We start from the raw sequence: 117,187 nt of genomic DNA on the forward strand, positions 1-117,187 counted from the left end.
CGGAGCCATGAGGTCTAAGGGCCACTGAGGGGGCCACAGGCGGGAGGAAGGAGCGCTGGGCGGCGGGTCAGTGCTTCTTCACCAGGAGAACCAATTAGATGAATCAGAACTGACAGCCAGGGGATGAAAGGAAGATGCCTCGCCGATGTGCAAATTCAAAAAGTAACACTGACCTCACCAAACTTGATTTTGCAGCCATTAACCACCTGCTCCATGGTGAGGCAGAGGCTTCCTCAGGTGACCCCCCGACCGAGCAGCACATCTGCTCTGAAACCAGAGACCACCGGGACGTGGTAGACTTTCTCCAAAACACAAGACGAGTCGACCAGAAACATTAGTAAGACACAATGGGAGAGGTTTTAGGTGCAGGGTTGTGCTGATTGCTTTTTGGTGCAAAAACATAAAATTTTACCAAATATTTTTGGTCTAGCTTCTAGTCAAAAATCTTCGTACGCTTAAAATAAGATAACTTTTCAACAAGATCTAGGAGCTTCTTCTAAATCAACTATTCCTTAAATGTTTCCTTGAACGGGTTAGGATACGTCTATTGGTTTATTACACTATTTGAAGAAAATCATTCCTAGATAATGAGATTTCAGTCTGGTCAGTTCTCCGTTCAGGATGAGCTGGTTTAGGGCGTATTGTCTCTTTAAATCCAAATAAGCTGCTGCTGGTCACGCCCACAACTCAACGTTAGTAGATGAGCATCTATTACTTTTATTACCTCAAACTCTCAAAAACAACTGTGAATAAGAACCTTTTGCCTTCTGTTATTACATTAGTTTCTGATTTTGTAACATTTAAAAAATCTATTATGAAATAATATTGAATTGAAGGAATGGATGAATTTCTACTCAAAATGAAGATTGTTTGTTTGGTGTTCATTTATCTTTAAAATTGTTGAAATTTGGTGTTTGTTACATTTTTTTCACAAAATTATTCTTGGATAATAAGATTTCAATGCGCAGCCATTACACAGCGCATGCAGAGGTAAAGCCAGCTGACCAAACATTTTGTTGCTAGGCGACAGAGATCTACTGGGGAATGCAACTTGTGGTTTCTGGATGGTAAGTCGGCAGCAAAACACTTGTTGCTGACTTGTACAGTTCATGCAACAGGAAAACAAGCTGACCAAACGTGCTGGAACTCAGCTGGGGTTGCTAGGTAACGGGCAGGGCCTGCTGATTTGTGACGTTACATTCCGCAGGTTTTTGAAACGGCTCATTTTCTAGACACCAAAAAAACATGATCTTATGGCCTAAAAATTGCTGGGTGTTTTCTTTTAAGCATTTGGGCTGTTTTTAGAAGCAGTAGAAACACAAATGGAAGCACAAAAACATGTAAATGTTGCAGTGGATTACACAGTATTTTATTTATAGGTAATCGAGTAAAGCCTTGTAATTTTCACCAGTTTGGGTTTGTTTTTGTCTGAAATCCCAATGAGTCATATTAAAGTTTGAGATTGTAACATGAAGTAAAAATTAAGTACTGCTTCAACAGGCCAACCAACCGTCTCTCCTGAAAACTTACAACATTCTAGAACAGCTTGAGTTGTTAATTTATATATTTCTGTTTGTCTAGATGGACGTCGGATATCTTGAGGTGAATCAATGACTGAAATGAACCTGTAGACACATTTCAGCACGTTGTAATTCTAGCCGGTCACGGCCTGTTATCTGGGCCGAGGGGATGTCATCCCTCCACGGGCACCGGTGCCCCGACTGTCTGTGTCTCTATTACTCCAAACCATAATTACCTTCTGAACTCCAGCCAGATGTTGAAAGAGAACCTGTTCAGATGGGCCAGCCGTCTGGAAGCCGATCTGCTCCGGTCTGAGAAACTGTTCTCCACGACTCAACTTTACCGGCAGTGATTTATGGCGTTACATATCTGCGGTGTCCTTATCTGGCACTGGAAAACAGCCGTTGCTTTGGCTATCTGCTATCAGGACGCCTGTGTATCCTCTGGCTGCCAGAGTTTATCTCTGCTTACAGCAGGAATGTCTAGATAACAGATGAGGAACAAGATAGACAGTTTGGATGCTGGGTTATCTCTGAGCTCGTCCCAGTTTATCCAGTTAAAAAACGACCTGTCGAACACCAGATGTGCCGCTTACCTCCATATTTCTGGAGTCCGCATTGAAAAGTACTCAGACTCGAGTCAAAGTACAAATAAACAGACAAAAATGTACTTTAGTAGAAGTAAATGTACCACATTAACATTTTTACTTGAGAAAAAAGTAAAAGTGTTCTTACTGTATGTATGTTTATGTAGATTAACAGTGTGCCATTTTAATGAGCAATGCTACAGATAATTTCTGTTTTTATTGTTTATCCTCTGGAAATTGTTTACACTTGGAGTTGCTTTTTGAACCAGTTACCTTGAATAACTAATTGATGACTTTCAAACGAATAATTGATTAAAAAAACGCAATGTGACGTAAATGTAAAAGTCAAAAATACACACCATCAAATCCATTTTAAGTGGATGCAAAATTCACATTTGGTATGTTTTTTTTTTTACTTCCATTTGAGCTGTTTCTTCTAGAAAAAGCCCAAGTGCTTTAAAAAAAAACAGATCTATTTTTTGGCAGTAAGTTCATGTTTTTTTGGTGTCTGGAAAATGAGCCGTTTCAAAAACCTTCGGAATGTAACGTCACAATTCAGCAGGCACTGCCCGTTACCTAGCAACCTCAGCTGAACCCACCCCGTCACTTAGCAACGTAAGCAAAGCTCTAGTACATTTGGTCAGCTGGTTTTACCGCTGTATGCGCTGTACAATGGCTGCTGGGAGACACAAGTGTTTTGTTGCTGACTTGCCATCCAGAAACCACTTGCTGCTTTCTTGTTGGTTGTGCAGAAGGTTCTACTATTGCTTTTCAAAGATGCATGGTTGTATAATTATGCATCTGTTTGGAGCCATTTTCACGTGTGAGCTGGTGTGGCCAGCAGCAGCTTATTTGGATTTAAAGTGACAAGAGGCCCTAAAACAGCACAAAATAGGACGAAGTGAGCAGACTATTATCTCGATATTTAAGAATAATTGTGTGCTAAAAGTGTAATGAACATGTTTTGTATAGGCCATAGACTTATCCTAACCTGTTCCAGGATGCTTAGGTGACCTTTAAGTAAAATACAGATATATGAAAAATGTACTTAAGTACAGTAAAGAAGTATTTCGCTACATTCCACCACTGACTCAATTGGATCATTTGAAATGGAAGTGTGTGCGTGTGCGGGCGTGCGTGCGTGAGCAGGGAAAGCTACTCCTCCATGCAGGGGTCTAAGATATCAAAGCAGAGGGCTGAGGAAGGGTGGATGCAGCGGGCGGTTTCTCTAGGTGGGGGTGGGCTTTTGTCTCCAGGCCTCCACCAGGACGCCTTGAAAGGATCGCCGAACAGACTCATTCGTCGCGGCTCCCAGCTCTGCCCGTCTGATTGGCTGTGGCGGGCGGGCAGATGTTGGAGCTACTGCAGGGGGTTCGGATAATTCCAGCTCCTCGCTCTCACACCACGGGACGGTCATGCAGCTCCGCCGGCTCCCTCTCTCTCAAACGCAACCTGCCGGAGCCGGGGGCTCGCGGGGCTCCCAGCACACAACGCTCGCTTGAGTGACTCTCAAAGACAGACGCGCATTTGCCACTTCGTCTTCCTCGCATCAAAGATGAGCGTAAATGCTTCGGCCCGGAGCAAGTCTGCAGCTGAATTTTATTATGTGTGTTAACTGACCATGTGTGGAGCCACTTGAAGGTCCTATTGACAGACTAAACATGTTGTCAGGGGTCACAGCTCTGCACTGTCACTGAAAACAGATTACAACGTCACATGGAGTTACAAAGATAAAGTTGGCTCCCAATTCAGGGAAATGGCTAACGTTTGATTTCACCTGATTTTTCACTACTGTCAGCATCTTTAATCTGCCCTAAAAAGGAATTTTAAACCTAAAGAACTGAAAATTAAACGACTGATATTAAGTCCCAAAGTTCATGACAAACATTCTCCTTCCGCAGAGTGAAAATCTGATATTCAGTGGACCTTGGCACTTATTGGCTGTTCAGTATTTACAGATTTTTCTGTATAAAGCAGCTTCAAATTATTGCCGTATATAGGGATATTCACACCTGACAGTCCGGTAGATTCAGTACGATTGGAGACCAAAATTGCAACATTTGTTACATTTTCCGCTGCTGCGGTTTCTTTTCTCACTGCACTGTGTCAAACAATCCAAACTAATTAAAAAACCTGTTCCCCTCCTCGCCTGTGGTGGCGCTGCACCAAGAACCACTGAAGGAAACAACACAAAATCCTCTGCAGACGACACTGAGCGCAACTTCCTTCTTCACAAAATGTAAATAAAAATGGAGTGGCGTCAGATTTTAATGGTTGGGGAATTTCTTTTTTGGTTTTTGCAAAAGCCATTTCTCCGGCTAACGTTAGACTCTTTCGTTTGTTTTGGTTGTATTTACCCAGAATGCCCTGCGCTGCAGTCCACTTCCTGCTCTCACAGTGTTCTCCGGTCCGCTTGGTGTTCACATATGCATCCAAACTGCACCAGAGTTCACTTCAGCTGAACTGAGATTGAGGTTTTTATGCAGACTAGAGTTTGCTTTTTGGTATGCATCAGAGTTTTATTACATATTTACACCTCTAGTAAACTAAGATATTTGGACTAAAAACTAAACAGAAATATTTGGTAAGATTTTGTGTTTTTGCACTGTACAGTCTTTTAAATCAAACACTAAAGCTCTTTTAACCATATAGAAACAAGACTGTGAATTTATGGTATAAATCAGTGTCTTCAACTATGTTTTTCAGTGCATAATGAAACTACATAATCATTTAAGTTGAATTTTTACCGACTTATGCTCATTAGTTTGACATGCAATTACTTCTGCACAAACAGCTCTATTCATAATTCCTTAATATTTTCTCATTCCTTGAACTTTGCTTTCTTCAGAGTTGGATTTCCCGTCACTTTTTGTTGGAGAAGTTTTTTGAAGCCCTTTGTAAAATTGGCACTCAGTGTTGAGCGCATAGCACAACTCTACGAGCTCAAGAAGTTGGAAAATATTTGTCTGGAAGAGTTTGTTCCTCTTTTTTTCTTTTCTTTTTTTTAATCAGACCACAAAAAAAGAAAAACAAAAAATTCTCAAACTTATTAGGCATGTGGGGATTTTGAGCACCAGTCACGTCAGTCTTGTAAATAAATTAAGCTGTTTTGGGATCAATACAGATCCCAAAACATGGCTATAAAATACTAGGAAGTGTGAAAATGTAGCTTTTTTGCTATTTTACTGAGACTCTGATCCAGAGAAATGACTGGTATCTTTGTAATTGGTTGCAAAAATCAATAAACAAGAGAAGATATAAAGCTAAGTTTTTACCATTGGCACACCAAGTTGGGTGTCACTGGTCCAATTGGAACGGCCAGTAGATTCAATATTATAGAAAAAGTGGCTTTTAATTGTATTCTTTCAAAATTCACCTGCTTCCATTCTGCAAATTTATTTTCATGATTCCAATTTGAGCTACTATATGTTTACCAATCATTCTTGTAGTTCAGTAGCACCAAAATGAGTTAAGGAGACACAAACAACAACAAAAAAGAACGGCTGAAGAAAATTTAAAGAATGATCAAGGTTTCTCTTGGGGTTTGCGTTTTTTTCACCAATACGGCTAACTGGCAGAGATTAAAGGAGAACTGATGTCTCAAGGCTAATGCTCCTGACCTCACCTCTCTTTGAGTGAACTAATTGGTGTGGTTAGAGCAAAGATTACTCCTCTGCGTGTCGTCGGAGTGATCCTGTCTCCCGTCTCGGTAGCTCTCTTGCTCTTTATCCCTATCTGTGGCTGGGCTGCGGCGGGAGATAAGAGTACAGCACGTACATAGTGGTCTTGTGATGCGGAGTCGAACTGGGCAGGAATTGTAATTACTCTGCTTTGCATCAACAGACTGATGCCCGCTGAAGGGTCTTGGCCCCTCGCAAAACTCTTTCTGGCTGAGTTCAAGAGGCAGATAGGCTATCTGGAAGATCTGCAGGCTGCTGGGTTGGAAAACAGTTCCCATATTGTCCCCTGATGGTGAAAATCAGGGAATAAACTTTTTTTTCATTTGCATTAAGCCGCAACGACAAAGGTTTAACAAACAACTGCAGATTAAAGGAAGGATTTAATTTTTAATCTCATGAAAGGAAACAGCTTCTGGTTGTTTCTTAGTCAACCAGGATCCTCTGAACACAATTCAAAGACTTAGAAAACCAAAGGGACGTCTTTGAACAGGTTACAATGGGCCTATGGCCTATACAAAACATTTTCTGCACAGAATCATTCTCGTATAATAAGATTTTAGTGATAAGTTCTGCCTGTTTTGAACTGTTGTAGGATCTCCTGTCACTTCAAATCCATATATCTGCCCCTGGCCACGCCCCCCAACTCAACATTTACACTCGCATGTGAAAATGGCTGCAAACTGATGTGCAACTATACAACTACACATCTTTGAAAAGCAGAAGTGGAGCCTTCTGCACAACCAACAAGAATGCAAGAAGTGGTTTCTGGATGGCAAGCCAACAACAAAATGCTCGGCTTTTCTAGCAGCCATTGTACAGAGCATGCAGCAGTAAAACTTGTTGAGCTCAACTTGGGTAGCTAGGCAACAGGGCAGGAGGTTTTTAAAACGGATCATATACAAAAAACCTTAACTTATTGCCAAAAACAGTTTTTCTTCTTTCTTTCTTTTGAGGCACCTGTGCTGTTTTTGGAAGCAGAATAGACCCAAATGGAAGTACAAAGACATGCAGAAAGTGAATTCTGAGTAAATACTCCTGCAAAATACTCTTTGATTGACGCATTTCATAATAGGTTCGCTTTAAATTAGGCGTACCCACACCAGTCCTGTTTAGTCCACTTTTTTCAACTGTGGTACGTTTGGAGAGGCGTGAATCTGGAATCGAATTCTGATGTGGACTAAGAAAACAACTTTGGTTTGCCTACAAACCTCGGACTTGGTTCGGTTGAAGTGAACTCTGATGCGGTTTGAATCCAAATGTGAACGCCAAGCAGACCAGAGACCTCTCCAAAATCAGGAAGCAGACTACATGGCAGGGCATTCTGGGTAAAAACAACCAAAACGAACATGTAATTTCAGCTCTAGTGGAGAAATGTATTTTGCAAAAGATAAGAGAAACCCATCAACCGCTAAAATCGGACTTTTCTACATTTTTATTTACATTTCATAAAGAAGGAAGTTGCGCTCGGTTTCTTCTTCAGAGGTTTTTGTGTCGTTTCCTTCAGTGATTCTTGGTGCAGCGCCACTACAGGCGAGGAGGGGAACAGGTTTTTCAACGTGTTTGGTTTATTTTTGGCAGGGCAGTGAAAAACTGAAACACAGCAGCTGAAAATGTAACAAATGTTGCAGTTTTGGTTCCCAACCGACCCGAATCTACTTGACTGTAAGGTGTGAAAACCCTAAACATCAAAAGACTGACTGATCAATGCACATTGTTGGGTTTTTCTTTTGCAGAAACGAAACAGACGTGAGGCTATCCCGATGGGAAAAACGTTTTATTGACAGTATGACTCGACGAGCCGGGAATATTTCAGCCCAAACTTGGACCGGCGCCGTCAGAAATGAGGAGCAGCAGTTTGGCTTCTTGCGGCCTCATTCGGTCGATGCCTTTATGGTCGTCTCTTTCTGCATCACGCTGCGCGTTTTCTCCTGCTATGATTTAAAGCAGGAGGCAGGGAGGGATTTCAGAGTAATATAAATTGTTGTCAGTGCCGAAGCTGTGGAGGTTAAAGGTCACCGCTTCACAGAAAACAGACAGCAGTTGTCTTATCGAGTGGGGATCAGCCTGCTGAGGCTCTGAAGTGCCTTTGAAGCGCGGCGCTCCCGTAGGTTCAGCATGGCGTGACTCGAGCCGAACGGGCTGAGCAGAACCATGACGGGGGAGGGGCACGGTTCTGGTTGTGGTTATCGGATGCCGGCGCAGCGTGTTGGAGAGATAACAAACCCGGAGGAGGGCAAGAAAATCGAAATGTCCGACTTTCCGAACGGGCCTCCAACCGAAGGTCTGAGCCAGCGATGCACATCTGTGCCTTATTTCATTGCTGTTCAGTGTTGCGCCGGTAAACAGACCCGAGTGGACCCACAGAGCCATGCATCACGGAGAATGCAAAGGTGCAGATCTTATATTGAAGCTGCATTCCAGTCTCGCCCCCATGGGGTACATGACAGGGCTTTACATGAAAGAGAAAAGGGAGACTGCAAGTCTGAGGAGGATATTAGAAAAATACATTGGAAAAAGTTGCCTCTGGCAATTTCTTTCACTTTTAGGAACAATTTTCTACCTTTCCTTCAGAGGGGGACGTGTGTTCAGGAGAGGGGGAGGAAGAAAAGGAGGGTTAATGTAATGAAAACCAACTGGCAGGCCGTCACTATCTATCCATCCTGGTCCAGGGGTGCCTGGACATGGAGAGGAAAAACAGGCCCTCTGCTAATCCAGTCCAGTCTGCTCCTTCACTCTGCTCTCCGTTTCCCTCCGTCTATTTTAAATTCAGCAGAGAAAATGTTTCTAAAACAAGAAGCACTGGATGGGGTAGTTCACTGAGTTTCTCACTCCAAAAAAAAACAAAAAAACGGCAAAAAAAATCTTACCAAGTATTTTATTTTGTCCAGTTTCTAGTGCAAATATCTTAGTGCACTTGAAATAAGACAAACTAACTTACAAGTAACCTTTCCACAAAATATGAGCTTGTTTTAAGTCAGTAACTCCCTAAAATTAATTAAAAACTACTAATTCAACTGGCAGATTATTTCATTATAACAAGGAAAAAATGTCATGTTATAAGTGAAATAATCTACCGGTTACCTTGAACTTTTTTTTATCATTATTAAAGAATTATTTACTTATTATTATTACTATTATTATTTACCTCTCCTTAGGCTGCCACCTTATCATGGTGGATGGGTCTGAGGGCCCCAATGATCCTAGGAACTATGCTGTCTGGGGCTTCATGCCCCTGGTAGGGTCACCCAAGGCAGACAGGTCCTAGGTGAGGTACCAGACAAAGCACAGCCCGAAGACCCCGATGACGAACGGCAACATTCAACTTCGTGTTCCCTCGCCCGGACGCGGGTCACCGGGGCCCCACTCTGGAGCCAGGCCTGGAGGGGGGGCATGACGGCGAGCGCTGGGTGGCCGGGCTTTTACCCATGGAGCCCGGACGGGTTCAGCCTGAAGAGCAGACATGGGTCCCCCCCTCCCATGGGCCCACCACCCGTGAGAGGGGCCAAAGGGGACGGGTGCAGTGTGTGATGGGTGGCGGCCGAGGGAGGGGGCCCTGGCGGTCCGATCCTCGGTTGCAGAAGCTCTTGGGATGTGGAATGTCACCTCTCTGGTGGGGAAGGAGCAGGAGCTAGTGTGTGAGGCTGAGAGGTTCCGGCTAGAAATAGTAGGTCTCACCTCGATGCATGGCTCTGATTCTGGAACCAGCCTCCTTGAGAGGGGCTGGATGTACTTCCACTCTGGAGTTGCCCACGATGAGAGGCAACCGTGGGGAGATTGTTGCTCCCCATCTCGGCGCCTGTACGTTGGGGTTTACCCCGGTGAATGAGAGGGTAGCCTCCCTCCGCCTACGGGTGGGGGGACGGGTCCTGACTGTCGTTTGTGCTTACGGGCCGAACGACAGTTCAGATTACCCACCCTTTTTGGAGTCCTTAGAGGGGGTACTGGAGAGTGCTCCTCCTGTGGACTCCCTTGTTCTGCTGGGGGACTTCAACGCTCACGTGGGCAATGACAGTGAGACCTGGGGGGGCGTGGTTGGGAGGAACGGCCCCCCAGATCTGAACTCCAGTGGTGTTCTGTTGTTGGACTTCTGTACTCATCACGGATTGGCCATAACAAACACCATGTTCAAGCATAAGGGTGTCCAAACGTGCACTTGGCACCAGGACACCCTAAGCCGCAGTTCGATGATCGACCACACAGAATGGAGAAATATGAGGTCTTAAATTTGTTAACTTGTTTCCTGTAACTTCAGTGTTTTAATGCTGATGCTGCTTTTAAATGGTTAAAGTTATGTGGCACACTTAAATATCATTTCAAAATCCAAATTATTATTTTTTTAGTTTGCTAAAACAAAACTGGTGAACTAAATAGAAATGATGCTAATGACAGTAGGTATGTTAGACACGGAAAGCATTCAGTAGCATTCGGGGGGCCACCAATGAAAATCTACTTAGGGCCCCAAAAAAGCTTTGTCCGGCCCTGATTTCACTCATAAAATTTAATTATAAAGAAAACATAGAAAGTCTCTTTCTAATCGAAGGAAACGCTGCTGACACGCCTCTCTCTACCAGAGGTGGGTAGTAAGTAGCTACATTTACTCAATTACATTTACTTGAGTAACTTTTTGGGAAAAAGTACTTTTGGGAGTATGTTTACTTTACTGCTGTACTTTTTACTTTTACTTTAGTAATTTTATTATGAAGTATCTCTACTCTCAGGATTTCAATTTTTTTCAAGCTAATTTTTGACTTTTCAAACTCAGAAATTTTCTTTATTTTCTTTTACATTTATGAGGGTTTTTTTCAGCTGGCTGTACTTTTTACTTTTACCCAAGTAGTTTTATTTTTAAGTAGCGCTGTCTTAGTTGAGTAAAATTTCTGGATTTTCTACCCACTGAATGAAAGGCAAACCAAAAATTCACCAAACACAGACACACACCTGCAGGTTTTCTTTTATATTTTCTATGAATATAAAATATAAAATAGTTTTATATGATTTTTTTTTCTTGAAAGAATCTGATTTGGAAAAAATTTCTTTTGCCTGATTTTATTTTTTGTTACTTTTAGGAATTATTGCCATTTTCGTCCTTAAGATACCAAAATTTCCACTTGACTTTACAATCTGATGATGTAATTTTTAAATATTAATTGACTGATAATTAGATCAGTTACTCAATACTTTAGTAGACTTTTTACCAAATACTTTTTTACTCTTACTTGGGTCATTTCTTGACCGACTACTTTTTACGTGATTAGAAATATATTGAAGTAGTTCTACTTTTACTTGAGTACAGGTTTTGGGTTCTGCCTCGGCTCATTACCCAGCCGGGTTTGACAGGTAGGGAGAGCCGTTCGTTCTCACCACGTTTATTACCGGCTGCCTTAATGAGCACTTTGGAGCGCCACCTTCACGCTGTGATTTACAGAATTTCTTCAGCCCAGATCAGAGGCCGCGGCCCGTTGCCACGCCTGTGAAACCGGCAGCCTTTCCTGACATTTTGGGCCGGCCCGGGCAGACCGGGTTCACAGCTGGGCCCAACATGGTGGAAGGTGTGAAGAGCCTGGCTTTAATGAGCCGATGGGAGAGGCTGACTGGGAGCGATGGGAGCTTTATCACTGCAGATGGTAGAAATTACTCTCATAAACTTAAAAACTGAAATCATTCAGTTTTTGAATAAAAACTAATAGAGCTGAGGGAAAATAAAGCTACAATAGTGTGAGTAGCTACAATCACAACATCACAGGTAGATAAAAAATGGGTCGAATAAGTAATAAAATAACTTTAGTGCTTATTTGTTTTCATTATTTCTGTGGAAATCATCTTTATCATTTTTGTTCATCTGTGAAAAGTAATCATAGATTTCCTCTTTTTGCTTTTTTTGTCACACTTAAAAGTTTCAGGTTATCAAAATAATTTTAATACAAGATTAATTTAGCCTGAGTAAACAAGAAAAGTTTTCAGTTCATAGTTCCATTTATTGGGAATAAATAATCAAAACAAAGCCCATCTGATAGTATGTTGGTTATAGTTGCTATAGCGACAGTTTAAAAGTTTGCAACAGTACTTCTCTTGTCCTGACCACACCCCTCCACTTGACCACGCCCCTCACTGTTTCTTGGCTCCGCCCACTTTGCTGGAATTTTTTACATTTGGCGCGGTCTTGCTTTACACTTCCTTGAAAAATGTTTCTATCTGCCTATTTCAATTTAGATCAAAAAACAAATATACGTTAATATGCATTAATACGCACAGAGGAAACCATGTACTGCAGAAGCTAACATCTGCAATCTTCCTTGTTTTCGCAGTGGTCCATTTTGATTCGCCTTTCCTTGCCACCACCACGCATGATTACAAGATCTGCAGAATCAACAGATTCTCTTAAATAGGACCGGTCTGATAGCATGAAGTAGGCTGAAAGATCTCAAAAAACAAACATTATGCAAAAATCTAAAGAACCATGAAACAGTAATGGCCTTTCTACCGTTAATACTGCCAGTTTCCACCAACCTTCATGATCCTCCAAGAGTTTTGGGAAAATATACACATGTTTTTGGGGTTTTTTTTGTTGTTGGTCTTTTGGACCTGTTTTATGTGTAGACTTTTGGTTTTGGTGCATAAATAAAAAGAAAAACAAAAAGTTGCACTGAGTGTTAACTGAGACATCATCTGTGAGGTTTTATTGCATTTAAAGATGTCGTAAAAGAGACAAAGTCGCTTGTACCTGAACCATGAAACGACCTCTGAAATGAGATGGTTATGATGGGAAAGACGGCATATCCCCCTGTCAGGTCAGGGTCATGTTAGCCATGCTCCCCCGCTGCCCTGACCCTGCAAACAGATCCGCCCTGAGCACCTGGGTCAATCCATTAGTCACTATCGAACCGTTTCACATAGCCAATAAGATATACACCTGCGGCGGCAGTTGGTGCTCTGCCGCATCAACCCTCCCTGAGGGATGTCATTCTTTCACTCCATTTGTCCCGGCTTCTTCGGTTTCATTCACTTCTAACTGACAAAACACATGTTGTTTACCTCATCTGCCTTCCCCTGAAAGTAGAACTGAAGCTTCTTTCCCTTGTCAATTTAAGACATTTCTCAAAATGGCTGATAAATGCCACAATATACGAAGCAAGTAAAATGTGCAAAATTCCCATTTTGTGCATTTTTATTCTTCCATTTGGGTTTTTACTGCTTCTGAAAACAATCAAAGCGCTTAAAAAATAAAACTACTAGCAATCTTTTTGTGTCTGGAAAAGGAACCGCTTCAAAAATCTTCAGAATAAAGAGTCACAAATCAGCAGGCGCTTGCCGTTACCTAGCAACCTCATCCCGTTACCTAGCAACCCAACCGGAGCTCAAGCATGTTTGGTCAGCTGGTTTTACCTCTCTAAGCGCTGTACAATGGAAAAAGACAGGTGTCTTATTGACCTGCCATCCAGAAACCACTTGCTGCATCGTCGTTGGTTGTGCAGGAGGCTCCACTTCTGCTTTTCAGTTATATACAGTTGTATAATTGCACATGTGTTTGTAGCCATTTTCATGTAAAAATGTGTTTATTTAAGGATCCCCATTAGTCTCTACCATAGAATACCACAGAGACTATACTTCCCGGGCTCCAAACCGCAAACATTACAAAAAAATCATTCTTTTACGAACATTACAAAAATATTCGGTCCTTAACAAAAATAATACCTTAATACCTTAACAAAACAAACAAAATCAAACTACAAAATTCAAATTTATCGCCTCAACATTTAACAAACATTCCAAAAGACATCATGAAATACCTTAAAATACACAAAATAAAAACACAATTTCAACAATTTCAAAGATAAAAACAAACAGTAACAATCTTCACTTTGTGTATAAATTCATCCATTCCATCATTTCAATATTATTTCATAATCTATTCTAGATTTTTTTAAAGGTTATTTTTGAATGTTACATAATCAGAAATTAATGTAATTACAGAAGGCAACATGTTCCTCTGCACAATAGAGGCTCATCTAGTAACGGTGAGTTGGAGGCGTGGCCAGCAGCAGCTTATTGGGATTTAAAGAGACAGCGCCCTAAAACAGCTCATTCTGAAAGGTGCAGAAGAGAGCCATAGCTGAGCAGAATAAAATCTCATTATCTAAGAACGAATATGTGCAAAAGGTGTAATAAACATATTTTGGATATAGACTTACCCTAATCTGTTCAATGAAGAATAATCAGTCACCTTTAATAGCTAAAGAAGACATTTCTAGAACACCTACACCTACGTTATCCAACAAAAGGTCGGCTATTTCACAGTGAGTCCACCTCTGAGAAGGTTATTGAGTTCATCCGACAATATGATGGAGGAAGTTCACCGAACTCCTGCTGTGCCGGGACGTTAACTGGAGTAACACAAGAGCCATTAAATATATGCCTCCAAAGAGAAATGCTTTATTTGCCTTTAACAGGGCAGTGAACCCACTTTCCGATCAGAAGACCACCAGCTTCATCGGCCTCCACCAGCCGACCAACCGACCGTCCGTTCTTCTGGTGAAGGAAAATTCTGCAGTGCTACAGAGCTTCAGCCTTGATTTAAGATTTGTCCAGCGAATGTAACTTGAAGCAGTCGACTTTTCAGACAGCTTTATTTTGCTCCTGTCTGACCGGTCTTCCCCGAGGGGATCTGAGATTTATGGAACCAAGAGGTACAAGGAGACCTGCGGGATGGAGCAAATTGTTCACGGATCTCTGGCCTGTGTGTGTTGGGAAATAGAGAACCTTATGGAGATATCAGAATTTCCAATCAACTAATCCAGATTTTATACACTATCCTCTGTTTCTATGTTCTCTGATTGGGTGGCAGTAGTTACGTTTCCATTACTTTGTCAATATTCCACCATTTCACAGTTGTTGTGTTTCCACTACATAAGAAATGCAGTTAAAACAGTCATGATGTGTTTGTTGGTGGAGCCAAATTGCTCAACAGAAGAGACCATTTAAAAAAAAAATTATTCAGTTATTGTTGAAAAACCAACTGAATCTGGTGTTTTTTCCCAAAATTTTGCAGACAAGCGTAACGTTATCTGCCAGGAGTATGGAGCGCTTAATCTACTGACAGCTGATGTTAAAACATAAATTTCAAATCATTTCAAAAAGCTAATAAGTAGATTAATAAAGACAAAAATGAAGGAGATTGTATCTGTAATTTCAGTATGTTTCAGTTATAATAGCAGTTTTTTAGTTTTTTCCCCATTAATTACCATTTTTATTTATTACAGTTAACAAAACGTTTTCTCAATTTTGGTTTTTGTTGTTTTGTTAGTTTTAATTAACTATACTAACCTTTAATTAGCACAATTTATGCATTTCTAATCCCATTCTCTGACAATTCAGTTTCTCTTGGTCCACTCCAGGCGGCAGCTCTAAACAATCACAAAGATTGCTAATAACTTAAAAAAAGTGAAATCAATACTTCTCATAATGTAACAGTAAAATAAATAAATGATATTTTGTCACGCCCTGTCCTCCAGTAAACACCAGCCTCTTTATCTCTACCCAGAAAACCAAACCAGCATGATGGCACGCCTGAAATATGATGCAGAGATTACAGCTCGGCCTGGGATGAAGCTTTGTTCCTGGATTATTTTAGCACCTGTGGGAATTCCTGCCATTTCCAGAGGCCACAATGAGATAAGTTTAAACGTTCAAACATTTTGGGCATGCGCTCCGCTCCAAGAGGACAAATGCGATCTTAAAAATCTGCTGTTGTGAGGAATGCATGCTGACAACTTGGTGCCCTTGTCTGAAACAGACGCAGCATGACGGATGGCGCGTCCTTACTGACAATGCCAACTGGAAGGTGTTTGTGTATTTCTGAATATAAAAGTTGGAGTTTGATTTTTCAGAAGGTTGTTCTGGTTATTTCCCCATCTAGAAATCACCATCTAGTTAACCAGTCTTGCAGGTGAAATAAAGGATTTTTCTAAACCACATTGGGGGAAAATGGCAATAGCTCTCAATGTCGACTGTTGTAGTTAAATATTTGGGACCTAAACCAATTGGTGATATTTTCAAAACCAAATCAGTAGCAGAAATGTGACTTTTCTTTATCTGGCGTATGTTTATGGTAACTCCTCCAGCCTCCCTAAACATTGGTAGTAAAAAAAACTTCACTAATTCAGAAATAAAACTGATATATTTCATGTTTCTATGATGTTTCTCCTGCTGCCTGTGAAGTCAGGTTAGCTATGTTTCCATCCAGTTATCATGCGAGTTATCATCTGTAAAATGGCGACTTGGGTTAATTAATTTTCCATTTTATCCGTGTTTTTGTTCTGTTTTTCTGAATACTCTTCTGTTGAGTATTCATTACCAAATTGATATACAGTATACATAATCAATACTTTGACCTTTAAAAAAATTAGACAAAACTAACTATTACTATAACTAATAAAAACTAAGTTAAACTTAAGCAATATTTAACCAGTAACAGCTAATAAAAACTAGCATACCCAGTCTAAAAACTGATTAAAACTAACTAAATTACACAAACAAGTCAAAATGAAATAAAATTAAACTATAATGGAAAAACCCTAAACTCTAATAGCTCTAGATATAAGTTTTATAATCTGAAAAAGAAGCTTATGAGAATAATATAGTTTGGCATTTCTTATTTAATAAGATTTTTTGTCATTAGATACAAAAAGAAATGATTAAGGACGCAGTTAATTGGCTGTTTGCGCCCTGCTGATTGGTATTTGCAGTTAGAAACCAAAACATGAGGGAGTGGTCACCGCACTGGAAACGAGCTGTTTGCTGCATTCAGTGTGAAGGTTATATGAGCAGGCGGGGTGGGAGTGAAAGAGAGTGTGGTGACCTGGAACAGCTTCATGACTGCAGCCTGGTGGCTTTTAAAAATCCACACGCCGCGGCTCTTGACTGAACCCCCACTATACCGACACCCCCGATGGGAAAGCGATTGTTTATTCAACGGCTGTTATATGGAAAACCTGGGGACAGGAAGTCCTTAAAGCAGCAGATGCTGCTATTTATACTGGCCCTTGTGGAGGTAAACAAGCTCCCGGCCGCTCCTTCCCGCCTCAGACGCCCTGCCGTTGAGGAATGCGCCCATTCACAAGCTGGCGGCCATCTTGGACGTTTGCCGCTAGCTTCCTGTTTCCATGGTTACACTCCAGCGCCGCCGGAGACGATAAGGACTCGGAGGTTTAATCCTAGTCATCTGGCTCATTTTCTACATCGCTTCATGCCACTTGGAGTGAACTGGAAAAGCCAGTTAGCCGCAACAGGCGTTGCTTTTTAATTTCTTTCTTTTTTTCTTTTTTCACTTCACAGACTGAATCAAACAAAAAATGTGAATAAATGTGGCTGCAGGCTGAAAACATTTAATCTGCTGGTCTGGTGGAGTTAAATTGGAGATGTAATCTGCAGAGAAAATCACAAGGTCATCGTGAGCCTCTGGGAGGAGAGGAAGAACCGGAGTTAAGGAGGAATGGGGTTTCATTCATGAATAATGCGTAAAGAGTGACACTTTTAAAATGATTTTTAAAAAGACTTACAGGTTGTTCAACTGATATAAAAACAAATTAAAGAAGCATAAACCGTCTTCTTCTCTTTTTAGTACATTATTAAAATGCATATTTTCACTCTCATAATGTAACAAAATCAATTTAGTGGATTCATTCTTCAACATTTTTTTTACTGAATTGTTAAATAAGAAAGCAAAGAGATTTTTGTTCATTTTTTTGGAACCACTTTTAAATTATTAGGGGAAAAGGGCAATAGTTCAAGAGAGCAATATTTATATGCATAATAATAATAGTTTAAATGATTGAATATCTATTAAATCCAATAAAATCTGATTAATAAAATATAATATTCAAAATAAAATATTTGTATGTATCGATTTATATAAAAATATAATTAATAGTTATGTAAATCATATGTAAATACATTTTAATGACAAAAATTATATATGTATATTTATTTATTAGGTGTTTATTATGAATATATATGTATTTAAAGTATAATGTATCTTTATAATGTGTTATAAGTATATATATTTACTAAAAATTTATTTATAATATATATCCAAATATTTATTTAATTTAGCTAAATAAATATATTTATCTTATAAAATATAAATAATAAATATATTTATGTAAAATACAAATAAATGCATTTATTTGTATTATACAAATATTTTATATTAATATTGATATAAAATATAAATAAATATTAGTAAACTTGTTGAACTTTGTATTCATTGTGTTTGTATGTTACTAGCATTTATATTTGGCTAAATGTTTAAAAAAAATTACAATGCTTATATAATAAATTATACTGGCTGTAAATATTACATCTATATATTTTTTAATTATTTATTACTAAGCTGAGAATTGTTTATCTATATATGCTGCCTAGTTTGTAATATTTTCTTCCTTTTTTTGACATCAAATTTTTCTCTAAATAAATCCAGTGAAATTTCCCTGAAGCGTTTTTGACAGAGAGCTTATTTATGAGAGACCGGTGTGGAGACGGTCAGAGGATGTTCCGGGTCGCCGCCGAGCCAACAGGGACCCGGATTGATCTACTGTATGCGGAAAAGTTCTGGGAGACGTGTGAATAAGTGAGACGTTACAGACTGATGGGATTCCCAGAGAGCCAACAAACGGATAACGTGATGCAGAAAACAGATGGGGACGGCGCCTCCTCCCTCGTCTTTTACACATCCGTGAAAACACACCAATGAACGCAACACAGAGAGACACACACCTGCCTCAGTTGGATGATCTATGAGCTTCTGAAGGGAAATTTGTTTAACCTATCCTGTAAAATAATGTGATTTTTCCTCACCCGCATATATGTTTCCTCTCCTGAACAAAGTTTTACTTGTCTGATAAAAACATTCACAGCACCGTCCATAGTTATAGGCACCCCTGGTGACGATGAAGCTCCAAAGTAAATGAATCATTTATAAGAAAAATAATTCCTGTAACTTGGACAACACGTAATCTCTTCAGGTTATAACAGGTTTACGATTTACATTTGAGGAAAAGCCTCAGGAAAAGACACAAATACAAAAGCTAAGAGCATTAAAGAACATCTGAGCATTGTCACAGTGGTGAGCTCCACTAACTAAAAAAGTTATCACTAATCATAAATATTAATTTCACTAAAGCTAACGCACTACAAGAACACCATATTCAGCAGAAGCTAATGCTAACTTGATAACTTCAATCCAAATTATATCTGTCCTTAAAAGACCCCAAGCACCAATTTAATTTTGACATAATTTAAACTCATGCTATGCTATGCAAACACTCTGTCTACACTGATGAAGAATTTGTCCATTCAAGGAAAATACAGACATGGTATCTAATTAATTCAGTTAATAATGATCCACATTAATTAGCATAATTCAAACAGCATTGAGCTTTCATTGGTTATTTACTTTTTAAATTCAAAAATACTTTACTGATCTCAAAGGGAAAGTAACAAATTTTTCTTTTTTGTATTTTTTATCAAGGTTGCCAAAAATGACTGTACTCTGAAATAAATCAATAACAATATGTATTGCGATAAAGACGTGATTGATATCAATAGATATTCATTCTGGAGGATCTAGGCAGAACCTTGTTGGCTAAGCTAGGTTGGTGGAATCAACTACGTGGCTCACTCACTCTGGTTGCCTAGCAACTCAATAATTCTTTGGTTACCTAGCAACGACCTGTTGAGTAACTTATGGAGCAGCAGTTTAAGGTTCTGCCTCGCTGTGTCATAACCGCTTAGAAATAAAACAAAACAACCCATAGAGTGAAAACTTCTAGATAAAACAGGAAGGTCATGCCACCAGTTTGGCGGCATTTCATCTATTTAAAACAATAAACTAACCAGTAATAATCGATATCGGCTGATATGAAACCTTAGTACTGCAATCAGTTTTTCAGCCATCTCGTCCAGCCTTTTGTTCAGATAACGTCAGAAGTGTGCACCTTTTCTAACAGGACAAAAAACAGAGATTTGTTGGGGGGAAAAATAACAGCCATGAAGTTTTAAATATATTTTTCTCTGAATGAAATAGTAAAATTTGTTCCCTCCATAACAAAACACCCCTTAGTGTAACCACATTGGCTGTATTAATTAGAGAATATCTGATTAGTTCCTGACTAGTATTTGTTTAAGTCGATTTAGTTATCTGTTCTTTTAAATATTACCCAGAAGAAGCCAGAGGTAATCAATAATTACTGGTATTGATTAATAAAAAAACATTATATCGCGATACATTGTGTGTATCGTTTTTGTCCAGCCCTATTTACTACTGTAATTTTTTCCCCTTGCTGAATAAACACATTTAAATAAACACGCTTCATTTTCCCCAAAATTTAAGTGCAACATTATAAAAGATTAATATAATTTAAGATTTTTTACATGTTTCCCAGGAGCACAGTGGCTAGTAACTAGTTACATTTACTCAATTACTTTACCTGAGTAACTTTTTCACAAAAAAATTACTTTTAGGAGTATTTTTACTATGGTGCACTTTTTACTTTTACTTGAGTAATTGTATTATGAAGTATTTTTACTCTTACTTAAGTAAAATTTCAGAATTTTCTACCCACTGAATGAAAAACAAACATGTTTTAACCAATAGTTCACCAGACACAGACACACAGCTGCAGTTTTTATTGAAGGTTCATAAATTTTTTCTTAAATAAACTGATTTGGAAATATTTTCTTTTGCCTAATTTTTTTTTTTGTTGTTGTTACTTATATGAGGTATTGTCGTTTTGGTCTTTAAAATAGAAACATTTCCACTTAACTTTGCATTTTGGTTCATCTGATGATGTACTTTTTAAATATTTGAGTAAACTTTTTACCAAATACTTTTGTAATGTTACTTCAGTAATTTCTTGGACGGCTACTTTTTACTTTTACTTGACTACAATTTTTGGTACTCTACCCCCTCCGACCAGGATTGACGATTAGAGAGGAGAGATACTGACAAAATATTTCATTTCATGTTAAAGGTTTCTGATTTCATATGATTAGTTGAATCTGCGGCCATGAAAACTTAGCTGTAAACTATTATTGTAGAGTGAAAAAGTCGGTTTTTGTTCTTATCTGAAAGTTTTTAATAGCTCTGAGGGAGTCAAACGTCACTCGGCCTCCTGCTGTCGGAGTCAACAGACGGCGCTCTGCTTCACAGGTCATAAACACTCTGGTGACAGTGATCAGCTATCTTCACACCCAGCGACAACAAGCTGGATGTCCCAACTTCAAACAACCCCAACAGCTCAAATCCCTTGTTAGCGTGACTCCTCAGCCGGGGCGGCCAGGTGCAGAAAGTCGGTATTTTAGTGTAAACTGCTTGCATCTTCCAGCCAAACGTCAGCAAGTAATCTCATATTGGCTAAATGTGCTGGAATCTGTCAGATCAGGACGGAGGACATGTTGGAAGCCCATATCGGTTGAATATGTAGGCCAGGAGTCAGCGCTGCTTTGCGTGGGGAATGTTTCTGCTGCTATCCGAGGCGAGCTGCGCTGGACCCCAGGGGGCCAGAGACAGCCGGGCTCCGAGTGGATGAGAAGTGTCTGCGCTGTCAGCTCTGGTTCCCAGCGTGGCCTTTCTCCCCTCCCGCCCCCACAGCGCCACTCTGTTGGCGCTTTTGTGTGCGGACCGTGCTCCCTGCGGACTCGCCGCTCTCTCTGGCCTTTCACATGCGACTGTGTCCAATCACCCGGCGCTCCCTCCTCCTCTGGATCTGGAGCCTCTGTCTCCTTCTCCAACCAGCGCCTGACCCGGTAGACTGGCAGATATTAAAGAGATGAATACCTGCCTGAAGAGAAATTAGCCTGTTGGCCAGGAAATTAAATTGTAACAAAGTGCAAACTGTACTTTCCTCAAGGTTTCAGAGTGTTTGTGGGAATCTTTGACTTTTCTTCCAGAAACATGTTTGTGAGACCGGACAGTAGTAGCTGCATTTTCATCATAATTGTGCACATGTTGAAAAAACAATTGCATGTTGATTCAACCATCACCTAAATTTTGATAGATATGCACATTTTAGTTTATTTTATATTGAGTCAAAGTTGAGGTGCCAACATTGATTCCTTAAAAATATTAATCTTTTCTAAAGCAATTTACTATGTGAAGCTCATTAGAAGAGTTTTCACCATTGAGTTTATGCTGCTGGGTGCAGTTGTTCGCTCATCTTTCTCTTAATATAAAACAGAAAACAACACATTTTTGCCATTGTGGTGTTTCCATATAATTTACATATTTGCTAAAATTGTCTCCATGTAGTGACAGTATAACATTAGCCAAATAATCTGTAAAAATATCCACCTGCTACTGCTGACAACGCTACAGAACGAAAACAACCAATCAGAGCCAGGAAGAGGGTCTTGGAGCTGTCAATCAACCTCGTGAACGCGCTGCTAAATGTGCTAATTGCAGAGAAACAACTTACCGTTACAAGACAAATGTTGATACAGTTCCTTGGTGGCTACGCTAACAGGCTATGGAAGCTACTATGTATGCAGCGTTTTGGAGAAATTGTATTCGGTTTTGCAGAAGAGCTTTGGATTCAACACGTTTGAATGATGCACAACGTTTTATAAACTGTGCGATGCTGTGAGGAGTCTGGTGGAGCCAGCTGCTCACTGTCTGAAAAACAAAAACAAACCATCATCCTTCTGCCACTTCCTGTTGTCTTCTTTGTCGTTTTCACCAGTAGTAACATCCAGCTGTTGATCATGTGACTCGGGAAGCAAAATAAAGTGTTTGCTTCAATAATTTCTTAATATTGATGACAAAGTGCTACTTCCATATAACATGGGAAAAATGTCCCTCCCAGGGGAACCAGCACCTTTTCATCAATACTGAGGAATTATTGATTAAAACAAGCTCCCATTTCTTTTCCAAAAAAAGTTACTTGTAAGTTAGTTTTGTCTCATTTCAAGTGTACTAAAATATTTGCACTAGAAACTAGACCTAAAATAGGTGGTAAGATTTTATGTTTTTACAGTGAAGTTTCACAAGCAGCCAGAGGAGCTTAGCAGGAGGGAAGGATAAACGAGTTTTTACTTTAATATAAATACATAAACAAACCTTAATGCAAGCTTTCAAATAAAATAACCGTGTTTATTAATACAAAATAAACAATAAGGATGTAAACGGTGACATACTGAGACACTTAAAATGATCAGTTTCTCTGGTTTTACTCCTTATAGGTAATTGTTTGAGTAAAATTAACTTTGTTCTTTTATTCTATGAACTGCTGACAACATAACTCTGAAATTCCAAGCAGAAATTTAGTATTTAATTACAGAAAAAGACGGAAAAGATGCAGTGCTTTCAGACCTTAAATAATGCAAACAAAACAAGTTCATATTCATTTAGAAACAACAATGCTGATGTTTTAACTCAGGAAGAGTCAGAAATCAGCATTTTGTGGAAAAACCAGGAGGTTTTCAGTGGGGTTCAGTGCAGTGGGCTCTGTATGTCCTCCACTGAGCAGCACATATCCATAAAGTTATTTCGCAAAACTTTGCTGTGGCTGAAGGTTTGCTGAATTTGGCCTTGACCAACCGAAGACCCCCAGTGAGTTCGTCTAACCTCTGGAGGACAAGCTGACACCTTGCTGGAGCCTCCTCTGTCAGACGGCGAGCTGCACCTGCAGCCTGCAGCAGGGTGGGCCACCAAACACACACTGGAACACATAAGTGCTTCTTCAGAGCTGATTATGCTGTTTACTCATGCCCATACGCACAGCAGATGACTGTTTGCCTCCGACTGCTCCCTCTCTGCTGCATTTCTGAGCAGGCGTCTCTCCAAGTCAGGGGAATGGTTTGCAGAACACTCAGGCTGTCTAAACAGCAGAGGACTTTTCAGAAACACAGTTTATTTTGTTGAGCTGTTTTCAAAAAGAAACAGATTATTCCACATTAAATAAAGATGACAGCAATCTTTGATGCAGTGTTTTGTAACTGGGGTCTTAAACAGAAAGTGTGTGAAGTGAAAATTGTTTTATTATTTCTCTTAACAATTTTATTTAATTCTTTTACTCATTTAACCACTTTAGTATTGTTCAATCTGTTAGCGTATGAAGGCTAGAGAGTTTCTGCAGAACCAGTCCTTGGGGTCCCTGCAGGCTGATAGAGACAATGCCTCACCATACATACCACAGCAAGGCGCCAGTATTTGTTAACAGAGAAGAACAGATAGTTTAGATAATTATTGTGTGATGGAATAAGCCCTGAGGCTTAACAAGCTTCCCTATGAAATATCACCAGCTCAGAGTTTTGAGAAATTGATGCACCTGCTGGGTATCCTGGTCTGACAATGTCCTTGTTATGCACCTGAACGTGAGTTCATTGTTTTCTAAATAAACAAAGTGCAAAACATTTTCATTTGAGAGCAAATCTAAGCAAAATACGTTTTTATGGAACTTAGAAACTCCAATGCAAAAGTAAAACAAAATTTCAAAAAGGAATCTGAAACTAAAGTATCTATCTGATACCGATTTGGTATCAATATTATTGATATTCTGGATCAATCCACCCTCCTCTAATGGGCGGTTAAACTTTATTTGTGAAGGAAAACAAATATTGACAAAATGACGACATCACAGCAAAAGTAATGGACCCTGTCCTGACACATTGTTGATCCTAACACACACACACACACACCCTCACACACCCCCACCCGCCTACACACCCCCGCACACACACACACCCGCCTACACACACACCCTCACACACCCCCGCACACACACACCTACACACTATTTACTCTTTATGTAAATGAGTTAGTTCACATTTTTAACTAACACTGACATACCTGGCAACAGAAGTATTACTTCTAAGATTTTTAAGTTTAATTTTTTATTTTAATTTGAACTTTTTGACTCGGTTGTTTAATATTGATTTGATTATTGGTGGGGAGTTTTATATTGATCTTTTTAAAATGCTTTGGTCACACGTGTTAAACTCAAAGCCCAGGGGCCAAATCTGGTCCGCCGTAGCTTTTTTATGGCCCTCCAGACTCCAGACACTAACTTACATCAGTCAGTCCATCCAGTTTTTTACAAGTGCCTTAGCTTTGTCAATCATCCCTGTGAATGTGATGCTAAAGTTGTTAACGGCAGAGAAAGAAATTACAATTCTAGAAAAACCATTTCTCTGCCATCATCAGTGGCTATGCTAACTAGCCTTAGCGTTCACGGCAGGCTCTGACATGGGGAACTAGCTGTAGCTTAGCAGAGAGAAAAGGGGAGGGTGTAAGCAGCACATACACAGGCATAATTGACAGAGAGAAAATCTGTGATTTTGATTGCAAAAAGTCACAAAGACAATTGCGAAATCATGGAGGCACTGATGAATGCTAAAAGAAGTTCAGTACCAGCAGTTTGGCAGAGGAGCCAAAAATGTCCTCAAGTCAAAGTAAAACGTAGCGTCCAAGAAACGACTCCAGTAAAAAGTTATTTGGTAAAAAGGCGACCAAAGTACAGAGACAATCAAATTAACACTCATTTAATATTTAAAAATTACATCATCAGACCGACCAAAATATAAAGTTAAGTGGAAATTCTGGCTTTTTAAGGACAAAAATGACAGTAATTCATAAAAGTAACAAAAAATAATAAAATCTGGCAAAAGAAATGTTTCCAAATCAGTTTCTTTCAAGAAAAAAACGTATGAAACTTTAACAAAAACTGCAGGTGTGTGTCTGTGTCACACTCTGTGTTGAATTTTTGGATAAAAACATGTTTGTTTTTATTCACTGGGTAGAAAATCCAGAAATTTTCCTCAAATAAGAGCAGAAAGTAGTAGAAATTCTCCTAAAAGTAAATTTTTTCTAAAAAGTTACTCATGTAAATGTAATTGAGTAAAAGTTACCACCCAACTCTCAGTACTTATGGACTGCAGGGACAGCTACCTACTAAACTTCTTACTGTTTGTCAGCTGGACCTGTTTGTAACGCGGTTCTTGAAAACATTCGTGATCTTCATTCGGCCCGAAATGAAAATGAGTGCGACACCCTGGCTTAGGTGATTCCTTAACGATGTCCACACGTGTGCTCCGAGGGGGGAAGGAGGAAGTTATTTTCTCGTTAGATTGTAAAACTTGTTAATGCACAGCTCCTTCCCTCCCCGCCTCCTCCCTGCCCTCTCCAGGAGCCGTGCCGAGCTGCGGGGCTGGGACATTCCTGGTTTGACGAGCAGCCGGGTCGCTGCCATGATTTGCTGAGCAACTCGACACTGACTGCCCTCAAAGATGCGTGTGTGGAAGAGGCAGCAGTAGAGACGGTTGCACTCAGAAGGTAGAAGTTAGAAGTTGCACTTAACGGGACCGGAACAAGCGGTTTCGGCCCGAAAAGCTCGAGTCCAGAACCAGACTGGGGGAAGTTGGCGCACCTTGGCCGCCGAAGCCAATCGCTGCTTTTCGGGTCTTAAAGGAAAACAAAACTTTCCACCTCCGAGAGTTTTCATGTTCCTCCCGTCACCGCGCACTTTGAGCCCGTTTCTAATGGAGGGCCCCGCACGGATTTGGGATCAGAATAATGCGTTTGGCCGCTGCTGAGGGACCCGACGCGTCGCAGCTTTCGCCCTCCTGGAAGAGAGGTAAGGCAGGCGGAGAGGGCTCGGGGGAAGGGTCGGTGTGCGCACCGGGGCCGGAGGAGCTGGTCTGGGAATAACAAAAGAAAGGTGACGCTAAAAGGAGCGGTGGTTGCGGTGTTTGGTTAACTCTGGTGAACGGGGGCGTCCCTGCGCTGCTCCGAGTTAATACACAGTTTGTGTATGAAGCCACGGTGCAGCATTATGGACTCTGCCTCTGAATGCATGCATTATGCGCTGGGCTGGCCTGATTTTCTGCGTTATGTTTGCGTTTCGGCACAGCTTGAAACAAGCCCTTCATCTTATAAGGAAATAATGCTGATTTGTAAAAGTTCTGATCAGGAGTGACGTGAACTTAAGATAAGTCTGGCTGATGGTTTAAAACAGAAAAGCAAGTATGTTTATCTCCAATATGCCTTTATTTTGCTTTTGATGCAAACATTAAAGATAAATAATAGAAAAACAAACACTTGTTTGAAGCTTAGGTGCTTAATTAGCTGAATATGAACAATTTTTACAGTTTTTTTTTTGCTTCTCTGGAATATGAAAAGATAACATTATGATATTTGATGATTAATTAGTCAAGCTCTCTGCTCAGGTAGTCCACATGCAGCTGTAGTTTTAAACCATTCCCCAAACTGATTGGTGTTTCCATTAGTTTAGACAACAGAAAATAAAGACCTGTTTGAATTGTTGAGTAATTTCTAAGTGTTTAATTAACAGAATCTGAACCGTTTTTGCTGCTCTTTGCTTTTCTGGAGTTTGATAAAAAGATGATATGATGATTAATTAGTCAGGCTATCTGCTCAGGTAGTCAGTCCAGTTGCAGCTTCAGTTTTAAACGTTCCCAAAACCTCCATTAGTTTTCACGCTTTATGTTTTTTACCATGGAAAATGTTTTCCAAACATAAGATTTAGTTTTCTTTTACACAAAGGAAATGTTTCAGCCAGCGGACTGGCAGTGCACAGCATCAAGAGGGGAAGGTTGTTGTATTTTTTATGCTCCATATAAACAGAGAAAATGCCCACAGAGTCTCTGGCATCCAGTTAAATGAACTTGGACTTGCAATAGAAAACTTGATCAACTTTAAAACCCCTTTAAATCTGTTTTATATGTTGGCGTTTGGTCCTTTAAACAAATTCAAAAAGTTGAAATTTAGATGCAACTTATTGCTGCTGCTCTCTGGGACGACTTGAAGAAAAACAAAAGCTTAAATAAATATTCCATAAAAGGCACTATTGAGTCTTGAACAGTCGTCTTGCACTCTGGTAGAAAGCAGATTTCCTGCAGGCTGTTTTTCTGAAAGTGTCTGTTTAAAAAGGACAAACATGTTGCCCTGAACACATCAGTGTTACCTTTACATTTCATCACAACAGCCAACGTCAACCACCAACCAGAACGTCAACATTTGGTGGGGTTTTTTTCCCTAGTTTCCTCCAGAGATGGAAAACTTTTATCATTTCAGATAAGTACTTTGGTGTTACAAAAGGTGCAAAATGTAGCGCATTAAGTACGCCAAGTTAAATGAAGATGTCATCATTTGTTTAACAGGAATGTTTACTGGGAACGTATTTCAAAGCATAAACCAGAAAAAGGTTTAACCATTTAGTTTTAATGGTTATTTGCCAATCTATTTGAGATTTAATTGGGAGATTCCTAAAACGAATCTTACAATCAGTGATTTTAAACCAGTTTCCAATCGATTCCTGATTTGTTGTCATTTACGTTGATTTTTGTCCCATGTTGGCGGATTCTACGGGACGTTTTCTGGAATCTGTCTCTTTCTCTCCCACATGCGTGACATGCAGTCAGTGGGACACACATGGCTGCTCTCAGATAAAATCCCTCCCCAAGTTCAAACAGTTGCACATGCATTGTTGCGTCGGGTGGGGGACAAGAAGACGCTTCCGATGGCTTTCAGATCCCTGCGCTGCTTTTGACCAACGCAGAGAGGCTCGCTCGTTGGGTCCAGCATCACGTTTTGGTGCAAAGTGCTTTTGTTTTTGCAGTAATTTGCTTTTTTTTGTAGCTTCTCTCCCTCAGTTTACCTCACTTTAACTTAATTGACTTGATAATTTTGCTAAATTACGGAGCATTTCTCACTTGCAGCTGTTTTTTCCTCTATTTATGGTCAAAGAAATTTGCTATTATGAAAGCCTCTCAACAAATTGTGAGTACAGATGCGTTTGTAAACTTTAACATAACTGCAAATTGCATTTTGTCATGAAAAACAGGATGTATATAAAAAAAATCTGAATTATTTCAACAATAGCTGCCTTATTCTAAACCCAGTAAACCAGTTAGTTGAGTATTTTTGTCTAATTGTTTCCTCTTCAGTACATCTAAGTTTTCGTGACGCTGATTGAATGAGATGTCAGAGTATTTTTAATTTTTCTAAACTGTTTTTAAAGTGGGGTTTTTTTCTCTTTTTTGGGGGGAATTAATAAACCATTAGTGGCCCTGGCTCTTATCAGACCGACCTGCACAAAGCACAACCGCGCCATTAAGAGGGCCTGAATAATCTTTGAGCTATTAGGGCGCTCGTTAATGATAAACACATGTTTCTGTAGGAAAACTATGCTAAGTGGGCAATTTGAATGTAAGCATGTGTAATGATACCAGCCTCTGCTCTCATAATGGCTCTCTTGATTTTTTCTTTTTTCTAATGTTCGTGAAGCCACGTGCACACCAGCAACGACAAATTATGGCTGAGGTTTCATTTAAAGTTAAAAAAAAAAACAGGAAGTGAGGTCATATGTGAGTTATGATCTTTACATGAGGTAACTGTTTGTGCCTTTCTTAGTTAATGCCAAAAAAAGAGGAAAAAATAGCAATAGAAGTGTATTTTTGTGTGATGTCTTTTTTATAATAACAACCTTAACTACCTCTTCGTTTTAATAATGCATGATGGATTAGTGGTTGAAGACCAGGCGTGTCAAATGAGAGCTAATATTTCAGCAATAATTTAGGGAAAACTAAAACTTTTCAAAACAGAGTGATAAAGATTTTTATATACTGAAGTCCAGCTCTGACAAGTCTATATGTTGCATTTTTTTACACGGTCATAAAGCCACTAAAGCAGTATTTATGTCCCATTTTTATGTTTTCACAAATTAAATTAAGATTTAACAAAGTTTTAAAAGCTCTCCATTCAGTGTAGAATTATAGAGATCAAGTCTGGCCAATATTTGTGTAGTTTTTAAACTAGACATGATCAAATCCAGTCCAGACTCTTAAAACACTTTAAACTATCCCTAAGATTGAATCAGATGCTAACTGTGTTTTTACAGTGCTTACAAACCATTTGAATTTTTCCTGTCATCGTTTTGCTCCTTTTTTCTTCCTGGTATCTTGAACACTCTGCACAAACAATGAAACTTTTTAAAAGGGACTCCAGTATTTATGTAACCCAGTATAACATGCTAGGCTAATGAGACGTCTTTATTAGCTGACTCTGTCAACACAACCAGGCAACTTGTTAATTTCTTGCCTTATTATTAAGAGATTCTTAGAAATTTTGTAAATCTCTCAGTACTAGCATCACTGTCCATTAGATTCGGACGATCAAACGCAGTCCAAACTTTGTAGAAACTGTAAAATAGCTCATTAATGTAGACAAAACACAGATGCTAACTGTTAGCTGCTAACAACTAGCCAGTCAATATTTTCTTACGTTGCTTGGATTTTGGATCTTTTTTTTATTTTATTTTATTAATTTTTGTTCCTTTTTCTCTGTCTATGTCACAAGATGCGGTCAAATGTGTTCAAGTCTCGATAAATAAAATGGTGGCATAAGTTGATTCCACCAAGAAGCTTGAAAGCTGATGCTAACAGTAAGCAGCTAACGATTAGCTGGTGGCATTATTCTCACAAATGATTTAAGATGGAAATCAGTGAGTCTGATTGATAATTTCTCTTAATTTTTCAAGCCATTAGGCAAACCCGAATGCTCGTCCCAATGTGAATGGATTTGAATTTTCCAAATTGTGTTTTGCTTCTTTATTTTATTATGGTGTCAAATTCAACAACAGCGTTTGAAACTGGCCATTATTTTAAGGACCTGCACTGTTCTTCATAGAAATGGACCATTCAGGACCGATTTCAGGTTTTCGTCAGGATGGCTGATTAGTTTCTGATTTTTATTTGTGTATGCTAAAGAAAATGGCTCATGAAAGAGAAGAAAATATGCTCCAGTTTTCTTGTTTGAGGTTGTAGTTTTGAATCTAACGGAAAACTAACGGAGGAGGTAAAACGCAAAATCAACTTTTTTTAGATTTATGCCGTGTTATAATATTATTCCCTCATCAAAAACAAACCTAATGTTGCTTTGATTCCTTCATGTATGTTTGAGTTTGTCTACAAACTGCATATTGATCGGCTGTAAACGGCATAATGAGGAGCATTGTTGTGCTGAAGTGTCGTTAAGAGCAGGAGCTTCTTAAAGAGACAGAGGCCCGAATTCAAGGCGTCAGATGTGAAATTAATTCTTTTAAAGTTATGTTTGACATATACAGCTTTTTTATAACTGGATGAAATGTATAGTTACTTGATTGTGCTGTAAAATAACACAATGCGCCTGGAAAACACTTAATACTTTAAGATCTCAGGTGGTTGTCATTCATCAAAACATGTCTCCTTAACCCTTATGATTTTTATTATGTTTACAAGGAGTGTATCGGAGTACGTCCTGTTTATTTACTAAAGTGTTTGGAGTTGGGATCCATTTAACTAATAAGAGAGGGAAACTTAATCTCGGACAGGGAGTGAGCTCAGCTACAACACAGAGGAATTTAGAGGCTTGTTTTATGGTTGGTGTTTGACCTTCCAGGCAGTCATTCCCAAACTTAAAAACCTGGCTTGGTTTGAACTTCTGACACCTCTCATTGCTCTGCGATTGAGTCACGCTGCTGTAGTTTCTAACAGTGCTGGAGGGAAACGGTGTACTTAACTAGACCTACAAATAAACAGGTAACCATAAACTCTAGTAAAAGTACCACATGAATATTTCACTTGAGTAAAAGTAAGTACTTGCTTTTAAAAATAATAAGTATTGAAAGTAAGTTGAAAATATAGCAAATATTGTAATTTTGGTCCCCAATTGAACCGAGTCGAACCGGATGGTCAGGTGTGAAAACACCCTAAATGTAAAATTAAGAAAAGTCAAAAGTACCCACAAGTACATGTACATGAAAAATGTACTTAAGTACAATAACAGAATACTTACACTTTGCTTCATCCCACCAGGGGATGAAACGATTAATCAGATTAATCGTTAACCCGTATCACCCACCTCATGAACAAATCATCTTTTTGATGCTTTTTCTCATTAGCTGCCACATCAAAGTAGGGATGAAACAATCAGTCCAGTTGTGATTAATCAAGTTAATTGTGATTAATCAATTATTTAAATAATGACAGACTTACTCATTAATCAATTAATCGTTAACTGGGGTATATAGACTCAAAAAAGGCCATTTGATGAGATAATAAATTAATTCAGAGCAGTAATAAAGCCAAGACTGTTAAAAAATATATAAATTTTGCATCTAAGATTAAAAACACCTTTGTCTAAATATGTTAAATAGTCAAAATTCTTCAAGTAGTTTAGTTTAAGCGATTAATCAATATTAAAATAATTGTTAGCTGTAGCCCTAACTGGTTTCTAATGCTGACTTTTGTTCTGTTAGCTACTTGTGAATGATACATGAACCTGAGGGTCGTTTTAGACGGAGAGAGGGGCACGTTGGGCAGCGGGCCAGGGAGCCGGTTGGTGCTGATTGACAACACCCGGCAGCCTTGAGACTGGGGTCGCTGGCAAAGATGTGCTGGTGACTTTATTCTCCACCAACTTTGAAACTGTGTGCGCTGGATTGAGGGTGAAAGCAGTAGCTGAATGTTTGTGTCTCTGTCATTTGTAGCACTTCTTATCGGCTCAGAACTCGCAGTGTAATTATTTTATCTGGACAACACATTTCTCTCCTTCAAAACTCCTCAATGTTTCCACCCTCACCCCCATCCGAGTTTGACAGACGATCCAAACAGTCTCCTGTGCGTAACCAAGTCGGGTTTTCAGACGACCCGTGCGCTTCCTCTGAACCGACGCTTCCTGAAATGTCAGAGGCGTCCACTGACCGCTTGTTCCCAACAAATGACTGGATCTAGTTTCTGAAAGTTTGGAGCAGAAAAGGACCTGAAACCGGGTAATGGCTTTCGAGAGATTGGAGAAATGAAATGAGAAACATCGGGCCGTAATTGTTAAGACAAACAAACAGTTTTTGGTGCAGCAGAAACAGATGTTGGGAGGCAGCCACTGAAAGGCAGCGGAGGCAAAAGATGGGTTGGTTTGTGTTAATGTAATGGGAATACAGGCTCCTGCTAAATGTATATGTGTGCGTTTGTGTGTTCCCAGCATGATAAGGGAATGTGGATCAGTACCACACACCGCTGCTATGAGGAAGAATAAACCATCCAGGCAGCTTTAGATAATGAAAATGCACCAGGAACGGTTTAGTTGACGCAGTAGGGGATGCTGCTGCTGCTTCTTCTTCTTTTTTTACTCTAAGAAAATGTTACAACCATTGCAAAATAAAAATATGTCCTCTTTTATGTTTCTGGACAGAATAAAACTTATCTGCTTCTATAAACATTTAAATCTAACCCAGACTGCAGCAGATTCTCTACTGACAATATTTATTAAACAAAGAGGGAAAATGAAAATTAAGCACACCCCCACTGCTTCCACGGAGTTCACCATTTAAACAGCATTTAAATCAGCTGGATTTATTAATTGATCGTCATGAGTTTGACTTTCTACGAAAGTAACAGGTTTTACTTTGTTTTGCTGGTGTGGAAACAAAGGTTAGCAAACTGCAAAGGCAGCATCAATCCGGAAGGGGTCATCAGGACTTTTAAAAACTATTTCAAGTCATCAGTTGTCGAGCACGGTGGTGAAAGGTTGGTGATATGGGCTTAATCAGCAGCAGGAGCTAGGTAGACTAAAAATCTACCACAAGCTCCTCTATATGTGAATTTAAGTCAAATTTGAGTCTGATGACTGAAGCTTGACCCAAACTGGAGGAGTTACATTGGCCTAGTCAAAGTCCAAACCTGAATCTAATTATATGGGTTGAAAAAATTACCTCACCACTGACTTTACCGCTGCGTAGGTTAAACCCCCCACAGTCCTGCGCTGCGTTATCACCGTCACATGACCAGACAAATAACTTCCTCCACCAGAAACGAATAAAATGGAAATAAATATCTGTTGATAATATTGATCCAGTTTTATTTATTGGGCCGATACTGATATGTTTAAAAAAAAATGACAAACATCCGCCAATCCTGATGTTAGTGCTGATATAGGCATCCCTAAAATCTGTATCCATTTGTGTTTGAGGTTAGATTACAGGAGGGCTGAAACAATTAATCGATAACTGAAATAATCAACTAATTTAGTAATCGATAAATCGTTAACTGTCTGCATTTAATTGTGTTTTTTTAACACTTTGTGTTAATTACATTAGGTCTGAAATAATTAATTGTGATTTATCAATTATTGAAATCAACTATTTGAGCAATCGATTAATCGCTAACTGGAGTACAAAGGTTAAAAGGTTATTTGTCTTTTTTTTTTTTTTGGCAAATTCAGATACTTCTCATATTCAGAGCAGCAAATATGTTTTACACAAAACTCAACAAGGGCAAAGTTTTAGTTTCACTCGGTTAAAATTCACCTATGGAAAGCTACAGTATATTATTGCATTTTAGACAATAAATAGTTTATTTCTTATTTAACAAAGAAAAGTATTTGCTAATTTGCCTCTTTTAATGTTTTTCCAATATTGTATAAAAAGGTTAAGAGGTAAAATGTGCAGAATGTGCCAATTCAGCCCCAAAATGTTCCGATTAATCGTCAGAATAATTGATTTACTGAAATAATCATTAGTTGTTTCTCTAAGTTCCATACATTTAAGATTTAGTAAAAACCAGATTTTTCATTAATATGCCCTGGTTCATAAAACATTTAGTACCAAAAGAGGGTGTACTGTCTCTTTCCCGTGTTTTTATGTTGGTCAGATCTTAACCCGTACATTGCGGTTCTGCCAGAATCAAACTGAAATCGTCCAACAGAAGACTGATGGCCGCCATTGTTCTGTCGTTTTCTTAACTTTTCCCCTCCAGGAAGGAGAAACTCTGGCGCTGAACTTGTGAACCAGAGGAGATGTGACGCGATTTTTCTTTCTTCTGCATTCTTTGGCTTTTCCTGTTTGCAGTATTCATTTCTGTTTCCCTTCCTGTAAGTGACCCCGTTCAGTGGGTCCGTCACCTCAGCGCCGAGGCCCCCAGGAGCCCGCCCGCCCGCCCGCTAGCGACCGCAGCTTTCTACTCCCAAAACGCCGAACCAATGAGTCCCATCTGAGTGGGGCGGGTTTTCGGCAGGGACAGGAATGCCTGCGCCGCTCTAGAAGCCGACGCTCAGATCAGCGAGACTATATTAAGGGCCAACGCAGGGACTGGCTCTCCCCTTTTAGCTGGCAAACAGGCGTCTTGTTTGAAGGGCTGTTTTTCTCCCAGATCAGAGCGAGAGGCAGCATGGAGACCGCCGCTGCCTGCCTCTGGTTCTGTGGTTGCGGGTGCCATTTTGGGCCTTCCCTCCACCAACATGTGGCCCTTCAGGGAGCAGCAGAAACCCCTATTTATAAAAGATATTTAAAGTGAGCCGAATAATCTAATTCAGATTGGTTCTGCACTGCAAAAACAAAATCTTACTAAGTATTTTTGGTCTAGTTTCCACAGTAGTGCAAATGTTTTAGAACACTTGAAACAAGAAAAATCCAACTTACAAGTTACAAGAGCTTGTTTTAAATAAATAATGACCTGCTATGCTTCCTTGAAGAGGTTAGGATATGTCTATAATCAACACAAAACAACTGTAAGTCAGCAACTAAACCCTTGTCGCCTCCAGCAGCCATTGTACAGCACATACAGCAGTAAAACCAGCTGACTGAACATGCTGGAACTCAGTGTGGGTTGCTAGGTGACAGAAGGCGTTCCACTGGGGTTGCTAGGTAACGGTCTGTGGCTCCTAGATGACCTGTAGTTCCTGCTGATTTGTGACGTTGCATTCGGTTTTTGAAACGGCACATTTTCCAGACACCAAAAAATATTAATTTATTGCCAAAAAAACAGGCGGGTATTTTTTTAAAATAAAACACTTGGAATGTTTTCAGAAGCGATAGAGACCAAAAAATGTGCAAAATGTGAATTTTGCATGATATGTGCCCTTCAATATTGAATAGGAATAGAACTAGTTCCACTGTTAGATTATTTCACTCATAAGACACTTTCCCCATGTTATAACTGAATAATCTCTCTAGTACTTTTTCATGAATGTTAAGGAATTATGGACTCCAAACAAACTGAAATATTTAAGTTAGTTTTTTCTTACGTTTAGTGTACTTAGATCTTTACACCAGAAACCAGACCAAAAATATTTGGAAAGATTTTGTGTTTTGCAGTGATTGGAGCAGACACTCCTACCTTGTTGACAAAGCTGGTGGGTATCTGTAAGAGATGCAACGTTTTCCTGTTTTCTGTGGTCGTTTCTTCCACAGAAAACTCCTCTGGCATCAGAAACGGCTTTCCAAGGAGTTCCGTCTTTATTTTAAGGGCCAGATGTGTGGATTTATCTCCCTCTGAGTTTGCTTCGCGATCGCCGCACGCACAACAAGATGTGCTACAAATGGAGACGGATAAACATTTAGACAGCCTAAATAAAGTGTTCACACTTTCTATTTAGGAGCAAGTATTTATCTTGAGGTCCTCAGGCTTGTAAGACAGCTGGTTTGTTTGCAAAAGATTTGTGGATTCGGTGAAGAAGACTAATTATATTTTAACTTCTTTTCTTTTTTTTTCTGCGTGTTTGTTTTGGTTGAGCCGTCTGCTTGTGGGGGTTCAAGTTTTCGCAGTCACATAAATCCTCCCCTCCATGGATCTACAGCCGTTGCTTTAGCTTTATCATACTTTCAGAGTCCATTCATCACACAGACGACTGAAAAGTTCTTTCTTTCTCGTTCCTGTCGAGCAACAAACAAAACGCCAAAAGCAACACCAAGCAGTTTCATCTCTGCAGGCGTTTTAGACTCTGCACTGCCTGGATGTTTATCGTTTTGCTGCACAGGTTTTAAAAAGTAAATAAAGGTTTGAAGGGTGCAGACTTGCAAAGTCCATGTCAATTAATTTTTAGAAAATGGAGGTTTTTTACATTTCACGCATTTTTAACACAATTGTTTCAGAGTAATAAACTAATTTGATATTTGAAATTTCTCCCAAATACCTACCAGCTTGTTATATGAATCTACCACATAGCTTTGGAGATATTTTAGTATTTTTATGTTGTTTTTTTTACAGCGTTATCCTAGTTTCTCCTACGAAGGATTCACGCATTCTTAAAAAGTCTAAAATTAAGACTTTAAATTCTTAAATTAATCAAAAAATCTGATGCGTTCATCACAGGCTGTAAAGTTTGATATGGAAGAACAATTTCATCTTTAATGCTCTATGTAGTTCTAAATTATTCCTTTCTTGCTTAATTTTTTCTTTCAAGCAACTCGTAGGCTACTGCTAGCTAGATGCTAACCTTCCTACCTAGTCAGCTAGTTTTTTGGGGGGTTTTTGCGTCTGTTATGGTTTAGGTGCAAATTTATCGTTTATCATTGGATTTCATCTGTTGCCAAACTACATAAGTAAATTTTTTACTGAAAAGCTTAACACAGAAAACTGTTAGCAATGCTACTGCTAGCAGTGGTCTAAGTTCAGCTTTTGGTGCGACATAAATTCAGAAATCAGAGGTTTATTAGATTTTAAACACGATGATCAAGCTCCAATTTTAGCTTTTTAAGAAATTTATTTCAACAAAGTCGTTACTCTGAAGGGAGATGCAGCTGAAAAGGAGGAACCAAAAGAAAACAGAGCTGCAGCTTTCATCATTTCTGTCGCGACAGAGGGCTTAAATTTCATTCATAATGGTCTTAGAAAGTCTTAAATTTAAGTTGGTAAGTTTTGTATTTCAGAATAATTTAGTAATACCCTCCAAAACCTTCATTTTACACTATAAAGACAACACAATCTTATTAAGAGGTTTTTTATCTAGTTTTTAGTGGAAATATTTTTGTAGGACAAAACTATCTGACAAGTATCTTTTCTACAAGATATAGGAGCTTGATTCAAGAAAAAATAATTCTTGAATGTGCCAGTTCCAAGATAAGACAGTAGAATAAATAATATGCTGTGGAAATAGTACTTTTTAAAATTAATAATAAAGAATGATTTACTTAAAACAAGCTCTTATATTTTGCCTGTAAGTTAATTTTGTCTAATTTCCAGTGTACAAGTGAACTAAACTTAAGCCTGTCACTATTAATTTGCTCAATTAAAACAAACTCAGAAATTTCCATTAGCATTATTTATCATTTTTCTTTTTTCTCCTTTTCTCCCAATAATTAGATGATAAAGTCGTCAGGTTGGTGTTTTGGTCTCAACTAGCTCCTTTTTTTGAAAGAGTTTTGTTTAGGAAGACTTTATAATTAATTTTATTTGTTGTTTTGTGTATATATTTTGTTTATTTAAAATGTCTTACAGTTCCAGTGTTAAATGTTCATTAGAACTGAAAGTTTATTAATCTTTGAGAATGTGTTCTTGCATTATTATGCCATTATTACTTTATATCACTTGAAAATGGTGTCAAAACAATATTATCGTTTATTGCGATAACGTCTGGGACAATTTATCACCCAGTAAATGTAGTTTTCCTGTGTGATTTTCTGGTTCAGATGTTGCGGCTGCAGCAGAGTCGGCCCAGATCACCACACTCCCTCCACCGTGTTCGGCTCTTTGTCTGAATTGTTATTTTAACCAACGCCTGATGTGATGCGACTCACTTTCCAGAATGTTCTACCTTTGGCCTTGTGCGTTCATGGAGCATGTTCTCTCCTCAGATGAGCCAGAATTTTGTGGTAATGTGAATGTGGCCTTTGTGTTCTTTTCGGTCGGTAGAGTTTATTTTTGCAGAACAAATCTTGCGTGGATGCCATTTTCTCCCTGCCTGCGTCGGTGCTGAACCGTGGACACTGACCTTAGCGTTTTAATGGCTTTGCTTGAACAGCCAGTTCTTAGGAAGGTATTTCATATTTTGTGAATAATATGACATGACCATTCTGACTGTGTTGAAATCAGTAGAATAAGTCTGACATTGATTGGAGTTGGGCTAAGAAGGAATGGGATTTGGTTGCATTGGTGTCTTAATGGACCGGTGGATTTCCGTCCCTTTCTGCAGTAATTTCTGCTCTGGAGAAGAAAAGACCAATTTACTGGTCTTCAACTTGTCTTTTTTGCTGCCTTTGTTCATTAGCAGCCACATCAATTTTAATTGGATTAATCGCGATTAATCGATTATTGAAATAACCGCCAACTAATTTTGGAATCGATTAATCGTTAACTGGATTACACAAACTGAAAAAAGGCCATTTGCTGAAAGAACAACACATTCTGAGCAGTAATTAAGCTGAAACTGTACAAAATACACATTCATTCTGCATTTAAGATAAAAACATCTTTGTCTGTAGAAATATTTTACCCAAAACTTTTCAAGTGGCAGTTTTATTTTCACCTGGTTCAAGGTCACTGAAGGAAAGCTATATTGTTACATTTTGTTTGTTTTTTATTTAAAAAAGGGGATTTAATTATGTATTTGCCTCTTTTAATGTATTTCTAATATTGCATAATAAAGCTTAAGAGGTTAAATGAAAAATCTGGAAAATGTACCTTTTTCATCCAACTAATCAGAATAATTGGTAGGATAATCAATTACTAATTGTTGCAGCTCTAGGTTACATACATACGATACCTTATTTAAAAGGAAAATTATTTGTTTATTTGTACACTTTGATGTATTTCTAATGAATAAAAAGCAAAGGAGTTAAATGAGAAATTTGCGCAATGTGCCAACTTTTAAAAATCAGATTAATCAATTAATCGTCAGAATAATTGATGGAAAAACTAATTTCTAAAATTATTGCGAGTTGCAGCCTGAAATTACATTAATTTAAGATCTTGTTTGCAAAGGTAATTTAGTGTTTAGTATATTTTATTTTTTATTTGCATATTTTAATGTATTTCTAATATTGTATGAAAAACCTTAAGAAGTTAAATGAAAAATCTGAAGTAAGGTGCCAATTTTATTAACTATTTAATAATCAGAATAATCAATACAATAATTGATTACTAAAATTAGTTGCAGCCCTTGATAACATAAATTTGAAACCTCATTTTAAAAGTAAATAAATTTGTTTATTTTCCTCTGACAATGTATTTTTAGAATTGTATAAAAAGTGAACAGATTAAATTAATTTATTTTTTTTTACCCGATTAATCGTCAGAATAATCAATTACAAAAATAATTGTAATTGATTATTACAATTATGCTGCACCCCTACATAACATACATTTGAAACATTACTTTAAAACAGACCATAATTGTTTATTTTACTCTTTCAATGTATTTCTAATATTGTTTAAAAAATTGAGGTTAAATTAAATTTTTCTTTAGCCGATTAATCATCAGATAAATAAGTTACTAAAACAGTTGTTAGGGTAACCAAAGTACTACCAGTGGTACCGGTACCGCAGTTTGAGAACCGTTTTGTTTGTGGCGTCGGGAACCAATCAGGAAACAGCTGAACGGAGCTTGTTGCCGTGGTTACGATGGAGTCCATCATCATGGCAGATGGACCTGATTCCTGCATCCCCAGAGACGCTGGGCATTGCTGATAAAAGTTTTCTTCATCTCTGGATCACATCAGCGCGTTTTCCCATCATCCCTCTAATCCGGACTGATATCTGTGACTTCCTGCGCAGGCCCCGCCCCTTCCTGTGGCGAATAAGACTCACTAGAGTCTACTAGAACCAGGGTTATAGTAGTTTAGTTTCGCTGTGACCTTTTGTCTAAATCAGTTAGTTTTAATAAGTTTTTTAGAGTGCATTTACTAGTTTTTATTTGTTAAATGTTCCTTAGTTTCAGTTTAGTTTTCATTAGTTGTCTCAGAAGTTTTGCCGATAAACTATAATGTTGTCTGGAGACCATTTTCAAATAATATAATATCAATAGAAACACATTCTCAAAGATCAATAAACTTTAAATTATAATTAACATTTAACACTGGAACTGGAAGACATTTTAAATAACCAAAATAAATAAACCAAACAACAGAAACAACAAATAAAACTAATTATAAAGTTCCTGTAAATACAATTATCCTTCAAAAAAGACGACTGGTTGAGACCAAAGAACCAGACTGGAGCTTTTTGTCATTCAGATTTTGGTAGAAGAAGAAAAACAATAAATCATGCAAATGGAAATTAAGCTTGTATTAATTTAGCATACGATTAATTGATTTACTTATTGGGACAAGTCTACAGAAAATACCATTTTCAAAAAATGTATTATAGTTGAACAATCAACTGTTTCTGGTGTTTTATCTCAACTTTTGCTGTGGCTGTTTTGCAAACTATAGTAAACGTCGCCAGGAGGATTATTGAGCGCCGTAACTTACCGACAGTTAGGCTTGTCGCATTAATTACTGTTTTTATTTCAGTTATCAAAAATATTTTCATGGTTTTGATCGTTTTGGTTAACTTTAACCGAATACGAACCGAAGTTATTAAAACAATCACGTTTTGGACCAGATTCTGTTTGAAGAAACTAATTTTATTCCCATTCTAAAACGGTTATGAAGTTACATACAGGACAGTCAAATTCAGTCAATGTTTGTAGGGATGAAACGATTAATAGTGATTAATTGATTTTTGAAATAATCGCCAACTTATTTTGAGTATACAGACTTAAAAAAGACAAGTTACTTTAAAAAAACCCAACATATTCAGAGCAGTAATTAAGTCAAGACTGTACAAAAATGATAAAATTTTACGTTTTTTTAAGATTAAAAACCCTTCTTTCTAATTAATCTGATTGATTAATCGTGTTTACATATTGTAATCCTTGACACACTTTGGTACAAGGCAGTCAAATTCAGTTGATTTTTATAGGAATGAATGAAACAATTAATCAGATTAATTGTGATTAATTGTGATTAATCAATTTTTGAAATAATTGTCACCTAATTCAGTAGCAGATTAATTGTTTATTGGGGGATACAAACTCAAAAGGGGCAATTTACTGAAAGAACAACATATTCAGAGACTGTAATTAAGTCAAAACTGAATAAAAAATTTATACATTTTGTATTTAAGATAAAAAAAAAAACTTATTTGTTTTTCTCAAAACTTAAGTTACATTTTTAGCTTCACTTGGTTCACATTATATAAGAAAAAAATGCCAGTTAAGCACCTTTTCTATTCAATTACGAATTGGTTAATCCAAAAAACAATTAAAGATATTATAGCTAAGTCTTTATAGCATGGCTATAGTTTCAGTTTTATAAACGCACAATATAATTCCAGTTAGTTATAGATTTTTCCCATTTAATCACCGTTTTTATTTATTTCAATTTCAGGTTTTGTCATTCCGTTCGTTTTGGTGAACTATCTCTGGTTGCAACAGGCCAAGAAGGGCCGCATTGAGCATTCCTGCCATCCCTCAGCATTACCTTTCTGTCTGCGCTAATGGCTGAAAGGCCTGTGAAATCAGCTGGAAGCGCCCAGAGGGCCCACACAAAGGCCCAGGGTTGTTAGTTACATGCGCTTTGCAAAAGGTCTTGAAGGTGGCCTTGTTTGGCGGCGATACTCGGAGATCTGTTTCCAGTGTCCGAGGGCGCTATTGAGTTTCCTCCCCTCGGTTAATCCCCGCTGTTCAGGACCTTGGGAAACAACCGGGCCGCCTCGCAGATTCCCAGGAAAAACAAGACGTTCCAGAACAATCGCCAATTAAGACGGGGTTTCACATACTGTACCATTCAGCGGCTCCGTCTCCCTTTCTCTGCGCCTCAGGCTGGAATTAGCGCGGTCTCCCAGGTCCCGGCCCTGGCACTCGGGGAGAGTCGGGCTTTTGGGTGAACAGAGGCGTTGTTGGGAGGAGGCGGGGGTGTGTGTGTCCTTGGTAAACAGGGCTTTGTGGGATGTGACTGTCTGATCCCCGAGGGCCTCGCCTTTCATTCCTCCGCCAGTCTGATCCCGCTCCACGGCAGCGGACGCAGGGACTTTGGCGTCAAAGCGCTCTGGGGCCGCCTTGGCCTCTTTGTCACCTTCAGGACGGCTGATGCTCCGTCCGGAAACCGAACACATGCTTCGAGTGTCTGTAGCAAAAGCACCAGGTTTAAAGCAGGGACGTTACTTATCGATTAATGAATAAATCTGAAGTTGATTGATCTTAAAAACCTGAGTTTTCTCCTATTTCAAGAGGGTTGACCATTTTTCCATAACATAAGGAGTTTAATTCCTTCCTTCCCTTCTCTGTCCTGAAAATCTTATCAAGATAAAAGCATTTTAGATGAGTCAATATCGATAATTAATGACTAGTTTTAAAAAAAAACAACATATCTGAAATACTGCCAGACTGGTGGCGAAACCTTTCCTGTTCATCCAGTTTTCACTCTGCACTGTTATTATTCATTTTCAAGCAGTTATGAGGCAGAGTGGCGAAACCTTAAACTGCTGCTGCGCCAGTTACTCAGTAGGTTGTGTGGAGAATTTATCTGTTCTCCATGTTAAGTTCTTGATGTATGAAGTTGAAGAAGAGTCAGTGAGTTGAATTCATTAATTTATTAATACCAAAATAAAGGAGCTGGTCCATTTCTCATTCTACCTTTAAGATTTAGCAGGACAAAATGGCATCAAACAAAAGTTTTCCATTACCTTTGTTAGCCTCTATCTAAGCTACGCTCTAAAGAGGGCGTTCCTTTAGCCCTAGCTTTGAGGGCATTTCCTAACATGTCATTTCCTTTAGCTTAGCTTTGCAGCTAGCTAAAAGAGATAGAAGGAAAAACACAGAATTATTTATTCTCAACAGTTGTTGCTAGGTAACAGAAGTGAGTGAGTTGCTAGGTAACAGAAGAGTGAGTGAGTTAGTTGATTCCAGCAACCTTGCTTTGCTAGCTGTGAGGTTGAGTGGCTAAAGCCTTTCCTCTGCCTACATCTCCCAGAATGCTGTGCGGCTATGGATCGGAGTTCAGTAAATATTCTATATATTGAATATTCTATTGGACCGTTTATCTATTGACATGATCTCATATCTATGGCGATATATATCGCTATTGATTATATGTAGGCAGATGGAAGACGACTACTCTCTCAACTAGCTCTCTCACTCTTCGGTTACCTAGCAACTCACTCATTCCTTGGTTACCTAGCAACGACCTTTTGAGTGGCTGATGCTGCAGCAGTTTAACGTTTCTCCACTGTGTTTCTCCATAACTGCTTGAAACAACCAAAAAAAGAAAGAACAACAGCATGGACTGAAAAATGTGGATAAAACAGGAAAGGTCACGACACCAGGCTGGCAGTATTTCAGAGATATAAAACAAAAAACTAATCAATAATTATTGATATCGACTGACATGAAATGATTATCGTGATACCTTTAAAGTGAACATAAACGACGACGTTATTTCTCCAACTGAGAAAGCAGCTAGCTTGCATTGTGGATCCTCCAAAAGCCCTTGAATGTGGTTTCTACTTCTCACAGTTCGATAAAATAACTCCGCTTTCTCGTCCCAACTCCCTTCACCTCTTTCCAACTGCCACCGTCTTTCTCTCCCTCCCTTTCTGTCTTCCTCTAATAAAGTCTTTAATCAGACGGTGTTGGGCTCAACCAGAACATCCCTGTCTCTAGAAGCCCATAATCAGCTCCTCCAGGATGTCGCAACGTTTTTTGGTGATTCTTTCAGAATAAAATTACTGATTTTGTGAAACCTTTTTCAAAAAGTTGCAGTCAAAGTTCCTAATTTTTTAAAGCATTAATTTTCAGCATAACGTCGTTTTTACTAGAAAGTTTAAGTTGCTTCTTGAAAACGTTGTTGTACCTGAAGAATTGTAAATGAAAAAAATAAAAATAGAATACTGCTTCATGGGAAAACCGGACATTTAAAACAATCAATGAAGCTTCCCTTAATATGACGGAGCCATAATAAGAAAAAATGTAATTAAAAGAAATCTAACTTCAAGAATAAAGTTGAAATATGAGAATAAAGTGGAAATAATACAAGAATAAGGTAAAAAAAAAATGAGAATAGTCATAATATTAGAATAAATATATAATTAAAGAATAACATCATTACAAAAAAGTAATAATATTACAAGAATAAAGTCGAAATAAGACGAATAAAGATGAAACAATGTAAGAATAAAGTCATATTACAAGAATAGTTATAATATTACAATTATAACTCATCATATTACAAGAATAAAGTCGAAATAATACGAGGATAAAGTCATTTTAGCCATTAATAATTATATTTTTACCATAAAGTTTGTCATATTATATTGACTTTATTGTCATACGTGTTTCTTTGTAATTTTATAAAAATATTTCTGAGTGGTTCTGATACTCTGTGGTACCTGAGCTGAACTAAAAGCGGAGGAAGAGGAAATCGAGGCGTGGCTGTTTGCCCTCTTTTTACCCGTCTGCCCCCGTCCCTCCGTGCTGAACTACCCGCCGTCTCGTTCGGGTTCCTGCTCCTCGTCTCTCTGTGGAACGGAGGAATGTGTTCGCTGCGGATCGTCGGTCGGTGAGACGCGGGGCGAGTGCAGACAGGTTCGGGGCATTCAGCACGGGTCAGATTAGACCACCGTTCCAGAAAAGACTTGCTCCTTCTCTTCCGCCCCGCTGATCTGCTTCACCCTGTTTTTACATGAATCCTTGGTTTAATTTTACCCGATCGGTGCCTGTTATCAAATCCATGAGCTTCTGTTTGCTTTTGGCGCGGCATTGTGAAGCGAACAGGCCGGGCCCTCTCCACCAAGTGGTGACCTGTTCTTCCTCTGCCCTCCGGCTCTTTGATGCTTTTGTCGCCGTTTACCCGGTACGACAGGGATGTGGGCCCTGCCCCGCATGACGGGGGTAAATGGGGCTTTAAGTAGTTCCTACAGGCTAGAGGGTTAAAAAAAGAAAACAAAGTGCAGGTGCTAGCCGCCTGATAACTCTGATCTGTTTCCCTCCCCTGAGGGGATCCAGGCTTTGTGTTTATTTTCTCCTGTGTCATCACCAGGGATCCTGCTGGGTTCCTGTATTTTAAGATGATTTCCTAGATGCAAGTTGGATTTTAGTGACTGAAATCCTTAAAAAATCCTTTTAAAAAAGTGTTTTTCAAGGTTTGGAAAGGTTTGACATTCTTTAAAGACTCCTTAGAGAAGTTCAGGTGATTATCTTGTGCATAAAGGTGACCCCTTATGCTTCCTTCAATAGGTTAGGATAGATATATGGGCTAAAGAATTACATTTTTTCCACAAAATCATTCTTAGATGATGAGATTTGAATCTGCTCAGCTCAAGCTCCTTTCAGAATGAGATGTTTTAGGGTCTCCTGTCACTTTAAATCTAAATAAGCTGCTCCTGGCCACACCCCACCCCAACATTTACACTCACCTGTAAAAATGGCTGCAAACAGATGAGCCATTATACAACCGTACGTCTTTGAGAAGCATTAATAGAGGCTTCTGCGCAACCAACAAGAATGCAGCAAGTGGTTTTTGTTAAGTCAGCAACAATACGTAGCCACTAAATGGCACATAAACCAGCTGGCCAAACATGCTGGCGCTCAGGTTGGGTTGCTAGGTAACGGGCGGAACTCTGCTGTGGTCGCTAGGTAACGGTGCAGTGGCTACTGATTTGTGACGTTGCTTTCAGAAGGTTTTTGAAACGACTCATTTTTCAGACACCAAAAAAATTAATTTACTGGGTTTTTTTTTAAGTGCTTGGACTATCTTTAGATCAGCAAAGACTCAAACGGAAGTACAAAACCATGTAAAAATTAAACATTTTCATAATATTTGCACATTTAATTTGAGCAGGGAGGTAATTTACCTCAACACAAGCTGATTTGTTCAATGTAATGAGTATTTATTATTCCTCATAGCTCAATAAGTTCTTGATCTGTGTAATTTAAATAAAGGTGGTCAGGGATAAAGTTAGGGGGTAACATATTTTATATGTTTTTATATAATATGTAAACAGTAATAGCAGTAAGAATTGATGTCATATAATGAATTGAAACTGTCTTCTTTAGTCAAGTTTTATTTTAACTCCACAGTGAAGTGCTGGAAAAGTTTGAAAAGTAACCCTGCTTGAAAACAATTTGAATTTACTGTGAAACGTTTAGGAACCGTTTAGATGAATAAGTGAAGATGCTGCATCAAACCGAAGCGTTTCAAACCTTTAAACCACATGTCAGTTAAAAATGTACTAAACACAAGTCAAGCAACTTTCCCGCTTGAACTCGCTGACATCCACTTCAGTTAAAGTGCAAAAAACAGAATAAACTACAATACATGTTAGCTAATGATGTAATTACCATGTTTTGCTAAAATAAAGTAATTAGTATCATGGATTATGTTTTTTTTTAGCTTTATCTTCAAATAATTTACAACCAAAGATGAGTATAATAGAATTCATGAAACAAATCTAATTTCTTAAGGCTTTAAGTCTCAAAGTTTTAGAGCGCGGCGCGGGGGCCATTTGTGGCCCTTGAACTGATTTGTTGCGGCCCACCAACTGAAATTCAAGAATGATGCATATTTGACACATCCAGCTCAGGGATGTGATGTAGATGGAAACTTTTTATTTGTGATGAGGGTAAAATTATAACAAACATAATTTTCTTACAACAACCCAAAGTATTCTGTTTTTTTATATATATATATATATATATATATATATATACACTGTATATAAGTAACTTTTATAATAAATAGAACCATGTCTATTACTAAAAATGTCACTTTGCTGCATCCAAATCAACTTTAATCTAATTTATTAAACTTGGGTAAATACAGTAAACTTTTTGACAGGAAGTGATGCAACTAGATGCATTTATTTTAATACAGCAAATGTACAAAATCTTGTTAAAATTTTTGCATTTACCACTACTACAATAAATGACTACTTCATTTGCTTGATTTTACTTTTTTTTAATCTACTTTCACTTGATGATTTTGACCCATGTGACATAAAGTTTGGACATTAATGTGAACTATGTCATGGTAGGAGATGGGAGGCAGTTTGTCCACATTATCTGTTATCTATCTCATGATGGTTGATCCTGACAGCAGCCATTTTGTTTATATTTCTCTTTCACGTTGGTCAAGAGTGCCAATATACAGGTCTGGAAAAAACTTAAGCCCACAGCACTGAACCCCACTGAAAACCTCCTGGTTTTTCCACCAAATTCTGATTTCTGACCCTTCCTGAGTTAAAACATCAATATTGTTGTTTCTAAATGAATATGAACTTGTTTCCTTTGCATTATTTGAGGTCTGAAAGCACTGCTTCTTTTTTGTCATTTTCTGCAAATAAATACTAAATTTACTGCTCGACATTTTGGAGACATGTTGTCAGTAGTTCATAGAATAAAAAAACATTTTACTCAAATATGGGGCGTGCTGTGGTGGCGCAGGGGGTTAGCACGCCCCACATTTAGACCCGCCTTAGACCCGCAGACGTCGCGGGTTCGACTCCTGGTCCCGACGACCTTTGCCGCATGTCCTCCTTCAAAAATGGCTGCCTGCAGACGCAGCTCCTGTCGTGTGGTGTAACTGCGAAATAATTTCCCTGCTGGGATGAATAAAGTAATTCTTCTTCTTCAATATATATCTATAAAAAGTAAAATTAGAGAAACTGGTCATTTTAAGTGTCTCTTAATATTCTCCAGAGCTGCGCTTTCTTTTTGTTGGTCTGGAAGTTGTGGCTCATCTATGCTTTGTGCTGTGCTTTCCTACCAAGATGGCGCGAGTCACTTCCTGTCCAGACTTGTGAGAACTATGTTAGTTGTTGAAAATTACATTTCAAAATAAGAGCATCAACATAGATTACACTGAGATTCAGAGATGTTTATAAGTAGAGATGGCTGAAAGTTGATGCCTTGCATTAAGAAAAAAAAATCAGTTGTAGTTGGTAAACATTTGGCGTTGAGGCAGGAGATGGTACAATTAACTTTCTTTTTAAACTAGTCACCACACAGATCAGTTATTTCTGTTAATTTCTGTAAGATTTCTACTGCTGGAACGAACTATTTGGTGTGGAAACGCCCACTATGACTCCGCCCACCTCCACTTGGCCACGCCCCTTAGTGTGTATTGACTCCGCCCACTTTGGGTTTTGCTAGCTACACTTTCACACATTAGTAGCGTTTGGTTCGTCGTTTGGCTTCCTTTATTTAAAAGCTACTTTGCGTTTAGTCTTAAGAGGAAGCTTGAGTTTCTTTTGGCTGCGGCTGCTGTCGCCTCAGACGGGTCGGTCTCTGAGCCTCATGGTGTCCGTCTCCACTGAGCAGGAGGCTTCATGGTGGCGGATGTCACAGGAAAAAGCCAAACAGATAAGAACCAGGAATGATGCCCCTTTGTTTCCTCGTTACGGCAGATCGACGGGCCCGATAAGGCAACTGTGTGTGTTTACACAAGGGCATCCATTTGGAAGTTCACGGCCCAACGGATCTACGAGCCGAGATGAGAGTAGAAATAAGACGGATACAGAATCATCTCCGGTGTCTTACTGTACCTTGTGCCAAAGTGCCGGTGCTTGGCAGCGCATTGTTCCAGCACTGTTGTTATCGTTGTAATTATATATCATTATTCCGGCAGAGGCAGGAGTTTCCAGCGCTGACATGGGGGCAGCGTGCAGGGCTTGTTGCGACCTGTGAGGTGGAGAAACGCCAGCCTCTGTCTGATGTGGGTTGATGTGCCTGACTGAGCATGCTCACATTTAAACCTGAGCTGGAAATGCAAAGAATATACATCCTGAGGTGCGACTCTGAGCCCTCGCATCAAATTTCCAGATACTTAGTCAATAATGATAGGTTTCAGTATAGGAGAGAGGGTTGCGTTTCCATTTTGATCAGCTCTTTTGTGTCTTTTTCAGTAAAATATTCTGCACTGTTTGGAGATGCAACAACTAGAATTTTGTACCTTATTTCCCAACTGTTGGACTTTTTGTAAAGCTTTTGCTTCCCGACACTAATTTTGAGAGATTATCTTTAAGAGCTGCGATAAAACATTCAAAGCAGTGGTGGTTTTCTAGCTTTCCTGGAGTAAGCCGTCTTTCTTTGTTGTTGTTGTTGAAAGAGGGTGATGTCACACCATGTGTAAGAAAGAGCAGTCACTGTGAAACTGTTTTCCTCTTTAAAAACAGAGAAATTACGTTTTAATACAATTATTAGCTTCCTGTGGTTAGCACAGGAAGCACCAGAGAGAAAATTTTGGTTTTTGTGAAGCTTTTGCCTCCTGATAGTAATTTTCCGATTTCTTTTTAAGACCCATAATTTAAGAGGATAAACTCACGTTAAAATTCGCTGTAGTTTTCTAGCTTCCATGTTATTATTTTTTAATTGGAAGAAAGTCTAATGTCACACCATGCGTTAGAATAAACAGTCACTATAAAACACTGTTTAACGCTTTAAAAACCAAGACAAAATGATCCTGGAGTTGTCATTTTAACTAGAGGTGTTCCGATCGGTCGGTCACCGATCATAATCGGCCGATTGCCGTGAAAAAGTGTATGATCGGTGATCGCCGATCACCAAAACCGATCACCTGTATCTCACTTCTCAGCCTGCGCGTGCAGCTGATCTCTTTCCTTTGCGTAGCAACAAATCCTGTCATGTGGAACTTTAACGCTCTGAGACTGAATGGGGAAATTAGCTCGGGGGGTGAAGCGCGTCAAAATGCATCAACACAACGAATCTAATATGACATTTAAAAAACAAACACTTGACGGACTTTGGCTACATCGAGGCTCAACGCAGGAACAAAATGACAGCAGGAGGTAAAGCAGGTGAAGCAGCGCTGCTACCAACACTCACCCTGATTAGCACGACAGTCAGAAAGCTAAACAAATAACCCAAAAAATAATTAAAGTCTTCGAGCTGGCGGTGAAAGACGCAGGTTCTGCTCTCGCTCTTGGACCGCCACTACGTGCTACTGGTAGTAACATTTCACAGACGGAGCGCCGTTTCTGCTTAAAGCTGCAGTATGTAACATAAACAACAACAAAGATTTCACATATTAAAACTTTCGCTATGTCCAAACATGAGAGATAACTTACGAAAAAAATAATGATAATAATCGATCTCCTCTCCCTCCTCCTGTGTTCTGCAGAATTAATCCGCTCGGTCAGAACCAGCCAATCAGAACCAGCATTAATCAGCTAGCCGCTCTTAGGAAGTTTTGATTCAGTCATTTAGGATTGTTTATTTTGATGCAACCTGCATTTGACTTTGAATGAATGTTTCCTTCTTTTACTAGACATTATTTGATGTAGGCAGGGTTGTGAGATTTATTTGACTCATGTATAATTTATGGTGCAGAGAACCTTGTTGTTTAACTGGTTGCAGGTTTTTCAGTGTTTCTTTTGACTGACCAGCTGCTGTATTGTGCCTGCAAGTATGTTGCATGTTTACGTTAATTAGGTGAATTTATTACCAGATAATTTTTTAGTTTTGCCAGATCACATAGTATCTTTTATAACTACCGCGAAAAATAAACAGTCAGTCCAGGCGATTGGCAAAGATCGGCCTCATGGGTGATCGGTATCGGAATCGGCAGCAAAAAACCTGATCGCAGCATCCCTAATTTTAACTCCATCTTTAGCTTCTTGGTGTTAGCACTGTTAGCATGGTGCTGCCTGTGCTAGCTCAGTAACGGACTTATTGTGGGAGTTCAAGCACCAGCAAATTTTGTAGCTGATTTCCCAAGATTATTTTTAAGAGCCATAATATAAAAGGATAAAACAACATTAAAACCAGCAGTAGTTTTCCAGCCTTTCTGAAGTAAGTGATCTTTTTTTTTATTGAAAGGCTAACTTCAAACCCTGTGTTAGAATAAACAGTCACTAAAACTCTATTTACTCCTTCAAAACCAAGAAGAATGATCATGGAGTTGACATTTTAACACAATATTTAGCTTCTTAGGGTTAGCACAGTTAGCATCTCTAGCTTCTAGGGGTTAACACTGCTAACATAACTAAGCACATTTTGTAGTCATTTCCCATGTATGGGTTTTTTTGTAAATCTTTTGCCTCCAGATTCTAGTTTTGACAAATTCAGATTTCTATTTGAGTCGCATACACGAGGATAAACCAACATTCAAACTGGTAGTAGTTTATTAGACTTCCTGGAGTAGCTGGTCTTTTTTATTATTGGAAGAAAGAATGATGTTACGCCATGTGTAAGAAATAGTCTCTCTAAAACACTGTTCTACTCTTTAAAAACCAAGAGAAATTATCAAGGAGTTGACATTTTAACGCCATCGTTAGCTTATTGGGGCTAAAACACCACAGATGGCATCAGTAAGCAAATGTTTTGTAGCTGATTTTCCCAATTATGGGTTTTGTAAAGCTTTTTCCTCCTGATAACTAATCTTGACAGATTCTCTTTCAGAGCCACAACATTAGCATTTTTTGTTGTTGAAAGTATGACAACACACCATGTTTTAGTATAAACAGTTGCTATAGGACACTGTTTTTATAGAGAAATTACATTTTTATGCCAGTTTTAGCTCCTTTGGGTCAGCACAGACTGATTAGTTTTTTTTTGTTTTAAGCAGTTATGAAGCTCAGTGGCAAAACTTTAAACTGCTCCTGCGCAAGTTACTCAACAAGTTGTTGCTAGGTAACCAGAGAGTGAGAGGGTTGCTAGGTAATGAAGGAGTGAGTGAGATAGTTCATCCCACCAACCTTTCTTAGTTCACTTTGAGAGGTTGATCAGCTAAACTCTTTCCTCTGCCTTCATCCCCCAGAATGCTGTGGTTTAGTGACTGTTTCATATATTCAGTAGTCTATTAGATGTATTATCTGTTGATATTGTGATATATTATTGATTTATTATTCAGCCCTTCAGTTAGTGTTAATAATAATAAAGCAGATTTTGCTCACCAGTCATTCACTCTGTGTGTTAAATTGGGAAGAAAAGCCTGGTTTGTGATTGAAACAGTAAGAAGCGAGGGTGACCCGGGGCCACCAGACACCCGCTGGTGTGACCTCTCCCTCTGCTCTTCCTTGACCCCTGACCCCGGAGTGAGAAGGGGGCGTGAGCCAGGAGCTGGAAGAGTTTATTATTTCCTTCCTCCTCCTCCTCCTTCTCCTCCTCCTCTTCTGTCAGGTTTCCGATGAAGAGACGGAGTCGGGTGACATCAGTAAGGCCGGAGTTTTGACATTTAAAGCGATTAGCATTAGCATTAAACTGCAGGCTGTGTAAACAGCTTGACATGTTGATTCTGCTGCTTATAGCAGGAGAAGTTGGCAAATTTTGAAGGATTTTCAAAAAACACAAAATCTTATCAAGTATTTTTCATCTGGTTTGTTGTGCAAATGTCTTGCTACACTTGAAATAAGACAAAACTGACTCATAAGTAACTTTCAGCAAGAGATACGATGAGCTTGTTTTAAGTCAATACTTTCTTAATATTGGTGAAAAGTACTGGTTCTGTTGGCAGCTAGTTTTGTCTTATTTAAAGTGTATTAAGATATTTGCACCAAAAAACACTTGGTAATATTTTGTGTTTTTGCGTTCTGTTCACTATATTTGCTTTAAATTCCTACGCATCGGTTGAGTTGTCTCCGTCAGAACTGAAAATGAGCTCCTGCTCTCCGACAGGAGGCTAAGCAAACTGACCTGACTGATTGTCAGGTATTTGAAACAACTTCTTAGCCTGAAGAATGAGGGTTAGAAACCTGTTCACCTCCTGCCATCCCACCCAGGCGCCGGGCCTTTTCCCTTTGACCCCCCTCAGCCCCGAACGTTGATGGCTGCGAGCCGCCGGAGCGCCAGCGTGAATGTCACAGCTGGGCGGCCATTGTCTGTGCAGCCTGAGGCTCCAAGCCTGGTTGCCAACCAGGAGCACGGGATCAAAGCCGGCCGGGATTTCTCTGAGGAGGAGGAGCAGGAGGAGCTTTCAGAGGGTTTGATTTGAAAAGGATGGAGGAATGCTCCTAATTACGCTCCTCCTCTTGTCCTCTGGCTCTTCTGCTGGTGTGGAGGAAACACGGTGGGACAAGAGGGGAATATTAGTGTCGACGTGACTCGTAATGTCCTCACTCATTTATCTTAACATTTATTTTTACTCACTGGCCTTCAACCCAACTCACACGTGACTTTACTTAATCAAAACAGTTAGTTTCTTTTGACTAACTGTGTAATTTTGCTCATGTTCCTGCTGTGACTGGTGTTAAACTGGTTTATAAGTAAAGCTGATGATGATTTATCGTTGAACATTTCTTACAGGACTTTTGATTTACTGTATTCTTGGTGTGTTAAATTCCACTTATTGACGGTAAATAAAAAATCTAAGCAAAACTGACAGAGCTGGACAGTAAATTAGGATTATAATAGCTTTAGGTTTTTATAGTTTATTTAATATTTTTGTGACTTTTTGTCTAAAAACTATCTGAATGTTTGCTAGATTTGATTAATTATTACCAGTTAAATATTGTTTAGTTTTAGTTTATTTTTTTAATAGTTTTAGTTAATAAAAAATAAATCAATTAATTGAATGATGAATTAAAATGAGCTCAATAATTTCCATTTGCATGATTTATCGTTTTTCTCTTTCTACCAAAAACTGGATGATAAAACTTTTCATTCTGGCGTTTTTGGCCTCCACTGTCCATTTTTGTAATTCATTTTATTTGTTGTTTTGTTTGTTTATTTTGGATATTTAAAATGCCTTCCAGTTGCAGTGTTAAAATGTTTATTAGAATTTAAAGTTTATCTTGTTATTATGCCATTATCATTATATTACTTCAAAATGGTCTCAAGACGACAATATTGTCGTTTTTCCCAATAACTTGTGGGACAATTTATTGTCCATAAAAGATTTGTTATTTTGACAAGCTGCCGTAGTTTAGTTCTAAAAGGTCAAAGTATTATATTGTGATTCAGTATATGTGGATTGGTTAATGAATGCTCAACAGACGACAACATTTTCAAAAGATGTTTTCAATTATCGTTGAACAACCAACCGACTGGTGTTTTCTCTAAAGTTTTGCTGTCACCGTTTTGCGGATTAGCGTAGCCGACAGGAGGAATATGGAGAACTGAAATTTACCAACAGTAAATTTCAGTTCAAAATAAATAGATTCATAAGCACAAAAGCGAAAGGTATATCTATAATTTTGGTATGTTTTATTTTTATAAACGCGCAACATAATTCCAGTTATTGTAGTTTTCTCCCATTAATTATTGTTTTTACTTCAGTAAACAAAAATATTTTCAGTAAGCTTGGCAGTAAATCAATAACAATATAAATCAGTATGTCAGTTTATAGAATACTGAATAATTTCACTGAACTTTGACCCAGAACCGCACAGCATTCTGGGTGATGTCGGCAGAGGAAAGGCTGTAGCCACTCAACCTCTAGAAAAGCTGACTCACTCGCTCTTTGGTTACCTAGCAACTCACCCATTCTTCGGTTGCCTGGCAACGACCTGTTGAGTAACTTATGGAGCAGCAGTTTAAGGTTTCCCCACTGTTCCTCATAACTGATTAAAAATAAAAAACAACGGCGTGGAGTGAAAACTGTGGATTGAACAGGAAAGGTCGCCCCAGTTCGGCTGTATTTCAGATAAAAAAACAAATCAATAATTGTATTATTTCGACTGATATGAAACGCTCGTATCGTGATACTTTTTCAGCCACCGGAGCATCTATAAATATCACTAAATTCAACAATATGATTAAATGCAGTTTCTGTGTGCAGCTTAATGTAATAAATCACATTTTTATTTAGTGGCGTCCAGATCAAGCCTATTAAAACGGGAATGTTTGTGTAATAAAATCAGTTTTCAAGCCATAAAGTCCCACCTTGTTTCTGTTTTTTTATTTTCAAATTTATTTTGTGTTTCAGGTTTTCTAAGCGGGCGAGGGCGCGTGCTCCAGGCAACACGGCCGCTGGCTGGGGTCAAAGGCCGCCATGGACAGTGGCCTAAGGGTCCTCCTGTCCACTGTGCTGTGGCTCAGCCAGATTATCAGCTGCTCAAGTAAGTTTGAACTATTCTTCCCTTAAATGAATCAAAACTGAAAATTCCCACTGTTTTTGCTCTTTAAATGCATCCATGACAACCCGGCTCTTTAACATACTTTCCTTTTTTTATGGCATCTTTATAAAAACATCAGAATTATTATTTTTTTTAAATCCCCTTTTTTTTAGTTCTATGTTCTCTAATAAACATTTTTTATGAAATTTATAAATCCTTTAAGATCTAAAATAAAATAAAAAAACGTTTTTGACAAGAAAAACAGACAATATCCAAATATTTGTGGTTATCAGTTTTTTTATATTTTGACTTGGCCGATCAAAATTATTTCAAGGGCCATAAATGGCCCATGTGCCACACTTTGGACACCTCTGATCTAAAGCCTAAAATGCAACAACAACAACAAAAAAATAGAAACCAGAACAGGCAGAAAACAATTGGATTATTGTCTCTTTTGTATTTTTTTTTCGTCACAGTGGGAAATCTGTGGGTAGCGTTTTGAGAAAAGAGATTAATTTAATACAATTTGAAATGAGGCTATAAAGTCACAAAATGTGGAAAAATTCTGAGAATATTTTCCATATTTGGCATCCAGCAGAGAATCTGGATATTTAATTAGGGCTACAACTGACAATTTTTTTACAAATTAATTATCTTACAATTATTCTGGTGAATAATTGGATTTTTAAAAAATTGTTTTGTTCCAGAGATTTTTTTAGTTAACCACTCAATCCTTTTTAATGCAACATTAGAAATGCATAAAAATATAAACAAGGTATTTAATTCCTTTTTTTGAATGAGAAACTAAACAGTTTATTGCTTAAAATAGAATAACAGTATTTCTTTAAGGAACGCTTTGATCATGTGCAGCTAAGAAAAATATTTATATACAGCGTGGGACAAATCTGTTTAATTTTTAAATTAACTGATTAATAATTGGATATGCTTAATCGGAAATGTTTATTTTTACAGGATTTGAGGTGAAGCTAAAGTTATGCAACTTGAGGAGTTCTGGGTAGAAATTATTTACAGACAAAGATGTTTTTTTAATCTTAAATACAAAATTTTATATTTTTAGGACAGTTTTGGCTTAATCACTGCTCTGAATATGTTGTTCTTTCACCAAATAGCCTCTTTTTGATTCTTTATACTGCAATTAACAATTAATCAATTGCTAAATTAGTTGCCAATTATCTTAGTAATTGATTAATCACAATCAATCGACTATTTTAATATTTTTGGTCTAGTTTCTAGTCCAAACATCTTACTACACTTGAAATAACACAAAATTAACGCAGAAGTATCTTTTCAACAAGAAACAGGAGCTTGTTTTAAGTTAACAATAAATTTCTTTTCTTCTACCATCAGTTTTTAAACAGTGACCACATTTAATGTACCACCAGCTGGTGGTGCTGCTTTTTGTGGCACATTTGGAGGAATAATTTAAAAACTAGATGAACTGATAATCATCTCCAAATTGCACCAATTCTTTGTATTAGTAAGGAGAAGCATGTTGCTGAGTGCTGGAGCCTCCCAGTGTTGTTATTATTAGTGAGAAATCCCATACTGTATGTCGTAATGCGGTGCAATCGGATGATTCACGTTTCTGCTGTCATGTTTTCTCTCCAGCTCAGTATCCGTCTCTCCGCTCTGAGCCAACCTCTGTGGTCCAGAGTCCAGGTTCTGCGGTCCATCTGCAGTGCTCGGCGAGCCCTCCGTCGGCGGCGGTTTCCTGGCGCTTCCGAGGCCGTCCCCTGGACCGGGACGCGCTGCCTGGGGTGGAGCTTGGCCGCGGCTCCCTCGTCATCTCCAGCCTCACGCCCGACCACGCCGGCGTCTATCAGTGTGTGGCGCGCTCGGGGCGCGGGCCGGCCGTCGCCAGCCGCCTCGCCCGGGTGGCTTTAGCAGGTACAGAGGCAGATTAGAGCTGGGCGGTAAATCGATTTTATTGTTTCAAAAGGGGAGCTGTTGTACATAATTCACGTCTTATATGTTATTGTTCTTTAACTGCTTTTAAAAACAGCCAAAGCTCTTTTAAAAAACACACACAGCCAGTTACTGGTGTCTAGAAAAGGAGCAGTTTCAAAATCTTCTCGATTGTTAAAACACATTCAAGGGGCGTTGCTCCGTTACCTAGCAACCTCAGCCTCAGCTGAACCCACCACATCACCTAGCAACGCAAGCAAAGCTCCAGTACGTTTGGTCAGCTGGTTGTACAATGGCTGCTGGAAAAAAGAAGTGTTTTGTTGTTGACTTGCCATTCAGAAACCACTTGCTGCATTCTTGTTGGTTGTGTAGGAGGCTCTACTAATGCTTTTCAAAGATGAAAAGCATTAGTAGTTATACAACTGCACATCTGTTTGCAGTCATTTTCATGTGTGAGTGTAAACATTGAGTTGGGGGCGTGGCCAGCAGCAGCTAATCTTGATTTAAAGTGACAGAAACCCTAAAACAACTCATTCTGAAAGGAGTCCAAAACTGATCAGACAATAAACTTTTTATTTAAGAATGATTTTGTGCAAAAAATGAAATGAACATGTTTTTATAACACCATAAACTTATGCCAACCCGTTCAGTGTCTTTAGTCAGAAGCTTCTTAAATGCAGACAGCTACAGGAGATTTTTCCTGCTTCACCATTTACTGTAATTCTTTGAAGACTTCTGAGTTAATGAGTTGCCACATCTGGGCCTGTCACAATAGCACATTTTCTGGACAATAAATTGCCCCAGAAGTTATTTCAATAAACATTAATATTGTTTTTTTTGTTTAGATCATTTTCAAGTAATATAATGGTAATACTGCAAGAACACAGTTTCAAAGATCAATCAACTTTAAACACTGGAACTGGGAGACATTTTACATATCCTAAATAAATAAACTAAACAGAAACAATGAATAAAATGAATTATGAAGTCTGTAAACAAAATTATCCTTAAAAAAAAGACTTTAGTCATCCAACTTTGGTAGAAAGGGAGAGATTATTTTATTTATTATTTTGTTATTTTATTTTAACTTATTTATTACTTATTGTGACCTGCCTAACCACATCATTTAGTTTCTCTTGTATTTTTGAAGTTTTAAGGAAGAACAGAGTGCTGGAACTCAGTTTGGGTTGCTAGGCAACAGGTGGAGTTCCGCTGGGGTTGCTAGGCAACGGTGCAGTGCCTGCTGATTTGTGACGTTACATTTTATATCTCGTTACATTCGAGATATAAAATTAGATTTCACATTTCAAATAAAAACCCTTCTGTCTATGTAAATAGAATGACTAATCGATTAAGCATATTTAGATCAATCAATCAATCAAATTTTATTTGTATAGCACATTTCAGCAGCAAGGCATTTCAAAGTGCTTTACATCATTACAAACACAGAAACACAATGCAATATAGAATCAATAATCAAAACAAAGCATTAAGTCAAGTTCCATCAATAAATTTGTAATTGATTACATTTCAAATACAATCCTAAACAGGTGGGTTTTTAGTTGAGATTTAAAAGAAGTCAGTGTTTCAGCTGTTTTACAGTTTTCTGGAAGTTTGTTCCAAATTTGTGGTGCATAGATGCTGAAAGCTGCTTCTCCTCGTTTGGTTCTGGTTCTGGGGATGCAGAGCAGACCAGAACCGAAAGACCTGAGAGGTTCTGGAAGGTTCATACAACAACAGCAGATCTTTAATGTATTGTGGTGCTAAGCCGTTCAGTGATTTATAAACTAACAACAGTATTTTAAAGTCTATTCTTTGAGCTACAGGGAGCCAGTGGAGGGACTTTAAAACTGGTGTTATGTGCTCTATCTTCCTGGTTTTAGTCAGAACGCGAGCAGCAGCATTCTGGATCAGCTGCAGCTGTTTGATTGATTTGTTGGACAGACCTGTGAAGACGCTGTTGCAATAATCAATACGACTGAAGATGAAGGCATGGATGAGTTTCTCTAGATCTGGCTGAGACATTAGTCCTTTAATCCTGGAAATGTTCTTCAGGTGATAGAAGGCCGACTTTGTATAGATATGATTAATCGATTAAGCATATTTATGATTAATTGATAAATCATATTTAGATATGATTAGTCGATTAATCATGCTGGATGAAACAATCACGATTAAACGGCTCACTCTCCAGGCACCAAAAAAACATGAACTTATTGCCACAAAACAGCTGGGTGTGTTTTTTTTTTCTTCTTTTTTTAAGTGTTTGGGCTGATTTTAGACGCAGTAGAAACCCATATGGAGGAATGAAAAGGCGCTACGTATCGCCCAGCCTCAACATGGATCATAATCCCACTCTGCACACTTCATGTCAAAGAGCGTTGAAGAAAGAGAGGAAGCGGCCTTGAGTAAAGGAGTAAAGGAAGTTCATTTATGCGTTTCGAACAAGTAGAAAGGAAGAGTAACCTCGGCTGCCGGCCGCCGAGTGGCAGACGGGAAGGAAGCAGTTGGAGTTTCAGTCAGGCAGCCGTCCAGTTTCCTCTTGACTGCTATCCTTAATGAGCCTTGGGCTTTCCTGTGTGGAAGCGTGTTATGCTCCTGTTGGGACGTTGCTTTCTCTTGGCCTCCACACGTTAAGTGCTTGACCCCGATCGGAAGCCGTATCCGGCACGAACTGAATCCCTCTTTGCAACAATAAACAAACCCGGCGATCCAACACAAACAGCTTCACTTCAAGTAGCGCCGCTGCTCAGTGAGTGTTTTCCTCTCTCCGTTTCATGCAGAAATATCAGAATACGAAGTTGGCCGACAGCCGGCTGTGTCGGCGCAGGAAGGCAGCACGGCGGTCGTAGAGTGTCCGCTGCCGCGCAGCGCTCCGCCGGCTCGGCCCAAACTGAGAGTCAGAGGCGACTGGATCGAAGAGTCAAGAGGTTTGTTTGAAACTACGTAAAGACGGGACTTTTTAACTTTAATAATGATTTATTTAGTCTGTTTCATACTCCTGATGGAGAGCCAGACCTCTCACTGCTCTCTGCAAAACAAATGTGTCCCAGTTCTTATCAGGGTCATAAAAGCATATTTTAGTTTTATTTTGTTGTGACCCTTTGTTTGTTTGTTTAATTTAGCTGGTTTTAATTTGTTTTTAGTGTGTTTATTTGTTATTAGTTTTATTAGTTAATTAATTTTAGTCTTTATGCTTTGGTCAACTTTTAGGTGGAGAATTCTTAATCATATTGTGATTATTTTTACTTTTAATTATGATTGTCATTTACTAAAATAATCAACAAATTTAGTAATTGATCAATTAATCAGTTAAGGCAAATTGCTTAAAAACAGCATTCAGAGCAGTAATTAAACCAAAACTGTACAAAAAAATTATATTTCACATTTCAAATAAAAACCCTTTTCTCTATGTAAATAGAACGATTAATCGATTAAGCATATTTATATATGATTAATCGATTAATCATATTTATATATGATTAATCGATTAAGCATATTTATATATGCTTAATCGATTAATCGTGCTGGATGAAACAATCATGATTAATCTATTATTGAAATAATCGTTAATTAATTAATCGTGTATAGATTCAAAAAAGCAGATTGCTTTAAAAAATAACATATACCAGAACAGTAACGAAGCTAAAACTGTACAAAAGTTGACAGCAGCAGATCTGTCTTCTTTATTCTTTTTTAAATTATGTTTTACTTGCAAACATCCCATCTTATAATAAAATCTAAAATAACCGGAAAATACGCATCGGTTATCGAAAGGAGGTGAAAGTTTATTTGTGTTGCATAAAACAGAGAAATTCTCGACCCTGCTCTGTATTTTTTGTTACATGCAGCCCATTAAACGCTGTAACTGAATGTGCTGTTCTCTCTTTTCAGATAACTATTTATTACTTCCATCCGGCAACCTGCAGATTGTCTCGGTGTCGGCCCAGCACCAGGGCATGTATAAGTGCGGCGCCGTGAACCCTGTTACCGGGGAAACCGTTGTTCAGTCCCATGGCGTCAAGCTGCTAGTCAAACGTGAGTAAATCTCATAAAAAGATGCAGATTTCTGTTTGTTTTTACTACTGAAGTGATTCGTTGCATGTTTGTGTACAGGATCCTCTTCCTCCTCCTCCTCCTCCTCCCCATTGGTTCGGATAGTTTATCCCACCGCTCCGGTGTCGGTTTCGATGCTGCATTCGGAGCCGCTGACGTTGGAGTGCGTCGTCTCTGGGAGTCCTGCGCCTGCAGCCGCGTGGTTTAAGGACGGTCAGGAGGTCGCATCGGCGCCTTCGCTCCAGAGACGGAACAACAACCTGGAGTTCACGCGGCTGGCGAGGAGCGATGAAGGGCGCTACAGCTGCAGGGTCCAGACCGAGCGGGGGACGGCGATCGGCCCCGACTACACTGTAAACGTTCTCGGTAAGAAAGAGAAATAAAACTAGGGCTGTTAACGTGGTAATACAACGTTAACAGCCCTAGGGGTATTAGGACCATTGTAGATTAAAAAAGGAGTAAATTTCACACATAAGATTTTTTTTTAGAATATTTCTGAGTTTGAAAAGTCAAAAATTTGCTTTTCTTTTTCTATAAAATGTATGAGTTTAAAAGAACTAGTGGAAATAATTTCTCACAAATTTTTAATTTTTCAAACTCAGATATTTTCTAGAAAAAAGTTGGAAATTTTCTGAGATTAATTTCAAAATGTTTGAGTTTTTTGTTGGACTTCTTAAAATTCTCAAAAGTTCAACTCAGAAACTTTTGAAAAGTTTATCATTTTTTCTCAAAAACATTTTTAGATTAATTTTCAAGTTTCTTCTCTCAAATTTTGACTTTTCAAACTCACCAATTTCCATGGTCTTTTTCTAGAAAATATGAGATTAACCTCACTTTCTGAGATTTTTTTTTTCAGGCAAATTTTCAACTCAGCTCAGAAACTTCCTTGATTTATTTATTTTTTTTTAAATTCCAAGAAAATTTATGAGATTAATCTAAAAATTTCTAAATTTTTGGCAAAAATGTACTCTTCTTTTTTATTTTGGTCGTATGTTAGCATGCCTTTAAGAAGATTTTGATGCACTTATATCACAAAATGTAGACAATTACAATTCAACCAATTACATAATTGTAATTGGTTGAATTTTAATTGAAGTGTGGCAGAAGGAGGTATTTAATAGCTAGACAGTGATTAGGAATATTTTTTAAACTGAATGATGACACTAAAGAAAACTCAGGAGGTTTGCAGACGTTTTGCTGCAGATGATGGTTTGTCCGTGTTTCTCTAACAGAGCCCGCCTCCATCGTCGACGGTCCGGGTGACCAGCTTGTTCCTCTGGGCTCTTCTGCTCGTTTCACCTGCTCAGTGAGAGGAAACCCGTCTCCGAACGTCACCTGGCTGTTCAACGCCGAGCCCGTCGCTCCATCTCTACGCCTACAAATCTCCGGGTCCTCGCTCGTGGTGTCAGACGCGACGCCGCAGGACGAAGGCGTGTACCAGTGTCTGCTGGACAACGGCATCGGCTCGGCGCAGTCGCACGGGTTCCTCACGATACAGTCAGGTATGACGGCTTCGACTGACCTCAACTCTCTCAACTGATGGGAAGTTCTCAAACCCTGGTGATTTTCAGCTTTTATTTCCAGTTTATGACATTAAAGATTCAACTGAGATTTTTTTGTTGTTTCCTTCAGTGGTTCTTGCTACAGCGCCCCCCAAAGGCAAGGAGGGGAACAGGTTTTTCAATTAGTTTGGTTTGTTTGACAGTGCAGTGAGAACGTGAACCACCCCAGCTGAAAATGTAGCAAATATTGCAGTTTTGTCTCAAATCAGTTGTGAATCCATCCTAAGCTTGTGTTGGCTCTCTGGAGGTCTGCACATACAGTATCTGCAGGGCGTCCTTGCTCTCTGTGTTACACTGTGTGGGTGTGTGTGTGTGTGTAGGAGGGTTGGGGGGGTGCAGGCCAAAGCCAAGGCCGCCTCCTCCTGAGCCTTGAACTGAGCGTGAGAGTGAGCTTTGTGCGCACCGTCGGGGATAAGCCCTGGACGCAGGAATGTAAGGAGTAGTCGCGGAGGGCTATGACGAGGTCCAGACCACCCAGCTGTCAACATCGTACACAACTGCCTTTTATTTATTAACACATCACAGCCCTCCTCCTCCTCCTCCCGAGCCTCCGATCCTCTCCCGTGCCAAGGCCTCGCTCCTTGGCTGATTAATGCCGAGACACGGGGAGTTCAAATCAGACAGGATCCCCTCCACAAACCGCACCAGGAAGAGTTGGGATCAGTCTCTGCAGACCACCTTCATACGCAGAACCCGGGGCCTGACTATCAGGAGATGTAGTAAACACTCCGTGGTACCAGGCGCAGAGCTTATCGAGTCCTTTTAGTCAGAGTAAACTGTTATTGCAATGAATCAGGAGAAATAATCTGAAATTGGTTCTTTTTGAGTTCCGTACGAATGTTTTCCATCACCATGAAAAGGCCGCCCTCGATTCTTTCCAATAACACATGAGGTGTTTTTTTGTATGGAAGAAAATTACGGCCACTGAAAAACAAAACTAAAAAGAAAATTCTAGCTTTTTTTCTCAGAATTCAGAAGTTTCAAGTCAGAATTCTGAGAAATAAAAATCAGAATTCTGGGAATAAATTCAGAATTCTGAGAAACAATTCCATATTCTGAGATTAACTCTAGAGTTATAAGAAAAAAGATAGAAATTTGAGGAAAGAAGTCTCAATTAGTTTTTTCCAGTGGCTCCAATCCTCTTACGTAGTTTTCAGAAGAGGATTGAGAATCTAGTCGTCTTAATCCTCCTAGGACTATTACTACAGATTATATTGGTAGATTATCTGTGAAAAATCATTTTTATGCGACTCTATTGTAAAAACATTTTTGTCTATAACAGAAATGTTATAGACATTTCTATAACATTTGGTTATATATGGTTATAGCCATATAACCATATATGGACTGTGCACAGTGGCGCAGTTGGTAGAGCTGTTGCCTTGTAGCAAGAAGGTCCTGGGTTCGATTCCCGGCCGGGGTCTTTCTGCACGGAGTTTGCATGTTCTCCCTGTGCATGTATGGGTACTCTCCAGGTACTCCGGCTTCCTCCCACAGTCCAAAAGCATGACTGTCAGGTTAATTGGTCTCTCCAAATTCTCCTTAGGTGTGAGTGTGTGTGTGTGTGTGTGTGTGTGTGTGTGTGTGCATGGTTGTGTGTCCTGTCCCGGGTGACCCTGCCTCTCGACCCGGAACGTTAGCTGGAGAGGCACCAGCACCTCCCGACCCAACGAGGGACTATGGGATTACTGATGGAAATTAGCATTCTGCATTTTGTTTAGTCTGGTATTTTTACAACATTTTACAACATTGTCCGTATTCAGCATTCAGTTGTTTGTTTTGCTGCGATCACCAAAGAGTATTTTTACTATGTATTTTTACTATGTATTTTTACTATGTATTTTTACTATGTATTTTCCAGGCACATGTTACCATTTTATAGCACAATCAAGTAACTGTGCTGCCTTCAGTTGTTGTGATCAATTGCAGTTGCAGTTTAATCGATTGCTAACTTAGTTAATCAATTAATCACGATTAATCGTTTCAGCCCTACAAACCAAAGTGAACTTTAGGTATTTACCGTCCATGTGCCTCTCCCAAATGGTCTGGACCATGTTTGTCTCTCCGGGCCGCTCAGGTGCGATTCTCTCCGGTATTTTACTGGTCTGTGTGTGGAATGTGCGGCAGCTGGCCGCGGTCCGGGGATCAGGTCTCGTGTTACCAGCTTCAGGCCTGTTTGTTTTACAAAGTGGACCGGTGCGCAGCAGCAGCAGCAGCTTGTTACGGGACCCTGAGCCCTGAAAACCTTCCTCTGCTCCCAGTTCAGCTCTGACCTCAGGGTCCAGTCCGTGTCGGCTGTTTGGCTGTTTCTCCGAGCCGCAGCGGTTTGGAGGAGACAGAAAGATCATTGTTATTTTTACTCAACTTGATTTTATTTTCTGTTTCATCATTTATCTGCCTGTGACGTCGTTTTTGTTGCGAAGCACTTTGGTCAGCTGAGGCTGCTGTGAATGTTTTGCAACTTTAGAGGAATCAAAATCAAAATTAAGCTTCAGATTCTGATGATGCATAAATCTCAGTAGAAAACTGACAGATCCTGGAGACGGTTTCCTCCAAAAATGTTGTTTTGTAAGAGAAGCTCACTTTTTTTTCACTTTATTTTTTTTATGTTTAAGGATTTATTTTTCTTTTTTCTCTTGATCCATTTTTTAAAGGACAAAGATGTAATAACGCTGTTGGTTTTACATTCATTTATATATTTAAATGACAAATTTATTATTAATTTTCTATTTCACAACTTGTTTTTAAGACCTGCATTTAGTTTGTTGACTTCCTGATCATCAAAGATTAAAATTTTTTTTTTTTAAATCAAGCTTTTAACCTTTTTTCACTCACTGGACAACATTAAACCTTTCAAAATTTTCAGCTGAAATCTACTCCTTATTTATGTTCTATCTACAAAGGCCCAGATACACTGCTGTAATTATGAGATTAAACTCAGAATAAATGGTTTTTATCAGTGTATCTAATCCTCTTCTGTACTTTTTTGATGTTTGGTACTTTTAGCGTTTGTTTTTGGCAGAAGTGTCTTGGCTTTAAAGCTTAAACGTGTGAGATTATCACATTTTAACCTAATAATCAAGAAATCAGTCCTTTGTTGCTCTACAAATATGTGGATAAAATCAAATGTTGTACCGTTTGCATTTGTCTTTTCTGAAGTCCTAAGAAATATAAAGACTAATTTTTGCTAAAAGAAGTTAGTTTAGACCTTAACTTTTGATACATCCTGTAAATGAACAGTTATGGATTCGTGTGATTTGTCTCAGATTTTGTCTCCTCTGACGTAGATTTGATATTTTTTCCCTCACAGATCCTCAGCTGGGATCCACTGCCGTTCTGCTGCCCAAAGCTTCACCGTCGTTTCATCCGATTCAAAGCGACGAGAGCTTCCTGACCGAAGACGACGACCCGTTTAACGCGCCGGCCGACCGGAGCGGCGACCGGCCCACTCCGGAGGCGCCGATCATCATCAGCCCGCCCCAGACGCACAAACCGGACGTTTACGACCTGGAGTGGAGAGCGGGCCGAGACGGAGGCAGTCCCATCAACGCTTACTTTGTTAAATACCGCAAGGTGGGAACGTTTCTGCTGCCATTTTTATTCCCTTTGTTTGATCTGAAGTGTTGTTGACTGAAACAAGTGAATCGAAAATGTAAGGAGGTGGTTGATGACTTTTTAAAGTAAAAATATTAACGAAATAATTGTCTTAAAAAATGTGAGGTGTTGCACAAAGTACACTGCAAAAACACAAAATATTACCAAGTATTCTACTGCAAATATCTTAAAATAGGGCAAAACTAAAAGTAACTTTCAGGAAGACAGTGAGACTTGTTTTAAGTCAATAATTCCTTAATAATGATGAAAAAGTTCTTGTTTCATAACAAGACATTTAACAAGACAAGACAAATATGCAAAGTAATTTTTAAGTTCAGATCTACAATAGAGCTGAAAAATAAACCAATAATAATAAATGTCATGATAACACGTAACAAATATCAATAGATAATACATCTGATATCATTTTAAATAGTCAATACTTAAAATAGTTAAGCAATTTTGGTGGCACCAACTAACTCACTCTATGTAACTCACTCTGGTTGCCTAGCAACAGCCTGCTGAGTAACCTGCAGTTTAAAGTTTCGCCAGTTTGTCTCATAACTGCTTAAAAATCAAAACAATGACGTGCAGTGAAAACTGTGGATGAAACAGGACAGGTCATGTCATCAGTTTGGCAGAATTTCATATATTTAAAACAAAAGCAACTAATCAATAATTATCAGTATGAAATGCTTATATTGTGATACGTTTTTCAGCCACATTTAAACCAAATATTTTCACTACGCAGCAAAAACACAAAAGCTTGCCACGTATGTTTGGTCTAATTTAACAAGGGAATAATATCTTGTTATAATAGTATACTTTTTAAAAATCAATATAAAGTAATTAATTATTTTATTATTTCTTTACTTATCTAAAACATAAAACTAATCAATAATGATTTATATCTACTGATAAGAAATGCTTATATTGTGATAAATTTTTCAGCCATATTGCTCAGACCTAATCCATGATGAATAACATCCATTTAATAAAACAAAAAAACTACGTTATTGGCTTGATTTTAGTTTCTTTTGGTAATTTTGACCTGGCAATTTTGGCCCATGTGACCAAAAGTTTGGACACCCCTTGAGTTGTTTCCCCCTTTAAAAAATGTTGTGATTCAGAGTCCATCTCACTATAAAACTGCAGCAAAACCAGTAAGGACAGCATTGGCAGCAGCACTCAGTTTTGCTAAAGTTGGAAACTGTGACATAAATCTCACAGGCCTTGTTTCTGAGCTTAAAAAAAACGCTGGCCTGAAAAAAGCTAATTCCCTGTTGCTTACAGGCATCTGTGTGTTTCTGCATCAGGTTGACGACATGGGAGCAGTGGTGGGGAGCTGGCAGACGGTCCGAGTCCCGGGCAGCGAGAAAACCCTGCGGCTGTCGGAGCTGGAGCCCTCCAGCCTCTACGAGGTTCTGATGGTGGCTCGGAGCGCAGCGGGCGAGGGTCAGCCGGCCATGCTCACGTTCCGCACAGGAAAAGGTCAGTCCAGCTAACAAAACGCACTTTTAACGGTCAATAAACTGGTTTCAACAAGTGTTTTTGGTCTAGTTTTCACTGCAGATATTTTGGTGTACAAGTAACTTTCCAGCAAGATAAAGGAGCTTGTTTTACTGGCAGATTTTTTCACTTATAACAACACATTTTCCGATGGTAAATTAGACCAAAAATACTTGGTAATATTTTGTGTCTTTGCTGTGTAGTGAAAAGATTTGATTTAGATTAGTGCTGAAAAACAGATCATGGAAATAGCAGATTAAATCACTCTATATCCATATTTATTGATAAGGTTTTTTTTTGTTTTAAATATCTGAAATACTGACGAACTGGTGGCGTTATTTTTTACTCTTAAACAGCTATGAGTCACGGTGGTGAAAACTGAAACTGCTGCTGCGCAAGTTACTCAGCAGGTTGTTGCTAGGAAACCAAAGAATGGATGAGTTGCTAGGAGACCAAAGAATGGATGAGTTGCTAGGTAACCAAAGAGTGAGTGAGTTAGTTGATTCCACAAACTTTTCTTAGCTAGCCATTAGAGGTTTAGCAGCTAAAGCCTTTCCTCTGCCTACATCACCCAGAATGCTGTGCGGTTATGGGTCAGAATTCAGTGAAGTTATTGAAATTTCTATCAGACGTATTATCTAATGATTTTATGAGTCTATCATGACTCATATTATTATTGATTTATTATCCAGTGCTGGTTTACGTACTTGAAAAGAACAACAGTTTTATTATGTAACAACATGACTCACAAAGTTTTCCAGAGTCAGAAACTTTTAAGACTTTTATGACTGTGAATGTTCAGGTTCATTAAAAAACTTCACTTCTCCTTTTTTGTTGTTTAAATGGTTATATTGTCTGTATTTGAATGAAAATTATTAGCATATTAAAAGAAGCTCAAATGGGTTTTGCACAGCTTTTAAAAAATCAACATAAGCATCTGTCTCAGGCTTCCATATGTTCAAACTAATGTAAAGAAATCAATGTTGACATTTCTTTAATTCCAGCTATTTGCTCACTTGAAGGCATCCATTGAAAATTAAAAATTCCTTCCCAGATGATGCACTTCATAGTAACAGTAACTTCTCTTTATTCCACACACTTCATCCCAATAAAGATGCTCTATTCAGAACGGAAGTTCATCAAAAGTGGCACAGACATTTCAAACATGGAAGAAATTTCTATTCATCTTCTCACATTTACACCCATGTACTTTTTAAAACTCCAGGATCCGTCGCAAGATAGAAAAATGTTCATCAGCTTTAAATCTGCTGCTGGCTCCTGCTGCTAATGTTGTCTCAACCCCAGCTATTTTTTTCATATTTTTTCCAGAAAAGACCATCTCTCCCAGTAATAAGAATCCTTCCAAGCCTTCCAGCATCCCAGTTCCACCCAAGGTTCCAGAGGACAGACCCACGAAGACGAACTATGGCGTCGTCCTCCATGACAGACGTAGGTGTAGACCAGATCACAACGGCAGAATCTGCAGATTCCTATCATCATTCTGGATAGGAATCTGCAGAATCAGAGCTTAATGCTTAAAAAAAGAAGAAAGTTCTCTGCTTTGTTTCGCATGGAAGCACAAACAGTGAACCAGCAGCTGACGGCATGTAACGACTCTTTGGGAGAGAAATGCTGTAACCAGAAAATCTCAGACTGCACACAGCATTGGGGTCACATTGTATGCATGTTTTATTCACTTTGCTACTAAACTTTCTGCTTGGGAGTTCGTCTCTTTCTTCAGCTAACCCTCTTTTCCTTCCACCCCTTCTGCCTTCTGTCTCTGTGACTAAGAGCCATAATAGTGAGTATGCGTCTTTCAAAATCTCATACACAGACACAGATACTTTTGTACTCATAACTAAAAACTGCAGTGTGTAAAGTAACATTAGCTGTTCAGCTAATGTTAGCTTAAATCTTTTCATTATCATGTTGGCTTATACTAACATTAAGGGTAACATTAACTTAATCTACCCTGTAAGTTCACTTTAGCTTTGGAGTTGACATTAGCTAGGAAGCTAGTATTAGCTTAAATTCTTTCATTATCATGTTAGCTCATAATGATTGGCAACATTATCTTAATCTATTCACTAATGAAATAAGGTCATAATTTTAGAGGAACTTTAACTTTATACCAAGCTTAAAATGAGAAATACTGAGCATCTTGTGACATTATAGTTGGTGTCAAAAGCTAAAGTACACATTAGCATTGGAGTCCAAATTAGCTAAGAAGCTAATGTTAGCTTAAATGCTTTTATTATCATGTTACCTTAACATTATGGGTAACATTAAGTTAATCCTTTCTGTAAGTAAACTTAAGCTTTTGTGTCTAAATTAGCTAGAAAGCTAATGTTAGCTGAAAGGCTATCCTGATCATGTTCACTTATGTTAGCGTGACGGGTAACAGAGTAAAGACTGCAATTCTGTCTTCCTGAGTCCTGATGTTCATTTGATTCGTTCACAGTTCCAGAAGCTCCCGACCGTCCAACCATCTCCATGGCAACCGACAGTTCGGTCTACGTGGCATGGATCCCTCGAGCCAACGGCGGCTCCCCGGTCACGGCGTTTCGAGTGGAGTACAGGCGCGGCCGCAGCGCGGAGTGGATCGTGGCGGCGGATAACATCTCGCCTCTGAAGCTGTCTGTGGAAATCCGCAATCTGGAGCCTGGTGAGGTTTCATGTCAGTCAGGAAAATCTGAATTAATCCAGCCAGATTTTCTCCTACATCAACAAATCTTAGCAGAGTTGAGCCAAAAATTATATTCAAGTAGGAGTAGAACTACGTCAACATATTTTTACTCAAGTAAAAGTAAAATGTAAGGCGTCCAAGAAATAACGTAAGAGTAAAAAATTATTTTTTAAAAAGGCGACTCAACTGATCAATTTATCAACCATTTAATATTTTAAAATTTCATCATCAGATGGATCAAAATATAAAGTTACGTGGAAACTTCGGTATGTTAAAGATCAAAATGAAAATAATTGACATAAATAATAAAAAATACATATAAAAAATTCAGAATCAATTTCTTTAAAAATCAAACTTGTGAAATTTTAACAAAAACTGCAGGTGTGTGTTTATGTCTGGTGAAGTTTTAGTTAAAACAGTGTGTAAAGTATCCAGAAATCTTACTGAAGTTTCTAATAAAATTACTCAAGTAAAAATAAAAAGTAAAAATGCTCCAAAAAGTATATTCATTTTCTACAAATCAAATATAACTGGTTACTTTGGAGCTTTGCTTCCTACTTTCTTTCCTGCCATCACCATCTACAATGACTCTTTGAAGAATCTGAATTAATATGAGTTAAGAAAACATTTAATTTCCCTTTGGGATCAAAAACGTATTTTTCAATCTGAATGTTTTCGTGTGGCAGGGTCCACCTACAGGTTTCGGGTCCTGGCATCGAACACGTACGGCGACAGCCTGCCCAGCACGCCCTCCAAGCCGTACCAGGTCCCCAACGCCAGCCCTCACAAGGCCGACCGGCCCGTGGCCGGACCGCACATCCTGGCCACGGACGCCATCAGCGACACGCAGATCATGCTGCGCTGGACCGTGAGTCGATCAAAACAAACACTTTCATTTACAACCTGATGAGAAACTGGTTGTGCGCTGCAAAAACACCAAATCTTGCCAAGTAATTTTTTAGTTAAAATGTCTTGTTGCACTTGAAATAAGACAAAATTAACTTACAAGTAATTTTGTGGGAGCTTGTTTTAAGTCAATAATTCTTTATTATTTATGAAAAAGTACTATTTCCACTGGCAAATAAGTTATTTTTCTCATGTTATAAGTGAAATAATATACCAATAATATTGATTAAAAATACTTGTTTCACTGGTAGATTATTTCACTAATAACAGAGAAAGAAATGTCTTGTTATCAATAAAACAATCTGCTAGTGGAACTAGCACTTTTTCATCAATATAAAGGAATTATTGACTTAAGATAAATGACATGTCTAGTTTAAATAGTTACTTCTAAGTTCGTTTTGTCTGTTATGTTTGAAATGTCGACAGAAAAGATGATGGATTTCTGTCTTTTGGAGAAACTGAGAGAAACTGACTTTCATAGAAATGGAAAGAAACTGAGGCATTTTGAAACATTAAAACACTTTGACCTTTTTATTTTTCTTGGTTCGTTCTTCTCCTACATTAGTAAAAAAAAAAGCGAATATTAAGCCTCCAAACTGATAAAGAGACTTCCACAACTCAGAAAAGAAGAAATGTGAGGACCACTGCGTCATTCAGATTCTCCCATGTTTTAGTATGTTCATCATATTTAAAAGCAAATAAATGAAATATAGATGCTTTGGAAACATATACCGTATGACAAGCATTAAAATAAAATGTTTTACAGAGATTAAAAAATTCATCTCTGTAAAACAGAGCATTAAATAACCAACAAGGGATGTAAAACAGCTAACAGCGTTAGTATTCTTGTTAACCAGCTTAATGAATTTTGAGAATTTTGCGTTAATATTTACGATGGTAACTTCCTGTATGGACTGAATTTCTGTTTCCCGTTTTCTGTGGCAGCTGAGACTCAAATGTTTTCTGATTAAAGAAGAAATTTCCCTCTTTGTTCTGATTCTGCTGTTTGAGCTGCAGACGGATGCAGATAGTTCCCCTCATTTTCTCCTCTTGATTTCAGCCGGCCTCATTATTTCCCCGAGCTTCGGGCAGACAGCGCAATCATCATGTGCTGATATCAAGGCCCGCCATTAGCCGCGGGGGGAAATGGCCCCGCTTTGGGTTGTAATTGCCCGCTGATTTTCTGCCGTCTAACAAATGTGTTTTTTCCTGCCAGTATGACCCCTCGAGTAACAACAACACTCCGATCCAAGGCTTCTACATCTACTACAGACCCACGGACAGCGACAATGACAGCGACTACAAAAGAGACGTGGTGGAAGGTGAGAGAACTGAGGAGTTTACAGCGGACATATTGTGTAAAATTCACACATTTTGCATGTTTTTGTACTTCCTTCTGGGTCTCTACTGTTTCCAAACAATTTAAAAATATGTTTTGTTTTTTCTTAAATAAGTCGATGTGTTTTGGTGTTTGAAATATAAGCTTTCTGAATGTAACTTCACAAATAAGCAGGCACGACCTCTCACCTAGTAACCCCAGCATAGCCCAGCCCGTTACCTAGCAACCCCAGCAAAGTCAAGCCCGTTGCTTAGCAACCCAACATGATACAGTTTACGCAGCAGTTTGAGCTCCAGCACGTTTGTTCAGCTGGTTTTACCGCTGTTCAATGTTTGATGGACTATTAAGGCCATACTAAGAAAAAATAAAAAGATAAAATGGTTACATTATTGTGCCACTGAGTCACTCAGCTTCTCTAAATTGCTCTGATGTTGGTAGACAGCTGCATCGGTCTCTAGAAAATGCACCAGCCCATGATGACCCAGACCATCACTGACTGGGAACACTGGACTTCAACCTTTCCAAACTTTGAGACCTTAATTTCCTAATGAAATGCAAACTTTACCTGCCTACCAGAGAACGCTCTGAGATGTGCATGGATGCAAAACTGCTTGCAGTTATTTTCATGTGCCAGTGTAAACGTTGATTTATTTGTTGAATCCCAATAAGCAGCAGCTTATTAAAGTGACAAGACGCCCTAAAACAACCCAAATAGGCAGAACTGAGCAGATTAAAATCTCATTATCTAAGAATGATTTTGTACAAAACAAAGATGCTGGACATGTTTTGTATAACACCATAAACCCGTCCTAACCTGTTCAAGGAAGCATAACAAGTAACTTTTAAAGCACGCTGTAGAGTGAGTTCACAGCGTGTTTGTCGACAGCCTTGTCCTGCCGTAGATGTAACCTCAGAGTGTCCAGATCAACTGGAGCTGGAAACGTAACGGATACTGGGAGTAGTGAAGAGGGGACATCTCTGTCCGTCTGATTTATAGAGATAGGGTGTCTTCTGGGGTCTGTTTTTAATAAACTGCTAATGGTACCGGGCTGAAACCGGAGCCCGTTCAGAGGAAAGGGGCTCAGGTTGCTGCCTGGAATGCTAACAGTTGAGCCTGCTGCAGGAAGGGAAGGAGAGGCATCTATTGACCCAACACGACTCTGCAACATCTGAGCATTTGGCTTTCCAAACCCGTCGCCTGGCTGGACTCCAAAATATCAAAACAGCTGAAAATGTGACTCTGAGTTCAGTACATTAAACAAACTGCAGCCATATTTAGAGGATTTCTGTCCAACTTGGGGACAATTTCAGGTTTTTCCCATCTCTAACTAGACATCAACATATATTTCTTTGTTTGAAATCCAGACATCATGTTAATTTCAGCATTTTAAAGACGGTGCTCTATGTACAAAAAACAGATGATTATCAACACAACTGGGGTCATTTATTAGAAGAAATTTGCTTCTACTTGATCTGACAATATACTAAAACTAATAATATAAATGCCAGATATATAGCTATCTGAAAATTTAGTAGCTTTGCATTGAAGTAACTTAATAAAATCGATGTTATGTTGTTGCTGATTTTACCGAATTGAACTCTGTATGGCTTCGGTCAGAAATCAGTAGATTTTAAACTATTTACTGTACAACTACACAGCAATGCATTCTGGGTACATAGTAAACGTATCGCATTAAGAACATGAGGAGAAAAACCAGAAATGCTGCGTAAACAATCTTCACTCATTTCAAAATAAAAGCATGAATATAAACGTCTGTCTACTTGGAGAATTCTTAACAGTCGATAAACAAACTTTCAACACAAATGTTGAACTTTATTCAATCCAAAGTTTAAAAACGAGCCAATTAGCGAAAAATTAGCTTTGCTGTTGGCGCATTAGTAGAATAGTGGCAGAGTGCCCATCTGGTTCTCTACTATCTGGTTTTATTTTGTCCCTGGAAGTTTTTGTTTGAAATAAATTTTATGGAAACAAGAGGCAGAATGTGAGCAGAGGAAACAGAAATAAACAGTCTTCAACTATTTCAAAACAGGAGCATAAATATAAACGTTTAACTGAAGAATTATTTACAGTCAAAAACCAAGATTTCAACACGGACGCCAAACTTTATTCAACTGAAAGTTTAAAAACAGCACAAAGTAAACTAGCACTTCAGAATTTGTCCAGAAAAATAAATTTAGGGACATCTAAGTGTGATAACGTTTTCAAAATCAGCGAAAACGCTAACATGCTAATTTAACGCCACTAACAGCGCAGTAGCGGAAACGTGCCCATGACTGGATTTGCTTAAACACAGGAGAAAAACAAAGTTTCAGCCGGTCAGGCAGGCTGACAGTGTTTGGAAAATGAGCCATTTCAAAACTCTTACGTATGTAATAATCAGCAGTTAGTAACTTAGTAACCCCAGCAAAGCCCAGTCCGTTACCTAGCAACCCCAGCGGTGCTCCGACTGTCTCCTAGCAACCCCAACTGAGTACTATCACGTTTGGTCAGCTGGTTTTACCGCTCTATGTTGCTTTTCTTTCATAAAACAATACATTTTAAATATTTAAATACTAACTATGCAATAAAAGGAGATTTTTATACAGATGTAAGTTATTCCAATTGGTTCTTCTCAGATAAAATTCTGGTCTGCATATCACTAATTAACTTACATATTTACTCCTATCAGTCAGCCCTCCGTACGTTCAGGCAGCAGCGTGTTTTCAGAAGGTCACTTTGCACCACTCGGACCATAAGCAGCAGCTTATTTCAGCCTCATTTGTTGGAAATGTAGCGTTTCCACATCCACAGGCCGTTGTCTGGTGTGTGATTCTGCAGCGCGTTGCTGCGGTGTGACAGTGTGTGGTTGTTGAGCCGTGGGGAATGTACGGAGTGGGAACACTGGAGGCCAGCCAGAGCAAACATGAAGCGGCCATATATGGAGCTAGAACAGAGCGATGCGACCGTCTGGGTCCCGGTTGGTCTGCTGTTGTGGTTGTGAACAGGGACTGCACTGAAAATGAGACCAAGGGAAAACACTTGGTTAACAAATTCTGGCTCCTTACAGAAATGTATCTGTGGTTTAAATTTCTCCACCACGTTCTACAGGACGGCTGTGGAGGCTGAAAAACCTGAAACGGAACAGAACTTGATGTTTCCATCAGAACTTGATGTTTCCATTGATGGAAACATCAGAACTTGTTTCCATCAGAAACAAGTTCAGAAATAGTCTGAACTTGTTTCCTTGTCTATTCAAGGAAATAGAAAAAAAAAAGGAAATTTTGTCTATTTCCTTGAATGAAAACAAGGAAATAGACAAAACATTTGTTTCCAGACTTCATTATTCCAAAAAAATGTTCTTCCTTCCTTCCTTAGTCGCGTTGTCTTTCAGAAACAGTTTTATTTATCAGGTTTCTGCACAAAACCTTTAAATTTCCTCCTTCGTTTTGTTTCCTTAATTGCTTTTCTTGTGTTTTTATTCCATCTTTTTTCTCTGTTTAGTCTTCATTCTTTCATTGGTCTCCTAGTCTGCTTCCTTCCTTGGTCTTCATGTCTTTCCTTACTATCTTGGTAAAGAAAGCTAGTTTCCTTTATTTCTCCCCTGGTCTCCTTGTGCCCTTCCTTCCTGCCTTAGTCTCCTTGTAGGCTTTTTTCCCTTCTTGTTTTCCTTTTATCCTTCTTTCCTTTCCAATTCTCATGATGTTCTTCCTTCCCTGGTTTCTTTGTTTCCTTCTTTTCTACCTTGGTCTTCTTGTGTCCTTCATTCATTCCATCCTTTCACTCTATGTGTCCTTCCTTCCTTACTTCATCTTCTTATATGCTTCCTTCGTTGTTTTCCTTGTGTTGTTCATTCCTTCCCTGGTCTCATTGTGTCCTTCCTTCCTTGGTTCTCTTCATCCTTCATTGGTCTCCTAGTATCCTTTTTACCATCTTTGGTCTCACTGTGTTCTTCTTTCTTACTTTTGCCTCCTTCCTTCCTAGTTCTTCATGTGTCCTTCATTCCCTCTTTGGTTTTCTTCCTTTAACTCCTTGTTTCTTAATTTCCTTCCTTCCTTGGTGTACTTGTTTCCTTCATCACTTCCTTAGTGTCCTTCCTTGCTTCCTTTAATCTAAAAATGACATAAAACTACAAAGTAAATGTGATTCCTCGTCCTTAAAGCAACCCCTGACCCTATCTTCATGCGTATCTCTGACTTCTTGTCTCGTTTGTCGTCATCGTCGTCTCAGGTGTGAAAACCTGGCACATGATTGGCCACCTGCAGCCAGAGACGTCCTATGACATCAAAATGCAATGTTTCAATGGCGGTGGGGAGAGCGACTACAGCAACGTGATGATCTGTGAGACCAGAGGTGAGAGTTTCAGCCTCTAGCGTCGATGATGATGATGTCATCAGCAAATGCTTCTCCTCTAAAGCCGCCGCTCCTCTTCCTCTTCTCTGCAGCTCGTCAGTCTCCAGATTCGCCCAGTCAGCACCCCTTCACCCCGCCCGGCCCGCATCCTCCGGACCCCCCGACGCCGCCCGGCGGTCTGCTGTACCTGATTGTCGGCTGCGTGCTGGGAGTGATGGTGCTCATCCTGCTGTCCTTCATCGCCATGTGTCTGTGGAGGAACCGGCAGCAGAACAACATGCACAGTGAGACCAACGACTGATTATGCAAAATTCACATTTTGCACATTTTTGTACTTCAATTTGGGTCTCAACTGCTAATAAAAACCTTTTTAAAAAGCTGATTTTTGACGATGAACAGCAGATTGTGATGCTCAATTCTGATTTTTTGTTGCTAAAATCCGATTTTCCTCTATTCTTTGAGTGTAGTATTCTTCATATCACTAAATATAATATCACAAATCAGCAGGCACAGCCCGTTACCTAGCAACCCAACCAGAGCTCCTGCGAGATTGGTCAGCTGATTTTACCGCTGTATGCGCTGTGCAATTGCTGCTGAAAAGACGAGTTTTGTTGTTGGTTTATGTAATGTTCAAAGACGGTTGTATACTTGCGCATCTGTTTACACCCATATGTGAAAATGGCTGCAAACGTCAAGTTAGGGGGCGTGGCTAACAGCAGACGCCCAAAAACGGCGCATTCTGAAAGGAAGAACTGATCAGACTATAATCTCATGATCTATGAATATTGTTGTCCAAATAAGAATGTATTTATCATGTTGTACATAGCCTATAGATCTATCCTAACCTGTTCAGGGAAGCATAACAGGTCACCTTTAATAATAGTTGGCTCCACGGCGGCTTGTGAGTCATATTCCAGTGCATGTACTTGTCCCGAGGTGCTTGCAAAACTGTTGGCTTATGGTTCGGTACGTTCGCTCCTTGACCTTCTGGATGTGGAAATAGTTGTGGGTTTTAAAGCTTTGGGGGAAATTTGAAAAAGAGTCAGAGGTCTACGCTTTCTGCAGCCTTTTTCCCATCATTCATTGGGCTTCCTCGGGTGAACAAAAGTTGTTTTTTTTTAAACTGGAAAATTAACTTTGTTTGGTCAGTGTGAATAAACAAATCTTGCATTTTATTATAGATTAATCAGATTGGTAAGATCAGTATTTCAACCTGTTGGTTTTAATAAGACACATCAATAACAACCTCTGTTGCGGTTGCTAGGTAACAGTGCAGTGCCTGCTGATTTGTGACATTGCATTTCAAATGTTTTTGAAATGGCTAATTTTCCAGACACCAACAAACATTAACCTGTTGCCAAAAAACAGCTGGCTTGGGTTGAGTTGTTTTTAGAAGCAGTAGAGACCCAAATTCAAATGCAAAAAGTGAATTTAGCAAAATAAGACTTGATTTTAAGGTTTAAAGGGGCTAAAGCTCTCCATTTATGCACCACCTTGCAGAGTATGACCCTCCTGGCTACCTGTACCAGCCGGCGGACCTGAACGGCCACGTGCTCGAGTACACCACGCTGACGACAGGCGGCGGGCGCGTGAATGGAGGCGTTCACGGCGGCTACGGCGGCCAGATGTTGCCTCAGGGCTGCCATCACCTCCACCACAAACTCCCCAACGGCTTGACGTTGCTCAACGGCTCCGGCGGCTTCGTGCCGCACGGCCACGACGGCACCCTGCCTCACAGCACCCACGAGTGCGAGCACCCGCACCCCCACCACCACCTGAATGTGAGTTCTCCGCTGGCGGCCGGAGCAGACGGGCCTGTCCGCTGTTTTTTGGAGGCTAACTCAGATGTTGGTGTGTTGTCAGGGTGGGAGTTTGTACACGGCTCTTCCTCAGAAAGAGACATCAGAGTGTATGAGCTGCCAGAACCTCTGCAACAACAACAGGTGGGAGGAAGTTCTTAAAGACAATGGAGATTTTTCTCTTCAAACTGCCTTCCTTCATTCCTGTTTCTCTTTCTTTCTCTTTTTTTCCTTCTCTGGCCTCTTTGTCTCCTTCCTATCTTCTTTTTTTCCTTCCTTCCTTCCTAGGTCTCCTTGTGACCTTTAACCCCACGCTGTTGTTTTTTAATTTTAAGCCGTTATGAGGCATGGTGGGGAAACCTTAAACTGCTGCTGTGCAAATTGCTTAACGGGTTGTTGCTAGGTAACCAAAGAATGGATGAGTTGCTAGGTAACCAAAGAGTGAGTGAGTTAGTTGATTCCACCAACCTGAGACTGAGCGGCTTAAACATTTCCTCTGCCTACATCCCCCAGAATGCTGTGCGGTTCTGCATCGGAGTTCAGTGAAATTATTGAATATGATGCAATATTTAATAATTTCATGTTGAATACTTAATCATATTCAGTATTAAATAACTGCACAACTCACAGAAGACATTATTGGAAATAAGTCACTTTTTGAAAAGAAAAAGAAACTAAGAGGAAAAAACCATTAAAATCAGAAATTGAAATCGCCCAGCTCTAGGTCAGGCTATTTCTAAGTTATATTATTATTGGGCATACTATGTTGGCTTAAGTTCAAGATGCTTAAACTCTTTTTTTAAACACCAGAATTGCATGTAGACAATTGTTGTTAGAAACAAAAACTTACTGCTTTTAACACTAAAAGTTTGGCGTAACATTAAGACTCAAAATATCCAATGGAGCCGCTTATTAAGACCAGCCTTTCCTCCTGGCATTGGTCAAAGTATATTTTTCAACTGGTATCACAAAAACTTAAAACTTGTTTGAAGAAGGTGGTTTTATGTCTTTTAGGCAAATACAAATTAAGCATGATGTTTTACAGAAGGACTTCTTTAGTTTTCTCCAAGACATTTTGTACAATCATCACTTATTTTTCCAGATGACCAGCCAAGCTTAAATCCCGTAGAACATTTTCTTAAATTTAATGAGTCCCAACCATAAAAAGAAATTGATTTCTTTTTTTATGGGCAACTAATGATGCTAAATCCTCTTACAAATGAAAAGTCCAAACCCATTGGGAAACAGATTTGCGAGTTGAGATTAACAGCGAAACATGGTCAAAGCCCATTTCACTAACAAAAAAACATGTTTTTCTGCATAATCTACACAGGTTACAATGTACCACACAGTTTATGCAGGAACTTCACCCTCAATGTTCAGCGCTCTGTATAAACGCAACTCAAATGGGGGCAACTATTGTCATTGTATTTGGCTTTGTGCTTTTTGGAAACACGCTGAGCTCCGTTCTATTTATTGACGATTCCTATGAATAAACCTACATTGTTTCTTTATTTGGATTGTCTCTAACGCAAACTTCGATATCTATCAAGATGTTGAATTCAGTTACAGTGGATCCAGGGACAGCCGCCTTTGGTGATTAAAATTCAACATTTGTTACATTTTCAGTTGGTTTGGTTCGCTTTTGAAAAACCTGTTCCCCTCCTCGACTGTGGTGGCGCTGCACCAAGGACTACTGAAGGAAATGACACAAAACCATCTGAAGAAGAAACTGAGTGTAACTTCCTTCTTCATAAAATGTAAACAAAAATGGAGTGGCGTCAGATTTTAGCGGTTGTAAAATTTCTCTATTTTCCGTTTGGTAAAAAAAACCACAAGCTACTCCTGCTAGCGCTAGACTCTCAAGTTTGTTTTGTATTTACCTAGAATGCCCTCGCTGTAGTTCACTTCCTGCTTTTGGAGCAATGTTTAGTCCGCTTGACGTTCACATTAGCGTTCAAACCGCACCAGAATTCAACCATCTATGTTTGTAGCCAAACTAGAGTTTGCTTTGTTGGTCGGCATCAGAGTTTGATTACACATTCACACCTCCTCAAAGAAACCAGACCTTCTAGATAAATGAACTAGAGGTAGATTAAAATGGACTAAACAAACGCGTTAGCCGAGCGCTAGCGGGTGAAATGGCTCGTTGTCTTTTACCAAAGACCAAACAGAAATCCTACAACCGCTAAAATCTGACACCACTCCATCTTTTTACATTTTGTGAAGAAGGAAGTTGCGCTCAGTGTCTTCGTCAGTGGTTTTCGGCGCAGCGCTCCCACAGGTGAGGAGGGGAACTGATTTTTTTTGAAGGGTTTTGTTCATTTGACAGTGCAGCAAGAAAGAGAAGCACAGCAACTGAAAATGTAACAAATGTTGCAACTCGACAGACTATCAAGTGTGAAAACACCCTGAGATACTATTGGGAGAAAAATGTTAATGAAGTGAGAAGTATGTTGGTTATGCTAGTTGACTTTGACATCCTAACAGGTACATGTGATTTTCAATTCTGCATTTCAAAATAAGGCGACTCACACACCATCTTGTGACAGAATATCAATGGAACAGGTGTTTAAATTGGCTAATTTAATTTGAACGTAATCTCTGCTGCCATGAAAGCTAGTCGAACTGCTGCCAGTCGGTTGCCACGGTAACGGATGTGCATGTGGAGGAAAGCCAACACAGAGGGAATGAGAAAACAGAGGCATTTTGAGTTGTTCACCAGTTTTTCTGCGTTATTTTTCCTTTTTTGTGGCGAACTGCAGCCACTGTAGTTTCTGGAAAATCAACAAATGACAAAACCGGGACTAATTGCCTCGCTTGTCATCAAAGATTCAATGTTCGTTCATAAAGTATTGAACGAACTATGGTTCCTACAGTGGCAATTAGGTGAAATCAAAATAATAGTCCAAAATAAAAGAGGAATTTTTAAAATATTTTGTTGCATCTTAAGAAAACTGACAGAAGCCGAACGGTTTATAGATTTATATCATGGTATAATAAATATTTTACACATCAAAACATCTGAAATATTCTCATTTTTTATAAAAAACGAATAAGAAATAAGTGACTCATTCTTCCAATTCGTAATTGCGCCTGTAGATGCACATCGGTAGCATTAGCGGCTAATTGGGCCCCGTCTAATCCAGTAATATATATTGACGTACAGGAGGACATGCCACACTTTTCAGATTTAAAACATTTGGTCTGTAACTTTAAATCTCCACATTTTCTGATGGTTTGCAGTTTTACCGGGAAAATAAATAATCTGAAAACGCTTAAATGATGCAGAACAGTTAATCTTGGTTAAAATATTAAACATTCCTCACATTTTATAAAACAGAGCTGACAGAACGTGCTTCTGAGGCCCAAACGAACTCGCGCACGCACACAGACTGAGATGCAGCTCCGGCCCCCTGTTTGCCTTGTTTATGTGTTTAAGAGTCTCCAGCATCACAGTTTACTCTGTGTGCATCCAGCCGGCAGACCTAATGAGCTCTGTGTTTATTTACCTCCGGCTGCTGGGAAAATGGAGGGGGCGGCGTCACAATCACATCGTGTACCGATGAAGCGGCGTCGAGCTCAGAAACGTATAAACCACAATGTGTCACGGTTTGGTCAGCCGGTTTGGATCCGTTCCTGATTTGTTTTGGTATTAATCCTGCCTCTCCGTCTCCGACCAGATGCTACAATAAAACCAACGGCGCTGCGCCGTTAATGCACCGCGTGGCGCCGTGCCACCAGGACGGGCTGGAGATGGTTCCGCTGGGCCAGGTTTCCCCACAGTGCCGCGGGTCGGACCCCGACGCCGGCTTCCAGCCGCCAGACGGGAACAGAGGGTCGTCGCCTTCCCAGCATTCCTGCTGTCTGATCCGGAACAATGAAAACTCTCAGGGAGACAGCACCGGTGACTTGTTTATTATTATTATTTTAAAGCATATTTGTTCAAATTCAATCATATTTTTATGATCCTGAAGGGAAATTAAATAAAATTTTGTCCATCTGGATTCAGATTAGTGAAGAAATTTAATTTGAATCAGGAACTATAAAGTAGAGATGCACCGATCCAATATTAATATCTGTATCGGTCCGATAATGGAAAAAATATTCTAGACCTGGCATCTGTGACAATAGGCAGATCTATTCAGTCTAATTCTAGGCTTAATTATTTATTTTACATTTTATTTAGAATTCCTAATTGTACTTTCTGAACCATTTGACATGTTTGACTGATAGGAACATTTTTGTCAGTTTCAGTTTCCTTGTTATTTATTTTACATTGGATGTTACATTTCTAATTGCACTTTGGTCTGTCGGGCTAGGTCCCAGAAGTTATCGCAATAAACGATAATATTGATTTGAAACCATTTTCAAGTAATATAATGGTAATAAAGGCATAATAATGTAACAACACAACCTCAAAGCTCAAGAAACTTTCAATCCTACTGAACATCTAACACTGGAACATTTTAAAGATCCAAAATAAATCAATGAAACAACAAATAAAATTAATTATGAAGTCTCTGTACACAAAATTATCCTTCTAAATAAAGTTAAGACCAAAACACTAGACTTTTATCATCCTGTTTTTGGTAGTTTTGTACTCAAGTACACTAGCTGAGTACTTTGTCCAGAGCTAATGCTAACACACTGCATTCAAGTTTGTTGTGAAGGGTGTAAATACTTTTCAATGTGTTAGTCTAAAACTGCTGTTTTAAAGGGGAAGTATTCCAGGCTCTTTGTGCCGTGTTGTAGCGCAATAAAGCAACTATTTTACCTTCAATTGGTATAAAATAGTTGTATATATCAAATATCACTTAAAAGAAATTTTCCTTCCTGATTTAACTCCTTAAAATTGGGCCTCTGTCTCTTTAAAAACTCCTGCTCTTTCTGAAGCTCCGCCTTCTGGAAGTCGTCCCAACATGGCTCCTCTATTACCCCTTTAACAACGTTTTTACCAGCGTTTCAGTGAGAAGCAGCTTCTATAATGAGATGCACAGTCCCACTAATTGCTGCTGGCTAGTACGAAGGAGCTGAGTGGGTGTGGAGTTAGGTCCAATCAGGCGTTTTGCACAGCTGAATGGTTGCCATGGAGATTAAAGTATGTCTCGCACATGCAACACTCCATGTTTGTTTTAGATGAGGGAATAACATTATAACATGAAGTAAAGCGCAAAAAAAGTTAATTTTTTTATGACACCGTCCCTTTAAGAGATGCAAGGCTCTCATAGTTCAGCAGTGAACTGTCACCACTGTGGCTTTATATCAGCATTTCTCATGTTTGCAGACAAACTTTGCAGCAAAGCCACAAATTGCACCATGAGCTTCTCCAGAATCCGGCCTCTTTTCTCCTTTCTTTAGTGCACACAGAACAAACATTACAGACCAACAAAAAGATCTACAGAGTAAGAGAAAGTAAAACAGCAACAACAACAAAACAAACAAATCAAAACAAGGAGGTAAATATTAAATTGATACGTTCAGAACAAAAAACACAGAACATAATCAAATGGTGTGACAAGAAAAACAATTAAATAAAAAATTTTCCTTTAATCTTTGCAGTTATTTTTTTATTTGCTTTTTTTTTTTTTTAAGTACAAACTGACAAGCCGTCTCACCTCTCTCTGTTTTTGTGGTTTCTGCAGCGGAGGACGAGCCGGAGGACAGCGTGGAGACGGAGGACCAGGTGGTGTCCTCCTGGGACGGGCTGGGCCTGCCGGACCTGGACTGCGACGAGAAGCCCGGCTGGATCTCCAGCAGTAGTCTGGTGGGAGAGCTGATCCCGGCCGGCCCACAGGAGGCCTGAGCCCAACCGGCGGGAACACTGGGAGGAAGACAGAGACTCTAAATGTGACGGTGAAACGGGACTGAGACAAAATGGACGTTAAGGAATGAAAAGACTCAGAGATGGAAACAAAACAAAAACTCTTAATCCCACTGGAGGGAAAACTCATGAAACATCAAGAACTCTTTAGAAGACTTATTTATTTTTTGTAGTAGTAAAATATTATTTCATATGAATGTATCTGTTTAAAAGAAAAAAGTTTGTCTTTTATATTATTTATGCCTTTTGGATGAGAAATACTTTTTATTTTTGTTGTTTTGTCCCTTTGTGTCCCTCTCCAAGCTGTGGAGATTAGCGATCGTTTGTGTAAAGTTTTGTAATAATATAAAAAAAAAGAAGATATGGGAGACAAACATCCATTTTCTCAGAATATCCTTTGATCTGGTGACCTTTGAACTCCGCAAACACTCCTTGCTTTGGTTGGATCCGCCCGGCTGCGGCGCGCTTCGCCGGATGCTCGATAACTCATCACTTTCCGCAAAACGCACGTCGGCTTTGAGAGCAGCGCTGACCTTTTGACCCCAATCTGTTGCAGAAGTGAAGCGGTTGCGCTAACAGTGAAGCCTAATGTCTGATGCTAATCTGGAGTTTTACAGGATGTAATCTCTGTTTACATGGCAAATCTGCAACCAGCAGATGGAAAGAATATGAAGATTTTACAGAAGAGGATTAGGGCCACTGATAGAAACAAATTATTAATTTAATCTCAGAAATCTGGCTTCCACTGTCCAAATTCTCCCTTTTAATCTCAAAATTTTGACTCCCACAAATTCTGACTTTCAGTCTTACAACTTCAATTCAGTTCAAAAATACTTTATTGATCCCAAAGGGAAATTAAATGTTGTTGTAATCTTCCTTCAAATTTGAAGAATTCAAATTCTTCAATGATCTCCTGTAGCAGTCTGTATCAGAGCGAATCTGAAGAAGCCTCTGACTGAACACTTTTCCCAAGAAGCAGGGTGATCCATGATTTTCTTGATTTTATGGAGAATCCTTCTCTGTATTATCAAAGGCTCCCCAGCCATTGACTGTAATCTCAGTATTCTGACTTTTTTTCTCCAGAATTCTGATTTCAAACTTAGAATTCTGATGTTTTATTTTTTTTTGCAATAATTTTGATTTTAATGAATGGGGGAAGAAGGGAGCGGGAGATCGACAGGCGGATTGGCGCAGGGTCTGCCGTCAAGCGGCGCTGTACCGGTCCGTCGTGGTGAAGAGAGAGCTGAGCCAAAAAGCGAAGCTCTCGATTTACCGGTCGATCTACGTTCCCACCCTCATCTATGGTCATGAGCGTTGGGTCATGACTGAAAGAACGAGATCGCGGATACAAGCGGCCAAAATGGGTTTTCTCCGTAGGGCACAGGTGTCAAACTCCAGTCCTCAAGGGCCGCTGTCCTGCAGTTTTTATATGTGCCACAGGTACAAAACACTGGAATGAAATGGCTTAATTACCTTCTCCTTGTGTAGATCAGTTCTCCCAGCCTTGCTAATGACCTAATTATTCTATTCAGGTGTGGTGCAGCAGTGGCACATCTAAAAGTTGCAGGACAGCGGCCCTCCAGGACTGGAGTTTGACACCTCTGCCGTAGGGTGTCTGGGCTCTCCCTTAGAGATAGGGTGAGAAACTCAGTCATCAGGGAGGGACTCGGAGTAGAGCCGCTGCTCCTTCACATCGAGAGGAGCCAGTTGAGGAGCATCTGGTCAGGATGCCTCCTGGACGCCTCCCTGGTGAGGAGTTCATGTCCCACCGGGAGGAGGCCCCGGGGAAGACCCAGGACACGCTGGAGGGACTATGTCTCTCGGCTGGCCTGGGAACGCCTCGGGATTCCCCCAGAGGAGCTGGAACAAGTGGCCGGGGTGGGAAGTCTGGGCCTCCCTTCTGAAGCTGCTGCCCCCGAGACCCGACCCCGGATAAAGCGGAAGAAGATGGATGGATGGATTTCAGAATTCTAAAATAGAATTTCAAAACTTTGACTTTTTTTCCAGAATTCTAATTTTTAATCTTAGAATTCTAACTTTGAGTATTTTGACTTTTTTAAAACTCTTTTTTTTGCCAGAATTCAGATTTTTTAATCTCAGTTTTTGGATATTTTTCCCCGTCAGAAATCTGACTTTAAACTTAAAGTTAGAATTTCATCTTATTCTTAATTTGAGAATTCAGAGATTTTCCCCAAGATTTCATTTTGTTTATTTTATTTTATTTTATTTTTTCAGTATTCTGACTTTTTTCAGCTAGAATTCTGGTTTTTAACCTGGAAAGTCTAAGTTTTAATTTTAGTATTTTGTCTTTTTTCGCCAGCATTATATATATATATACTGTATATATATTTGGCCCCAGAAATCTGACTTCAAGTTTCAGAATTCTCAGATTAAAAATCTAAATTCTGGTGGAAAAAAGTAAAAATTCTCATATCGATGTCAAAATTTAGTTTAATTTCTAATCTCAAAATTATTTTATTCCCATAATTCTCTTTCCTCAGTATGCCAATTTACATTCTTTAATCTCAGGATGATGGAGAAATCTTGCACCCTAAATTAAATTTTTTTTCCACCAGTTTTCTTCTATAGGTTGTGAATATTTATTATTATTTTGGAAATACTGTAAACAAACCCAATCTACTAGAGCAGCACACCACTCCCATTGTCAAACAAGGACGTGGCAGCATGATGGTAGGGTATTAAGTGAACTTACCCTTTAAAAAACTCACAAACTTGAGTTTTTGCCTGCAGTGTGATGCCTGCCTTGCTGTGCTTCACTAAGGACCACCTCGGTTCGGGCTTTCCAAACGCTCGGAGCCTGTCTGGCCCGGTTCGGTGCCAGACCCGGCTCGCCTGGCATCCTCTCCCCTCAGTCATGGTACATGTTCCTGGACCGAGTCTGTGCTGTGGCGCGGCCTCTTCCGGCTGTTATTTTCAGATCTGATGGCGGCGGCAGAAGTGCCATTAGGGCTGGCAGGAGGGGAAAAAACACTTTTCTTTCCCAGGAACAAAAGGATTCAGTTCTGAAATGTTTTTAAGGTTTTACGCTTGACCCAAATCTGATTGTTAACCTGTATCTGATCTTTTCACGACAGTCTGAAAAACAAAGATAGGATTTTTGATCGTATCTGATCTTTTCGACGTGGTCGAATTCACCTGACCTTTACGTCATTGATATTCGACAAACGTCACTATTCGGCGTCCTGATATGCGGAAGCGGGAAGAAAAACAACAATCATAAAGGACGATAATGCGGGTTAAGTTGTTCATGTGCTAGACAACAACTTTAAAATCGTAAGTTACGATTCATGTTTACTTCCGCAAACACTGAGCACGCTCGCGACGTGTGACGTTACTGCGCCCTCTACTGCGCATGCGGGACACTTGTAGGTTGCATTCACACAGGCAATGTTTCTAGTATTTATGAAGTTAAACATAATACAATCAACGTAAAAAAAAAAAAATTACCATGGCGTATACATCATGTTTTTACTCTTCTTCTTCTTTTTTCTTTTTTTCTTTTTACAGAGAACAAACAAAAAAATCCCAAAATGTATAAAAAAATTTGCGGGGGGGGCTCTACAACACATGCTGGACACTTTGAGGATTGTTCGTGGTTCATCCAGGCAATTTTTTAAAAAAAATATTAATATAAACGTATACAATCAACATAAATAAATGTACCATAACATATAAAGTATATGTTCAAACTACATTTTTGCAGAGAAACAAGAACAAAACAAAATGAATCGAAAACTTAGCAATGCAAATTTTCAAGCATTTTTTGACTTCACAAAAAATAAGGACAAATTTAACTCATTCTCTGTATGAAGTTAGGGATGGTTTTAAAGAAGTGACATTTGTGTATGTAATGTTTGACTAACGAGAGAACATTATTTATACTATTGTCAATGTTATGATCATTACATAAAGACTCAAAATTTAACACAGGAGATCATACAAATTGCATATATTTGGAAATGGGAACGACCACTCACAAGAAAAAAACAAAGAAACATCAGATTTGCGCACTAAGGCCCCTGCAGTGTGAACGTAGCCAAAAATAAAAAGTAATGGTCCACAGAACTGGTTTGTTGAGTTTGCTTGCAGCTTTAATTTTATTTCAATGCAGTCGCTTTGAAAGAGGAACGAAACAATGTGGTCAAAAATGGAGCCAGAAATGAAAGAAAAATGGTCTGGGAAAGGGAGGATGATGCTGAAAGATACAATCCGGCCTAATGAGACCGAGATAAAGCCTGAGGTTGTCTCTAAAATGAGCCGCTTCTCCATCTCCCACATCCGTCAGTTGGCACTCTGCTTCAGCCCTGCATGCCCCCCTCCACCCACACGGCTACACCCCTTCATTAAAAAGCCCAATGGAACAAGAAAACTTATTGTTCGGACAGGAATTTTGCCCCCTTGTGCTGCATATCCGACCTGTTAACACCAGTCCGCCCACCGTTCTCTTCCCAGCACGCCCTGAATGAATGAAAGAAACCCATGAATCCACCAGTCTGTCGCTGGCTTTCTAGATTTAGCGTTTTTTATTTCCTTGACATGTCCCAAACCACAAAAAAAAAAACATGCTGCTGTTGGATAAAAGCCAATAGCACTGAAAATCATAGGGCTGAATTGATGAATCATGATAAAAATTGTTGAAATAGTTGTCAACTAATTTAGTGATCATTAGTAAATTCATCGTTAACTATAGTTTATAGACTCAAAAAAGGAATTTTTCCAAAAAGACCAGTCAGAGCAGTAATTAAGCCAAAAGTGCCCAAAACATATGTACATTTTGTAATTGAGATTTTAAAAATCCTCTACGTTTTAATAAATTGACACATATCAATTATAACTAAAACGATTTATTGTGATTAATCAGTTATTGAAAGAATCGTAAACTAAATTTGTAATCGATTCATCGATAACTATAGCTTACAGAATCAAAAAGGGCCATTTGCTAAAAGACCAGCCAGAGCAGTAATTAAGCCAAAAGTGTGCAAAAACATTTATACATTTTGTAATTGAGGTTTTAAAAAATCCTCTGAGTTTTATTAAATTAATGACATTTAAATTGGACTCAAACGGTTAATTGTGACTAATTGGTCATTGAAAGCTTTAATAAACTAATGACACATTTAAATTAGGGCAGAAAATGATTAGTCGATAATTGAAATAATTGTCATCTAATTTAGAAATTGATTAAATGTTAACTGATGTTACACATTCAGGAAAATGACATTTGATTAAAGAACAAACTTATTATTAATTGGTTAATCCAAAAGATAATCAGCAGATTAATACAGATTACAACACAGCCTTTACGTTAAGTGAAGCAGAAAGGGCTGAACTTTTCTCATGTTCTTTTCTCAAAGTATCTAGTTTTTAGCTGCCACAAGTTACAAAGCATTCACTAAAGGAATGCTAGGTTGTTGCATTTTAAGCAATAAAATGTTTATTTTCTAACTTTAAATAAGAATTCAATTATTTATTTTTATCTTTTCATGTATTTCTTACATTGCATAAAAAAGGCTTAATTGAAATATCTGCAGAATGTGATAATTGTTATCCGATTATGTAATCGTCAGAATTATTGTGCATAATCAGGCTGATTCAACGATGCATAAAGGTGTCAGCTGTAATCCCAGTAACCTTCAGGATCAAACTTTCTGTATTTAAGTGGTGCAATTCAGAAAGTGATCAACTTTAAACCTTTATTTCAATAAATTCGAATGACTGGTTTGGAGCTAATGAAGAGGTAACATTCAAATCCAGTCAAATCCTAAATAAATATTAAAAAACCTAAAGACTTTTAATTTTTTTTTCCATTTATTTATTCACTCATTTCAAAAATAAGCAACAGTTTGTTTATTTAAAACACACTAATTGCTCAGAAAAACATTTGTGTTGTGTGCAAAGATTTCTGTCAGTATATATTATCAAAAAGTTTCCAGAATTTGGTTTCTTCAGATTAAATCTCAACTACAATGAATGTTACAACATACAGCCTGATGCACTCAAACACATATAAAACAGACATTGCAGAGCTATTAGGACACAAAAAAACACTAATGAGCCGTATGTATGTGTAGAAAACAACAGTCTTGTCTAATGAATCCACCGTCCAGGTGGTTTCAATAGTCAGGACTGGGAAAGGCTTTGAAATTGAAACCACAACCTGCATGACTGCATGACTGCAGGAGACAATAGTGCAGTCTTCACTGATCAAAGCGTGTCAGTCTGCATTAAGTTTCAGCTACAAGGACATTTAACAAAAGTCTTAACTCTACAAAGCCAGACTCATATTTTCCATTATTTAGCTGCTTTCAACAGATGTGTAAACATCCAGGAAAGAGCCATAAAAACTGTATTCAGAGATTAATTAAAATAATCGCTTTAAAGGAAAACTTGGTAGATTGTCACCACACCCTTAAACTTAAATTCTGGCTCCGTTTAATGTTTTTTCAGATAGTTCAAGTAAAAAAAAAAAAAAAAACAGCTCAAGAGAAGCTATGTGTCTTCATTGTGTTTTGGTTTGAAGTTTTTTTTGGTTCTTGTTTGTCTATTGATGCAGCACTGGGGAGATTCCCAGAGTTGGACACTGATCTAGACGATTTATGATCTTTCCAAACTGAAGCTGAAACAAATTTGAGTCTACTTTGTTCAGTTTATGTGAATTAACTGCGGATTCAACTACAGACATGTTGCAGCGTCACGTCAAAACTGCTAGCCGACGACTAGCATTGGTTTTAGCTGTCAAGTTATCAACATGACGCACTAAGTCTTTAATATGCACATGATATATGCAAGAATAATGGATGCAGTGCTTTGCTACCAATGGTGAACACTACGACAACTAGATAAGGTCAGGAAAAAGTTTTAATTACAAACAAAGGCGAGTTAGAGAGAAATATTTCCAGTATGCTAGCTTGACTTTGACAACTTTAACATATAGATGTGCTGTGGAATTCTGTTTCAATTCAGTTAGAAAACATAATTTAAAAGGCAACATGAACACCAATTTTCTAACAGGTCACCAGTTGAGCAGGTGTTTAAATTAGCTAATGAACCATTGCAGCGTTAGCTTAGCTAACAACAGCGGTGGCTAATCTACCTCAGAGATCACTTATTAAAAACCGCAAAATAAACATCAAGCCTGAAAACATAGAACTGAAAGAAACTGAATTATCTGCTCTTTGTCTAGGAAATGTTTGAGTGTTTTTTGGTATTGAGTACTGATACATTAGCGCCGTTGTTGTCAGTCAGTTGCTATGGCAACGGGTTTGCCTGGCATAGCCGTCACAGAGAGAAAAGAAGAATACTGAGAGGTTTTGAGTTCTTTTTCAAAGATTTTTTTGCGTTATTTTCCTCTTTGCTGTGGCGCACAGCATTAAATTAACAATACCATCATACAGGTTTCATTTAGTTAGCGGTTTTGTTTTACTGTGGCTGCACGGCTATGGACAGCAAGTAAAAGAATCAACTTTTTGCTCTCTTTGTGCAAGTGCAGAATTTCTGCAAGCAACGTGTCTATAAAGTTTTTTTTTTGTTTTTTTAACTAGTTTTCCACTTCCACAAACAGCTCAAGTAGTCTTTGATTTTTGAGTTAAGGGGTCTTCATCGCCTTTAATCACCTGTCGGCTCTTTAAGCTTTACAATGTGACCAAGTTTTGCTTTAAAACTGTCGATGTTGAGGAAACTCGTTATTTGTCCTCCACCTCCAGCCGGGTGAAGTAAAAGGTGATCCTGGCTCCTTCGTCGGTGTCGTACAGAGCCTGGCAGGTGTACATCCCGGCTGCGTCCTTCTGCAGGTCCTCTACCACCAAAGCGGGGGCGTCATCCCGCAGCTTGATGCTGCCCAGGCTGCCGGCCTGCAGCTGGACCTTGGGGCCCTGCCCGTAGTTGTGTGCCACCGCCACGTTGTTGTCGGTTCCCGGTTTGGTGAACCCCCAGATGTAGATGGCGGGCATAACGGAGCCGCAGTCCAAGGTGACCGAGCCACCTGCAGTTGCAGTGGCGTTGGAGCGAATGTATTCCACCTCCTCCGGGTCAAATATCTCCAAACCTGCAAGACAAGATGGCTGGAGTCAATTACTGTAATTATCAACAAAGAAAGACAAGAAAACAGCCTCCGGATTGACAGGTTTATTCACTTCTGTGTTTCGGGATGAACAACAGGTACTTAAAGACAGTTTTCAGCCTCTGGGATCCTTGATAGGGTGAATTTTATGACTGTCTCTTGCTTTACTCAGCAGTCTGACAAAATAATAATACCAATTAAGGAACAAAAAACAAATACCAGTTTCAGCTTGTCTCTAACTGAAGCTCTTTGTTATCGATGATCTATTATGCTTACTCCAACAGGTTAGGATAGGTCTTTGGGCGATACAAAATATGTTCTTTACATTTTTCGCACAAAATTATTCTTAGATAATAATGAAATTGTAGTCTGGTCTGTTCTGCCTATTTTGAGCTGTTTTAGGGCGTTTTGTCATTTTAAATCCAAATAAGCTGCTGCTGGACCATACACTTATGGTGTCATATCCAGCAGCCGATATTACATCGGCTGCTGGATTACACAACGTACGTCTTTAAAAAGCATAAGTAGAGCCTCCTGCACAAGCAACAAGAAAGTGGCAAGTGGTTTCTGGATGGTAAGTCAACAAAACACTTCTCTTTCTAGCAGCCATACCGTGGTAAAAACCAGCTGACCAAATGTTCTGGAGCTAAGCTTAGGTTGCTGGAGCTAAGCTTAGGTAACGGGCAGGGGCTTCACTGCAGTTGCTAGGTAACAAGCTGAGCAGTGCCTGCTGATTTGTTACATTTCTACAATGATGTATTAAGGCCATTAATATGAGTGCATTTCTGTTAAAAATCTCTTTGAAATTTCTGAGCTCCAAAAGTTCAGGAAAAGACTTTTAAAATTCAAAAATTTCAAAGTTTTTTCTAGAAATTTTCTTCAATTAATCTCAAAATTCCTGAGTTTTTTTTCTCGCAAATTTTTTGTCTTTTTGAACTCATAGATATCCTTGTTTTTTCTAGAAAATTTCTCCCAAAATTTCAGTTTTTTGGTGGAAATGTACTTATTTTTTTCTATATAAAATGGCCCTAACATACCATCGTACATTCCTGAGGTTTTGGAAACGGCTCATTTTCCAGACACCAGAAAACATTAACTTCTTGCTAAAACAAAAAAAAGCTGGGTGTTTATAAGCTCTTCAGATGTTTTTTGAACCATTAGCATCACAAATCAAAGTACAAAAACATGGAAAATCTAAGTTTTCTCTTTAAAACACAAAGAGCCTTTACCTTGTAAAGGAAGTGCAAGGCAGCAGAGGAGGAAGCAGACATATAGAGTCATCCTAAAGACTTTGAGTGGTGCCATCGCTGGAAGCCTGGAATCAGAAGCGCTGGTAGCGTTTCCCCTTTCTGGTCTTCGCTGCTGTTCACACCAAGAAGGACTGAAAGCAGCTGGAGCACCAGCGGGGAGAAATTCAGTCAAACTACACTTTAAATTATTCATCTGCGTTTCCACCTCCTGGCTGGCGCTCCACCGGGCGAATGGCTGAATCTGAGAGAGGGACATATAGGGTGTCAGGATGATGTCGCTGCTTCATCTATTATTGAAGTTGCTGGCTGAGGGGAAACTTTTTAGAAATTCCATCACTTCCAAGAAAATTGAAAACAAAGGCCAGGCAAGGTCAAGACCTCTGAGTTTCCCCAGAAACAAACAAAACAAAAAAACAAAACTCATAACACAACAGCGTCACAAGCAAAAAGTAACAACCAAGTTCAGTCTTTGGAAAGCTGGAATCATAAACTTCAACGTTTTGGTGTAGGTTCAGTTATCCAGTTATCCAGGATTTGAAAGTTTTAAATCAAGATGTTTTGACTCTTATTAAAGAGGCTTATAAATTGTAAGCTGCTTACAACTTATAAGCTGCTAATGAGGCCATTTTTATCACCAGTTGTGGTCACCATTGTAGGTTATCCCGCAATAGTCAGCCCCGCCCACTCCTCACTACTCCCCAGGGCTGCCTACTGACCAGTTCTCCGTCTAACAGGTCCGGAAAATCTCTGAGTCCTGGGTATTACCCTAAGAGTACTCTATAAGAGATAATCTATTTAAACTGGTAGCGAAAGTGACTCGTCTAGCTCTAACTACCTCCAATCCAGAAGTTATGACCCTTTACAGTTAAGAAACAATCAGCTGAGTAGCCCTCGCAGCTGCATAATTCCAATAACCACTTCTGTTAACGGTAGCCCACTTTCTAAATCATAACTTGCACTTGGAACCGGCTAGATTATGTTTAGTGACTTAGAGGTAAGTCCCAGGGTCATTATTTACTCTCACCAAAGGAAATTATGAAGCCTCCTATTTACTGGAATCATGTACATTAGTTTTACCTTGATTAAAAGAACTGGACAAAGATTAAATGACTCTATTAATTCCAATGTCCACCAACCTCATTAGAATTTTGTAGTATAAATTTATTAAGCAAGCTTAAGCAGGGATATGCGACATACAAATCAATTATCAATCGTATATAGATCAAAAACAGTGTAATAAAATTTACATGTACAATCATACTACTCTGTCTCCTTTCCCTAAGAGTTAAGTCGCAAGTTCTGAGATAGAATTTCAATGAGCAGATTCAACTCATACCCAGAAGATGGTGGATCTTTTGGCAACAGGAATTTCTTGCGTCCTTGGTTGAGGTCTTTGCCTGGTGTGGAAAAACCCTCCTCAGAAAGGAAGCAAAGCAGAAAGGGTCTGAATCCTTTTGCAAAACCCAGTTCTTTATCCCTGAGGGACCTTTGTCCTTCCTCCAAGTCTTGTTGCAGAGTTTGAAAATGCTGGGTTGAGACGAGACCTGCGGTCGAATATAGAACCAGGGATGGGGCGATGGGACCCAGTCCTTCCTTAGCGATGTGAAGTCCGAGCTTCCCCGTGGTTCTGACGTGCGGTCCGTAGCTTAATCTGCTCCTCTGTGAGTTGTTTCCCCTTCTGCGCCGCCGGACTGGGAACAGCTGGTTCCTCTTTTCAGCCCCTTTTTATGCCTCTTCTCACCATGTGTGTGTATGGGAAGGTTTGGCCTACGTGACTTTCTTCACGGCCGCTGTGTCTCATGAAAAAGTCCCCCCCATTTCTCAACCTGCCTGCTGACCACAGTGGAATTTCCCCTTTCTTCCTGTGCTTCTTGGCCATCTGTTCAGAACTGCTTGCGACATTTCCTGTTTTCAGGGCTGTACTGCACATTCGTCTTTTCTATATTCTATAACTCACTTTATCTATTAAAACTCAGTAAACACATTCAACTTGTTGTTAAATTGATTTCAGACGATTATAACTTCATATTCATTGACAATCATTTTGCTAAAGTGCTAACCGTGGAGCTAATTTTCATTTAGCGCCTTCTGCTAACTTTGAAAACATTTAGTGCACTTACCCAATCCTAATTTACTTGGCTGATTTCTAAACTTCTAGTTGAATAAAGTTCAACATCCGTGTTGAAGTTTTGGTGATCAACTGTTAAGAATTCCTCGGGTAGATAGATGTTTATATTCATGCTCTTATTTTGAAGAGGGTGAAGACACATGCAGTTCCATTTCCTCTCCTCATTTTCCCGCCCAATAACAATACAATACAGGAACCAAATAAAACACAGACAACAGAGAACAAGATATAAATACGATATATAAAGACATTGTAGAACATGAGTATAAACGTGATTGAAGTTAGCATTTTAACATTAGCTTCTGCTATATAATGTGTTGGTGTAGCCCCTTAACTTTAGCAGAGCAAATATTTATGATGCTTTAGGGTTAGCGCAACTAACTTTTTAGCTAGTTAGCCTGTTACTTGTTATCACTATATGTTAGCACTTATGCTTTGAGCTAATTTGGACTTCAAAACTTAAATCACATTACTGAATAGAAAACGTTAACAAGATAAACATAAATACAATACATAAAGACATTGTAGTACATAAGCATGGCGGAAGTTAGCATTTTAGCATTATCTTCTGCTAAATAATGTGCTGGTGTAATGTTAGCAGAGCATGTGTTTATAATGCTTTATGGTTAGCGCAACTAATATTTTAGCTAGCGTGCCCCTTATCATTTATCACTAAATGTTAGCATTTAGGCTAACATTAGCTGTTTAGCTAATATGGATTTAAAAATTTAAATCATCTCACTGAATGGGTTAAGTTAATGTTACTCAACATGCTAATATGATGTTAAGCTAATACGATGTTGAGTAACATCGTATTAGCTCAACATTAACAATATTATATCATTAATATAATATTAGTTATATTATATAATATAACTTATATATTAGCTATATAAACTAATATATAAGTGTTGACTTATATAAAACATAAGTCAACACAATAATGATACATTTTAAGCTTATGCTAGCCTGTTAGCTAATTTATCTCTGGCATTAATCTCCATTCTGTTCCCGGTTGGTTTTTTTGGGGTACTTCTGATAAACTCCTAAAAATACATAAAAGTTTAGATTGTAATATGATCATGTTTAAATATTTTGAGAATGTTTGAAAAGCATTGCGGGTCAATTGTTTTCCCTCGGACCTTTCCTGGTTTTTCAGTAACTTTCTATCTTTGCAGAAACCGTTTAAAAAGTCAGTCAGAAATATGAAGTGTCTTAAAACTTTTGCACACTACTGTATGTCCATGAGAACTGTGCACCAGATGTGTAAAATCACAGACCTGTATCACATTCAGAGGGGAAAAAAAGCTTCTGCAGTGAAATCTGGCAGATTTTCGGGCCTGCAGGCTGCACCGTTAGAGGCTGAAGCTCAGCGCTGCTGCCATGCATGCAGTCCATAAACTTGCGCTTATACTGGAGGCAACCCCAGACTGATGAGAAACCTCTAATTAGTAACAGCTTTAAACGTAGCTCGTTTTTTTCTTCGCTGAATCAGAGGAAAGGGCTAAATTTAGGATTCAGCTGGAAGGCAAACAGATGTAATTTGAACTGCAGAATAAGACAACATTGAGGGCAGAGCGAAGTGATGTGTTAAATTAAAAGATGTTAACACCGATATTTTCTGATAAGACAGCCAAGAAGCGTGTATTTTAAAAAAAAACTAACCGGTTTACTGCTTCATAAAAGCATGAGTCACGCCGCCGCCAAGAGGATGATGTAATATGGAGGTCCACCACAAAAGAACGAGCTCAAAACATTTTTAACGTGATGTTGCTGGAAAAACCTCAACTTGTCATGTGAATATTTATGAATATACTTCTTAATATTTTGGAAGAAAGTTTTTCTGAAAAAAAAATGAAAAAAAGTTGAATTCTCTGCTTTGTTCTGTTTTCTTTGTGGCTTTGAGCCGTAATTGGGAAAATCAAAGTTGTTGCTTACGTCGGGTTCAAGAGGACCCTCTAAATTAGGAGTGTCCAAACGTTTTGTCACTTCATCATCAAGTTTAAAAGACTTGTGGGCCAACCAAATAAAGAAAGAAGGAAGAAAATAAATAAATACTGTGTGTTTTTTTTTATGTACTCAACAATAAGCCAAGCTGTAGTGCTGTAATTAAATGAGAAAAGTACTGTAGTTAAATGGTTTGTTGGAAAACAATGTGACTTATTGATAGATCCAAAACATATAAATTTAGAAATAATAGAAATTGTTTTTGTCAATAAACCAAAACTAATTTTTATTGGATGCAGCTGGGGAAGAGAGCAGGTAGAGGCAAATCAATAGAGCTAAAATGGGACCCATTTCTTCTGCTAGCACCGACATGTTTGTTCGGTGTGGTTGTTTTTACCCAGAATGCCCTGCGCTATTGGAGCGATCTAACTCTGTTTCTTCTACAAACCTGTCTTGGTTCAGTTGAAGTGAACTCTGGTTCGGTTTGAATGCATTAGTGAACGCCAAACGAACCGGAGACCGCTCCAAAAGCAGGAGGCGGACTTCAACGCAAGGAAAAAAGACAAAGAGAAATCCTACAACCGCTAAAATCTGATGCCACTTTTTGTTTACATTTTGTGAAGAAGGAAGTTGCGCTCATTGTCTTCTTCAGAGATTTTTGTGTTGTTTCCTTCAGTGGTTCTTAATGCAGCGCCTCCGCAGGCGAGGAGGGGAACAAATTTTTCAAAAGGTTTGTTTTTGACAGGTTTTTTGAACCGCAGAAAATGTAACAAATGTAGCAACTTCTACCAGACTATCAGGTGTGAAAACTCTCTTAATGTCTGCAAACCTCAATGAAGGGAAGCAGATCAGATTTCCTCCACAAAGGGATGAATAAGGTCAGACTGAGAACATCTGCTGAAAACTGAAAGGTGGCTCCACAAACTCCTGAATCACAGGGAGGAGCAGGAGTTTCCCACGACTGGGAGACAGTGACTGGAAACTGTTTAAACTCCCAAACTTTGAAGAAGACATTTGAACTTGGCCTCAAAGTCATTCTGCTTTACGCTTCTACTGCATCCTAGATGAGACAAACTGCAAAAACAAGCATGATGCGTCGTGAATGAGACCACGAACGACGGACGGTTCTGCTGCGTGGAGACAGAGTTGACCACATTCTTGTCTGGTGAAGCACATCCTCTCTGAAACGCTGCAGTCCTGCCACATCTGCTGGCCGCCCGCCTGATTCTCTTCAGGGGGAAGAGGACCAGGCGGCTGGAAAATGTGAGCTGTTTGAAAAACAAAATGTTTCGGAGTTGGGCAAAAGTGGGGAGCTTCATCTCTTATCTGGAGCTCTTCTGGTTTGGTAAAAGCTTTCAGGTACCGCGGTCGGTTCGGCCAACTTCTTGCGGTTTCTTCTTCATCTTTGGCAGCAGATAAGACGTCAGAATCAGATCCAGATAGCCGAGGCTGTTCCACATTACTGCCACCCGGCCAGACTGCAAACTGTTGGCAGCACTGGCAGAACAGGTGGGACCTCTGAGCGCGCCTTGTAATTAGATCAGTCGTTACCACAGTGGCATTGTTGAAAGCTCAGCTAACCTCTTAATTTCTGGGGACCACCAGTATGGGAATGTACTGCTGTGGTTTAAAGGTGACATATAATGCAAAATTCACGTTTTTATACTTCCGTCTGGGTCTCACTTGCTTCTAAAAACAGTTTCTTGGCTATAAGTCTGGGAAACTAAGGCTGTTGCTGCCCATTGCATCTTGTCAAATGCCGTTGTTAAAATCATCAATACACATCAAATATGTTGGTCAATATTTCATATATTATCGTTCAAAAGCAAATCTAAACGGGTGGATTTTTAGCCTTGGTTCAAAGGAACTCAGGTCCTGTTTACACAACAGTTTCTGGTGAAAACGGAAGAGTTTTGTTGTGTTTGTACTGCACATTTACATGAAACCACCGAATGTTTCCTCTGACAACGGCACAGACTGAGTACGGGTTCCAGAGTGCAATGTTTCTGAAACGTACCGGCGTCCGTTGTCTTGTAAACAGAATAAATTGATCTTTTCTGTCAGGGAATGCGTACTGTTACTGTGTAAACAAAGATTGTAATTAGAACGTCTTCATGTAAATTTGTTAACAGAAACGAAACAAAAATTCAATTTTCGTTGGATCATTGTCATGTAAGCAGGGCCTCAGTGTTTCAGCTGTTTTGCTGATTTCTGTTTTCTCTACTCACTATCGGTAACATCACTGAATGAAGAACCTTATTTTAACCAAAAATTCACCAGACACAGGGACACACTTAAAGTTTCAGGAATTTTATATTGAAAGAAAATCATTTACAATGTTTTTTTTTCTTTGTAAATATATTATTTATATGAATTATTTTCATTTTGGTCCTTAAAATACCAACATTTCCATAACTTAATATTTTGGTCCATCTGATGATGTAACTTTTCAATATTAAATAATTGATGTTTTTATCAGTTGCTCATTACTTGAGTCCCCATTTTTAACGAATACTGTTTTACTATTGAGTAATTTCTTGGACGGCTACTTTTTACTTTCTCTTCAGTAAAGATATGTTGAATTTGTGCTACTATTACTACTGTACAATTTTTGGGTAGTCTACCCACTTCTACCGCTGTATGCGCTGTGCCATGGCTGCTGAAAAAGACGAGTGTTTTGTTGTTGACTTACCATCCAGAAACCACTTTCTGCATTTTTGTTGCTTGAGCAGGAGGCTCCACTTCTGCTTTTCAAAGACAACCGGTTGCATAATTTTACGTCTATTTGCAGGCATTTACACACAGGTGAGTGTATGCGTTGAGTTGGGGGGTGTGGCCAGAAGCGTAAAGGAGTTAAAGTGACAAGAGACCAGAAATCACCTACTGCATTTTTGTTTCTTGTGCAGGAGGCTCCACTTCTGCTTTTCAAAGACAACCGGTTGCATAATTTTACGTCTGTTTGCAGGCATTTACACACAGGTGAGTGTATGCGTTGAGTTGGGGGGCGTGGCCAGAAGCGTAAAGGAGTTAAAGTGACAAGAGACCAGAAATCACCTACTGCATTTTTGTTTCTTGTGCAGGAGGCTCCACTTCTGCTTCTCAAAGACAAACAGTTGTATAAAACAGCTCAAAACAGGTAGAACTGAGCAGACTGAAATCTCATCATCTAAGAATTATTTTGTGCCAAAAAAATGTAATGAACTTGTTTTGAATTTCCCATAGACTTATAATGGGTCACTTTTAACAGAAGACGATTTAGGATGATAAAAATAATCTGCGCTGGTTTCCTGTGAGAATGTGTGTTTCCACTTACGACCTAACTAGATTCTGATTTTGCTCCATTTTTCCTTCTCTGACAGAAACTGCTGTTCAACCTCTTTGTTTTTCTTTCTCATGAGAATGGCTTGGCCGTTCTCCAGTAATGTACACTTCCTCTGACTTTAAAGACCACCACAACTCGGTTCCTCCCCCCCACTCGGCTGCCGAGTGACGGACCACACATTGAGCAGGTGAAGGCTGTTTATCCTCTGCTGCACAAGCTAGCATCTTGCATCCTGGCCAGACTAACATAATTTCAGCCGGGCAAACAGCCATGTAGGCGTTTGGTCTTGTGAAAAACACAGAAGCATCATCCTCCTCCCCCCCACCTTGCCATGTTAGCCTTGACTGCAGAGCAAAGCCACATCTGACTGGCCTTGGGACAAGGGAGGCAGGAAGGGGCCTCTTCCCTTCACGGAGCCCCAGGAGCACACAAGCACAAAATATTGTTTAGGAGATATTTTACGTTTACTTCTGCTTTTCTCAGAAGTCTGGGTCAGGTTTGAAAAGAAACAAAATGCAATTTATGTTTAAAGGGGCGGCATTATGTGTTTTCCAGCCACAAAGTGCCATTTTATAGCAACTCTGTTGCCCAAACATGAGTTAAAAGAGATTTAACCTTTGTAACTTTTTACATAATAGTTAAAACTGTCAAAATATTGTGATACTTTGACATGAGACGGATAATCAGAAAAAATCTATTTCTTCTTCATCCTCTCTGTTGTCCTACTGCCACCTGCAGAAATACAACATTCTCTGTCAGAAACAACCAATCAGAACCAGGGGGAGGGTCCTATGTCTGTCAATCACCCTTGTGTATTATGCGTTACTCACATTCTCCCCCTGTCTTTCTGCTATGTTAAAGCTTCTTCCTGAATGCTAAGGCTAGTTAGCATGGCCACTGATGATGACAAAGAAAATGAGATTTTACAATTTTTAGCTTTTGTCTTATTTGAAGACAAAACTTACTAACTAAACCAAAAGTACTTGGTAAGATTTTGTATTTGCAGAGTAAGTTTTTCTGCAATAAAACTTTTTTTCTTGAAACTGCTGTTTTTACTTTTTTACAACCAGTAAATCCTCAACGTTTATACTCGCACGTGAAAATGGCGGCAAACAGCAATACAATCTGTTTCCAATTACACAGCTGTACATCTTTGAAAAGCAGAAATAGAGGTTCCCGCACAATCAACAAGAATTCCCACTGCAAAAACACAGAATCTTACCAAGTATCTTTGTCTAGTTTCTAGTGCAAATATTTTAGTGCACTTGAAATAAGACAAAACTGGCTTACAGGTAACTTTTCAGTTAAAAACTACTAGCTCCATTGGCAGATTAATTCACTTATAACAAGACATTTTTCCCAGTGAAATAATTTGCCAATGGAACTCATACCTTTTCATTAATATTAAGGAATTATTGACTTAAAACAACCTCCTGTATCTTGCTGAAAAGCTAGTTGTAAGTTAGTATTGTTTTATTTGAAGGCTAATAAGATATTTGTAATAGAAAATAAAGTGTAAATACTGGATAAGATTTTGTGTAAATACAAGTTTTTTATTGAAACTTATTATTCTGCCTTGTTTTTACTTTTTTACATTCAGTACTTTTTTTACATTTAGTTTTTACTTTTTTACATTCAGCTTGTGGAGGATACGGCAGAGGAGTATTTTTTACAGCGTGCTGGTTGAAGCGTGGCTAACAGCGGTCCGGTTTGGGTATTTAAAAACCACAGGACAACACACGGTCTGGCTGTTTCCCCCTCTGGTGAAACTGAGCGCAGGTCCGTGTCAGGCAGCGTCCTGGCTGAGCTGACCTGCAAAGAGCCAGATGAGGATCGGGGTTTAAGCACCGCAGAGGCCTTCTGCAAACAACATGTGGAAAGGCTTTGGTGGCTAATGTAGCGTGGAGTATTTATATACTGAGCAAAGACCTGACCACTGTCCGTCAGGATCCAGGCAGCAGTTAGGCTGCGTTCAGCTCTGACCTCTGTAGTGATTTCCTCTGGAGCGCCTTGTCCTGCCAGTCCGCTGCCCGACAGGGCGCGTAGGCTGCTCCAGGGTCAGCTGTTTAGTGTACAGTAGCTCAAACCAACAATCCTCCCACAGCAGGGGGGAACAACTTGGTGAGATTTTGTGTTTTTACAGTGGAGCAAGTGGTTTCTTGGTAAGTCAATAACTGTACAACTCTTGTGTTTTCCAGCAGCCATTGTACAGCGGTAAAACCAGCTGACCAAATGTGCAGGAGTTCAGCTTAGGTTGCTAAGTAACTGGGCAGTCATACCTTTCAATTCATATATCTGTTGTTTTTAAAGTTTTACCACTAACGTTTTAGTGTTCAGTAGCAGCTAGTGCTCTTCTTAGCAACAGCTAGCATCGCTTTAGCTAAAAACCTTTAGCTTTAGCTGATTTGTTTTTGTTTTATGGGGTTAAACAGATGTTTTAAAGTCTAAAAACTACTGAATACTTTCAAAAATTACTCTTAAACTTCCATCTCTTATGGATGGATGAAGTAAAAAACAGCTTTAAATGAATTTTATTTCTACAGTCAGCTGACTAATTTCACTGTCACTTCTTCTATTCAAGTTATTAATGCTGCAGCTTTCTGTTATTATCCAATTTATCCCCACATTGTGATGTTGACAAGCCAATTGTTGAGATGTTTCCATAAAACCAGAAAAAAGCTAAAAGAAAAAAAAAAGCATTCACCAGGGAAATTACTGTTGAGTTTCCCAGTGGCGTAATAATTTAAACATAGTTTAACTCCTTCGTGTTCTTGGGATGACACATTTAGTGTGTAATTTACAAGCTGGTTGGCAGGCTGTTTATTCAAATCGCAGGTGTAGAAAAAGTGACGATATAGAAGAGTTTGTCCCTGAGATCTATGGTTCTGCAGGCTAAAACGGTTCATGAGATGTTGATTTAAGACATTTCAGAATAAAATAATACTTTATTTTAATCATCTGAAGAAGCTAAAGTTCTGGGAGGCTGCTTACCATCAAGATCAACTTTTCCTGAGCATGAAATTTCAAAGTGTGCCTTCTTCCAGGCATTCTCCTTCTTGCGTTTTCCTTCCAGTGTTTGAAGTGACAGCGCTGGAATCCACAGTTGTTTTGAAATTGTTCCAAGAGACATTCCTGGCTGTGCGGCAAAGGCTTGGGAAAATTATCCTCTTTGTGCGATCTGCACTGAGCTCCTTAGATTGCCCTATTTTAAGCTGTGTTGATCAGGCAAAAGGGTTCTGTCTGAAAAACCCTTTATGTTGAAAACATAAATTAAATCTTTGACTAATTGAATATGGCTGCATATACAGTGTTACTTTTTTATTCATATATCTGTTATTTTAAAAGATTTACCACTAACCTTTTAGACACTTTGAGTTTTGTCAGTAACAATAATAAATCATTGGATTTACAGCATAGCATGAAACGTAGCTTCCATTTAACCTTAAAAGGGCTAAGTGGAACAAATGGGAAACTTAAGAAAATAACACAGCATTTTCTTTTGTTTAATGATCAATTCTAGTTTAATTATAGCCTAAAAACAAACTCTGTTGTCAATTGATGGTAGAAAACTCAGCATTAAAAATGTTAGCTTTCAGATTAGCACACTGGATTGAACCAGTCTTCATACCTTCACTGAATGTTCACCTTTAAATTTTATGCTATGCTAGGTATTGACCCTTAGCAACTACGTCACTTAATCATTTAAGGCGCCATGATGGACGTCAGAAGTGAAGATTGGGAATATTGAACTGAGCGACTGAAGTTGTTTTCCCAAGTTGTTTTTGTTGGTTTATTCATGACTTCTACTTGTTCCAGTCATTTTATTTTGCCTTTGAATGTAACACACCTGGTTGGGGCTCATAGACGGCGGTATTTATAGAAGCTTGAAATAGCTAGCTTAGAAACCGACCCATACCTCTTCCCTCCTGACGTGTTGATCAAATTACCGACTTTGCCTGAATTCACACCACATTATTTATATCATTGTCATAAACGGCATTTCTCCTTAGGCCAGAGGATTATTAAAAATGTACAAAAACTGAGCTGCTAACCATATTTTTTCCATATTAGGCTACATGACGGTGCGGCATTGTCTCCATGGTTACTAATAATTAGACACGTACCTTCTCCATAATGCGATGTTTAATATCTTTCTAATCAAACTTACTTATAAAGTATATGAACATTAGTCTTCTTACCTTGTAGAAAGTGTTCGTTGCAAATCCGTGATTACACCAAGGGCTGCCAGTCATGATGATTGACGGCTGCTCTTTCCTCATTAAAAATTACACAATAAAATGTTTGGTTTTCACTCTTGTCTGTTTGTGCTGCCGACCGCGCAGCACCTTATGACCATTTTTATTGCGAAATCAACTATATAGGAGCGGTTTTAGGCTCCCAGATGATTTTGACAGGGTTTAAAGGAGTGCATCGTCATGGCGGAGCGGGTCGAGTTTCGAAGAGAGTGACGTCACGTGCAAAGGGTCAATAGCTAACAGCTATTTTTTAAATAAACAATATAAGGTGACAATTAAAATCCATGTATTTTATGAAAACAAATATCCAACAATAAAAATTTTGGATATTGAATGGGATCAGGTTCAGTGTGTCACGTGAAGCTTTTAAAAAACGTTTTACTACAGTTCAGGGTAAGCTAATGCTACCAGAAGCTACTGCTAGCATAACTAATGACAAAAGGCTAAAAACAATGCTGCATTGTTGTTTCATAACATTACAGAAAATGGAGGGGATTAAAACATAAACATCTGGGGTCATTTTATGTTAAAATGTTTTATTAACATAAAAAGTTTTACTATTTTCATGTTAAATGTAAGCTAGCTGTTTCAATCGCATTGATTTTAGAGGAAAATTTTCTCTGATAGTTCCTTTTTTCATCAAATTATTCAAAAACAAATGTTTTAAATTAGAATTTTGCCAAGAGAAAAGCAAACTTAAACTTAAAATGATCATGTTTGTCTTAGCTATTCTTTCCAGGTGATGGCAGATTTTGTGCAGATCGGTGTGGAAATAGAATAAAAGCAAATCATCACAAATGAATGACTCTGGGATGTTGCACAAGCTGTTTCCCACAGAGTTGAACCATAGCCACTATCAGCAGTGTACAAAACATCCATTCACACTTACAGTGGCCGCAGAAACAAACACTTACAAAGATAAACAACGAAACGATCCACAGGTCGGCATCAAGGCTTCACAAAGCGACCCACATCTGTGTTTCACTCATGTTGGTTTCTCCATTTGCAAGGTAAAGACATTAAAGCATTAGATTTTTTTAAAAAAACAAGAACCCGGAGTGCTTTCCCCATCTGGAAGCAGTAGAGGGCTTGTCTAAAAGATAAAAATTATATGAACGGCTGCTGGCAACTCAAATGTCCAGTCTGGGATCAATTACATAGACAGGACTGAGAGAAAGAGGAGGAAGTATAGATTCTATATCGACCACAAGCACCCACACAAACTTTAAAAAAAAGAAAGAAAAATGGTGCCTGATCTGATGCTGGTGCTCCATTCCTGGTGTCTGGTTATGGATTGGCTGGGACCGCCTGCTGCCACATTCCCCCCCGACTCGTACTCGGCATTTAACAAGCGACTGATGGCGGTTCCAGATGAGGCCGCCGTCGGCCAGCTGCTCTGGAGGGATTTCTGCAGGGATCAATAGGATAAACTGGCCGTCTATTATCCAGGTCAGATTTACACTGCAGCAAAACCAGAGTTATTCCATTCATTGGATTACGCTTACTGCAAAAACAGAAAAATCACAAAGAGATTTTGGTCTAGTTTCTTCTCCAAATATCTCAGTTCACTTGAAATAAGACAAAACTACCTTAAAAGTAACTTTTCAGCAAGATATATTAGCTTGTTTTAAGTAAATACATCCTTAATATCAATTTTAGAAAAAAAAATACTAGTTTTGATTGGATTGGATTTGACTTGATATTGTTTTTTTTTTTTTTAGTGTTAAGCACATTATTCCCTGCAAAACCACAAAATCTTACCAGGTATTTTTGTTTAATTTCTAGTCCAAATATTTTATTACTCAGACAAAACTAACTTCCAAGTAACTTTTAGGCAAAATATGGGAGACTGTTTTAAGAAAATAATTAACTGATATTGATACAAATGCTACTTTGATTAGATTAGGCAAGATTTCTCATTTTTGCAGTGTTAAATACATGATCCACTGCAAAAACACAAAATCTTCAGTAATTTTGACTACTTTCAAGCGCAAATATCTTAGTACACTTGAAATAAGACAAAACTAACTTAAAAGTAACTTTCCAATAATCTACAAGAGCTTGTTTTAAATTAATAATTTCTTAATATGGACGAAAAAGTTCCAGTTCCACTGGCAGATTATTTCACTTATAAAAAGACATTTTCCTTTGTTAAAAGTGAAATAATCTGCCAGTCAGTATTAAGGAATTATTTACTTAAAACAAGCTCCTATATCTTGCTGAAAAGTTTCTTGGAAGTTAGTTTTGTCTTATTTCAAGTGGACTAAGATATTTACACTAAAACTAGACAAAAACACCTGGCATGATTTTGTGTCTTTGCTGTGCACCCTATATTTGTATTTGGTGTCGACATATTTTGAGCATTTCTGCACCACTAGACACATCTGCCTCGCAGTCGTAACGAAATGCATCATGGGATGTTTAAGGCCCAGAAGGAGGAGGGTCAGACTGGAATGAATATGAATAAAGTAAAAGCAGACAGGCCGACCAGGAGGGGCAAGAGTGGGACTGAGACAAAGGAATTTAATAAGATCCAGACCTCTTTGAGCTCTCACTGTTTTAAAAGACGACTCTGCCGTACGTACAACTACACTCTCCGTCTCACTGCAAGACCCGAACTGGCGGTCACGGCTTTGTAAAAGGTCAAAACGACACCTCCGGAGCTCATAACCAATTCATAAATGGAGCTGGACTTCACCTCAAGTGGCCCTAGTAAACTTCACAGACAGGACCTGCTCTGTGTCTGCCACTCCCCAGAGAAAAGGGTTTTGTTTTCTCATGTGGACACTATTTTCACCAGATTATTATGATGTGACATTAGAAATTAGACCTAAAAACGACCTGAAGGTTTAATTTGTTGTAAGAAAATGTAGAAAAATACCTAAAAATGGCTTCTAATGCCCAAAAATGTAACAATTTTTCATTTGCAGTAAAAATACAGTTTGTTGATCATCTCAGGTCCTCTAGACTGGCTATGGAGCTACATTGGGGCCATAAAAGTTGTTCAAAAGGGAAAAAATTGAAAGTGGGAAAAAAAATTGAATCTGAAAGGAATTATTTGAAACTGAAAAAAGATTTCAAAGATAAAATAGTAGAATCTGGAAAATGTTTTAAACTGAAAAAATAGATATATTTGAAACTGAAAAAAATGAAACTAAAAATATTAATTTAAGCTCAAAATGTTTTGAGACTGAAGAAAATTTAAACTGAAAAGAAATAATTTGAAACTAAAGAGAAAATATTTGAATCTGAAAAACAAGCTTTAAACTTAAAAAAAATAAACTGGAACATAAAAAAATAACTTGAATCTAAAAAGTAGTTTTGAATTTTTTTTCAGTTTCAAATCCTTTTTTTTTTTCAGATTCAAATTGTTTTTCTTTTTTTTTTTTTTTAGTTTCATTTTTCTTTTTCTTTTGACCAGACTTTATGGCCCTAATTTAGTTCACACACTCAGGTTCTCTGTTTTTATCAGAACTGCTTCTGGTTGACAGAAGAATTGACAGAAAAAGTGGGAGGAGCTGTCAGTTAGCTGTTGCCATGGCAACCTCCAACTGTCAAGAGCAGAACTTACAGAACTTTAACAGAACTTACAGATAAATGTCAGAAGATAACTTTTTGACAAAGTGAAATGAATTTGAAGAATAAATAAACACTTTTTCACAACTTTACATCTATAATATTGTAAACATAAAACCCTGTTGCCTTAGTTTTTGTGGTTTCAATTGCAAACAAGACAAAGTAAAAGACTTTTTACCATGTTGTCATTTCAATAATCTACTACTAGTAGTACTTTTTCATCATTATTAAGGGATTGTTTACTTAAAATAAGCTCCAATATCTTTCTGAAAAGTTACTTTTAAGGTTGTTTTGTCTTATCTCAAGTGTACTAATACATTGGCACTAGAAACTAAACTTCTTGGTAACAAGATTTTGTGATTTTGCAGTGCATTCTTCAGTACTGAGCTAATTTGTTTTTGTTGACTGATTTCATTTTAATTGTGTAAAACAGCGTAAAAACCTGAAATTCCTCACGCATTATTTTGTCATCTTTAAGGAAAGCATTTAAATAATTTGTCCTACTTTTATTTTCTAATGTCTTGGTGAAAAATAGCTAGCTTCATTAAAATTCATCAGAGAATCTTTACTGCCATCTACTGGCAGTTCTAATTCTCTACAATCAAATGTCTACACTTTCTTTTCTCCTGTATTTGTTGACATTCACTGCATTATTTTTACAATTTTCAAACGTTCTTTAAATAACGACATATTTTATTTAGAAATGGTAAAATTTTGCTAAATAAAAAACTAACTAAAAAACAGCAAGTCAGTGTGTTTAGTATGGTGTAAGGAGTAAAGTAAATGATTTCATTAAAATGCACCAACATCTACAGTGCAAAATTCTTCATACCCCTGCTAGATTTAGATTTTAAATGTATTTTTAGTTGACCAAGAAATAATATAGCTTTAATATAAACAAAGGAGTATTAAAAATGATTTATGACACTTTCTCAGTAATAAATTTCTTTTTATTGGGATTTATATTAATCAACCCCTTATTATAATTGTTAAATAGCTTTCTGCATGTTTCAACTTGTATTTTGATTATCTATTCTTGAAGGTCAAAGGTCTCCTCGTCATCACCTTAATTTTTAATTCCCTTCATATATAGGTTTATCAACGAAATGGAAACGCTTATTTTGAAAATCACACAAGTCATGTGATCAACAACCGGCTGTTACTACTTGCGGAAACGAAATGGCACGTCATGTTTTTAATAGCTTGTCGGGTGAGCAAACGTATTCATCACGTGTGATAATAATTGTGTTTCTTTGTAATGGAAACACCGCTGAATACAGTTACCACATGACGTCACATTTCCTGCTTCCGGTTATCCCGCCGCCATTGGAGGCAGCTTTCCACTTCATTGAGAACCGCGATGTTTGGATACTGTTGGATTCCAGGGTGTAAAAACAAACAGTAAAGAGGAGTTTTCATTACATCCAGTGAAGGTGAGTAAACTTTACTTCTAAATACTGAGTGTCCTTGCTAATATGTAGCGGAAACCAACACAAATAATCTGATATGGCACGAACTTTATCTGATCACTTAATTAGCGGTTAGCATATTTTCAAATGTTTCTAAAAAATAATTCGGTAGTTTATTGAACAGATTCCTTCACTTATAAATTATGTACTTTGTAGCCAAATGTGTGGAGAACTTGGCAATAGACGGCACATTCTAGTTAATAATTAGTCTTTTTTCTTTTTATTAATGTTCCTTTTGACGTTTCTAGCGCTTACATTTACAATGTTAAGAATATAACGTCTTTCGTGACGCGGATGAACTTTAAGCACTTAAAATGCAACCACAAATGCGGTCAATTCCCATTGCAACAACCGATCACAATGTCACCTTCCTGGTATGACTCTCAGCAAACACAAATGACTTGTTGACTATTGCTAAATATTTAACATGTAGAGCAGAAAAACCCTTAAAACTTAAAAGTAGGTTTTGCTCCTTCTTTGTAGCGCTGTTTACCGGTTACCGGTTGCACCCTAGAAGTATTTTATGTGAATTATTACTATTTTTTTTTAAGTTAGGGATAAAACACTCTTTTATTCACGTATCTAATATATTTTATTTGTCTTATTAATTTAATTGTTTAAAACATTTTGCCTAGTTACTTTTACTCAGGCGCAGAGGTTGTACAGAATCTGAGCTGCGTGCTACGTCACTGTTTTTGTCAGTTGTAAAGTTTTAACAAGAAGAGACTTTTTTTTTCTGTGCGTCCATGCCTGGCTGTTTGAGAGAGAGCAATTTTAAAAAAAAAATACACACACAGCGTGGGGCAAATTAAGTTGCCGAAACTGAAGAAGGACTCCTGTCTGTTTCAAGAGTGAAACAGTTACTAATAAGATGGCTTACTTCCGGTCTGTTCTTGTGGGAGCTATAGCTGCGTCTTAATTTCAAATGTACAAAAAATGTTGTTGATATTCCGCTAATGTCAAAAAAACACAATTTCACAATCAAATTTTTTTCCATTTATATATATATATATTTAAATATATATATATATAAACATTAGTCATTAAAAAACATGTGAGACGTCATCATCCTCCAACCACTTCCTATCGTCATCTGTGTCGTTTCTGCCAGTAGTAACATCCTGTTGTTGATCACACGACTCGTGATGCAAGTTTGGCAAAATACTCAAAATCTTTTGAGTAATTCAAGACCAGAAACTTTTTATTGAAAAGCGTGACTATTTATTTCCATTAAACAAATTTATTTTCATAATTTTAATTTAAAGGTCAATGGAAATGCAGTTTATGAGAGTTTAGCGCTCAACTGAGGACATTAAGCAACATGTTATGACATAACCTTTCTCAAAAACAAGTTATTGAATCCATTTCCCTCCTAATGAAACCAGAGCTTTGGTGGTTTTTTCTGGGTGGTCTTGTGATTGTGTGGTTGCTGCTTTCTGTGCAGCTCCTTGATCAAAGTTTTCTTTGCTTTATTCATCACCATGTTGGCCTGAATCCAAAACAAGTCATCTGTCTACAGCTCAGAAACTTCCTTTCATCATGTTCTGGCCTGGGCTGTGTGCAAGGCGTCCGCCATCTTACCCAGGTCATTATTTGGGTCGAGCCTGGTATCATCTGGTGGTGATCAGAGCTGTGTAACCGCCATCTTAGTATTTACAACTAGGAAACACTTTGGAGAAAATAGATATTGATGTTCCTTCCTTCCTCCCTCCCTTCTTTTCTTCCTTTTTTCCTCCCTCCCTTTCCTTTCCTTTCCTTTCCTTTCCTTTCCTTTCCTTTCCTTTCCTTTCCTTTCCTTTCCTTCCTTCCTTCCTTCCTTCCTGTTTTTCTCTGTCCAGTTCCTTTTTTAGTTTATCAAAAAAGCAAAACTCCGCCTATCGTTCTCATTTCACTTCTTACAGCAGCTCCTCTTAGTGGCCTGGAGTGACATTACACCCCACATCCCAACATAGAGGAATCAAATCGATCGATGGGTTTGTAAAGGTAAAAAGAGATTAAAAATGCTTACATGGGAAAACAAAAGTATTTACAAGTCAGAGGAACTTCTCCCTGTTATGAATAACTGAAAACAAGATGGAGATCAGCGTCCTGGGAGCAGTTACCGCTGTCCGATGATGAGGCCCTTCAGGCGTCGCCGCCATAAAAAGTGTCAACCTATTAGAGTAAAGTAACGTTTCTGGCATGCGGCGGCCGCACTTAAAGCACAATTTGTTCAGCCGTATTAGTAATTCACCCACTCAGACTGACCTGCGCCTCCCGGGCTGACGGCCCTTCAATTATTCATCTGGAAGCAACTGCAGCTGCAAACATGGACGCCATCATTTACACTCTTCTTTCTTTCCTCCCACCTTCCTTTCCTTCCTTCCTCCCCCTTCCTTTTATCCTTCCTTTCCTCCCACTCTCCTTTCCTTCCTTCCTCCCTTCCTCCCTTTTATTTTTGCTTCCTTCCTTCCTTCCTTTTATTCTTCTGTCCTTCTTTCCTTCCTTCCTTCCTTTCTTCCTGCCTTCTTTCCTTCCTTCCTTCCTTCCTCCTTTCCTCCCTCCCTCATTAAATTTGTCTCTTGATTTATTTTTCCTCCGCAGCGCCGTCTCGTTCCCTGAGGATAAACCAATTTGCATTCTTATTTTCCTCCTCAGATCCATGCCAGTTTCCATGACAACATAGTTTCACTTTCTCATCCTTCTCTCTCTGTCTCTCTCTGTTCCTCGCTCCTGCTCTCTCATTTCCCGCTGAGCCTTTCTTCTGTTCTCTTGACCTTCCTCCAGCGTTTCGTTCCTCCTTTTATTCCAGACAAACGCCGAGTCTTCCTCTCTCCTCGTTCTTCTGCCGGGTTAATCGACTCAGAGGGAGGAACTCGGATTGTCTCTCTGCATTTTCCTCATAATAAACATAAAATTACTCAATATTATACAATCTGTGCAGCTAAAAAGTTTAGCATTTTCACTTAACAAGATGAATCGGCCATAATTATATCGTCTGTTAGGGGTTTCATGCTAAATTGGGAGATAATGACTTCACTCATTTGGTGCTAATAAACTCCTAAGCAACATAATTAGCTGTGCATAATGGCTGCTGGCAACAGGTGCAAAGAGGCTTTCTTTTTTTTGTGGAAGGAATCTTTTCTCACTTCTTTGTCAAACAGAAGGTCTTTCAGATCAGTCTGATGATCCAAAACGAAGCTGCAGTTTCACAGCTACACTGCAAAACACAAAATCTGAACAGATATTTTTGGTCTACTTTCTAGTGCAAATACCTGAGTAAACAAAACTAACTTACAAGTAACTTTTTAGCATTATATGGGGCTTATTTTAAGTAAATAATTCCTTAATATCTGATTATTTCACTTACAACAAGGGAAGAATGTCTTGTTGAAACTAAAATAATCTGCCAGTGGAACTAGTATTTTATTTTTAAAACAAGACCTATGTCTTGCTGAAAAGTTATTTGTAAGTTAGTTTTTTCAGCATTGTGCAGAATATATGTCAAATTAAATTAAATGTGGAAACATTTTTGAATTAGTTTACTTTTAGTCACAAAAATATTTTATCTGCATTGTGTTACGTTTTTAAATCCGCTGAACATCACTGATGTGAATATGTAGTAAATTATATCACAATGCAACCCTTTCTTCTTAGGGCTTTATTTTATTTTATTTTTATGTCAGAGAATCGAGTTTGTGTTTTTATTTTATTATTGAAGAAAATGATTTGATCACTATAGATCATTTAGGAATAAATATTATCCTCATGTGGAAGTGTGAATATATTAAGCTAAATTTATCTGAAGTAAATTACAAAAGGTGAGTTTTTTTGCCCGACCACCAGGGGGAGCAAAAGAGCAAAGGTAAACCAGAACAGCTGGAACAACAATCATGGATTCCTCTCACCACTAATAAGCTGAGATTGTTGCAACTTGGTGCTTTGTGTGAACATTTTCTAACTTTCTCAAAACATCAAGATGACTTGAGTATTTTTTTAAAGTTTCTCAAATAAACTAGATGAGAGCAGGTGTGTTTTTTTAGTACAGGAAGTAAAATCAAATCATTTAAAAAGTAATGGCAAGTGGTTAAAACTTGGAAACAAATCAGTTTTTCAACAAAACTTTAATCAATATAAACATAAACTATGATTTTATAACCAAACACCAAACTCAACTTTATTGAACATTTATTGATTCTTTGGTCAAATAATTATTGAGATTTATGCACAGTGCAACTGAAGATATTATAATGAATATTTTTAAGCCTTTTGTTCTTTTGTTCTGTCTACTTTGACCATGTCTGGATTAACAGAAATCTAAAAATAAAATCAAACTTCTGTACTTTCATTATTTTTAAAAACAATCAAAGTTGTTTGTTTCCTATTTATAATAGCCTGGAAAATGAAGCAATAAAATAAATCACAAAAATCAAATATGAATTGTTTATCTATTTGAAATCCAAAGATGGAACATTTTTTATTCAATATTAAAAAACTATAAAAACATTTGTAAAATATATTAATGATTGGATTAGCTATAAAGTAAATAAATAAGTGTAATAAAATATAAATTTTTGAACACCTTAATATTGTTATGTCATAGATTTGTGTTTGTAGAGTGAATGCTTACATTTGCTTTATGCAGCTAATTTAGTGAATAAAACTGAATATATATTATGCAATATTTTCCAGCTTTATTTATAGATGTTTTACATCCGTTTGATTATTTATTGATCTTTAATTTTAACGTACATAAGTTAATAAAAGACTAAATCATGATTCGTCAAAAGGAAATGCAGATATAAATAAATTAAAAATACACTAAGAAGAAATTTACTGATGCTTAAAATACATTTGTGATTAGATTGTAAAACTGAATATATTTGTACTAAAGGAATATATGAAAAATACAAAATTATAATTTTCCTCCTTAAAAATGTTGTATTTTCTATAATATGTAATGAAATATTTGTCTAACATGGTGAATGTGCATGATTTCATTGACATTTCACCTGAAATGTATAATTTGTGGATTTCTTTCATAACTTCTAAGGACAAACATAGAATCCCCGTTTCTAAAATTAGCATCAAAATGTTGTGGAACCAGTTAATCTGGACAAGATGCGTTTATGTCAACTTTTGATCGGAATTTTGTTTCACTTTAGGAAACGTTACAAGGAGAAAATGAAGAACTTAGTCAACCATATTGCATGAGATTATTGCTTCTTTAGTTCCTTTTTGTATCATATAAAATATGCAAATGTATTGTGGTGCCAATCCTTTCAGTGATTTATAAACTAATAATAATATTTTATTCCCTGAGCTACAAAGATAAACAACTGGATGATATTCTCTAGATCTTGGTGAAATCTTAGTCTTTTAATCCTGAAAATTTCACTCTTTAGGTGATAGAAGGCCGACTTTATAACTGACTTTATGTGGCTCTGAGCGCTCAGGTCAGAGTTCATTACTGCACCCAGATTTAAAATGCCCCCCTACCCCACTTTGAACGAATTTGGTATAAGGAAAGACAATCAAAGGATAAAACTTTTGAAACTCCATGTTTTCCATGTTTTTGTGGAAAATTTCTGAGATAACCTCAATATTTTTTTTTTCTAGCAACTTTTTGACTTTTTAAGCTCAGAAATGTCCTTTTGGAAAATTTCAGATTTTTTTTTCTAGTAGAGTTTAAAATTTTCAGACTCAGAAATGTTCTTATTTTCTTTTCTGGAAAATTTCATTTTTTGTGCAAATTTTCAACTTTTCAAATGAGAAATTTCTGAGTTTTTTTTCTAGCTGTTTTTTTACTTTTTAAGCTCAGAAATTTCTTTTTTTTTTTCCCTTTTTTATAAAAGTTCTAAAATTAATCTCAAAATTTGTATTTTTTCTAGCAAAGTTTCCACTTTTAAAACTCATAAATTTTCTTATTTTTGTCTGGCAAATTTCCGATTTTATTTCACATTTCTTTTACTTTTCAAATCAGAAATTTTGGGGTTTTCTGTAGAAAATTTCTGAGATTAACCTCAAAATATCAG

General features: G+C 38.5%; 2 protein-coding genes and 1 long non-coding RNA gene across 3 annotated transcripts in view; 2 read left to right on the top strand and 1 right to left on the bottom strand.

Moving 5' to 3' along the window:
• Nucleotides 1–11,012, top strand: part of LOC116737334 (uncharacterized) — a 14,663-nt gene extending 3,651 nt beyond the window's left edge. The window contains exons 2-3 of the long non-coding RNA XR_004342783.1: nt 8,503–8,506; nt 10,800–11,012. This is a non-coding gene — a long non-coding RNA (uncharacterized LOC116737334). The remainder of the gene's footprint in view (nt 1–8,502; nt 8,507–10,799) is intronic.
• Nucleotides 11,013–25,981: 14,969 nt separating this feature from the next.
• On the top strand, nt 25,982–85,523 carry cdon (cell adhesion associated, oncogene regulated). The gene is made up of 19 exons (XM_032545679.1): nt 25,982–26,411; nt 55,464–55,596; nt 57,223–57,501; nt 60,303–60,449; nt 61,414–61,557; nt 61,636–61,941; nt 62,808–63,077; nt 66,448–66,710; nt 68,048–68,222; nt 69,570–69,689; nt 70,702–70,905; nt 71,613–71,794; nt 73,049–73,154; nt 77,400–77,522; nt 77,615–77,806; nt 79,023–79,303; nt 79,386–79,465; nt 83,005–83,228; nt 84,967–85,523. The coding sequence occupies exons 2-19, from the start codon at nt 55,530–55,532 to the stop codon at nt 85,125–85,127; spliced, it is 3,324 nt and encodes a 1,107-aa protein (XP_032401570.1). The 5' UTR covers nt 25,982–26,411; nt 55,464–55,529; the 3' UTR covers nt 85,128–85,523.
• Nucleotides 85,524–92,691: 7,168 nt separating this feature from the next.
• Nucleotides 92,692–95,111, bottom strand: LOC116737227 (uncharacterized). The gene is made up of 2 exons (XM_032590259.1): nt 94,455–95,111; nt 92,692–93,210 (listed from the first exon to the last, which is right to left on the bottom strand). Exons 1-2 carry the CDS (start codon nt 94,729–94,731, stop codon nt 92,849–92,851), a joined length of 639 nt encoding a protein of 212 aa, XP_032446150.1. The 5' UTR covers nt 94,732–95,111; the 3' UTR covers nt 92,692–92,848.
• Between the last annotated feature and the right edge of the window lie 22,076 nt (nt 95,112–117,187).

This window comes from Xiphophorus hellerii, chromosome 18, assembly GCF_003331165.1.
Source record: "Xiphophorus hellerii strain 12219 chromosome 18, Xiphophorus_hellerii-4.1, whole genome shotgun sequence".
Classification (NCBI taxonomy): Eukaryota; Metazoa; Chordata; class Actinopteri; order Cyprinodontiformes; family Poeciliidae; genus Xiphophorus; species Xiphophorus hellerii.

Coding starts and splice junctions, on each gene's coding strand:
- cdon (XM_032545679.1), top strand. CDS start 55,530: ATGGACAGTGGCCTAAGGGTCCTCCTGTCCACTGTGCTGTGGCTCAGC. Junction 57,502..60,302: donor CGCCCGGGTGGCTTTAGCAG/GTACAGAGGCAG, acceptor CGTTTCATGCAG/AAATATCAGAATACGAAGTT. Junction 61,558..61,635: donor CGTCAAGCTGCTAGTCAAAC/GTGAGTAAATCT, acceptor GTTTGTGTACAG/GATCCTCTTCCTCCTCCTCC.
- LOC116737227 (XM_032590259.1), bottom strand. CDS start 94,731: ATGTCCCTCTCTCAGATTCAGCCATTCGCCCGGTGGAGCGCCAGCCAG. Junction 93,211..94,454: donor CCTTGCACTTCCTTTACAAG/GTAAAGGCTCTT, acceptor CTTGTCTTGCAG/GTTTGGAGATATTTGACCCG.